This window comes from Episyrphus balteatus, chromosome 2, assembly GCF_945859705.1.
Source record: "Episyrphus balteatus chromosome 2, idEpiBalt1.1, whole genome shotgun sequence".
NCBI lineage: Eukaryota > Metazoa > Arthropoda > Insecta > Diptera > Syrphidae > Episyrphus > Episyrphus balteatus.
The window spans coordinates 54,668,278-54,788,467 of record NC_079135.1 but is presented as its reverse complement, the minus strand read 5'-3'; the positions used below and the strand labels follow the sequence as shown (position 1 = coordinate 54,788,467).

General features: G+C 33.5%; 4 protein-coding genes, 3 long non-coding RNA genes and 1 pseudogene across 8 annotated transcripts; 4 read left to right on the top strand and 4 right to left on the bottom strand.

Moving 5' to 3' along the window:
* Positions 1 to 28,268: 28,268 nt before the first annotated feature.
* On the bottom strand, positions 28,269 to 34,517 carry LOC129912095 (uncharacterized). Its single transcript, XR_008771741.1, has 3 exons — positions 34,381 to 34,517; positions 34,152 to 34,298; positions 28,269 to 28,509 (listed from the first exon to the last, which is right to left on the bottom strand). It is a non-coding gene; the product is annotated as an uncharacterized LOC129912095 (long non-coding RNA).
* Positions 34,518 to 44,639: 10,122 nt separating this feature from the next.
* On the top strand, positions 44,640 to 48,427 carry LOC129912094 (uncharacterized). Its single transcript, XR_008771740.1, has 5 exons — positions 44,640 to 44,677; positions 44,783 to 44,863; positions 44,924 to 45,073; positions 45,155 to 45,301; positions 48,048 to 48,427. It is a non-coding gene; the product is annotated as an uncharacterized LOC129912094 (long non-coding RNA).
* Positions 44,705 to 45,068, bottom strand: LOC129912096 (uncharacterized). Its single transcript, XR_008771742.1, has 2 exons — positions 44,936 to 45,068; positions 44,705 to 44,879 (listed from the first exon to the last, which is right to left on the bottom strand). It is a non-coding gene; the product is annotated as an uncharacterized LOC129912096 (long non-coding RNA).
* Positions 48,428 to 53,283: 4,856 nt separating the features above from the next.
* LOC129912092 (RNA polymerase I-specific transcription initiation factor RRN3-like) lies at positions 53,284 to 55,342 on the bottom strand (annotated as a pseudogene).
* A 4,495-nt stretch (positions 55,343 to 59,837) lies between these two features.
* On the top strand, positions 59,838 to 68,000 carry LOC129912091 (vesicle-trafficking protein SEC22b-B). Of its 2 annotated transcripts, none has more exons than XM_055990199.1 (5): positions 59,838 to 60,106; positions 60,169 to 60,278; positions 60,337 to 60,592; positions 67,630 to 67,675; positions 67,751 to 68,000. In XM_055990199.1, the coding sequence occupies exons 1-5, from the start codon at positions 60,032 to 60,034 to the stop codon at positions 67,897 to 67,899; spliced, it is 636 nt and encodes a 211-aa protein (XP_055846174.1). In that variant the 5' UTR covers positions 59,838 to 60,031; the 3' UTR covers positions 67,900 to 68,000. The 2 variants fall into 2 exon arrangements, with proteins under 2 accessions (XP_055846174.1, XP_055846175.1); XM_055990200.1 differs by having other exon boundaries at positions 67,729 to 67,811.
* On the bottom strand, positions 67,748 to 75,184 carry LOC129912089 (box C/D snoRNA protein 1). Its single transcript, XM_055990198.1, has 3 exons — positions 74,971 to 75,184; positions 74,097 to 74,848; positions 67,748 to 68,476 (listed from the first exon to the last, which is right to left on the bottom strand). The coding sequence occupies exons 1-3, from the start codon at positions 75,039 to 75,041 to the stop codon at positions 68,190 to 68,192; spliced, it is 1,110 nt and encodes a 369-aa protein (XP_055846173.1). The 5' UTR covers positions 75,042 to 75,184; the 3' UTR covers positions 67,748 to 68,189.
* LOC129912088 (folylpolyglutamate synthase, mitochondrial) lies at positions 74,790 to 88,009 on the top strand. The gene is made up of 8 exons (XM_055990197.1): positions 74,790 to 74,928; positions 81,593 to 81,917; positions 82,000 to 82,179; positions 86,163 to 86,479; positions 86,744 to 86,924; positions 87,079 to 87,353; positions 87,432 to 87,509; positions 87,575 to 88,009. The coding sequence occupies exons 2-8, from the start codon at positions 81,771 to 81,773 to the stop codon at positions 88,005 to 88,007; spliced, it is 1,611 nt and encodes a 536-aa protein (XP_055846172.1). The 5' UTR covers positions 74,790 to 74,928; positions 81,593 to 81,770; the 3' UTR covers positions 88,008 to 88,009.
* Positions 88,010 to 92,872: 4,863 nt separating this feature from the next.
* LOC129912262 (barH-like 2 homeobox protein) lies at positions 92,873 to 103,891 on the top strand. Its single transcript, XM_055990438.1, has 3 exons — positions 92,873 to 93,541; positions 103,051 to 103,432; positions 103,499 to 103,891. Exons 1-3 carry the CDS (start codon positions 93,457 to 93,459, stop codon positions 103,719 to 103,721), a joined length of 690 nt encoding a protein of 229 aa, XP_055846413.1. The 5' UTR covers positions 92,873 to 93,456; the 3' UTR covers positions 103,722 to 103,891.
* The last annotated feature ends 16,299 nt before the right edge of the window (positions 103,892 to 120,190 follow it).

Genomic DNA, 120,190 nt, shown 5'->3' with positions numbered 1-120,190 from the left:
TTGGTTTTCACCGTGAATCTTGTCACATTTAACACAACGCGGAGTAAAGGCACAATATCTACTTGAGTGGCCAAATCTTTGGCATCTATAACATTGAATTGGGCCCTCTCTCTTGATGGTATCCCACCATATCTTATGGTGTAGCACATACTTAATTTTCCTTAATTTAGCAATTTCTTCATGGTTTTCTACGGTACAAATAAAGAGATCTAAATTAATATTTTGTTCTCTAGACCATTTTGTCGAAAAAGGTTTAATTTGAACAATTTTAATTGAATTGTCAATTTGAATAATATCATCTGTGACTTCTTCAGGAGGAAAGCAACCAGTGAGTCCTTTAAGAAGTATTGAAGGTTTTCTTAATGATTTAGGGGTAAAAGAGAAAGCTTCAACCTTATCTGATTGTTTAAAATTATTAATGAACAATGAATGCAATTCAGTGTTTTTAACAAAAAGCTTAATTCTACCATAACCTATGTTTTGAAATTTAATATTATTAATTTCGGAAGCAAATTCTGTTTTAATAAAGTTAATAATAGTACTTGATTTAAGTCCTTTTATAAAAATTGGAGGGCACCATTTTGCTTCCTTTTCCGTTGAAATTGTTGGTACAGTTTCTTGATTTACTTGAGCTGCATCTTGCTCATCGATAGACATCATTTCTTTTTCATCGTCATTAGGGCGAATTTCATAGAATTTGTTGTTCGATAGTTTATTATCATCTTTTTTTGAATTTGGTGGTACAGTCATGGGTTTTTTGTTGGATGAGGAAGAATTGTTAAGCGACGAATTTTGTCTCTTTCTTCTATCCATAACTTTTATGAAGCAGTCCGGGTCGTTTGAAAGAATTTGACAGAGCTTGTTTGAAGAAGATTCCATTTTAGAAACTTCTGGAACATTGGGATTGTTTAATGTCGGATTATGGTTTGAGCAAAATTCTTCAACATTTTTATATATTTTCGAAAAATCATTTTTATTGAGAAGATCAGAAAGAGCTTTTATTGATTTATTGGCTTCATTTGTATTGGAAATGTCTGGATTTTTGGTTAAGGGTGGCTCAGGGGGCCACCCGTCGGGATCATTCATTTTATAAGGAGAAGAAAAAGAATTTTTAGTCTTTTTCCTTTCTTGGATTTAATATTAAAGTTAATATTAGGTGTGTTTTTTATTACCACCGGTCTTAACTGGACAAAAAAAACGCCTCGGGGCTTAAACTGAAATCTTGGCAGCACTGTATATTGAATGTTCCGAAAACAGCAGACACAACAAAAATTTAGAGTTGTCATATTTTTCGCTTTAGTCATTTTCTTGTATTTTTCATGTATGTTTTACAAAGAGATACAAAAATGTATGCTAGCAAAACTATTTTAATACAATTTGTCCTTCCAAACGTGAGTTCTCACGTTTTTTAACAAATTCTAAACAATTTATGAAAAAATTAGTTTGGTAGCACAGATTTTGTTCTTTAAACTTTAGAACCTTGAAAATACAAACACCTTTTTTTTATTATTATTGATTACAATTTTTATTTGATGTTCACTTGAAAGTGGTTGGACAGCGAGTGCCCATTATGCCGATCATTTAAAGGTACTTTGCCAAAAATGACAAGTCAGCATAATGAACACTCAGCGCGTGAGACTAAACATTGAACTTTTATTAAATGATCTTATTTCGTCTGGTCTCACGCAGAAGTAGGAGTTGGGTGGAAATATGATATGGTAGGAAAGGTAAAAATGGGTGATAGAATACAAAAAAATACATAATTATACTTAAAAAGAACACTCAGTGGGAACTGGTAAGAAATCATTTCCCATCGTGTCAGCAACAATGCAATGTGATAATACTATTGGTCATATGGTTACTTAAAATGATACTAAAAATGTTTACTTAACATACTCCCCCCCTTTGAGGGATCTAATCCCTCAAAAAAATTTAAAATTGTGTGTCTATTTCAAAACGAGGAGCGCTTCTTCTAGGAAGTGGTTTGGGTTTTCTTTTTTTAATAAAATAAAAAATAATGAAGCCAATCATTGTAAGGAATAATATGAAGCTCATGCTATAATGATGGTAATCGTGCGTATTTATAGAATTTACCCAGGTATCATTATCTAGGTCTTTATCAACTTCACTAATTTTGCCTTTTAAATCTTCTATCTCTTTAAAATTAGTCTCATTGCTCGGGGATGTTATGATGTTCATATTTTTCATCGGAATTTTACCTTTAATTGACTCAGAAATTTTAATAGAGGGAACAAATGAGTTTTTTAAGGTGGTATTGCTAAAGACTCGACCATTTATCACTATGTGTGGAAGTTTTAAAATACATGGTATCAAAAATTCTATAAAACCACTGTCACTTAGGGTAAGACTTTTTGTTATTCCTTCACACACCAATAAACCAGTTACAGCCTCCTTAAGAGCAAATATCCAAGTATTGGAACTTCTTAGGCTTACCCATCGATCTTGAGAGATGGATCTCGTTAAACAACAGTGACTTAAAGCACTACTCAAATGATTCAGAAGCGAGACTTCACAACTTATACCGCTGTCTCGATGAATCATTGTTGGTAGTTGTTGGTTACAGACAAAATTTTTCGTTGAGAGGAAGTGGCATGATGATAGCTGATTTTCTGTTAATTCAAAATACCTATCTCTTGTTGCAGTGACTGCTAAATAAGGGGATGATAATTCTATTATGAAACTTGAATCATTTTGAAATAGAGGAAACTGAACTAAATTAAAAAGCTGAAATTCTTGGTTATCAACCAAAGGGATCATCATTTCAAATACTATTGAGTCATTAAGACTTCGTCCTTTAATAGATGACAGCTTAAAAATATCTAATACAGATGCTGTCGGAATGTTAAGATGGGATGGAATGTTGTTCCGAATAATTTGGAGCTGTTTAGTAAATTGTGACGGCGAAATAAAATGAGGATTCATTTTGACATTATTAAGACTAAGAAGAACGTCAAGTAATGTGTCTTGCACTCTTTCGAGGTTTGAAATTGACAAAATCAAATATGAAGTTAATGCAGAAAAGCGCTGACTGACATCGATTATTTCTTGATGCTTTTCAATGCTGTTTAAGGATTTTTCGAACATGGTTTTAAAACCTTGATATTGCTGACTGAGTTGCAGATTATTTCGTTTAAGCAGATTTACGGTTGAATCTGCGATTGAGCTCTGCTTTTTAAAGAGATGCACGAGATGCTGTTCATCTTGGTTGACCAAAGAGATTTGGTGCTGTATGTCCTTAGCATCATCTTGATCCAATACCCCAAATAAGCTATGTGCCACGTTTCCTATAAAATCGAAAGGAGATCTAGCAATTCTTATCCTTTTATTGTAAGAAGTATGATAATTATGAATGAGGTCATTGTTTGATTCGATTGCTATAACTCTTTGTTTGAGAGCTGTTACTGTAGGCAAACAGTACGGATTAATTTTCAATTCATCTAAACAAATATTATCCATTCTCTGTAAATAAGTTTTCACTTCTCCTAGCTCTAGCCAATATGATGATAAATTATAAAATATATAAATGTTCCAAAAACTATTAACGGTGCTCGCACTACCTATATCTTCAAAATAAATCCCTGTGGGATGGTCAAATTGGGTTATTCTTATTGGTTCGGTATCTGAAGAGGCAGCTAATGGAAACAATAGCAACATGAAGCATAATAATGATGTTAAAGAGTTAAGGAGGTATCTCCCACTTCTTAATCTCATCAGGGGTTGTTTTTTTATTGGGATTTGTGCAGCATCCTTTTGCTGCTCTTTATGGTCAATCGGTAGGGGACAAAGATTTTGAACAGCTCGTTGATATGTGCCGGTTTCAGTCTTAACATATGCCACTCGTACTAATCCGTCTGTTCCCTTGACAACTTCGATTACACGTCCGAGCTTCCATTTCATTGGAGGCTGGTGTGCATCTTTTAAAACAACCATTGTTCCAGGTTCTAGATTTTTGGATTCCACCTTCCACTTTAATTTCTGTTGAAGAAGATGGAGGTATTCATTTGACCATCTTTGCCAAAAATGCTGTTGAATATGCTGAATCTGACGAAATTTGTCTAATCTTGAGATGTTATGATCAGTTATGTCAGGTTCTGGAAGCGATGTCAACGGAGCACCAATTAAAAAATGACCGGGAGTCAATGCCTGCATGTCATTAGGATCTGAGGAGTTAGGTGTAAGTGGGCGTGAATTCAAGATAGATTCAATTTGAATCACAACTGTGGAAAGCTCTTCATAAGTTAAAGACGCTTCTCCTAAATATTTTAACAACAATGTTTTTGCGGATTTAACAGCGGCCTCCCAAAGGCCTCCGAAATGGGGAGAACGTGGTGGAATGTGTTTCCAGTTAATTCCCATTTTTAAACAATTTGAATTAATCGATGATTGAGTTTCAGACGAATCAAGAAAATCTTGAAAATCTTTTAATTGGTTTCTTGCCCCTACAAAGTTTGTGGCATTGTCACAGAATATAGTATGGCATACACCTCGTCTTCCTATAAATCGTTTCAAGCAGTTAATAAATGATTCAGTAGTAAGGTTGCATACAACTTCAATATGAATAGCTTTTGTTGAAAAGCATACAAATACTGCAAGATACGATTTTGTTGGAGTTTTCCCTCGAATATTATAATGTGTTCGTATTGGCCCACAAAAGTCCACCCCTGAATAATAGAATGGGCGAGAAGGTACGATTCTTTCCTTAGGTAGATTACCCATTAATTGATCTATGGATTTGGGTTTCGCACGGAAACATTGGATGCATTTAGAAAGTACCTTTTGTGTTTCTCTTCCTACACTCAAAATCCAAAATTGTTGCCGAGAGATAGATACAAGTGTTCTATGGGAAACGTGTAGATGTTTTTTATGTAAGTGATCTAAGAGTAATGTGGTAACTATATTATTTTTTGGGAGTAATATTTGATTTTTTGCTTGGGAAGGAATTTCAGCATTTTTAAGTCTTCCACCCACATGTATTAACATTGTTGTTTTATCAAAATATGGGCTTAACGAAATTATGCTAGAGGTATTGCGGAGAGGTTTCCCTGCCTGAAGTGCCTTATACTCTTCGGGAAAAACACTTAATTGAACAATCCTCCATAACAAATGCGTTCCTTTCTGGATTTCTTCCGCGGTTAAAGAACCAGTTCTTCTGTTTCCTTTGCAGCGAATATTAAAATTCATCATGAATCTATAGCAATGTGCAAAAATTTTCTGCAGTGTAAAAAACGAGTTTTTATGGTTGATTGAATTTATTATATCATTTTGGATTGACATATTTAGCACTGTCTTTGGCCTTCGATGCCCAGAGATTTCTTCTGGAATCGAATACTCCATTTGTATACTTGAAGTTTGTCTTAAAAACTCAGGGCCATTGAACCAAATGGTTGATCTTACAAGATTGGGCATTCCTAACCCACGCGATATAAGATCTGCTGGATTTAATACTCCCTTTACATAATTCCAATGATTCAAATCTGATTTAGATTGGATTTTTGCTACACGATTTGCTATATATGTCTCCCAAGTATAGGAAGGTGCCTTTACCCATGTTAAAACCGTTGTAGAGTCGGTGTAATAACTGACTGATGTGATCGTCCTACTGATTATTGGAAGGATTTTTTGCACTAATTCCACCATTAGGACAGCCGCCTGAAGCTCTAACCGAGCTATAGTTGTCGCCTTTAAGGGAACGACACGAGATTTTGAACATAACAATTGAACAAAAACTTTCCCTTCATTATCAATAGATTTTAAGTAAATGCATGCGCCATATGCGCTTTCACTACTATCGGAAAATGCATGCACTTCTAATTTCGTAGCTGAGTCTATTAAGATAAGGCGTGGGATATTAATTTCACACAAAGAAGAAAATTCTGATAAATAGTTTACCCACTTATAAGCCTGTTCTTGAGGCAGATTCTCATCCCACAATATCTTAGATTTCCAAAGTTCTTGTAAAAATATTTTTCCTAGTAATATGGCTGGGCCTATCAATCCCAAGGGATCGAAGAATTTTCCCAAGTCGGCAAGAACGCGGCGTTTGGTAATCTTTAAATCATTGGGTGCATTGTACTTGTAGCAAAATTTGAATGTGTCTTCAATTGGGTCCCAAACCAAACCAAGGGTTTTAATGACCTCCGACTGATAGATTGTTAACATTCTTTCTCGATCTTGCATTGGAATATTTTCTAGAATGCGTGGATCATTTGAACAAAATTTGGTTAAATTAAAATTTCCTTGACTTAATAATTTTATTGTTTCATTGAGAAGCAACTTGGCTTCCTCAAGAGAATCTGCTCCTGTTAGGCAGTCATCCACATAGATATTTTTTGTAATAATTTTTGATGCATTAGGATATATATGTTGAAAATCATCTGCTAATTTGACCAAACATCTTGTAGATAAATAAGAGGCAGACGCCATTCCATACGTAACTGTGTTGAGCTGGTATGTTCTTAATGTGCTCTTAGGATCTGGCCTCCATAAAATGTGCTGATATGCTCTATCCTTTGGATGAATGAGTATTTGACGATACATTTTGCTAATATCGCCAGTGAATACATATTTATGTAATCTGAAATTGGCTATAACTGAAAATAAATCTGATTGGACTGTTGGACCAACCATGAGGGTGTCATTAAGTGAATACCCAGATGTCGTCTTTGCAGAAGCATCGAAAACCACCCTGAGCTTTGTTGATGAGCTCTCGGGTTTAATTACACAATGGTGTGGAAGAAAATAATTTGACTTTGGTATGTCAAGCTCTTGAATTGCAGTCATATGACCTAGACGCTCATATTCCTCCATGAAGTTTGTGTAACTTTCTTTGAGGTCTGCATTTTTTTCTAGTTTTCTTTCTAATGAATAAAAACGCTTCTTTGCAATTTCTTTTGAACCTCCTAATGTTTGGTTTGGGTCTTTCTTAAAAGGAAGTCGTACTATGTACTGACCCTGGCGTGTTGTTTCCACGTTATCATTAAAATGTTTTTCACATTTAAATTCTTCTTCGCTGTAGACCTTCGATTCAACTTCAAAATTTTCACTTTCCCACAGTGATCGGACCATTTTATCTAGTGTTCTCAGACTAGGTTTTGACACTGAATGACAATGAGAATTTTGGGAAGAATCTACAGCGCTTCCTGCTAAAACCCATCCTAATCTAGTATTCCGCAATAGAGGAAGATTGTTTGAGATTTTAAATTCTCCCGGCAAAAGAAGCTCAAAGAATAACTCTGCTCCAATTAACAAGTCTATGCGGTTGGAACTAATTGTGTTAGGGTCAGCAAGAAGAATATTGGAGGGCAATTGCAAAGTTTGCCTATCCAGAGATGCAGTTGCCATATAATCACTTATTTTTGGCATTATACTGGTCTCAATAGTTCTTTTATATGATGAAGTTCTGGATTCTAAATGAACATTTATTACGAAATTGGCCTGACTTTCCCTGCCTCCAATTCCGCTAATCGGAATGTCCTTTCTTCGCTTTATGCTCCCTAACTGCTGGGCTAGGGATGTTGTAATAAAATGTAATTGAGATCCCGAGTCTAACATAGCACGACAAGGAATACGCGTTCCTTTTGAACTCACGACGTTCACAATCGCCGTGGCGAGATATACCTCGCGACCCTTTAATACGACCCCTAGAGAATTGTTATTATGGGACCCTGAAGGAAACTCACCCACCCGACCAATAATATTATCACACTTACCGGATGCTGGGTTTTTTACGTTGACATCTTTTTTATTTGGATAGTGTAGTAGAGTGTTGTGTTTCCCGTTGCAAACCTTGCATCTACGTTGCTGTTGACACGATGGGAAACGATGTCCTTGCAAACAGTTGGTGCAAAGTTGAAGCTTCCGCACCTGCTGATTGCGATCCTCAACTGAAAGATTAATAAATTTTTTACAATTAAAGATCTTATGATTATTAGTTTTACAATATGGACAATTTGAAACTTCCCTATTTTCAGATGCGGTGGTTACCGCTTTCTTCCTTTCATCTGATTTCACCGTCTCCAGGGCTTGGAACCTGCATTCGACAAATTCCAGTAATTGGGTTAGAGTTGGTGTTATTCTTGGTGCTTGTAGGGATTCCTCGAAAAGCATTCGGGTGTCTTTGTCCATTTTTTCCAGCAATAGATGTACAACTAATGGGTCCCATCCACTGGTGTCATAGCCGAGATTGTTGATGGCTTGAATGACTTCCTTTGTTGTATCATGCAGCCTCTTGAGACTTCTGACAGTGTCTACGATGGTATTTGATTGGAACAATCTGCTTAACTGAGCGGATAACAGCAACCGCTTGTTGTTGAACCTGTCAACTAGAGTGTTCCAAGCCAATTCATAATTGTCATCAGTGGCATGGAAATGTTGAATGAGGTTTTGGGCATCTCCAGTAAGATTTGTCTTTAAAAAGTATAATTTTTGAGCCGGTGCAATTGGTTGGTTGTGCACCATTTGTTTGTATAGATCGAAGAACTGCGGCCAATTAAGATAGCTTCCATCGAATTTGGGTATCTCAATTTTTGGAAGCTTGATTGTTGTTGCTCGTCCTTGATTCATTTGAACTGTTTCAGCTGGCAATGTATTAGTTGGTAGCCAGGTGATCCTCAAATCTAATTCATCCTGGAGCTCAAAGTAAAGCTGTATATCTTCTACAGCTGCATCGCCTCCAAGTCGTCTATATGTTGTTGTTATTTCATCCCAATTGGTCATTAGGGTTTTTGTTTTTTGGTTAAATTCTTGCGGTAAAGTTTCCCGCAATTTCAATGGGCACTTATTAAGACCTCCTTGAAATATTTTGCAGAGTAATCGGAATTTGCTATCCGTAGTCATCCTGTTGACCTTTACACTGGTGTCATCTATTAAAGTGGGCTTTATTGTCAGCCCTGGTGGTATGTTAAATTTGGAAATTGCTGCGGTAACTCCCTCTGAATGCCCTGCTGGGGGCTTAACGGCTGCTGGTCCTAAGAGGGCTTCTTTTAGCTGCTCCGGCTGAGGATGGACTGCTGCGGTCTCCTCTATAGCCCCATCAGATTTTTCTTCTTCCGCTACTGCAAACCGCTTGATGATGTCATCTTTCATTTGATCATGAATTTTTTTTACCCCATCGTAAAAACCTTTAGTGAAGTATTCGTGTTCAGTTACCTGCGGATAATTGTCTCTTATCTCGCTATCAACATTGTCGAATACTTCCCATAATTCATTTAATCTTGTCCACCGCGCATTTAAATAATCCAGGGTTTTCCTTCCTGGACCATCCTTTCCGTAATTGCGAGCAAGTGTACAGATTTCTTTTCCTACAGCTTCTTGCTGATTGGTAAGTTCTTCAATTGTAGCCACCATTTTAATTATTTTTTATATTGAATTGTTAGTAATTGAAAGGAACTTCTTTTCTTTTTTTTTTTTTTCTTTTTTAGTCTTCTTAATAACGACTCACTTCACAACACTGTTTTCTTTTATTTTGTTTTGTTTTATTAATTTACAGGCCACTAAACTCTTTTAGTATGTCCTGTCACGGTCGCCAAATGTTCTTTAAACTTTAGAACCTTGAAAATACAAACACCTTTTTTTTATTATTATTGATTACAATTTTTATTTGATGTTCACTTGAAAGTGGTTGGACAGCGAGTGCCCATTATGCCGATCATTTAAAGGTACTTTGCCAAAAATGACAAGTCAGCATAATGAACACTCAGCGCGTGAGACTAAACATTGAACTTTTATTAAATGATCTTATTTCGTCTGGTCTCACGCAGAAGTAGGAGTTGGGTGGAAATATGATATGGTAGGAAAGGTAAAAATGGGTGATAGAATACAAAAAAATACATAATTATACTTAAAAAGAACACTCAGTGGGAACTGGTAAGAAATCATTTCCCATCGTGTCAGCAACAATGCAATGTGATAATACTATTGGTCATATGGTTACTTAAAATGATACTAAAAATGTTTACTTAACAGATTTAAAACTCTTCAAAAAGTTAAGCCCAGAGAAATCTCCGGGCTAAACAACTAAGCCCAAGGGGCTAAGGTGTTGTTGTATTAAACATGTAAATTGCTTAGCCCAGACTGCGTTTTTTTTGTCCAGTTCAGAGTCGGACTGTGGCAAAGGGGCCCGGGTGGCAAAATGATAAAAGGGACCCGCCACCGCTGCTTCCTCCACTGAACTAAAAAACTAAAAAAAAGTAACCAACAAAAAAAATTAATTTTTGTTTTGGCTCGGAAAAGGAAAGTATGCTTTTATCAAGATTTTTGGTGCTTCTAATACTTTAAAGTCTATAGATTAAAAATTCATGATGTCGCCGTATTGCTTTTTAAAATTAAAATTAAATTTTTTTTTGAACAAACCACTTTTTTGTTGCTTAAATTTCATAAAACAAATGATAGCAAAAAATTCTCTAGCATGTCGCCATGTCGCCTTGTCGCCATGTCGCCTTGTCGCCATTCGCCATGTCGCCTTGTCGTCTTGTTGCCATGTAGCTTTGTTGCCATGTCGCTTTGTCGCCATGTCGCTTTGTCACCATGTCGCTTTGTCGCCATGTCGCCTTGTCGCCATGTCGCCTTATCGCCATGTCGCCTTATCGCCATGTCGCTTTGTCGCCATGTCGCTTTGTCGCCATGTCGCTTTGTCGCCATGTCGCTTTGTCGCCATGTCGCCTTGTCGCCATGTCGCCTTATCGCCATGTCGCTTTGTCGCCATGTCGCCTTGTCGCCATGTCGCTTTGTCGCCATGTCGCTTTGTCGCCATGTCGCCTTGTCGCCATGTCGCCATGTCGCCTTATCGCCATGTCGCCTTGTCGCCATGTCGCTATGTCGCCTTGTCGCCATGTCGCCTTATCGCCATGTCACCTTGTCGCCATGTCGCTATGTCGCCATGTCGCCTTGTTGCCATGTCGCCTTGTCGCCTTGTCGCCATGTCGCTTTGTCGCCATGTCGCCTTGTCGCCATGTCGCCTTATCGCCTTATCGCCATGTCGCCTTGTCGCCATGTCGCTATGTCGCCTTGTCGCCATGTCGCCTTATCGCCATGTCACCTTGTCGCCATGTCGCTTTGTCGCCATGTCGCTTTGTCGCCATGTCGCTTTGTCACCATGTCGCCTTGTCGCCATGTCGCCTTATCGCCATGTCGCTTTGTCGCCATGTCGCCTTGTCGCCATGTCGCCTTATCGCCATGTCGCTTTGTCGCCATGTCGCCTTGTCGCCATGTCGCCTTATCGCCATGTCGCCTTGTCGCCATGTCGCTATGTCGCCTTGTCGCCATGTCGCCTTATCGCCATGTCACCTTGTCGCCATGTCGCTATGTCGCCATGTCGCCTTGTCGCCTTGTCGCCATGTAACCTTGTCGCCATGTCGCCATGTCGCTTTGTCGCCATATCGCCATGTCGCCTTGTCGCCATGTCGCTTTGTTGCCATGTCGCTTTGTCGCCATGTCGCTTTGTCGCCATGTCGCTTTGTCGCCATGTCGCCTTGTCGCCATGTCGCCTTATCGCCATGTCGCTTTGTCGCCATGTCGCCTTGTCGCCATGTCGCCTTGTCGCCATGTCGCCTTATCGCCATGTCGCCTTGTCGCCATGTCGCTATGTCGCCTTGTCGCCTTGTCGCCATGTCGCCTTATCGCCATGTCACCTCGTCGCTATGTCGCCATGTCGCCTTGTCGCCATGTCGCCTTGTCGCCTTGTCGCCATGTCGCCTTGTCGCCATGTCACCATGTCGCCTTGTCGCCATGTCGCCATATCGCCTTGTCTCCTATTCGCTATGTCGCCATGTCGCCTTGCCGCCTTGTCGCCTTTTCGCTATGTCGGCATGTCGCCTTGTCACCATGTCGCCATGTCACCTTGTCGCCATGTCGCCTTGTCGCCATGTCGCCATGTCGCCTTGTCGCCTTTTATCTATGTCGGCTTGTCGCCTTGTCACCTTGCCGCCTTGTCGCCATGTCGCCTTGTCGCCATGTCGCCTTGTCGCTTTGTCGCCATGTCGCTTTGTCGCCATGTCGCCTTGTCGCCATGTCGCCATGTCGCCATGTCGCCATGTCGCCATGTCGCCTTGTCGCCTTGTCGCCATGTCACCTTGTCGCCTTGTCGCCTTATCGCCTTGTCGCCATTCGCCATGTCGCCTTGTCGTCTTGTTGCCATGTCGCCTTGTCACCTTATCGCCTTGTCGCCATTCGCCATGTCGCCTTATAGCCTTGTCGCCATGTCGCCTTGTCACCTTGTCGCCATGTGGCTTTGTCGCCATGTCGCCTTTTCGCTATGTCGCCATGTCACCTTGTCGCCATGTCGCCTTGTCGCCATGTCGCCATGTTTCCTTGTCGCCATGTCGCCTTGTCGCCATGTCGCCTTATCGCTTGTCGCCATGTCGCCTTGTCGCCAAGTCGCTTTGTCGCTTGTGATTCTGTTGTATCATGTCTTTAAGATATATTAGGTGAAAATAAGGAAACGGAGTGTTTATTTCTATCTGTTTCTTCCCTAAATACAATCTAGCGTGGGGCCCTGGTATATGTACGTGGGGGCCCCGGGGGACTGCCCCAGTACAAAGATATGCACAATTGTACACCCCTGTGGCCCAAAACCTTTTTGTATTTTCCCTAAATGCAATCTAGCGTGGGGCCCTGGTATATGTACGTGGGGGACCCAGGGGACTGCCCCAGTACAAGGTTATGCACAATTGTACACCCCTGTGGCCCAAAACCTTTTCACTTCTTATACAATTATAAATATAACTTTCAAATAGTTAGAGTAAGGGCGTGCATTTGTTAAACGGGCCCCTTTTCTTTGTTTGAAATTTGTATTGGTACTTGTTTTTACATGTTCTTTATGTATTTTTTTTTTTTTTCAATTATAGAATAGCTGAGGGCCCGGGTGGCAATCGCCAAGTCAGTTATATGGCCAGTCCGACCCTGGTCCAGTTAAGACCGGTTGTAATAAAAAACACACCTATTATTCTTCCTTTTTTGAGAATAGATAATCACCAGTTTGGAAAAAGTTTAGTTTTTATATTTGTTTTTTTTTTTTTTTTTTTTACAAAAAGATTATTTATTTTTATTTTTTTTTTTTTTTTTCAAGAGGAAAAATTATGCTTTGATCAGCTTCAAGGAATAATATAATAGGTCAATGTTAAAAGTTATTAAGAAATTACGTGACAGGTGACAGATGACAGGTAACAGATGACAGTGACAGATCACATGTGACAGATGACAGGTGACAGATGACAGCTGAGAGATGACAGTTGACAGCTGACAGATGGCAGCTGACAGATGACAGCTGACAGATGAGAGGTGACAGGTGATAGTTGAAAGATGACAGGTAGCAGATGACAGGTGACAGATGATAGGTGACAGATGACAGGTGACAGATGACAGATGACATATGACAGATGACAGGTGACAGATGACAGATGACAGGTGACAGGTGATAGGTGACAGATGACAGGTGACAAATGACAGGTGAAAGTTGAAAGATGACAGGTGACAGGTGACAGATGACAGGTGACAAGTAACAAGTGATAGATGACAGATGACAGGTGATAGATGACAGATGACATATGACAGGTGACAGATGACAGATGACAGGTGACAAGTGACAGATGACAGATGACATATGACAGATGACAGGTGACAAATGACAGGTGACAGTTGAAAGATGACAGGTGACAGATGACAGGTGACAAGTGATAGATGACAGATGACAGGTGACAGGTGACAGATGACAGATGACAGATGACAGATGACAGATGACAGGTGACAGATAACAGATGACAGATGACATATGACAGATCACAGGTGACAGATGACAGGTGACAGATGACAGATGACAGGTGACAGCTGACAGATGACAGATGACAGTTGACAGCGGACAGATGACAGATGACAGCTGACAAATGACAGCTGACAGGTGACAGGTGACAAATGAGAGGTGACAGGTGATAGTTGAAAGATGGATGACAGATGACAGGTAGCAGATGACAGATGACAGGTGACAGCTGACATATGACAGGTGACAGATAACAGATGACAGGTGACAGATGACATATGACAGGTGACAGATGACAGGTGACAAATGACAGATGACAGGTGACAGGTGATAGGTGACAGATGACAGATGACAGGTGACAGGTGATAGATGACAGATGACATATGACAGATGACATATGACAGATGACACATGACAGGTGACAGGTGAAAGGTGACAGATGACAGGTGACAGGTGACAGGTGATCCATATAGATCATTAATTAAAATGTATTACAACAACTACATGAGATCTTGCAAGATCACGATTCATGATCCTGATGAAAAGCAAGATCACGATTCGTGATCCTGATGAAAAGCAAGATCTCATGCAGTTGTTGTAATACATTTTAATTAATGATCTATATGGATCAAGTGATAATAAAAAACGGCTATTATTATAACCATTTATTTTTTATTTTTCCAGGTTTATATTTTTTTAATAATAATTTCTTAGCTTTTTTACAACAAAAGCCATTTGCTGGTGGATGAAAGAGGCATTATTTTTTCAGGTTTAAAGGTTTCTGTTTTGAATGTTATTTGGTTTTTATTTTAGGTAAAAAAATAAATAATTTATTTAAATTTAGGGCGCACACAAGAGACTTTTTATCGGCCGATAGTTAGTAAGTGTGAGAATGTATATTAAAGTTCCCATTAGGGACGATTAAATATCGGCCGATAAAAGTTTGTTTTGATGAATAAAAAGGACAAAAGTGGCCGAGTGTGCGCACACTGGTAGCCAAATCCCATGTAAGGCTAGGCGCACACATGCGATTTTCAGTCGTTGCTACTAAAAAATCACAATCGCAAAATAAAATTACCGTGCATACACTTGCGACTAAAAAATCGCGCGACTATTTTTTATTACAAGAAAAAACATTATGTTTGGTCGAAAAAAAGTTGACCGTTTTTCGATAAAAAAAAAATGCATCCTCTCTCAAGATCAAAAGAGCCAGGAGATACTCACTGTTCAAATCTAATAGTCAAATGACCGCAGAGAAAACAATCACGAAATCCGTTCGCAATGGAAAATTTCATACAAATGGTATCTACGATCGGATTTTATGATGAGGTGAATTCATGAAACGGTGTAAGCTCTATGGTAAAAGTGGTAAAGTGATAAATGTCTCAAAATTTGGTAAGGGTTTAACAGCTTATTTACTAGATAAGAAATAGAAATAGATTATCTGCAATGTGTATGTTTGTATCTTATTTTAGGCCCCACGGGTACCATTATTTCACCAAAGCATTGTATACTCATTCTATAGTACTGGGTAAATTTCTGAGGGTCTTCTCTTAAATTTTTTATGAATTTTATGGAATTTTCCTTTTAAATTTCCTATCGTTTATAAAAAAAGAGCCACTGCGTTCAGATGTGGAATTTTTTTTTATACAAATATCGTTACCGCTACCCGTACCGCTACCGCATACCCTCCGGTGTGGCCAAGCCATCAACGTTCAGATGTGCATTTTTTTTTTCATACAAAATTACCCGTACCGCTACCGCATATACCGTCCGGTGTGGCCAAGTCTTCAGGCCGTGGAAAGGCATGCGGTACCGGTACGCTTTATTTGTATAAACAAAATTCCACAACTCATCGTTGAAAGTTCCAGTTTGAATTTTGTTCATACCGCATACCCTAGCTTTCGTTGTTTTCAAGCCTTAATAAAAGCTAGGTCATACATTCGACATGCATATATACATAAACACATGCATGCACAAGCATATACATATACGCCCCGGCCACATCCTCCAAGGATAAATGTCAAAGGTTTTTCTGTTTTTTTTTTTCACACGTGTGGCTGAAAAGCCCAATAATTCGAATTCAATCCTTCTTATAAACTATTGTATATTGCCCACAAAACAATTGTTTTTTGCATTACCCGTTGCGATTTTACAGATGTGAAAACTGTTGTTTAATGTGAACAATACAAAATTTTCTTATTGATTTTTTTTTTTTCTTTTTTTACTAACAGCAATACTCGCAAAATGTAGCTGAAAGCCAGGCAAAACAGTATGCTGAAAATAAAATTCTAAGAGAAAACTTCATTATTAATCGCCACGTCCAAAAAATGGTGTCAAGTTTCACTGGCGATGAAAATAATGAGAATAACAATGAAATAGAAGCAATTTTTCCCCTGAGTACAATGGCACAAATGAACGACATGGAGCTGCGCCTTAAAGATGCTGAATTTGCTGGAAAATTGGTAATATGCAAATAAAAAAAAATTGAAAATATTAAAAAAGTATTAAAAAATTATTTAGGAATTATATTTGAGAAGGTACAGCACGAAACTAGAAAAAGTTTTCAGATTTTTGGGTGAAGACAGTTTGTACAAGCATTTTAATTTGGAAGGGCGCGCCGGAAAAAAATCTCTGTATGATTTTAATTTATACTGTAACGATGAATTACTGAACTACTTTTAAGATAAAAGTCTGAACACACTACCTACTACTGCAAAGGTAGAAATGTGAACGGACCTGTTAAGTAAACATTTTTAGTATCATTTTAAGTAACCATATGACCAATAGTATTATCACATTGCATTGTTGCTGACACGATGGGAAATGATTTCTTACCAGTTCCCACTGAGTGTTCTTTTTAAGTATAATTATGTATTTTTTTTGTATTCTATCACCCATTTTTACCTTTCCTACCATATCATATTTCCACCCAACTCCTACTTCTGCGTGAGACCAGACGAAATAAGATCATTTAATAAAAGTTCAATGTTTAGTCTCACGCGCTGAGTGTTCATTATGCTGACTTGTCATTTTTGGCAAAGTACCTTTAAATGATCGGCATAATGGGCACTCGCTGTCCAGCCACTTTCAAGTGAACATCAAATAAAAATTGTAATCAATAATAATAAAAAAAAGGTGTTTGTATTTTCAAGGTTCTAAAGTTTAAAGAACATTTGTGTATTTTCAAGGTTCTAAAGTTTAAAGAACATTTGGCGACCGTGACAGGACATACTAAAAGAGTTTAGTGGCCTGTAAATTAATAAAACAAAACAAAATAAAAGAAAACAGTGTTGTGAAGTGAGTCGTTATTAAGAAGACTAAAAAAGAAAAAAAAAAAAAAGAAAAGAAGTTCCTTTCAATTACTAACAATTCAATATAAAAAATAATTAAAATGGTGGCTACAATTGAAGAACTTACCAATCAGCAAGAAGCTGTAGGAAAAGAAATCTGTACACTTGCTCGCAATTACGGAAAGGATGGTCCAGGAAGGAAAACCCTGGATTATTTAAATGCGCGGTGGACAAGATTAAATGAATTATGGGAAGTATTCGACAATGTTGATAGCGAGATAAGAGACAATTATCCGCAGGTAACTGAACACGAATACTTCACTAAAGGTTTTTACGATGGGGTAAAAAAAATTCATGATCAAATGAAAGATGACATCATCAAGCGGTTTGCAGTAGCGGAAGAAGAAAAATCTGATGGGGCTATAGAGGAGACCGCAGCAGTCCATCCTCAGCCGGAGCAGCTAAAAGAAGCCCTCTTAGGACCAGCAGCCGTTAAGCCCCCAGCAGGGCATTCAGAGGGAGTTACCGCAGCAATTTCCAAATTTAACATACCACCAGGGCTGACAATAAAGCCCACTTTAATAGATGACACCAGTGTAAAGGTCAACAGGATGACTACGGATAGCAAATTCCGATTACTCTGCAAAATATTTCAAGGAGGTCTTAATAAGTGCCCATTGAAATTGCGGGAAACTTTACCGCAAGAATTTAACCAAAAAACAAAAACCCTAATGACCAATTGGGATGAAATAACAACAACATATAGACGACTTGGAGGCGATGCAGCTGTAGAAGATATACAGCTTTACTTTGAGCTCCAGGATGAATTAGATTTGAGGATCACCTGGCTACCAACTAATACATTGCCAGCTGAAACAGTTCAAATGAATCAAGGACGAGCAACAACAATCAAGCTTCCAAAAATTGAGATACCCAAATTCGATGGAAGCTATCTTAATTGGCCGCAGTTCTTCGATCTATACAAACAAATGGTGCACAACCAACCAATTGCACCGGCTCAAAAATTATACTTTTTAAAGACAAATCTTACCGGAGATGCCCAAAACCTCATTCAACATTTCCATGCCACTGATGACAATTATGAATTGGCTTGGAACACTCTAGTTGACAGGTTCAACAACAAGCGGTTGCTGCTATCCGCTCAGTTAAGCCGATTGTTCCAATCAAATACCATCGTAGACACTGTCAGAAGTCTCAAGAGGCTGCATGATACAACAAAGGAAGTCATTCAAGCCATCAACAATCTCGGCTATGACACCAGTGGATGGGACCCATTAGTTGTACATCTATTGCTGGAAAAAATGGACAAAGACACCCGAATGCTTTTCGAGGAATCCCTACAAGCACCAAGAATAACACCAACTCTAACCCAATTACTGGAATTTGTCGAATGCAGGTTCCAAGCCCTGGAGACGGTGAAATCAGATGAAAGGAAGAAAGCGGTAACCACCGCATCTGAAAATAGGGAAGTTTCAAATTGTCCATATTGTAAAACTAATAATCATAAGATCTTTAATTGTAAAAAATTTATTAATCTTTCAGTTGAGGATCGCAATCAGCAGGTGCGGAAGCTTCAACTTTGCACCAACTGTTTGCAAGGACATCGTTTCCCATCGTGTCAACAGCAACGTAGATGCAAGGTTTGCAACGGGAAACACAACACTCTACTACACTATCCAAATAAAAAAGATGTCAACGTAAAAAACCCAGCATCCGGTAAGTGTGATAATATTATTGGTCGGGTGGGTGAGTTTCCTTCAGGGTCCCATAATAACAATTCTCTAGGGGTCGTATTAAAGGGTCGCGAGGTATATCTCGCCACGGCGATTGTGAACGTCGTGAGTTCAAAAGGAACGCGTATTCCTTGTCGTGCTATGTTAGACTCGGGATCTCAATTACATTTTATTACAACATCCCTAGCCCAGCAGTTAGGGAGCATAAAGCGAAGAAAGGACATTCCGATTAGCGGAATTGGAGGCAGGGAAAGTCAGGCCAATTTCGTAATAAATGTTCATTTAGAATCCAGAACTTCATCATATAAAAGAACTATTGAGACCAGTATAATGCCAAAAATAAGTGATTATATGGCAACTGCATCTCTGGATAGGCAAACTTTGCAATTGCCCTCCAATATTCTTCTTGCTGACCCTAACACAATTAGTTCCAACCGCATAGACTTGTTAATTGGAGCAGAGTTATTCTTTGAGCTTCTTTTGCCGGGAGAATTTAAAATCTCAAACAATCTTCCTCTATTGCGGAATACTAGATTAGGATGGGTTTTAGCAGGAAGCGCTGTAGATTCTTCCCAAAATTCTCATTGTCATTCAGTGTCAAAACCTAGTCTGAGAACACTAGATAAAATGGTCCGATCACTGTGGGAAAGTGAAAATTTTGAAGTTGAATCGAAGGTCTACAGCGAAGAAGAATTTAAATGTGAAAAACATTTTAATGATAACGTGGAAACAACACGCCAGGGTCAGTACATAGTACGACTTCCTTTTAAGAAAGACCCAAACCAAACATTAGGAGGTTCAAAAGAAATTGCAAAGAAGCGTTTTTATTCATTAGAAAGAAAACTAGAAAAAAATGCAGACCTCAAAGAAAGTTACACAAACTTCATGGAGGAATATGAGCGTCTAGGTCATATGACTGCAATTCAAGAGCTTGACATACCAAAGTCAAATTATTTTCTTCCACACCATTGTGTAATTAAACCCGAGAGCTCATCAACAAAGCTCAGGGTGGTTTTCGATGCTTCTGCAAAGACGACATCTGGGTATTCACTTAATGACACCCTCATGGTTGGTCCAACAGTCCAATCAGATTTATTTTCAGTTATAGCCAATTTCAGATTACATAAATATGTATTCACTGGCGATATTAGCAAAATGTATCGTCAAATACTCATTCATCCAAAGGATAGAGCATATCAGCACATTTTATGGAGGCCAGATCCTAAGAGCACATTAAGAACATACCAGCTCAACACAGTTACGTATGGAATGGCGTCTGCCTCTTATTTATCTACAAGATGTTTGGTCAAATTAGCAGATGATTTTCAACATATATATCCTAATGCATCAAAAATTATTACAAAAAATATCTATGTGGATGACTGCCTAACAGGAGCAGATTCTCTTGAGGAAGCCAAGTTGCTTCTCAATGAAACAATAAAATTATTAAGTCAAGGAAATTTTAATTTAACCAAATTTTGTTCAAATGATCCACGCATTCTAGAAAATATTCCAATGCAAGATCGAGAAAGAATGTTAACAATCTATCAGTCGGAGGTCATTAAAACCCTTGGTTTGGTTTGGGACCCAATTGAAGACACATTCAAATTTTGCTACAAGTACAATGCACCCAATGATTTAAAGATTACCAAACGCCGCGTTCTTGCCGACTTGGGAAAATTCTTCGATCCCTTGGGATTGATAGGCCCAGCCATATTACTAGGAAAAATATTTTTACAAGAACTTTGGAAATCTAAGATATTGTGGGATGAGAATCTGCCTCAAGAACAGGCTTATAAGTGGGTAAACTATTTATCAGAATTTTCTTCTTTGTGTGAAATTAATATCCCACGCCTTATCTTAATAGACTCAGCTACGAAATTAGAAGTGCATGCATTTTCCGATAGTAGTGAAAGCGCATATGGCGCATGCATTTACTTAAAATCTATTGATAATGAAGGGAAAGTTTTTGTTCAATTGTTATGTTCAAAATCTCGTGTCGTTCCCTTAAAGGCGACAACTATAGCTCGGTTAGAGCTTCAGGCGGCTGTCCTAATGGTGGAATTAGTGCAAAAAATCCTTCCAATAATCAGTAGGACGATCACATCAGTCAGGTATTACACCGACTCTACAACGGTTTTAACATGGGTAAAGGCACCTTCCTATACTTGGGAGACATATATAGCAAATCGTGTAGCAAAAATCCAATCTAAATCAGATTTGAATCATTGGAATTATGTAAAGGGAGTATTAAATCCAGCAGATCTTATATCGCGTGGGTTAGGAATGCCCAATCTTGTAAGATCAACCATTTGGTTCAATGGCCCTGAGTTTTTAAGACAAACTTCAAGTATACAAATGGAGTATTCGATTCCAGAAGAAATCTCTGGGCATCGAAGGCCAAAGACAGTGCTAAATATGTCAATCCAAAATGATATAATAAATTCAATCAACCATAAAAACTCGTTTTTTACACTGCAGAAAATTTTTGCACATTGCTATAGATTCATGATGAATTTTAATATTCGCTGCAAAGGAAACAGAAGAACTGGTTCTTTAACCGCGGAAGAAATCCAGAAAGGAACGCATTTGTTATGGAGGATTGTTCAATTAAGTGTTTTTCCCGAAGAGTATAAGGCACTTCAGGCAGGGAAACCTCTCCGCAATACCTCTAGCATAATTTCGTTAAGCCCATATTTTGATAAAACAACAATGTTAATACATGTGGGTGGAAGACTTAAAAATGCTGAAATTCCTTCCCAAGCAAAAAATCAAATATTACTCCCAAAAAATAATATAGTTACCACATTACTCTTAGATCACTTACATAAAAAACATCTACACGTTTCCCATAGAACACTTGTATCTATCTCTCGGCAACAATTTTGGATTTTGAGTGTAGGAAGAGAAACACAAAAGGTACTTTCTAAATGCATCCAATGTTTCCGTGCGAAACCCAAATCCATAGATCAATTAATGGGTAATCTACCTAAGGAAAGAATCGTACCTTCTCGCCCATTCTATTATTCAGGGGTGGACTTTTGTGGGCCAATACGAACACATTATAATATTCGAGGGAAAACTCCAACAAAATCGTATCTTGCAGTATTTGTATGCTTTTCAACAAAAGCTATTCATATTGAAGTTGTATGCAACCTTACTACTGAATCATTTATTAACTGCTTGAAACGATTTATAGGAAGACGAGGTGTATGCCATACTATATTCTGTGACAATGCCACAAACTTTGTAGGGGCAAGAAACCAATTAAAAGATTTTCAAGATTTTCTTGATTCGTCTGAAACTCAATCATCGATTAATTCAAATTGTTTAAAAATGGGAATTAACTGGAAACACATTCCACCACGTTCTCCCCATTTCGGAGGCCTTTGGGAGGCCGCTGTTAAATCCGCAAAAACATTGTTGTTAAAATATTTAGGAGAAGCGTCTTTAACTTATGAAGAGCTTTCCACAGTTGTGATTCAAATTGAATCTATCTTGAATTCACGCCCACTTACACCTAACTCCTCAGATCCTAATGACATGCAGGCATTGACTCCCGGTCATTTTTTAATTGGTGCTCCGTTGACATCGCTTCCAGAACCTGACATAACTGATCATAACATCTCAAGATTAGACAAATTTCGTCAGATTCAGCATATTCAACAGCATTTTTGGCAAAGATGGTCAAATGAATACCTCCATCTTCTTCAACAGAAATTAAAGTGGAAGGTGGAATCCAAAAATCTAGAACCTGGAACAATGGTTGTTTTAAAAGATGCACACCAGCCTCCAATGAAATGGAAGCTCGGACGTGTAATCGAAGTTGTCAAGGGAACAGACGGATTAGTACGAGTGGCATATGTTAAGACTGAAACCGGCACATATCAACGAGCTGTTCAAAATCTTTGTCCCCTACCGATTGACCATAAAGAGCAGCAAAAGGATGCTGCACAAATCCCAATAAAAAAACAACCCCTGATGAGATTAAGAAGTGGGAGATACCTCCTTAACTCTTTAACATCATTATTATGCTTCATGTTGCTATTGTTTCCATTAGCTGCCTCTTCAGATACCGAACCAATAAGAATAACCCAATTTGACCATCCCACAGGGATTTATTTTGAAGATATAGGTAGTGCGAGCACCGTTAATAGTTTTTGGAACATTTATATATTTTATAATTTATCATCATATTGGCTAGAGCTAGGAGAAGTGAAAACTTATTTACAGAGAATGGATAATATTTGTTTAGATGAATTGAAAATTAATCCGTACTGTTTGCCTACAGTAACAGCTCTCAAACAAAGAGTTATAGCAATCGAATCAAACAATGACCTCATTCATAATTATCATACTTCTTACAATAAAAGGATAAGAATTGCTAGATCTCCTTTCGATTTTATAGGAAACGTGGCACATAGCTTATTTGGGGTATTGGATCAAGATGATGCTAAGGACATACAGCACCAAATCTCTTTGGTCAACCAAGATGAACAGCATCTCGTGCATCTCTTTAAAAAGCAGAGCTCAATCGCAGATTCAACCGTAAATCTGCTTAAACGAAATAATCTGCAACTCAGTCAGCAATATCAAGGTTTTAAAACCATGTTCGAAAAATCCTTAAACAGCATTGAAAAGCATCAAGAAATAATCGATGTCAGTCAGCGCTTTTCTGCATTAACTTCATATTTGATTTTGTCAATTTCAAACCTCGAAAGAGTGCAAGACACATTACTTGACGTTCTTCTTAGTCTTAATAATGTCAAAATGAATCCTCATTTTATTTCGCCGTCACAATTTACTAAACAGCTCCAAATTATTCGGAACAACATTCCATCCCATCTTAACATTCCGACAGCATCTGTATTAGATATTTTTAAGCTGTCATCTATTAAAGGACGAAGTCTTAATGACTCAATAGTATTTGAAATGATGATCCCTTTGGTTGATAACCAAGAATTTCAGCTTTTTAATTTAGTTCAGTTTCCTCTATTTCAAAATGATTCAAGTTTCATAATAGAATTATCATCCCCTTATTTAGCAGTCACTGCAACAAGAGATAGGTATTTTGAATTAACAGAAAATCAGCTATCATCATGCCACTTCCTCTCAACGAAAAATTTTGTCTGTAACCAACAACTACCAACAATGATTCATCGAGACAGCGGTATAAGTTGTGAAGTCTCGTCCAACCACTTTCAAGTGAACATCAAATAAAAATTGTAATCAATAATAATAAAAAAAGGTGTTTGTATTTTCAAGGTTCTAAAGTTTAAAGAACAGGACCTTTAATAATCAAGAAACTACCTACCCTCTGAACACATCCCAAAATATCCAACTAGACTGGAAGTATGAAGCGCCCCCTCTTGGAAAGGAAGTTTCGAGAAGCAAAGACGAGAACCTTCGAAGACATTCTCGAATCTCGAAATTCCGGTATAAAAGGGCAGCGTAAACACCGACCGGAGACAAAGTCAAATACCTGGGAGTAAACTTCACCAACCGGATGAAGTTTAACAAACACGCTGCAGCCATTTTGAAACGCGCCAGTTTTTCGTTTCACCTGGTACATCCTCTACTAAGGAAGCAGTATGGACACGACAGGGGATAAAAACCTTGAGTTATAATTAATTTTCTTATTTTATTTAACAAGACATTTATTTTTTCAATTTTAATTTTCATGTATTAGATTAAGTCGACAAAAATATGTATTTATATTTTATAAAACCATCCTTTTAGCCAGTAGAAATAAGTTAGGCCCCTTCTGAGCCAACAACCTAGTAATAGTTAATTATAAGCCTAGTTTTAAGACAATTGTATATATAAAACTTAAGCAAAATAAAAACAAACCTTAATCTAAAAAAAAAATCAAAAAATCTAATCGACCGGAGACAGTTTAATCTTGAAAGTGAAAGAGTACAGTACAAAGTGAAATAAAGTGTTGCGAATTGTTAGTAGTAAATAAAGTGATTTAAAAGTGTGTTTGTTTGAGCGAATAATAAAAGTAAATTGAGTTGAAATAAAGTGTGTTCTTATTTGAACGGAAATATAAGTGGAAATTAAATAAGTTTTATTGTGAACCCGGAATAAAACATTACATTGGTGTCAGAAAAGTGGAATAAAACTTATTTATTTGTGCGAATCAGATAATTTCGCGAATAAAATAAAAAGTGCGCGTGTGTTTTAACAATAAACAAAGTGTAAAACATTTTGAAATAAGTAAAAGTGCTCGCGTTTTGAAAAGTTAAAATGGGTAAGAAATTAAATCAGTTAATAATTGGGCTTGATGATCGATATGAAAAAATGCAATCAATTAAAAAACTAATTCATTCTTTTTCCCAACGTTTCTCCGGTTTTTTCCGGCTTCATCAGGGGGTTTGGATTTATTAGTTCTTAAAGAAACAATTAACAATGAAATGTTTGATGAATGAAAAACTAATAATAATTTGTACATTTAAATAATTTAAACAATTTGATTACTATTGCACTTACTTTTGTTGTTAATAAATTACATTGAAGAACAATTTATATAAAATAAAATTAAAAATAAACTTTTAAAACTTTACAGAAAATAAAACACTTCTTATTGGCAAATGCAAACTTAAAGAATATAAATTAAGATTTGGTTATGATATGGCAACACTGTAGACAGTGCTTATGTCATCAATGTCCTCTTTGTGGTTCATCGTTACACTCATTTTTTGTTGGATACGAAGACTTTCTAGGGTGAACCTTGTGTTCATTCTTCTCTCTCTATCTCTAAGAATGAACACAAGGTTCACCCTAGAAAGTCTTCGTATCCAACAAAAAATGAGTGTAACGATGAACCACAAAGAGGACATTGATGACATAAGCGCTGTCTACAGTGTTGCCATATCATAACCAAATCTTAATTTATATTCTTTAAGTTTGCATTTGCCAATAAGAAGTGTTTTATTTTCTGTAAAGTTTTAAAAGTTTATTTTTAATTTTATTTTATATAAATTGTTCTTCAATGTAATTTATTAACAACAAAAGTAAGTGCAATAGTAATCAAATTGTTTAAATTATTTAAATGTACAAATTATTATTAGTTTTTCATTCATCAAACATTTCATTGTTAATTGTTTCTTTAAGAACTAATAAATCCAAACCCCCTGATGAAGCCGGAAAAAACCGGAGAAACGTTGGGAAAAAGAATGAATTAGTTTTTTAATTGATTGCATTTTTTCATATCGATCATCAAGCCCAATTATAAATTATCAAAAGTTAAATATATATGATCAAAAACCAATATACTTAAATCAGTTAAGTTTGACTGAGCTGAAGGCGGAATTAACTAAACGAGGTCTTCCTACTGCTGGATCGAAAAATGACCTCATTAATCGCCTGCAGGATTATTTAACCCAGAAAAACGAAGATTTGGATACATTTCAATTCGAAGTTGAAATGGTAGAAGAACGAGTAAGTACTAGTTCCGATATGTCATCCATGATGGCTGTTCTCCTTGCAAAATTTGAAGAACAGAAAGATCAAATGGAACAGCAACGTAAAGAACAAAAGGATGAACAGAAGAATCTTCTCGAACAAATAGAGAAACAACGTACCGAGCAAAAGAGTGAACAACAGAGTGTTCTCGAAAAAATGGAGAAACAAGGCAATGAGCAAAAGAACCTTCTTGAAGAACAGAAAAATCTCTTAGAGGGAAAACTTGCTGATTTCGAGAAAAAGTTCACTGCTCTTGCCGAACGTGTCGAAGAAAAGCTGTTGGCGATGGACACAAAATTCGAAGATAAATTCCAAGACATGGCTAAAGAGTTGGACAAGGTTCGAAAAAATAAGGCCCGAGAAAGTTCTGGTGAGTATTCAAAAAAGAAGGAAATGCATCCACCAACCTTTGATGGACAAAGTTCATGGTCGATCTACAAGAAACAGTTTGAGGCAGCTGCCACAACAAATGGCTGGGATGACGAAGACAAATGTATAGCGCTGACTCTTGCTCTTAGAGGTCCTGCTGCTGAGTTGTTACAAACTTTACCACCAGAAAAGAATGGTACACTGAACCAAAAAGGTACATGGAATTAATGAATATATTCATTCTATTAATGTATCGTTCATTATTATTTGTCCAATGATCCTGTTCATTAAGATAATGAACGGCCGTTCATTAAAATCAATGAACGTTCATTAATTCTATGAACCATACATAATTTCATTCATAAAATTTCGAACTTGAAATTTCGAACATATTTTAATGAATCGTTCATTAAAACAATGAACAGTGTTCATTGATTTAATGAATACGTTCATAAAAAAAAATAAATGCGTTCATTACATTAATGAACGGATTCATAGAACTAATGAACCGTTCTTAAAAATAAAAATATCCGTTCATAGAATTAATGAACACGTTCATTAAAATAATGAACCGTTCATAAAAATAAAAAAAATCGTGCATAAAATTAATGAATGCGTTCATTAAATTAATGAACGCATTCATTGAATCAATGAACCGTTCATAAAAATAAAAAAAAACCTGCCTAAAATTAATGAACGCGTTCATAGAATTAATGAACGCATTCATAGAATTAATGAGCGCCGTTCATAAAATTAATGAACGCCTTTCATAAAATTAATGAACGCCGTTCATAAAATTAATGAACGCCGTTCATAAAATTAATGAACGCCGTTCATAGAATTAATGAACGCCGTTCATTAAATTAATGAACGCGTTCATAAAAATAAAAAAACCCGTTCATAAAATTAATGAACGCGTTCGTAAAATCAATGAACACGTTCGTATTAATTTTACGAACGTGTTCATTAATTTAACGAACGCGTTCATTAATTTTATGAACACAGGCCTACGTTCCGTAACTCTTGCACCGTCATAAGTGCTCGAAAAACATTGTGAATTCGAATGAAATTTTGTACAAATTTCATTTTGATTCAAATTGTTTTTCTACAACTTATTTCCATGCAAGCGTTATAGAACGTAGGCACTGTTTTCAATAAATTTAAAAAGTTAAATTTCGTATAGTCTTATTTCTTTGTCAAAGAATTTTTAATCTCCTGTCAAGAAATTAAAAAAATCAACTGACAAATAAATTAGTCATGGAAGCTTAGCTTTCTAAATTTATTAGGTCGAGATCTGTGAAAAAGAAAGAAAAATTAATGTGAATCGCCGTTTTCAATTTTTACAAACCTGTACATTCGGTTTTTCATCTCTTATCTTCTCCTTTCTGAAATGCTCAAGGTTAAATTAAAAAAATGTTTACATTTACATTAACTCTTTTATTGTTCAAATAAACCAAGTGAATGGCAGGAAAAATTTTATTACCTAGGTACATTATTTTGTAGATTTATCTTCGGATAAAAAAGTGAAACTAATTATAAATAGTGAAATTAAGGGAAATTTGAATCAAAATAATATAAGAATTGAAATTTTATGATCTCATTTACCGAAACTAGAGCATTTGTACATACATACATTTTTTATTTGGTGGGTGGGTATTCTCACCCATTTTGTTGAGGAAGGCAATATGGTCTTCTTAAGCTTGAATTGTGTTGCCTATCCAAACGAATGAATACTGCGAGTCCTTGATGGTATGTCGTATAACGTGTTTCCTACCATCTGTGTCTTTTTTTATAACTTTTTGGAAAGGTACAAAGTATCCATGCAGAGCCCAAAGTAATGCCGCATCTTTACAGTCTGAAAAAAAGCCAACCACAGAAATACCAAAATCAGTAAGGCTTTTAACAACAATTTGGTACAATAATTATATATTTATACATAGCTATATTAAAATGTATGATAGTGTATTTTTAAGTATAAATTTATTTTTACTAATCACTTGGAATAGTAAAAAATAATAATTACAAGTTCTACTTAAAAATATTTAAACTAAGCACGAACTTTCAGATGAATCTGCTGTTTTAATTTTGATTAGAACCTGTCGTATATTTTTTTTATTGACACGGTTATCAGTACAGAGAAATTTTCAAAAAAAAATTTTTCATTGAAAAAAATTCTAAGTCCCAATAGTATGTTAAGTTTTTTTGGCATCGAAAATTTTCTAAGTCCCTAACTAAATTTTTTCATTGAAAAATATTCCCAAAAAATATTTTCATTGAAAAATGTTCTAAGTCCCAAAACTAAGTTAAGTTTTTTTGGCATCGAAAATTTTCTAAGTCCCCAACATTGAAAAATATTCTAAGTCCCAAAAAAAAATTTTTCATTAAAAAATATTCTAAGTCCCAAAAAAAGATAGGTTTTTTTGGCATCGAAAATTTTCTAAGTCCCCAACTAAATTTTTTCATTGAAAAATATTCTAAGTCCCAAAAAAAATTTTCATTGAAAAATGTTCTAAGTCCCAAAACTAAGTTAAGTTTTTTTGGCATCGAAAATTTTGTAAGTCCCCAACATTGAAAAATATTCTAAGTCCCAAAAAAAATTTTCATTGAAAAATGTTCTAAGTCCCAAAACTAAGTTAAGTTTTTTTGGCATCGAAAATTTTGTAAGTCCCCAACATTGAAAAATATTCTAAGTCCCAAAAAAAAATTTTTCATTAAAAAATATTCTAAGTCCCAAAATAAGATAGGTTTTTTTGGCATCCCCAACAAAATTTTTTGTATTGAAAAGAGTGCCTAAAAGTCCTAAAAGTGCCTAAAAAAGTCATTCTTTTCAAATTTTATTAATACTCTACCGCATACGCCGCTTTCAGAAGAGAAAAATAAACTAAACCGAAGTTCAAATAATTTATTAGGATTTTTTTTTAAATATTTTATGAAAAATCATATTGAAAAAGTTAATTTATTCAAGTTTAAAACTTCTAAGTCAATTTTTGGCCAGTTTGCGGTAGAGTGTTAATGAAAATATGCAAGTTAATTTCGAAATACTAATGAAAATGATTGTAGATGGTAATCCTAGTTTCATTTTTTCTCAATTTAGTATATCAAACTCTATAAATGATCAAAACCAACGCTTAAAAGTGGCTAAAAAGTCATTCTATTCAAATTTTATTGATACTCTACCGCATACGCTGCTTTCAGAAAAGAAAAATAAGCTAAAATCGAAGTTCAAATAATTTTTTAGGATTTTTTTTAAATATTTTATGAAAAATCATATCTATTGAAAAAGTTAATTTATTCAAGTTTAGAATATCTAAATCAATTTTTGGCCTGTTTGCGGCAGAGTGTTAATGATAATATGCAAGTTAATTTCAAAATACTAATGAAAATGATTGTAGATGGTAATCCTAGTTTCATTTTTTCTCAATTTAGTATATCAAACTCTATAAACGATCAAAACCAACGCTTAAAAGTGCATAAAAAGTCATTCTATTCAAATTTTATTAATACTCTACCGCATACGCTGCTTTGAGAAGAGAAAAATAAGCTAAAAACGAAGTTCAAATAATTTATTATGATTTTTTTTAAATATTTTATGAAAAACAAGCTGACCCGGCGGACTTCGTTCCACCTTTTCAAGTATTTATTTCCAATTTTTGACTCTATAGTGTGTGAACCTTTTCCAATAAAAACACAAATCGTTTCTCAACAAATCTAATACCTATGTACATAAAATTCTTGTGCCGAAGTGTTTCTTATGAAACACCTCCGAAACGGCTGAACCGATTTTTTAATTTATTCAAGTTTAGAATATCTAAATCATTTTTTGGCCTGTTTGCGGTAGAGTGTTAGATTTTTTAGATTAGATTTAGATTAGAATTGATTTTATTCATAATAATTAATAAAATTAATATAACATTTTAATATAAAACAAAATCATTTAGACATGGCTATCTGCCGTCTGCCGAATTGACTATTTATATACTTTTACAATATTATTTATTTTTTACATTTAACTTTTAATTTTACAATTAGCTATTTTTAATTTATTTTATTTATCTATTTTTTTTTTTTTATTAACAATTATCACATAATAATAAGAAAAAAAAAGTGATTCATCAAAAAAGTCCTTGTAAGATTCTATTTCGATACCTTAAAGCAATTGTACAGAACTGATACAGTTTTGAAACATTCATTTGATTTAATTCGAATATGACTTCCTCAGTGGCTAGAAAATCTTTTCCAAAAATACATCTTCTCGTTTCTCTTAGAGTAGGACACTTTCCCAAGAAATGCACAACGTCTTCCCTCTCCATCCTGTTGCATATATTGCATATGACTGGAAGATCTGCTCTGTGAGGTATGTAGTTAAGGTTTAGAATTTCAGCTCGTAGTCTGACCATCATTGAAATTTCCCTGACACTAAGCTCATCCCGGAAGTAGTTTGACTGCTGCAAATTGTGGTTAAGCTGGCAGTAGACCGTACGATGTAAGGAGTTTGAAGCTTCATCCATGTACTTGGTTCTAGCTGCTTCATCTACCTTGGAAATAATTTGATACATGTCCTTTTTTAGTTTGGAAAGGTCCTCAACATTGCAAACCAAATTAATTCCACAATTTTCTGCCAAATCAAGCCATTCGCGGTACCATCCACTCCTTGAATTGATAGCCTTAAGAGCTGCTATTTTGGGTAAACGATAGTCTGCCAAATTTAAGTTTCTTATTATATAATCCACTTGCAGTTTTAATGTTTTCACAAAAAGTGGAGAAATTCCCGTTTCAAGCATTATGACATAGTTCGGTGTGTTGGCCGGCAAATAGAATGCTCGTTTAATGTAGAAGCGCAATAGCTTTTCAACAATCTCATAATATTTGCTTCCCCAAGTTTGTGCAGCGTAAAGCATAATGGATTCTGCTACCGTTTCAAAAATTTTGTATTTGCTACTATGAGCCACAGATTTGTTCATGAAACATCTTTTCCATGTGAGGTTTATCGCCATTTTCGCTTTATTGAGCTTTTCACTAAAGTGTTTCTCCATACTTAAGTTCTTCGTGAAGGTAACTCCTAAGTACTTAAACTCTTTGACCACTTCAATCAATTCTCCATTGAATTTCCACTTTTCGTTTGCGCAATTTCGCCCTCCATATTTTTTGAAGATCATCACTTTCGACTTCTCTAAATTGACAATTAATCCCCAACGTTTGGAATATTCGTGAATCCGATTAATCATTAGTTGAAGTGATTCAGGAGTATATGCGAGCAGCACAATGTCGTCTGCAAATAGCAGAGCTTTAATCAGCGTCCCCGCATAAACAATACCTCCGGGCAACCAGTCGATTAGATCCTCTATGAATATTGCAAATAAAAGCGGACTTAGTGTGCAACCTTGCCTAACCCCTGATGCAAATTGGAACCAATCAGACTTATCTTCACCATTCCACACAGCAGCTCGAGTGTCTTCATATAAATTTTCAATTAGCCTGACAAATTTCAGAGACATTCCTTTTTCGAACAGCTTATAGATTAGCGATTTACGATCCACAGTGTCGAACGCAGCTTTGAAGTCAATGAAGAACACGTAGAGTTTTTTGTCTTGGTCTAAGAATGAATCTGCAATACTCCGCAGCACAAATATATGATCAACAGTTGAATACCCTTGTCTAAACCCGGCTTGAAATTCTTTTAATTGTTTGTTTTCGGTTATCCATGTTGACAGTCTTCGTTGCATTATTGCGGTAAATATTTTGTATGATGCATTAAGAAACGAAATTCCACGATAGTTTGCTGGATCCGATGCACATCCTTTCTTGTAAATAGGAAAAATTAGTGCTTCCTTGAACTGAAGAGGTATCACGCCTGTTTCAAAAACATTATTAAACAAGAGAGCTAAACTTTCAAAAAGATCGATATTCGCATACTTATAAAATTCGGCTGGTATTCTATCAGACCCCGGTGCTTTTCTATCTTTAAGGCCCTCAGCTGCCAGTTTCACCTCATCCGGAGTTATTCGTTGATCAAGGATTTGATTTTCGATTCCTGGAGCAGCATAATGGATGACAACCCGGTTCATAACTGGATTAAGAAGCATATTGAAGTGCCGCGATAAAACATCAGAATTAAGGTGTCGACCAATTGTGAATTGTACACCGTTAAGTTTCCATGCCAATTGCCAAAATTCAGCCGAATTTCTGCAGGTCGCCAGTTTTTGGGCTTGCATTTCAAAATATTTTTTCTTTTTGTGTTTACATAGCTCTTTAAACAGCTTGTTTGCTTCCATGTATTGTTTTTTGTTGAAATTACTACTGTTGCGCTGGAAAATTCGCAACCACGAAAATGATTTTTGTCTTGTATTTAGGCACTCGCTATCAAACCATGGTTCGACAAATTGCTTGGTACCTTTTCTCTTCTGGGTCGAAAAAGGAGTGTTAATGATAATATGCAAGTTAATTTCAAAATACTAATGAAAATGATTGTAGATGGTAATCCTAGTTTCTTTTTTTCTCAATTTAGTATATCAAACTCTATAAACGATCAAAACCAACGCTGAAAAGTGCATAAAAAGTCATTCTATTCAAATTTTATTGATACTCTGCCGCATACGCTGCTATCAGAAGAGAAAAATAAACTAAAAACGAAGTTCAAATAATTTATTATGATTTTTTTAAGATATTTTATGAAAATTCATATTAAAAAAGTTAATTTATTCAAGTTTAAAACTTCTAAGTCAATTTTTGGCCTGTTTGCGGTAGAGTGTTAATGATAATATGCAAGTTTATTTCAAAATACTAATGAAAATGATTGTAGATGGCAATCCTAGTTTCATTTTTTCTCAATTTAGGATATCAAACTCTATAAATGATCAAAACCAACGCTTAAAAGTGGCTAAAAAAGTCATTCTATTCAAATTTTATTGATACTCTACCGCATACGCTGCTTTCAGAAAAGAAAAATAAGCTAAAAACGAAGTTCAAATAATTTTTTAGGATTTTTTTTAAATATTTTATGAAAAATCATATTGAAAAAGTTAATTTATTCAAGTTTAGAATATCTAAATCAATTTTTGGCCTGTTTGCGGTAGAGTGTTAATGATTATAATGCAATCAAATTTTAAAATATTAATAAAAATGATTCTAGGCAGTAATTGTAGTTCTATTTCTTTGAAATGAACAGCAAGTTTGTTTTAAGTTTATACAAATTTTGAGAATGTCGTTTAACCCTTTGCTTCCTAGTGGTTTCAGCATGAAACCACGTATTAATTACTTTGTTAGTTTTTTTTTTAATAAAAAATGGACTTCTCCTTTTGTACTCTCAGCTCAAAACATTCCTTATACAATGTTATTACTAGTACAATCATTATTTTTTCATATTAGTGTGTAATTAGAAAATATCAAAACTTTTTTTCAAGATATTTGTATTTTTTTCCGGGAGCAAAGGGTTAAATACATTCTTCTGGGAAGGTATCGATATATATATAATATAAATCATAAAAAGTAGGTACATACCAGGAATTATTTTAGCAAGATTGGTGGCGGCTGGCGGGAGCAACGTGGTGGCTGGATAGAATGTGGTGTGGCAAATGACGACGACAGCGGAGGCAGACAATAATGTGGCGGATGTGGCGGCAGCGTGGTGGTGGCAACGTGATGGCACTACATATAAATATATTAATACATACGTATATATTTATAAGATAAAATGATCAATAAAAATTATAAAAAAGTAGATACATACCAGGAATTATTTTAGCGTGATGATGGTGGTGGCTGGCGGGAACAACGTGGTGGCTGGAAGGAACGTGGTGTGGCAAATGACGACAACGACACCGGAGGCAGACAATATGTGGCGGCAGCGTGGTGGTGGCAACGTGGTGTAAGAAGAGCACTAAATATATATAAATATATTAATACAATTATAACACATTTTAGGGATGAAAACACTTATTTTAAATTTTTGATGCATGAAACGACGTGATGGCAGCAGGCGACGGGCGGGCGGCGGCAAATGGGAAATCGAACAAATCTCCTATATATATGATAAAAAACAAATTATTTAACAAAATAAATGTGTACTTTTAATAAATAAATGCTTTTAAATAATAAATACTACGTAATCTAATGAAATACTTACTTTTTATTTTTGCTTCAGCTCTCCGCTGAATAGCTCCTCTTATCGATCAGACATTCACACTGTAACTGAATGGCTTGGGTTGGCTTGGGGACGCCGGCTACATCATTTAACGAAAGAAATTCTTTCGTTCTACGTATCAACAAGTAGTGTTCCCACTTTATTTTACGCGTTCTTTAAAATTTAAGTGTGAACTATGTGCAAAGAGCACAGTTAATACACAAAAGGTAATATCTTGTAAATATATGTTTTCAAAAATCGAATATCATAGATATTGTAAGAATATTGACAATCACAGTAAAAAAAAATAACTTAAAATTTTCTTTCATGTTGAAAGCACAAACAGATGAAACGACACCAAAAAATAAGTACTAAAGGGGTTTTCACATTCAACAACATTTACATCTCCTTGTGTCGTTAACTACTGTTCACATTGATACGAACGGTTGTTCAACCGAGATAAATGTTTGTGTGAGCAAGAAAACTTTGAAAATGAGAACAAAACACAAAACTACTTAATATGTTCAAACACAAAAAAATACACAAGGTAATAAGCCCCGTCTTATTTGATTCCCCAACTCGGTTAAAAAAAAATGATATTTCGACACCTGTCAAATGTGGTCTCAAAACATTTTATTCTCATACTCATAAAAAGGGTTATTTTGAAACCTGCAAACTGAATAAAATTATTACTTTAGTAAAAAGTTAAATGATATGAAAATCTTGTTCATAATTTGATACACTTTTTAAAAGTGTGATCACTGCAACATGCAAGTTGCCCTTCGTTAAATTTTAATGAACGGTTCATTAAATCAATGAACACGTTCCTAAATCTATGAACACACTCATAAAATTCATGAACACGCTCACTTCCACAATAAATGTATTCTTTAAATGATATGAAAACCTTGTCCATAATTTGATACACTTTTTAAAAGTGTGATTACTGAAACATGCAAGTTGCCCTTCGTTAAGTTTTGATTAACTATACATTGAATTTATGAACGGTTCATTAAATCAATGAACACGTTCATTAAATCTATGAACACGTTCATTAAATCTATGAACACGTTCATTAAATCTATGAACACGTTCATTAAATTCATGAACACGCTCACTTCGACAGTAAATGTATTCGTTAAATATGAATCTTAACGAATAATTGAAATAATGAATGGTTCATTAAAATAATGAATGGTTTATTAAGTTTTGGCGCCTTTTTAAAAAGAAGAAAAAAAGATTTATTTTATTTTCGTCATATCTTTTCTATTTTTGCTTTTTTTGAAAAATTGTCATATATAAAAGATGTAGATTTTTTAATTTCCGACAGAATTTATTAAATAAGTTTTTTTGATTTTCGCTTTCGTTTAGAAGTTGTAGCGACTTTTGTGAAATAAAACATCTCGCAAACAAAAAGACATGAATTTTTTTCTTTTTTCGTCATATCTTTTCTATTTTCTATCTCTCAAACAAAAAGACATGAAATTTTTACTTTTTTCGTCATATCTTTTCTATTTTTGCTTTTTTTGAAAAATTGTCAGATATAAAAGATGTAGATTTTTTAATTTCCGACAGAATTTATTAAATAAGTTTTTTTGATTTTCGCTTTCGTTTAGAAGTTGTAGCGACTTTTGTGAAATAAAACATCTCGCAAACAAAAAGACATGAATTTTTTTCTTTTTTCGTCATATCTTTTCTATTTTCTATCTCTCAAACAAAAAGACATGAAATTTTTACTTTTTTCGTCATATCTTTTCTATTTTTGCTTTTTTTGAAAAATTGTCATATATAAAAGATGTAGATTTTTTAATTTCCGACAGAATTTATTAAATAAGTTTTTTTGATTTTCGCTTTCGTTTAGAAGTTATAGCGACTTTTGTGAAAAAAAACATCTCTCAAACAAAAAGACATGAAATTTTTACTTTTTTCGTCATAACTCTTTTATTTTTGCTTTTTTTGAAAAATTGTCAGATATAAAAGTTGTAGATTTTTTAATTTCCGACAGAATTTATTAAATAAGTTTTTTTGATTTTCGCTTTCGTTTAGAAGTTGTAGCGACTTTTGTGAAACAAAACATCTCGCAAACAAAAAGACATGAATTTTTTTCTTTTTTCGTCATATCTTTTCTATTTTCTATCTCGCAAACAAAAAGACATGAAATTTTTACTTTTTTCGTCATAACTTTTTTATTTTAGCTTTTTTTGAAAAATTGTCAGATATAAAAGTTGTAGATTTTTTAATTTCCGACAGAATATATTAAATAAGTTTTTTTGATTTTCGCTTTCGTTTAGAAGTTATAGCGACTTTTGTGAAAAAAAACATCTCTCAAACAAAAAGACATGAAATTTTTACTTTTTTCGTCATAACTTTTTTATTTTTGCTTTTTTTGAAAAATTGTCATATATAAAAGTTGTAGATTTTTTAATTTCCGACAGAATTTATTAAATAAGTTTTTTTTGATTTTCGCTTTCGTTTAGAAGTTATAGCGACTTTTGTGAAAAAAAAACATCTCTCAAACAAAAAGACATGAAATTTTTACTTTTTTCGTCATAACTTTTTTATTTTTGCTTTTTTTGAAAAATTGTCAGACATAAAAGTTGTAGATTTTTTAATTTCCGACAGAATATATTAAATAAGTTTTTTTGATTTTCGCTTTCGTTTAGAAGTTATAGCGACTTTTGTGAAAAAAAACATCTCTCAAACAAAAAGACATGAAATTTTTACTTTTTTCGTCATAACTTTTTTATTTTTGCTTTTTTTGAAAAATTGTCAGATATAAAAGGTGTAGATTTTTTAATTTCCGACAGAATATATTAAATAAGTTTTTTTGATTTTCGCTTTCGTTTAGAAGTTATAGCGACTTTTGTGAAAAAAAACATCTCTCAAACAAAAAGACATGAAATTTTTACTTTTTTCGTCATATCTTTTCTATTTTTGCTTTTTTTGAAAAATTGTCAGATATAAAAGGTGTAGATTTTTTAATTTCCGACAGAATATATTAAATAAGTTTTTTTGGTTTTCGCTTTCGTTTAGAAGTAATAGCGACTTTTGCAAAATAAAACATCTCACAAACATTGAATTAGTGAATGTGTATTGATTCTAATGAATGGCGTTCATTGTTTTAACGAACAGGTTCATAGAATCTTTTATCAAAAATTTTCTCGGATATTTATGAACGGCTGTTCATTGAATTAATGAATGGTTCATAGATTTTAATGAATGGCGTTCATTGTTTTAACGAACAGGTTCATAGAATCTTTTATCAAAAATTTTCTCGGATATTTATGAACGGCTGTTCATTGAATTAATGAATGGTTCATAGATTTTAATGAATGGCGTTCATTGTTTTAACGAACAGGTTCATAGAATCTTTTATCAAAAAAGTGTATCGGATAACAGGTTCGTGTATCGGATATTTATGAACGGCTGTTCATTGAATTAATGAATGGTTCATTGATTTTAATGAATGGCGTTCATTGTTTTAACGAACAGGTTCGTGTATCGGATATTTATCTTTTATCAAAAAGTGTCTCGGATATTTATGAACGGCTGTTCATTAAATTAATGAATGGTTCATAGATTTTAATGAATGGCGTTCATTGTTTTAACGAACAGGTTCATTGGGATAATGAACAGATTTTTTTATGAACGGCTATTCATTGAATTAATGAACGTTCATAGATTTTAATGAATGGTATTCATTGTCTTAATGTACAGGTTCATTAATTCAATGAATAGCCGTTCATAAAAAAAATTTCAGACAAAAACGGATTTTAATGAACAAGATTAATGAACGTTCATAGGTTCATAATTTTATTTTTAATGAATCGTTCATTGAATTAAGGGATGGTGCATTAATTCCGTGAACCGTACATTAATTTCAAGTTAATGAACGCCGTTCATAAATTTTATGTACAATTTTTTTTTCAGTGTAACTTTAACGCTCTTGTCCAGGTCATTGAAAAACGCTTTGGAGATGACCATATGCAGGAGGTCTTCCGCGTCCAACTCAATACAAGAATCCAGAAAAGAGGAGAAACTCTGCAACAACTCCAAGCTGATATTGAAAGGTTAGCTCATCTGGCATATCCGACAGCAGGAGACGACATTAGCTGTGTTTTGTTGGTATTTCTATCCGTATCCGCAGTTGCCGTATACATGCATTACAAAAACAACACGCAGCTGCCGATAGGATTAGAAACTAAACCAAGCTGCGGGTAGAATTTTGAGGAGGTATGCAAGTTTACGTATTCCTTTCTCTTGGTGCGTGCATATAAATTTTTGTTCAATGTTGATTTTTTGGAAATCCTAATGCGGATAGAAATGCCAAAAAAACACGCCTATTATCAATCAGTTTGCGACAGAAGCCTTTGTTCGTGCTGTTTCTGACATAAATCTTCAGCGAGCGATACGAACAGCTGGAAAACGTTCCCTTCCTGAAGCATTAGCGTTCGCACTTACTATGGAAGCAGCAGAACAGGCTTGTCAAGGCGTTCATCGGGTAAGAGAAGTTACAGTGGAAGAATGCTCTTGTCAAAAACTCGCATTCCAAAGAAACCAGCGGGACGGAGCTGCTCGATGCTGGAACTGTAACAAGACTGGACATCTCCAGAGGCAGTGCAGATTGCCACCAAGAAGAACTGCTTGCCAACACTGTGGAAACAGGAATATTGCCCAACAACAGGTAAGCGATACAATTAACACTCATGCTCATCTTGAATTCCCATTCGGGAAACGAGTAAGAACTACCTTCGAGGGGCAGAAGCTGGTTTCTGGTATCGATGGCCCCAGAACCACAATTCAAGTCTCACAGACTAAACGAGACAACCAAAGTCTGACAGTGGAGGCGACCATAAACAACAAACAACACGTGGCTACAATTGACACCGGTGCCACCGCCTCCATTGTACGAAGAGACTTGGTGAAGATGACATGGCTACATAACACCAACAGCTACCGTCTGAAGACCGCCACAGGAGAAGCAGCAAGGGTGTACGGTGAAGTTCGTCTTACGATCCGTATGGCAGAACTAGAGTTTTCGCATGTGTTTTTGGTGGCAGATATATGTGACGAGTGCATCATTGGAATCGACTTCATGAAGGAGCATGGAATCATTTTGGATATCGGTAATCAAGTTCTGAAATACAGAAATGTAGAGATTCCAATGGTCTATGGCACTGACAACTCGACAACAATTAGAACTGTCATCAAAGAAGACATGTGCCTGCCTCCTTCTTCAGAAGTTTTTGTGTGGACCAAGTTAAAGGGGAACTTTGGAAGCCATCGATACCTCATGGTTGAACCAGAAGTTGAGCAAAGTTCCGAAAGCATCATCATCGAGAAGACTCTTGTGGCACCAAAGAACAACATGGTACCTGTACGGATACTTAACATCAAACCGTACCCAATCAAGCTTAAGAAAGGAGAAGTTGTTGGGCAATGTGAATCTGTGGCCGCAATAACTACACTGAAAAAAAAATTGTACATAAAATTTATGAACGGCGTTCATTAACTTGAAATTAATGTACGGTTCACGGAATTAATGCACCATCCCTTAATTCAATGAACGATTCATTAAAAATAAAATTATGAACCTATGAACGTTCATTAATCTCGTTCATTAAAATCCGTTTTTGTCTGAAATTTTTTTTATGAACGGCTATTCATTGAATTAATGAACCTGTACATTAAGACAATGAATACCATTCATTAAAATCTATGAACGTTCATTAATTCAATGAATAGCCGTTCATAAAAAAATCTGTTCATTATCCCAATGAACCTGTTCGTTAAAACAATGAACGCCATTCATTAAAATCTATGAACCATTCATTAATTTAATGAACAGCCGTTCATAAATATCCGAGACACTTTTTGATAAAAGATAAATATCCGATACACGAACCTGTTCGTTAAAACAATGAACGCCATTCATTAAAATCAATGAACCATTCATTAATTCAATGAACAGCCGTTCATAAATATCCGATACACGAACCTGTTATCCGATACACTTTTTGATAAAAGATTCTATGAACCTGTTCGTTAAAACAATGAACGCCATTCATTAAAATCTATGAACCATTCATTAATTCAATGAACAGCCGTTCATAAATATCCGAGAAAATTTTTGATAAAAGATTCTATGAACCTGTTCGTTAAAACAATGAACGCCATTCATTAGAATCAATACACATTCACTAATTCAATGTTTGTGAGATGTTTTATTTTGCAAAAGTCGCTATTACTTCTAAACGAAAGCGAAAATCAAAAAAACTTATTTAATATATTCTGTCGGAAATTAAAAAATCTACACCTTTTATATCTGACAATTTTTCAAAAAAAGCAAAAATAGAAAAGATATGACGAAAAAAGTAAAAATTTCATGTCTTTTTGTTTGAGAGATGTTTTTTTCACAAAAGTCGCTATAACTTCTAAACGAAAGCGAAAATCAATAAAACTTATTTAATATATTCTGTCGGAAATTAAAAAATCTACAACTTTTATATCTGACAATTTTTCAAAAAAAGCAAAAATAAAAAAGTTATGACGAAAAAAGTAAAAATTTCATGTCTTTTTGTTTGAGAGATGTTTTTTTTTCACAAAAATCGCTATAACTTCTAAACGAAAGCGAAAATCAAAAAAACTTATTTAATAAATTCTGTCGGAAATTAAAAAATCTACAACTTTTATATCTGACAATTTTTCAAAAAAAGCAAAAATAAAAAAGTTATGACGAAAAAAGTAAAAATTTCATGTCTTTTTGTTTGAGAGATGTTTTTTTTTCACAAAAGTCGCTATAACTTCTAAACGAAAGCGAAAATCAAAAAAACTTATTTAATAAATTCTGTCGGAAATTAAAAAATCTACAACTTTTATATCTGACAATTTTTCAAAAAAAGCAAAAATAAAAAAGTTATGACGAAAAAAGTAAAAATTTCATGTCTTTTTGTTTGAGATGTTTTTTTTTCACAAAAGTCGCTATAACTTCTAAACGAAAGCGAAAATCAAAAAAACTTATTTAATAAATTCTGTCGGAAATTAAAAAATCTACAACTTTTATATCTGACAATTTTTCAAAAAAAGCAAAAATAAAAAAGTTATGAAGAAAAAAATAAAAATTTCATATCTTTTTGTTTGAGAGATGTTTTTTTTTTCACAAAAGTCGCTATAACTTCTAAACGAAAGCGAAAATCAAAAAAACTTATTTAATAAATTCTGTCGGAAATTAAAAAATCTACAACTTTTATATATGACAATTTTTCAAAAAAAGCAAAAATAAAAAAGTTATGACGAAAAAAGTAAAAATTTTATGTCTTTTTGTTTGAGAGATGTTTTTTTTTTCACAAAAGTCGCTATAACTTCTAAACGAAAGCGAAAATCAAAAAAACTTATTTAATATATTCTGTCGGAAATTAAAAAATCTACATCTTTTATATCTGACAATTTTTCAAAAAAAGCAAAAATAGAAAAGATATGACGAAAAAAGTAAAAATTTCATGTCTTGTTGTTTGCGAGATAGAAAATAGAAAAGATATGACGAAAAAAAAAAAATTCATGTCTTTTTGTTTGCGAGATGTTTTATTTCACAAAAGTCGCTACAACTTCTAAACGAAAGCGAAAATCAAAAAAACTTATTTAATAAATTCTGTCGGAAATTAAAAAATCTACAACTTTTATATCTGACAATTTTTCAAAAAAAGCAAAAATAAAAAAGTTATGACGAAAAAAGTAAAAATTTCATGTCTTTTTGTTTGAGAGATGTTTTTTTCACAAAAGTCGCTATAACTTCTAAACGAAAGCGAAAATCAAAAAAACTTATTTAATATATTCTGTCGGAAATTAAAAAATCTACATCTTTTATATCTGACAATTTTTCAAAAAAAGCAAAAATAGAAAAGATATGACGAAAAAAGTAAAAATTTCATGTCTTTTTGTTTGCGAGATAGAAAATAGAAAAGATATGACGAAAAAAAAAAAATCATGTCTTTTTGTTTGCGAGATGTTTTATTTCACAAAAGTCGCTACAACTTCTAAACGAAAGCGAAAATCAAAAAAACTTATTTAATAAATTCTGTCGGAAATTAAAAAATCTACAACTTTTATATCTGACAATTTTTCAAAAAAAGCAAAAATAAAAAAGTTATGACGAAAAAAGTAAAAATTTCATGTCTTTTTGTTTGAGAGATGTTTTTTTCACAAAAGTCGCTATAACTTCTAAACGAAAGCGAAAATCAAAAAAACATTTAATAAATTCTGTCGGAAATTAAAAAATCTACAACTTTTATATCTGACAATTTTTCAAAAAACCAAAAATAAAAAAGTTATGACGAAAAAAGTAAAAATTTCATGTCTTTTTGTTTGAGAGATGTTTTTTTTTCACAAAAGTCGCTATAACTTCTAAACGAAAGCGAAAATCAAAAAAACTTATTTAATAAATTCTGTCGGAAATTAAAAAATCTACAACTTTTATATCTGACAATTTTTCAAAAAAAGCAAAAATAAAAAAGTTATGACGAAAAAAGTAAAAATTTCATGTCTTTTTGTTTGAGAGATGTTTTTTTTTTCACAAAAGTCGCTATAACTTCTAAACGAAAGCGAAAATCAAAAAAACTTATTTAATAAATTCTGTCGGAAATTAAAAAATCTACACCTTTTATATCTGACAATTTTTCAAAAAAAGCAAAAATAGAAAAGATATGACGAAAATAAAATAAATCTTTTTTTCTTCTTTTTAAAAAGGCGCCAAAACTTAATAAACCATTCATTATTTTAATGAACCATTCATTATTTCAATTATTCGTTAAGATTCATATTTAACGAATACATTTACTGTCGAAGTGAGCGTGTTCATGAATTTAATGAACGTGTTCATAGATTTAATGAACGTGTTCATAGATTTAATGAACGTGTTCATTGATTTAATGAACCGTTCATAAATTCAATGTATAGTTAATCAAAACTTAACGAAGGGCAACTTGCATGTTTCAGTAATCACACTTTTAAAAAGTGTATCAAATTATGGACAAGGTTTTCATATCATTTAACGAATACATTTATTGTGGAAGTGAGCGTGTTCATGAATTTTATGAGTGTGTTCATAGATTTAGGAACGTGTTCATTGATTTAATGAACCGTTCATTAAAATTTAACGAAGGGCAACTTGCATGTTGCAGTGATCACACTTTTAAAAAGTGTATCAAATTATGAACAAGATTTTCATATCATTTAACTTTTTACTAAAGTAATAATTTTATTCAGTATGAGAATAAAATGTTTTGAGACCACATTTGACAGGTGTCGAAATATCATTTTTTTTAACCGAGTTGAGGAATCAAATAAGACGGGGCTTATTACCTTGTGTATTTTTTTGTGTTTGTACATATTAAGTAGTTTTGTGTTTTGTTCTTATTTTCAAAGTTTTCTTGCTCACACAAACATTTATCTCGGTTGAACAACCGTTCGTATCAATGTGAACAGTAGTTAACGACACAAGGAGATGTAAATGTTGTTGAATGTGAAAACCCCTTTAGTACTTATTTTTTGGTGTCGTTTCATCTGTTTGTGCTTTCAACATGAAAGAAAATTTTAAGTTATTTTTTTTTACTGTGATTGTCAATATTCTTACAATATCTATGATATTCGATTTTTGAAAACATATATTTACAAGATATTACCTTTTGTGTATTAACTGTGCTCTTTGCACATAGTTCACACTTAAATTTTAAAGAACGCGTAAAATAAAGTGGGAACACTACTTGTTGATACGTAGAACGAAAGAATTTCTTTCGTTAAATGATGTAGCCGGCGTCCCCAAGCCAACCCAAGCCATTCAGTTACAGTGTGAATGTCTGATCGATAATAAGAGGAGCTATTCAGCGGAGAGCTGAAGCAAAAATAAAAAGTAAGTATTTCATTAGATTACGTAGTATTTATTATTTAAAAGCATTTATTTATTAAAAGTACACATTTATTTTGTTAAATAATTTGTTTTTTATCATATATATAGGAGATTTGTTCGATTTCCCATTTGCCGCCGTCCGCCCGTCGCCTGCTGCCATCACGTCGTTTCATGCATCAAAAATTTAAGGTAAGTGTTTTCATCCCTAAAATGTGTTATAATTGTATTAATATATTTATATATATGTAGTGCTCTTCTTACACCACGTTGCCACCACCACGCTGCCGCCACATATTGTCTGCCTCCGGTGTCGTTGTCGTCATTTGCCACACCACGTTCCTTCCAGCCACCACGTTGTTCCCGCCAGCCACCACCATCATCACGCTAAAATAATTCCTGGTATGTATCTACTTTTTATAATTTTTATTGATCATTTTATCTTATAAATATATACGTATGTATTAATATATTTATATGTAGTGCCATCACGTTGCCACCACCACGCTGCCGCCACATCCGCCACATTATTGTCTTCCTCCGCTGTCGTCGTCATTTGCCACACCACGTTCTATCCAGCCACCACGTTGCTCCCGCCAGCCGCCACCAATCTTGCTAAAATAATTCCTGGTATGTACCTACTTTTTATGATTTATATTATATATATATCGATACCTTCCCAGAAGAATGTATTTAACCCTTTGCTCCCGGAAAAAAATACTTGAATCTTGAAAAAAAGTTTTGATATTTTCTAATTACACACTAATATGAAAAAATAATGATTGTACTAGTAATAACATTGTATAAGGAATGTTTTGAGCTGAGAGTACAAAAGGAGAAGTCCATTTTTTATTAAAAAAAAACTAACAAAGTAATTAATACGTGGTTTCATGCTGAAACCACTAGGAAGCAAAGGGTTAAACGACATTCTCAAAATTTGTATAAACTTAAAACAAACTTGCTGTTCATTTCAAAGAAATAGAACTACAATTACTGCCTAGAATCATTTTTATTAATATTTTAAAATTTGATTGCATTATAATCATTAACACTCTACCGCAAACAGGCCAAAAATTGATTTAGATATTCTAAACTTGAATAAATTAACTTTTTCAATATGATTTTTCATAAAATATTTAAAAAAAATCCTAAAAAATTATTTGAACTTCGTTTTTAGCTTATTTTTCTTTTCTGAAAGCAGCGTATGCGGTAGAGTATCAATAAAATTTGAATAGAATGACTTTTTTAGCCACTTTTAAGCGTTGGTTTTGATCATTTATAGAGTTTGATATCCTAAATTGAGAAAAAATGAAACTAGGATTGCCATCTACAATCATTTTCATTAGTATTTTGAAATAAACTTGCATATTATCATTAACACTCTACCGCAAACAGGCCAAAAATTGACTTAGAAGTTTTAAACTTGAATAAATTAACTTTTTCAATATGATTTTTCATAAAATATTTAAAAAAAATCATAATAAATTATTTGAACTTCGTTTTTAGCTTATTTTTCTCTTCTCAAAGCAGCGTATGCGGTAGAGTATTAATAAAATTTGAATAGAATGACTTTTTATGCACTTTTAAGCGTTGGTTTTGATCGTTTATTGAGTTTGATATACTAAATTGAGAAAAAATGAAACTAGGATTACCATCTACAATCATATTCATTAGTATTTTGAAATAAACTTGCATATTATCATTAACACTCTACCGCAAACAGGCCAAAAATTGACTTAGAAGTTTTAAACTTGAATAAATTAACTTTTTCAATATGATTTTTCATAAAATATTTTAAAAAAATCATAATAAATTATTTGAACTTCGTTTTTAGTTTATTTTTCTCTTCTCAAAGCAGCGTATGCGGTAGAGTATTAATAAAATTTGAATAGAATGACTTTTTATGCACTTTTAAGCGTTGGTTTTGATCGTTTATTGAGTTTGATATACTAAATTGAGAAAAAATGAAACTAGGATTACCATCTACAATCATTTTCATTAGTATTTTGAAATTAACTTGCATATTTTCATTAACACTCTACCGCAAACAGGCCAAAAATTGACTTAGAAGTTTTAAACTTGAATAAATTAACTTTTTTAATATGAATTTTCATAAAATATCTTAAAAAAATCATAATAAATTATTTGAACATCGTTTTTAGTTTATTTTTCTTTTCTGAAAGCAGCGTATGCGGTAGAGTATCAATAAAATTTGAATAGAATGACTTTTTATGCACTTTTAAGCGTTGGTTTTGATCGTTTATAGAGTTTGATATACTAAATTGAGAAAAAATGAAACTAGGATTACCATCTACAATCATTTTCATTAGTATTTTGAAATAAACTTGCATATTATCATTGACACTCTACCGCAAACAGGCCAAATGTTGATTTAGATGTTTTAAACTTGAATAAATTAACTTTTTCAATATGATTTTTCATAAAATATTTAAAAAAAATCCTAATAAATTATTTGAACTTCGGTTTAGGACTTAGAATATTTTTCAATGTTGGGGACTTAGAAAATTTTCGATGCCAAAAAAACTTAACTTAGTTTTGGGACTTAGAACATTTTTCAATACAAAAAATCTTGTTGGGGACTTTTCGATGCCAAAAAAACCTTAACTTATTTTGGGACTTAGAATATTTTTCAATGAAAATTTTTTTTGGGACTTAGAATATTTTTCAATAAAAAAATTTAGTTTGGGACCTAGAAAATTTTCGATGCCAAAAAAACCTATCTTTTTTTGGGACTTAGAATATTTTTTAATGAAAAATTTTTTTTGGGACTTAGAATATTTTTCAATGTTGGGGACTTAGAAAATTTTCGATGCCAAAAAAACTTAACTTAGTTTTGGGACTTAGAACATTTTTCAATACAAAAAATCTTGTTGGGGACTTTTCGATACCAAAAAAACCTTAACTTATTTTGGGACTTGAATATTTTTCAATGAAAATTTTTTTTGGGACTTAGAATATTTTTCAATGAAAAAATTTAGTTGGGGACTTAGAAAATTTTCGATGCCAAAAAAACTTAACATACTATTGGGACTTAGAATTTTTTTCAATGAAAAATTTTTTTTTTGAAAATTTCTCTGTACTGATAACCGTGTCAATAAAAAAAATATACGACAGGTTCTAATCAAAATTAAAACAGCAGATTCATCTGAAAGTTCGTGCTTAGTTTAAATATTTTTAAGTAGAACTTGTAATTATTATTTTTTACTATTCCAAGTGATTAGTAAAAATAAATTTATACTTAAAAATACACTATCATACATTTTAATATAGCTATGTATAAATATATAATTATTGTACCAAATTGTTGTTAAAAGCCTTACTGATTTTGGTATTTATGTGGTTGGCTTTTTTTCAGACTGTAAAGATGCGGCATTACTTTGGGCTCTGCATGGATACTTTGTACCTTTCCAAAAAGTTATAAAAAAAGACACAGATGGTAGGAAACACGTTATACGACATACCATCAAGGACTCGCAGTATTCATTCGTTTGGATAGGCAACACAATTCAAGCTTAAGAAGACCATATTGCCTTCCTCAACAAAATGGGTGAGAATACCCACCCACCAAATAAAAAATGTATGTATGTACAAATGCTCTAGTTTTGGTAAATGAGATCATAAAATTTCAATTCTTATATTATTTTGATTCAAATTTCCCTTAATTTCACTTTTTATAATTTGTTTCACTTTCTTATCTGAAGATAAATCTACAAAATAATGTAATAAAATTTTTCCTGCCATTCATTTGGTTTATTTGAACAATAAAAGATTTAATGTAAATATAAATATTTCTTTAATTTAACCTTTAAGATTTCAGAAAGGAGAAGATTAGAGATGAAAAACCGAATGTACAGGTTTGTAAAAATTGAAAACGGCGATTCACATTAATTTTTCTTTCTTTTTCACAGATCTCGACCTAATAAATTTAGAAAGCTAAGCTTCCATGACTTATTTATTTGTCAGTTGATTTTTTTAATTTCTTGACAGGAGATTAAAAATTCTTTGACAAAGAAATAAGACTATACGAAATTTAACTTTTTAAATTTATTGAAAACAGTGCCTACGTTCTATAACGCTTGCATGGAAATAAGTTGTAGAAAAACAATTTGAATCAAAATGAAATTTGTACAAAAAAATTGATTTCATTCGAATTCACAATGTTTTTTCGAGCACTTATGACGGTGCAAGAGTTACGGAACGTAGGCCTGTGTTCATAAAATTAATGAACGCGTTCGTTAAATTAATGAACACGTTCGTAAAATTAATACGAACGGGTTTTTTTATTTTTATGAACGCGTTCATTAATTTAATGAACGGCGTTCATTAATTCTATGAACGGCGTTCATTAATTCTATGAACGGCGTTCATTAATTTTATGAACGGCGTTCATTAATTTTATGAAAGGCGTTCATTAATTTTATGAACGGCGTTCATTAATTTTATGAACGGCATTCAATCATTCTATGAATGCGTTCATTAATTCTATGAACGCGTTCATTAATTTTAGGCAGGTTTTTTTTTTTATTTTTATGAACGGTTCATTGATTCAATGAATGCGTTCATTAATTTAATGAACGCATTCATTAATTTTATGCACGATTTTTTTTATTTTTATGAACGGTTCATTATTTTAATGAACGTGTTCATTAATTCTATGAACGGATATTTTTATTTTTAAGAACGGTTCATTAGTTCTATGAATCCGTTCATTAATGTAATGAACGCATTTATTTTTTTTTATGAACGTATTCATTAAATCAATGAACACTGTTCATTGTTTTAATGAACGATTCATTAAAATATGTTCGAAATTTCAAGTTCGAAATTTTATGAATGAAATTATGTATGGTTCATAGAATTAATGAACGTTCATTGATTTTAATGAACGGCCGTTCATTATCTTAATGAACAGGATCATTGGACAAATAATAATGAACGATACATTAATAGAATGAATATATTCATTAATTCCATGTACCTTTTTGGTTCAGTGTAAGATCAACGAGGTGGATACACAGATGACTATGAACTCTGAGAAACTAAAGACTCAAATTCTCAAATCAGACAACTTGAGTCAACATCAGCTTAATGTTGCTGGAAGGCTTCTTCATGAATATGCTGATATCTTCTCTTCACCCAGCGGGCAATACGGCCAAACACAACTGGTGCAGCACCGAATCGATACAGGAGACGCTAGGCCGATTCGTCAACCAGCAAGACGTCTCCCCTTGGCCAAACAAGGTGAAGTTGAAGAAATGATATCGACAATGAAGAAAGACGGGCTGATCGAAAATTCCAAAAGCCCTTGGGCATCACCGGTAGTTCTCGTCAAAAAGAAGGATGGAAGCACTCGATTTTGTGTCGACTACCGCAGACTGAATGATGTGACGAAGAAAGACAGCTACCCACTGCCAAGAATCAGCGATACTCTAGATGCAATGGAAGGAGCACAATGGTTTTCGACTTTGGACTTGAAGAGTGGCTACTGGCAGGTAGAAATCCATCCAGAAGATCGAGAAAAGACGGCTTTCTCCACAGGAAATGGTCTGTGGCAGTTCAATGTCATGCCGTTTGGGCTATGTAATGCCCCAGCTACTTTTGAGCGCTTAATGGAGTGCGTTTTAAATGGATTAACCTGGAAATCTTGCCTAGTCTATTTGGATGATGTCATCGTTTACGGGAAAACATTTGATGACCATTGTGAAAACCTAAAAGCTGTATTCCAGAGGCTACGAGAAGCGCATCTTAAGTTAAATCCAAAGAAATGTGCACTTTTCAAGACCGAGGTCAAATATTTGGGGCATATCATCTCATCCCAAGGAGTAATGACTGATCCAGAAAAAGTTGACACTGTGAAGAACTGGCCAACCCCTCAGGACAAGCATCAACTTCGGAGTTTCCTCGGTCTGGCAACGTACTATCGACGATTCGTAAAGGATTTTGCGAGAATCGCCAAAAGCTTGCACCAGCTAACGGAGAAGGGTAAACCCTTTAAATGGTCAGGTGAGTGTGAGAAAAGCTTTCAGGAACTGAAGCTGCGGTTATGTGAAGCTCCTGTGTTGGCCTATCCGACTCCAGGCAAACAATTCATCATTGACGCAGATGCAAGTAATGTTGGAGTTGGTGCTGTTTTATCGCAAGTTCATGACGGAGAAGAAAAGGTCGTTGCCTATTTCAGCAAGGTACTCTCGAAACAAGAAAGAAACTATTGCGTGACCAGAAGGGAACTTCTAGCTCTGGTATTGGCAACAAAGCACTTCCATAAGTACATCTATGGACAGAAGTTCCTTCTTCGCACAGATCATGGTGCACTAAATTGGCTTTTGAACTTCAAAAATCCAGAGGGTCAAGTAGCAAGATGGATCGAGATACTCCAGACGTATCAATGTCAGATTCAACATCGAAGAGGAAAGCTGCATTCAAATGCAGACGCATTATCTCGGCGCCCGTGCAAGCAAGACTGCAAGCATTGCACACGACTAGAAGAAAAGGAAGTTGTCGCTGTTAGAAGAACGAGAGCTGATCCCATTTGCGGCTGGAGTAATGAAGAACTCAGAATGGCCCAACAGGAAGATTCGGACATCGAACCCATCCTTGCATGGAAGGAACATCAAGAGAAACCAGAATGGGCCGACATCTCCGACCGAAGCCCCACTCTAAAAGCATATTGGGCACAATGGGACTCACTTCATGTGCAAGAAGGGCTACTCAGGCGTAAGTGGGAATCCGCAGATGGTAAATCCTATGTAATGCAGCTAGTCGTACCTCAGTCAAAGGTAAATGATGTTCTCCGAGAGATGCACAGTGGAATTTCTGGAGGCCATTTAGGCATCAACAAGACGCTGGAAAAGCTACGACAGCAATTCTACTGGTTACGTATGAGAGAAGACGTTGAAAAGTGGTGCCGAAAATGTGATACTTGTGCCGCTAGCAAAGGACCAGCTAGAAAAATCCAGAGCAAGATGCAGCAGTACAATGTGGGTGCACCTTTTGAGAGAATTGCAATAGACGTTGCAGGTCCTTTTCCCGAAACCAACAACGGAAATCGATACATCCTTGTAGTGATGGACTACTTCAGCAAATGGCCTGAGGCATTTGCCATTCCAAACCAGGAAACTAAAACAGTTGTGGATAAGATTATCATTCATTGGGTGAGCAGGTTCGGAGTACCCATGGAACTTCATTCCGATCAAGGAAGGAACTTCGAATCTAAGATCTTTCAAGAGGTTTGCTCACTCCTTGGCATCAAGAAGACGCGAACAACACCGCTTCATCCACAATCTGATGGGATGGTTGAGCGATTTAACAGGACACTTAAGGAACACCTGTCAAAAGTAGTCAATGATAATCAACGAGACTGCCCAACTAACAATTTAGTTTTCATTAGGTTCGATTTTTTCAATTCGGCAAGTTATAGCGGTCTTCAGACGGTAGCTGTTGGTGTTATGTAGCCATGTCATCTTTACCAAGTCTCTTCGTACAATAGAGGCGGTGGCACCGGTGTCAATTGTAGCCACGTGTTGTTTGTTGTTTATGGTCGCCTCCACTGTCAGACTTTGGTTGTCTCGTTTAGTCTGTGAGCATTGACCTATTATATATGGACTGCTAGTTGATTCTCGTTTCCATACAAAATTTTTGAAAATGTGGTTCAATGATTACTAGCGCCTGTGGAAGAACGTGGTAAATAGAACTCAGTTAGCGTAGCGACATCTTCCGTCAGATTGCTTGAACTACCATTTTTGTCCATAGAAACTAAGGCCATCTACATTTTTTTGCTATAAAAATCAGTAGCACCTGTCATCTTTGAAGTGTACTTTTTGACGTATTGGAAGAATTCTTTTCAATTTCAAAAAAAGTAGGTAAATAAAAATTTTTGTGAAACGAAAAATGTCGGTATCAAAATTAAATCTTGCTGAAAAAAGGTATTATTTTCAATTTATTAATGCTTGAAAGTTATTAAAAATTATAAATAATTCGTTCATCCTATAAAATAAATCAAAAATGTTCTTTTATCAATAATTTTCTATTTGTTTATTTTTCAGATGCAAATTTTTTATCACATGGAATTTGTCTTGGATGGAAGGCAGATTTAAAACCTGGACAGACGCCCCCATTTATATCCATAAGCCATCAACAACAGCATCAAAAACAGCAACATCAACAACAGCTACAGCATCATCAACTACAACAAATGCTGACTCCTGATATGATGCGCCAGTCCATTTTTTCATAAATCTCGGCTGCAGAAATCAATTCGAGGACAAGCACAAGATGCTAATATATCACACGGAATGAATGAAAAAAATAATGGACACAGAGCCTCCGCCAAAAGTACAAATATTGTCTGGCTCAATTTGAACAATCGCCTATACAGCCAGGACAGCATATGTCCGGAATGGGATTTAACGTAAAATTAAGGTATTGAATAAATACTTTAAATATGAGATTTTCATAGGGATTAATTACAAGTCACATTCAAATATTTCACAAATAAATATTAAAGTTATATAAATGTTTAAATTTGTTTGTAAAAATAAAAAAAAAAAATTATTCTTAAATAAGTTGAGTCTCTTTAATGATGAAGCACCATGGATGTTTATCTCCTTTAATTTTATATTTACTTCATTATTTAAGTATGAAATCCAGGAGACAATCCATAAGTAAACTGAGCCTCATGACTTCTCGTCAATTCACTTAACTTCTGTCGCTTATCAGCAATTAGAAAATCATCAATATCATCAGCCATTTCAAAATCACCTTGTTTGCGTTGTCTCTCAGTGGCGCTAACATTTGTCACAGCAGAACATGAATCATCTTCACATTCATTTGGCTGATATTGCAAATAGTTCGAATCAATTCTTTTCCCAGACCTACAAACAATTATTATTTTAGTTAGAATAAATAGATATGAAATATTTAATGTGTATATTTACATTTTCAATAGATGTGGATCAAAGGGGAACAATGTATCCAAAGCTTCTTCGGATTTTTCATTGGCAAACACTGTTGCCAATTTACGTCGAGCATTTCGTTCTAATATCGCATGACAATAAGCCAATTGATAGGCTTTTGTGACACCAGCAAATGCTGTTGCATTTATGGATTGAAATTACACGTCACCAATGCGGAGAGTTGGAGAGATTGAAGGAAAAGCAAACCTGCAAGAGACAAAAAGTTCAGAAAAAAATGGGTACCTTTTTATCCGCAGTTAAATCTCTGCTGCGAAAAGCTATCACATAAAAAATTGCTTGACAAACTGAAAAGAACACCAATTTTGTTTTAAGAGTGCCATTGGCACTATATTGGTCACAGCGCTGGATGTACTGATGTGCCCATTCACAGAGATCCTTAAGATAGTTTTTTAATACCCTGGAAAAGGAAAGAGTTAGAATTTGTTCGCCTTTTTAAAAAATGTTGTAACTCACTCAAGAGGCAATGTTTTTAATCGAGCTAAGAAGCTAGCAATATATCCTACGCTCGCTTGACGTATTATTGCCAATTCGTTGGGATCTTTCATTTTATTCCAAAAAAATTCAAGAAATTTCTCACCAAGGATATTCTAAGAAAAGAAAAAAAGTTATATTTCTTTCTAACATTTCGGAGTATGGAACTTACCTTAACTTGTACATGATGCGTGTTATGACTGGGCAATATCACATTATTGAAAGCCTCTTCAAGACACTTCAAAAACTCCTGAGCATGAGAAAGTGTTTTGGGGATTTTATCACCTTCATCTCCAATTAGTTCTTTCTTTGGATTGAATTGATCAAAGAATGCATACATGTTTTCCATACACATATCCAAAGTATGAGCCGTTGTCATTGGTAGAATTTCACGAGTTTCTTGTGGCGTCGTTGTTGTGGTTGTTGTTGCATCTTCCATTTTAAACATTTCCTCATCATTATCTTCATCATCATCCATGTCGTCTTCGTTTTCTTCCTCAAATTCAGCTTCTTCAATTTCACTTCGTGGTGCATTCCTCAAATTCAGCTTCTTCAATTTCACTTCGTGATGCATTCACATCAAGAATGAGCAGTTTTTGAACCAACACCTGTATCAGCCGCAACACATTGTGTATATATCCAGCCACAACAAGAGCAGGTTTCATTTTGCCCAAGGTTATTTTTGATGTTCCAATGATGTCCTCCTGGCATTGCCATCAAGAGTAACTTGCTGCAGCCGATGATCCAAGATGGTTACAACGACTATTCCTGCTCTTGGAATACCAGATGAATTGATGTCTCATCGTTTCACGTTTGATGTAAAACTCATCCCGTAATTCGGGTGTGGCTTATTCTGCATATTCGGTCTGGAGTTCTGCTGCCTCCGGAGAGTCCGATTTTCTTTTGAGAGATTTAGAGGGTTCCTATTGAGTTGCTGCTGGTAAAACTGATTTGATAGTCCATTTTTGTTAAATTGTTTTCTGAAATGAAAGAATAGAATAAAAATTTAAATTATAAAACTTGGAATAAAACTGTGAAAAGAATATATTAATATATTTTTAATTTTTTGTTACTTTTTATTCTTGGGAAACAAAATTCCTTTGACAACTTCTGCAAATAATTAAATTCTTGTTTTTTTTTTTTGACAAGCTAAAGTCACAAAACTAGATGTCAAATTACTATTTCCCGCTGCTCTACCAAGGGGCGCCACCATACTTGAACCTGGTCCTGGCAGTCCATATATAATAGGTCAATGTCTGTGAGACTTGAATTGTGGTTCTGGGGCCATCGATACCAGAAACCAGCTTCTGCCCCTCGAAGTTGGTTCTTACTCGTTTCGAATGGGAATCAAGCCGAGCATGAGTGTTAGTTGTATCGCTTACCTGTTGTTGGGCAATATTCCTGTGTCCACAGTGTTCGCAAGCAGTTCTTCTTGGTGGCAATCTGCACTGCCGCTGGAGATGTCCTGTCTTGTTACAGTTCCAGCATCGAGCAGCTCCGTCTCGCTGGTTTCTTTGGAATGCGAGTTTTTGACAAGAGCATTCCTCCACTGTAACTTCTCTTACCCGATGAAAGCCTTGAGAAGCCTGTTCTGCTGCTTCCATAGTGAGTGCAAATGCTAATGCTTCAGGAAGGGAACGTTTTCCAGCTGTTTGAATTGCTCGCTGAAGATTTATATCAGATACAGCACGTACAAAGGCTTCTGTCGCAAACTGATTGATAATGTCGTCTCCTGCTGTCGGATATGCCAGATGAGCTAACCTTTCAATATCTGCTTGGAGTTGTTGCAGAGTTTCTCCTCTTTTCTGGACTCTTGTATTGAGTTGGACGCGGAAGACTTCCTGCATATGGCCAACTCCAAAGCGTTTTTCAATGACCTGAACAAGAGCGTTAAAGTTACCATTCTTTTCTGGTGGTAAAGTTTGTAACAACTCAGCAGCAGGACCTCTAAGGGCCAGTTGTACAAATATTTAATCCGTGGTTCAGCAACTATTATCTTTTGATTTCCGTTTTAAAATTGAATTTTAGCATTGGTTCTAGGTGCATATAGGTTGAAATAACTAAATCCATCCTTGAACCAAAGTTGATCCACTGCTAATCCGCCGAAATCGGCGAGTTAAATTCCTGATCCGAGGCTGAACCACGTTTGTACAACTGGCCCTAAGAGCAAGAGTCAGCGCTATACATTTGTCTTCGTCATCCCAGCCATTTGTTGTGGCAGCTGCCTCAAACTGTTTCTTGTAGATCGACCAAGAACTTTGTCCATCAAATGTTGGTGGATGCATTTCCTTCTTCTTTGGGTACTCACCAGAACTTTCTCGGATCTTAATCTTCCGAACCTTGTCAAGTTCCTCAGTAATACTTTGCATTTTAACTTCCATTTTTTCAAATTTGTCATCCACTTTCTCGAGTTTTGCTTCAACTTTCTCGAACTTTTCTTGAGATTGCTTTTCAACGCATTTGATGGAAGCATCAATAGCAACGAACTTGTTCTCGATCGCGTCAAGCTTACCTTGGATGATGTTTTTCTGTTCATCTAATTTTTCGAGAAGATTCTGTTGTTCACTCTTTTGCTCGGTACGTTGTTTCTCAATTTTTTCGAGAAGATTCTGTTGTTCACTCTTTTGCTCTGTTCGTTGTTGTTCCATTTGTTCTCTTTGTTCATTGCGTTGTGTCTCAATTTGTTCAAGAAGATTTTTCTGTTCATCCTTTTATTCATTACGTTGTTCTTCCAATTTGGCAAGGAGAACAGCCACCATGGACGACATATCGGAAGTATTACATACTTGTTCTTCTGTCATTTCAACTTCGAATTGAAATGTATCCAAATTTTCGTTCTTCTGGGTTAAATAATCCTGCAGACGAATAATGAGGTCATTTTTCGATAAAGCAGTAGGAAGACCTCGCTTAGTTAATTCCGCCTTAAGCTCAGTCAAACTTAACTGATTTAGGTCCAATTTATTCACACTCCATTAAATTTAAAGTCGCCATTAAAAAAGGGAAATTTTAAAATTTGTATGCGATTTGACAGTTTTATAATTTTTAATGGAGCCTTTAAAAATAATGGAGAGTGAATAAATTGGGCCTTAATGTTTTACCCATTTTAACTTTTTAAAATGCGAGCACTTTTAAGGCTTGGCCACACCGGAGGGTATGCGGTAGAGGTACGGGTAGCGGTAACGATATTTGTATGAAAAAAATTCCACATCTGAACGTTGATATGTCAGTTTGGAATTTTTTTCATACAAGTACCGTTACCTCTACCCGTACCGCTACCGCATACCCTCCGGTGTGGCCAAGCCTTTACTTATTTCAAAATGTTTTACACTTTGTTTATTTTTAAAACACACGCGCAATTTTTATTTTATTCGTGAAATTATCTGATTCGCACAAATAAATAAGTTTTATTCCACTTTTCTGACATCAATGGAATGTTTTAATCCGGGTTCACAATAAAACTTATTTAATTTCCACTTTATTTCAACTCAATTTACTTTTATTATTTGCTCAAACAAACACACTTTTAAATCACTCTATTTACCACTAGCAATTCGCAACACTTTATTTCACTTTGTACTGTACTCTTTCACTTTCAAGATTAAACTGTGTCCGGTCGGTGTCTACGCTGCCCTTTTATACCGGAATTTCGAGATTCGAGAATGTCTTCGAAGGTTCTCGTCTTTGCTTCTCGAAACTTCCTTTCCAGGAGGGGGCGCTTCATACTTCCAGTCTAGTGGGATATTTTGGGATGTGTTCAGAGGGCACAGTACACATAAAAATTTAATATATTCCGAACTGACATTGGTCGCCAAATTGTCAAAACATGACAATTTGGCGACCAACGTCAGCTATCGAATTCTTAATAGGGGGGTTCACATTGACTAACTTACCGGACAGACCAGCCGCCGTTTGGTCTGATCTGATGCTGTTTTGATAGTGTGAACACCCATCCGACGACCTGTCCGGTTTGCCGGATGGTTTTCAAAAAATTTTGATTTTTTGGTGGTCGGACGGACATGTTACTCAATTGAACGACATGTCTGTCCGGCAGACAGTGATAATCCATTCTCTTGAATTTGAGAGCAGAATAGGTGAAAGATACATTAAAAATAAGATGAAAAATGGGTTTTGATGAAAATTGTCTGATGAGTGTGAACGAAAAATATAATTCAGCCATCAGGCCAAATGACAATGGGTCTGTCCGGTAAGTTGGTCAATGTGAACCCCCCTAATTGTTTTAAAATACCGACGAAAAACGCACAAAAACCGAAAAATCACGCACAACACTAATTTTTTAACAATTATCGACCATTTTCCGCGAAGAAACACCAAGAAAATTTGTTATTTTTCAATTTATAATTATTTTAAATGACATTTTATAAATTAAAACAAAAACAAATTTCCTGTTTACTGCGATTAAAATATAAAAATCAAAGGCCGATTTGACAGATTGGTGCCCAATGTTTGACAAACAAATTTTGACAACGTTCGGAATATATTACCTTATTATGTGTACTGTGTTCAGAGGGTAGGTAATTTCTTAATTATTAAAGGTGAGTTCACATTTCTACCTTTGCAGTAGTAGGTAGTGTGTTCAGACTTTTATCTTAAAAGTAGTTCAGTAATTCATCGTTACAATACCTTTAATTAAAAATAAAAAGTTATAAACTTTTGATTCTTCGTTAATTTGAATTGGTTTTTATTTATTTTGAGTTTATTTTTTTTTTCTAAATTACATTTAAAACAAATTTATATGTTAAATTGAAATTTATAAATAATTTTTCACTAAAACCTAGTACGCTTCGACCTAAATTCTAACTTTCATTCAAAATTCTCTCCCAAATTTAGCCGAGCTAAGATTTAACCGGGGATCTAGGCTGAAAAGTTAGAGCTGATTACATCTTGGCAAAAATCCTCATCAAGGTTTCAGCACGGTTAAAATTTGGAGTGAATTTTGTATGAAATCTTAAATTTAGCGTGGTTTGCGTATCAGTCTTAATCGCCCAGTTTTGAGAAAACATATGAGATGATTTCGATCAATTTAACATTCTAAATAAGATATTCTGCGAAATGATCTCATTTGGGCTTTAGTCGAAACAGGCTTTAAGAATAGTGATTTAAACTATTTATAAAATTCAATTTATCATATAAATTTGTTTCATGTGTAATTTCAAAAGGTTTGATTTCACAAGGAACAAACTACTTCTTTTACGTACAAATTTCACCACTTAATTACGTACTTCTAGATTCGAGAAGCCATGGGTTGTAGCAGTACGGATATAACCGGTGAAATAAGTACTTTTAAAGAACAATTTTCAGTGGTTTTTCTGTATCTAAAAAAGTACTGGCAAATATACATCACAAGTACTTCCAGATGTGCTTCGCTGATGCACTTTTGAAGTACATTTGTCTGTACTATTAATGGAGGGGAAATTTATTTCATCTTGCATGCAAGAAAGAGATAGCTGCTTCACGTATTCTTATATACAGAAAGTATATAACTGAGTTTCTTCCCGAGCTCCTATCTTTTTTCAGTGGAAAAGAAGTACTTCTTTTACGTACATATTTCACCGGTTTTTTCTGTAGTTCTGCGTTTGCTGGGAATATGCTTCCACCTTAATACAATACTTCTAATCGCAAGTAGCGCCACGCGGTCAACTTTGATTTAATCACATCAACTTGACATTTGTTGTTGTCGTGTTTTAATCCACGATTTTGACGCAGCTGACGTGTTGCTAAAAATTTATTTCTTGCTATCATCGTCCCATAAAAAGTGTTTTCAATATAAAAATTATTTTTTTTTCTTCATCCAAAACTAAGCAAATGTAATTTCTTAGCTCACCTTAAACTCCTATTGTATTCAAAATTTGTGTAAAATTAAAATAAAACCTCAAAAATGGCACTCCTTACAATGATAGCACGAGTAATTGATGGTCTTCCACTGGTCGGCACTATGCAAGATGACGAACAAGTAAAAGATTATTGTTTTGCACTTTTTAACAATAAATAAAATTATATTTTTCTTTAACTCAGTCTGGTCGCAGCATATTAGAATACCAAAACCAAGCAAAAATGCTTTTTAGGAAATTGGGATCACACTCGCCAGCACGATGCAGTATTGAAACAGGACCTTATCTATTCCAGTAAGAATAACAAATAACTGATTATTTAATGATAATTTACTTCTTATTTCTAATAAAGCTATTTAATTGAAAACGATGTATGCTATCTTGTTATGTGCGATAAAATGTATTCAAAGCGATTAGCATTTAACTATCTTGAAGATCTTGCCCAAGAGTTCCATGGGACGTATGGTAGACGAGTTAATTCAGTGACTCGTCCTTATGCATTTATCGAATTCGATGTTTACATCCAAAAAGCCAAAAAACAGCTAACAGATAGAAGAAGAAACATAAATACAATCAATACACAATTGCAAGATGTCCAGAGAATAATGGTAAGAACTTTTTTAAAAATGTTTTATTTATTAATTATAATCAACAAATTAGAAATCAGCACACATTCAAAAAGATCAAAGGTTAACATTTATTTATGCTAATATCTATAGCAATACTTAAAGGTCTGTAGGAATGAAATGAAACCACTTAATGAAGTTTTTTTTTTTTTTTAATTTAATTAATTTTAGAAGAGGGCACATGTTAGTTTTGTCTATTTTTCTGAAGACGACAACAGGAAATTACTTTTAAACATTCATACAAACCTAAATAAAATTGTTTATTTCCTGTTGAGCCTTACCTTCTTACTAGAGTTGGTCACTTTAGTTCATTTGAGTGATCGATCACTTTAGTTCAAATCACGCTACTGAACTAGTTCTGAACTAGTTCATTTTAGTTCAATTTATTTTAATCACTCCGGTTTTGTTAGAATTAAAAAATAAAATTAGTTTGTACAAACTGTATCCAAATTTATGTAAAATTGACGCATTCTACATAATAAAACAAATACAACCTAAAAGTAACAGATATGTACATATTTTATTTTCTATAAAAATTCTTAATTTCGTTCATATACTTGTCGAGCTTTCTGGTTCCTGAAGAAAGTCTATAAGAAGTACGTTTTGCTTTCATTAAATCGAAATTATAGTAATGCAAGGATGCTACTTGTTTTTTGTTCTTGCTCAGAAATAAGAGTAAGTGGTGCTTGAAGAAGAAACGCTGATAGATACTGGCGCAAGCGACCTTTTGTTTTAAAGACATCTAAATCTTGAGGTAGAGCAGAAGAACTGATTTCGCTCAACAAAGAATTGGATGCAATTTAATATGCCTTTAGGTTTCTGCACCCCTTCTTTAAACGTCTGTCGGGTTAAAAGGGGCTGTCGTCGTATAAGACAAGGAGACAAGGACCAAATTTGAAAATTCCCTTTACAGATGGGACTTCCTTTCACCCAAAAAATATATAAAAAAAATGATATGTAAGATGAGCGCAAGCTGTTTTGTAATGTCATATTACGACTGCTTTAGGTTGCTGTTTAGTTTGTTGAAACAAATCTTTTTCGCTATTCGCGAACTAAATTGAACTATGTAAGTAAGAGCCAATTTTTCAATCTTCTAATAAACAGTCAGTTAACTGTTCGACGAATAAAGTTATTAGGCTCATAAACAATCAGATAAAAACATTGAATTTTTCAATCAAGAATAATTTATTCTACAGAATAACAAAAAAAAATTGTCAAATTCAAAAATATTTAATATTAAACGTCATTTTTATTCATGATTGTTTTTGTTTTCTTGTGTTCCACTGTATTTTTTTCAAAATTATTTCAAAACAGCTTTGACATTGGCCCTTAGGGCCAATTTTTCAATAGTCAGTTAAACAGTCAGTTAGTACTTATTACTAAGGATAGAGAAAAAATCAATTTTTCAACAGGCAGATATAGCTTATTCCTAAGAATAAATCTATCTGCTTCTTTCAGAGACGAATAAAATTATTCTAAGGAATAATCTCAATAAAAATATTGTGTCAGTTGTCAAAGCTGTTTTGAAAGAATTTTGAAAAAAATACAGTGGAAAACAAGAAAACAAAAACAATCATGAATAAAAATGACGTTTAATTTTAAATATTTTTGAATTTGACAATTTTTTTTTGTTATTCTGTAGAATAAATTATTCTTGATTGAAAAATTCAATGTTTTTATCTGATTGTTTATGAGCCTAATAACTTTATTCGTCGAACAGTTAACTGACTGTTTATTAGAAGATTGAAAAATTGGCTCTAAGTGAACTAAGTTCACCAAGATGAACTAGTTCACTGAACTAGTTCGTTCGCGAACTACACAAGCCTACTTCTTACAACTCGTTTCAAATCAAAAGTCCTAACTATGAGTTTATTTTCTCCCTTCCAATAAAATTGAGAACAAAAAAAAAAACAAAACCCAATTTTATTGGCTCATTGCTACACATCAACTCAAAAATAACAACAAATCATGGTTGTTTGAATTAGAGCAATTTTTTCAATAGTCAGTTAAACAGTCAGTTAGTACTTATTCCCCAGATAGAGAAAAAAATCAATTTTTAAAATCGTGTGTGAATTGCGTTAAATAGTTAAATTCGTGTTAAATTTTTGACACTAAAAACAAAACCATCTGCAAAAAAAAATTTAACTCAAATTTAACCAGGTCCCAGAGCCCAATAAATTTTTAACAGCTGAAAAATCAAAGCTGTTTTGAAGAAAATATCGATACAAAAAACAGCGGAACACAAAAAACAATTCTGAATAAAAATGACGTTTAATTTTGAATAATTTTTAATTTGGCGTTTTTTTGTTATTCTGTAGAATATATTTTTCTTGATTGAAAAATTCAATGCTGTTATCTGATTGTTTATGAGCCTAATAGCTTTATTTGTCGAACAGTTAACTGACTTTATTAGAAGATTGAAAAATCGGCTCTTAATGAAATGCTAGAGAAAACAATCAACAAACGAAAAATCTGAATTTGTTTATTAATGATTATGGTGATGACTCCAAAATAATAGAAAAATAATGAGAAGATATTTGCTGCTCGATTATACAAATAAAAAGATGTGAAAAGAGTTTTCAATTTTTAATCATCATCGGAACTTGAATTGCTGTCATAAAAACTCCATATTTCTGATGAATCTTCACCCGGTCTCATGACAATATCTTCGGTAAAGTTATTCCAAACGATAAATAATTATTTTCACTGCTAATGGCCTTATCACAAGTTTTTTTTTTTTTTCATTCTTCAGTAGTTATTTTTTGAAACTCCGCTAATATTTAAGTGTCATCCAACTTAAAGCTGGTATTTCTGGCTGCAATTCGCGACAAGACAAATCCCCATATATTTTCAATAGGATTCAAGTCCGGCTGGTATGGTGGCAATCGTAGAACCTATTGGCCCACTGACCTTATATTGTCATCAATAAGATGCTAAGAATTGCATTGATTTTTAAGTACTAAACCATAGAGCTCAATTTTAAGCATCGTTGAACTGTGATCTATGTTTTTTTCGTTTAACCAATTGATAAAAGGTCTATTTTTTCGGTGATGATGTTGGGTCTTTCTTTTCAATTTTATTGTGATAAGGAGCATTATTCATTACAATAACCGAGGGCTCTTCAAGTTGGTTTAACACTCTACTTAACCATTTTGAAAAATTTTCATAATTCACATCATTGTGATAGTCTCCTGAAATAGACCCAGACTTAAAAATAAGTAAAGCATCTTTCACAAACCCTTTTTCTCCACCAGCATGAGTAATTATTAAGCGAGGTCCTTTTCCAAGTCCACGAACTTGGTCTTGTGTGCGAACTGTGGACGTATGTTTCGTCAATATAGATAACTCCATATCCTTTTTCCCTGAACTCTCTTATTCTCGGAATGTAGTTCATTCTTAAAATTTTTATATCCTCTCGTTCACAAAGGATGCTTCAGATATTTTTGGTTTATAAAAACCTAAATTCCTTATTTTTTAATACTCTTCAAAGAGATGTTTTGCTAATTGTGAGTCCAAGCTCATTATAAATTTTGCTTTTTAAACTTGCTAAGGTCACAATTTGCTTATCAAAAATGTGAAGCGTGTAAATTATAATTTAATTTCTTCAAAATTAAAATTCTCTATGTCGGTCACCCAGCGTCGATGATGCCTTTTTTTCATAGGAGACTGCACCGTTCCCGACTCATTAAACTCCTTTACAATCCTATAAATGTTTTTTTCGGACAATCCAGTAAGCTTAGCAGTTCGTCTTCTAGCTTATACTATGGGTGTCAATCCTTCACAAAGGTCTTCATCTTTCTTTTTTTCTTCATCTTTCAATAAAGTTCAGCTTCGTCATAAATTTTTCCTTTCAGTGAGCGAATGAGTAATTTTTATTTTGCTTAATTTTCCATGGGGCTTTTGATTTGAAACGTCCTGTACTTAAGGTGACCATCGCCTTAAGGGGGCGTACAATCCATTCTGGATTTGGGACTCCAGCCGGCCATGTTCTTAACTAGCTGCTTCCAGTTTCGCACACCAAGTTAATTAAGGTCCCCTTCTACTTGGGTGAGCCTTCGTCTATACCATATAGCAAGGCTGGGATGTTGAGAGTCTTGTTTAGGGACACCTTAGATGCTCTAGAGATGGCTTTGCTGGCCGATTGCCTTCTCAAACCAAAGTCGCAGCTGTTGGCAAGGGTAATTCTTCGTTTGATTTCAGCGGAGCCTAGGTAGGCGAAGTCCTTTACTACCTCGAAGCTATGGCTGCCCATGGTGACCTTTTGTTCAATACATCGGTATAGAGTGTCGTTTTTTGACGAAAGCATGTACTTGGTTATGCCCTCATTGACATTTAAACTCATTTCGACTTCGATGCTTACAAAAGCCACAATAACATCACGCTGTGTTCTTTCAATTATATATTATGTCAATAATGTTGGCATATTTAAGCTGCTGGACGGACTTTAGAAAGATTTGACTTATGGTGTTGACGTTAGTGTGCTGTATAATTTTAAAGGAAGATGTTAAAAAAGTCGCATGACAGCGCGTCGCACAGTGGGGCAGTCGATTTGTGATATTAATTACTTCTACTAATAATAAGACATTTTTTGTCACTTTATTTGGTTTTGTAACTTAAGTTAAAAGTCTTCTTGAATTTTATGCACTTTTTTCCATTAAAATTTTTATTTTTCTCCAGGAAATTAAGTAAGGGGACAAAATCCTAATACATTTGAAAAAACCTATAATGTTGAATTATGTTTTTTTGTTTAAAAAGTGAATTTTATTTTAAGAAATAGTTCTTCAGTTTAACCCAAGAACCTCTCGTTCCGGTGGAGGGGCAATTTTCTGCAAATTTAACCTTAAATTAAAATAAAAACATAAAATTAAGAAAAAGACCTAGAATACTATACAATTGCTTTATTGAAAGCTTATTTTGCATTCTTTCAAATGTTTTTCGATTTAAGTAGTTTTCGCAAATACTTTTTGTAAAACAAAATTTCAAATCAAAACTTTGAAAAAAATTGTCAAATTTGAAATTAATAATAAATTAAATTAAAAAATATTGTAATAAAAAAAGTAAAAAAAAAACACTAACTTTATATAGCAAATCACCCTGTTTCACGAAACTTTTTATAATAAAATAAAATTAAAAAAAAAAAACAACTTTAAAAAAAAACATTGTTTATACGTAATCAGTGCATGATTGAATTTTTTAATATATTTTAATAAAAACAAAAAAGCACTTTCTTTAAAATCGTTTTTTGAAGTTCAAATTTTCATTAAAAATATTTTAGGCAAATATTTAGCAAATTTGTTTATATGGGCTTACAGAGTAATTACTTATCATGCTTTCTCTATTTTTATACTTGCTAAATATTTGCCTAAACAGAAGATTTTGAGAAAAAACTTTAAGATGTGTTTCAAAAAATTCATTATTTTCTCATTCAATGTTTAAATATTAAAAACTGAATTTTTTCTTTTAAAACTCTCAACTTCAACCGCATGACTTAACATAAATCAAAGACTTTGAACAAAACAAATTTGCTCATCTTACAATTTTACTGTTAAGTTTAGAACACGTGATCTTTTTTTCCCATAACTTTAGTTTAAAAAATAACCTTTATATCACAACACTATATGGGGCTGACCCACTGTGCGTCGGCTTGCCTAAAACCTGTTCCTGAGTTTTTTTTCTTCAAAGATCTGCCGTAATGTGAATTTTACGTTCAAATATTACGGCGGAGAGGATCTCTGTTATTGGCGCAGTTCAGAGAGCCTCCTTTCATAAAGATCGTGTACACAATGAGATTCTATTCTGCGGGCATGCTTTCTTCCGACCATATTCGGCATATGAGTTGATGCATACTCCCAACCAGGTAATTTCCTGCTGGTTTAAATAATTCGGCAGTAATGCCGTCTATTCCAGCAATTTTATTGGACTTTAGGTTGAATTAGAAAACTTAAACAAAAATGTTTTAGTTTTGTGGACTTCTAGAAATAAATTCAATTTTGTTAGTTTGTTTTGACTTGTAGTCAACTAGACATTATTATTTTGGACTACAGGTCAAAACTTCCTTCATTTTGATCAGGTCGTGGGGCCGTAAATGTTGGCTTTCAACGTCAATGTTGAATGATGCAATCTACCTTTATGCGGAGTTGGTTTCATGATCGCCATTATAGAGATTTCAGTAGCGATTTTTCCATATTCTCAGCATCGCTTGCTCCGATGTTTCCTTTTTGGTTTTTGAAGACTTCAGTTCTAGGTTTATAACCTTGAGATGGTCCTTTTAATAAAACTTCCAAACCTCATTACTGCTATAGCATTCCACTATTTCCTCGGTCGCTCCTTTCTTTTTTGGCCTCTTTTTTCTCTTGAGAAACCGATGTTGCTGCGTTTTTTTTTTCATTTGTAGAGCTCATTAGCAGCTCTGGTCCTTCTCTGCAGCAACGCTTTGTATGCTTTCTTGTTAACTACATGTGCTTTCCGACACTCATTTTTAAACCAGGCGTATCCTTGTGGTGACCTAGTGAAACCCAGTAGTTCAGAGGCGGCATTTCTGATGGCTTCTTGGCAATGTTGTGGCAGACAAACCTAATTCCCAGAAGCAAGATAAAAGCAATTGGTCCAAACTAGAAAATCAATTGTTTCTGGAAAAAAGATTGGGGACATCAGGTCTATATGGTTCGTGATTTTTATCTCCAAACTTATCAGAATCAATCAAATGCCAAATCACTGGCACGAAACTGCTATAATTACCGCATGTCACTATGTATTTGTTTTGGTTAAATCCGCCACAGATTAACCAGTGAATACAAATCTAGGGTGAGATTCTGTATGGCGAAAACGAACAATCGTTTTCGTGTGTGTTTGTTTAAAAGCCAGATTTTAAACAATCTTTCCCGGTATAAGCCTTTTAAAAAGGACCATTTTTGTTTTAAATGGTATTATTTAACAAATTTGTTGATTTTGTTATACCTTTATTGCTTTGAATAATTTGATTAGAATAATTCATTAATGTAAACAATTATTCTTATTAGGTACAAAATATCGATGATGTTTTACAAAGAGGAACAGTTTTATCAGGTAATTGAAAACCTTACCTCAATTCTTATTTATTTACAATAATAAAAAAAAAGTCAATAATACATTTCATTCCAGAACTTGATACGAAAACTCAAAACCTGTCAATGATGTCGCAGAAATATAAAAAAGATGCAACATATTTAAATCGTAAATCTATGTATGTTAAGGCAGCAGCTGCTGGAATTGTTCTTGTAGTGTTTATATTATATTTTTGGGTATTATAAGGAAAATAGAAAAGAAAAACAAAGAAGCTATATAAAAAACGAACACACTGTGCATAAATTATTTTTAAAAAATATATTACATTAAAAATTCAAGAAAAACATTTCTTATAAATTATAATAGCAAAGCTGATAAAATTGAGGTATTTACGTTCAACGGAATACCTTTAAAACCTTATCAATATTAATTTAATTTTTTTTAAATTCATTTTTCAGTATAGTTAAGGTTTTTTCTTTCTTCATGAATGAATGGAAATTAATTTACAATAAAAATTCAAAGATGAAGCATAAAATCATCTTTTTCTGTAAGCAGAACTGCAGCTAGGAATTTCTTCCTCTTCAGTAATGTTTCCGCCGTCGGAATCTGACGATGAAGAAATTTCATCCCAAAGTTTTTCATCGGAGAAAAGATAGTTGCTTGGTTCTTTTTCAAGTTGTTCTCGTTTAATGCGTCTTTCAGCGCGCTTTTTCTCAATCAATTCTTTTTCAAGAATTGCTTTAGTTTTCTCCGGTTTGTCTTTTTCGACAAGTTTATCCATTGTTTTTCGATACGAATTATTTTCCTCTTCAAGGTCATCATCTAAAAGAGAAAAGGATAAAGTTGTTATGTTATTTGATCATGTGTTACAAACGAATGATTCAAAAATCACTGACAGCATCACAACCGAAACCGTTTGTTTAAAATATCATATTGCAGCATTTTTGCAAAATATATTGTGCACTTGTAGACACGCCAGTTTTTTTACAATTTCCGTTTTTTTAACTTTCTCTGTTCTACAACTCAGTAGCTACTCATTTTTTTTATTTTATTCGAAAAATAAAAACAAAACGAATCCTAACTCGTGTTATTTGTATTTTTTTTTTGTAAATAAAATAAAAAAATGAATAGCTAATGAGTATTAGAAAAAACACGGATAATATTATTTTACGTTCAGGTTCAAAAAAAATGTTTTGAAAAATCGTAAAACACATTTCTTTCAAACGCAAAATATTTTTGGAATCATTTTGACGAAGTAAGGCGAAAATTTAACAAAATGAACTATTGAAGTTTACATAATCGTATAGATTATCAAAACCAAAGTAAAATGATGGTATTCAATTGAAAATACTCAAGTACTCAATACTCAAATGTGACGGAAAATGTTTTTCAAATCAAATGAAAAATTACTAGACTAAGCACCACATACAAAAATGGAATAAAGGAGTCTGATGATCGGATTGGCATCCATGAAACCGTACTGTAACTCTAGCCATAAACACTTGGTGGTAGCACCTTCAAGATGTTGTTGTTGTTCAAAGATTATAATGGAATTATATACCACTGCAAGTATGGAAACATACGAAAAAACTGAAACTCAATTGAAAATGATTTTTTAACATGTGTAACGTAAGTAAAAAGAAGAGTAGGCCTAAAAACTCCTGATACAAGCAAATGCAAAAACACCAGCATTCAGTTGGCCTCAGAAATGGAACAATACAAAACCGGGAGGCTTGCCGTCGATTTCTGAGTCCCTCGACATCGAGATCCTAACAGCTCCAAGAAAAGGAAGAAGAAGTAACCCTGCACGGAGGAAAAAAGACATGCTTAACACAAACACAATCGGTATTGCATAAAGAAGGGTTCTGCATGGTTTCTTGACAAAAAGACTTCCGTCTTACTATACAAATATTTGTTCTAGTGCCAGGTTAAAAAATAAATGAACCTTTTGCTCAAAATTTATAAAAAAAAACTATCAGGCGATCTGTTAGTTTTAAGGTGGTACTATTTTTTACTTTGATTTTTAAATAACGGTTTTTGATTATATTTTCGAAAATGTAAAGCCTATGTTGTGCTTGAGAATCATGTTCGAAAACTTACGATGTTCATTGAGTCATAAGCAGGGAAAGGATTTTTATGATCTAAAAAATTAAAAAAAAGGCAAAGGAAAATCAAATAAAAGGCAAAAAAGACATTTATTAAATAAAAAGAAAAAAAAAAAAAGAGCTTGATATTTAATTATGAAAGTATTGAACTACCAAAAGCTTTTTAAAGTTTTCAGGAAACAGTCTCCTGCGACTGTCTATAAGAATCGTTTTAAATCAGCTGAAAGACCTCTGTACTTGAGCAGAAATGAGTAGACCCGATTTAAAACTGTCGAAGTTATTCACTTCAATGTTTTTGGGAAGTCTGGAGTTGATGTCGTCATTAATTCGTCGGCGGAAATCAAAATTGTTCTAAGACCTAAACAAATCCTATGGAGTTAGAACAATTTTCCCGCAGACGATTTATAGAATTTATTTGTTCAACTATTTTTAATTCCTTATTGAAAACAGTAGTGAATTTTCAATAATTCATTTTAGTTGATATTCTTTAAAAAGGGGAACACTTGCTCAATCGGTGTCCTTTAAAAAAAAAAGATTAAAGAATAAAAGTAAATGTACATTTACAGTCTCTCAAAAACTACCTAACTTTCGCAAGCTTTCAAAAATTCAAAGGTCGACCAAAATTAAAAAAAAATATTTTAATGCTTTGAAAAAAAAAAAAACATATTTAAATTAGGTAGTTAGAAAAAGTACCTACTCAATCTTTCTATCTTCAGGCAAATTTATTTTCTTAAGATTATGTTATGATTATATTTTAATATAATAATATAATAAAATAATCTCAACTGAAGTGAACAAAATTTCAAGCTATTATGGTATATAGAAATATAGATTCAAGATTTTTTTTCGATTTAAAAAAGCAAAATACATTAAAAAAAGGCATTAAAAACCAACAGGCAAAAAAAGCACTGATGAAAAAATAGGGCAAAAAAGGTACTAACGGGTAAAGAAGGCATTCAACGCATGCCACCTGAACTTAAGATCTGAATTTTCAGAGGCTCTTATTGGTCAGATGTCATAAAAAGTTAGGTGGCATTTAGTTACGTTTTTGACATGTAGTTACCATTTTCAGGTGGAAATGCATATGTAATTAACATATTTTTGTATTCTTCGTTCGCATGTTTATGTGCAGAAATGGAATAATGAAAATAAATGAGGAAATAAAAAAACTTAATGAAGTTGGGGACCAAAACAAAATTAAACATACATAAGTAAATAGCAGAAAGGGATTTTATGAATCCAACAAAATAAATTTTACAAAAACTGAAGTGATCTCACTGAAAATATTAATAAATAACTGTTTTTTTACTCACTTGAACTATTTTTATTATCCTAGAAAAATAAATGTTCTTTTTTTAAAGTCAATCCAAGTAAAGTAGATTTCTCGTTAATGTCACCTGAAATTCAGATGATTTTTTGCGTTCAAAGTCATCTGAACTTAAGTTCAGCTGGACAAAAGTAAAAAAAAAAATAGTTGTTATCAACATAGAAAATACAGTAAGGCCGAATGTTAATATACTAAAGCAACAAAAAACAACAACAAAAATTGTTCGATTCCGTAATTTTATTCATGAAAAGCATCTCAATGCAATCATTCATGATTTGCTCGCTCTCTTTTGTAACATCCGCGAGTTTACAAAGTGATAGTTTATAATAAAAGTAAGTTGAACAAAAAAAAATTTCAAAAAATGCTATTGATATGTACATATTTTTAAATTCAATTTGTTTTTTGTAAAAAAACAGTCGAATTCTATCACTACTAACTGAATGTTGTAACGCATTTTTTTAATAGTTTTAACATGTTTTTTTTACTTCTTGGACAGTACAAAAAAAGTGCCGTTGAGTGCCACGTGAAACTTTTATAATTTGTAGTTTGGATAATTACCTTTAATTTGACACTAAACTTAAGTGCCGAAAACCGCCGCAAACTATTTTCCGCTCTTTTTAAGGTGACCATTTTTTTCACGGAAGGACATTGTTCAAGATTGTCTAGCTTGTAGAGCATGTACTGTTAAGTGTGATATATGAAATGAAAGGTCAAATTTATAAATGCTCTATGTAAAAAGATATCACACCAAAAACATTACTGTTAAAAAAAGAGCCAAGTTCTCCTATGTTGAAATTATGCTGGCACAAAAAGTACTGAGATGTAAAAGTGTACCAAGTTCTAAAGTTTGGGTTCAAATTCGTATCAATAAAATTTTGATTGTTCTCTTGACAATTTTTCTTTTAATTTCCGATTTTTAAAGTTATTTCAAAAATTGCCAAGTAAACAATCAAAATTTTATTGATACGAATTTGTACCCAAACTTTAGAACTTGGTACACTTTTACATCTCAGTACTTTTTGTGCCAGCATAATTTCAACATAGGAGAACTTGGCTCTTTTTGTAACGGTAATGTTTTTGTTGTGATTTCATTACTTTTTGCAAGGTAAGGCTGTAGAATTGAAAATCTCTATATTTGATGAAAATTCAGTGAAAATGGGCGGTTGCCACGCCCCCTGGCTGAAATTCTCAAATTTTAAATTTTTTCCTTTGTATAAACTACCAACTCTACCATTCTACCAAATTTCAAGATTCTAAGATAATCAGAAGTGCTCTATAGTATTTGATGAAAATTTAGCGGAAATGGGCGGTTGCCACGCCCCCTGGCTATAATTCTCAAACTTTAAATTTATTCCTTTGTATAAACTACCAGCTCTACCATTCTACCAAATTTCAAGATTCTAAGATAATCAGAAGTGCTCTATAATATTTGATGAAAATTTAGCGGAAATGGGCGGTTGCCACGCCCCCTGACTGAAATTTTCAAATTTCAAATTTTTTCCTTTGTATAAACTACCAACTCTACCATTCTACCAAATTTCAAGATTCTAAGATAATCAGAAGTGCTCTATAATATTTGATGAAAATTTGGCGGAAATGGGCGATTGCCACGCCCCCTGACTTATATTCTCAAATTTAAAATTTTTTCCTTTGTATAAACTACCAACTCTACCATTCTACCAAATTTCAAGATTCTAAGATAATCAGAAGTGCTCTATAATATTTGATGAAAATTCAGCGGAAATGGGCGGATGCCACGCCCCCTGAATTGAAAATCTCAAATTTTCGATTTTTTCCTTTGTATACACCACAAGTCCTATAACCGTGTAAAATTTCAAGTTTCTACGATAACGGGAAGTTCTCCATAATTTTGATGATCTGTCAGTGAGTGAATCAGTCAGTCAGTCAGTTACGGTTTTTGAGATTTTCGAAGCCCTATATCTCAGAAACTACTCATCATAGCAAGCTGAAATTTTGTGAGGGGTTTTGTTTTGACCAGCTTAACAAATGAAGCGAGTTTGAAATTTCTAGTATCTTTGGTGTGGAAGTTAGAGGGGGGTCGAAAATGGCCTGAGTTGTTTCCTGTAAATAAGGGTGTAGTGCCAAAGTTGCTAGAGAACTTGGCTGGGCACTACCGTGCCCCTTGATTACGTTAAAAAAAAGACCATCTTTTTATCTCAAAAATGTGACAATGAAAATGATTGAAATTTTGCACAGATATAGTCCTGGCTTTTATCTTTTTATATTTTATTTAATATATCTATCAAAACAAAAAAGAAATAAATAAAAAACGGCCAAAATGGCTCGAAAACGGTAATATTTCAAAAAACGGGAGCTGATTAATTTTTTTTGACTTCGGATTCGAGTTCAGGACACCGAAAACTTTCAGAAAAGTATATTTTTGTTTCGGCAACAAAATCCTTGCAAACCAGTGTAATAGTTTAAGGTGTACATTGATAATAATGAATATATCAGCTAACATCAAAAAAACTTTTAACAGGCACGGGTAGAACCCGAGACCAGGGGTCGAATTACAGCATACGATTACGATCATTCGTTAACGTTTTTACTATTGTGTCTCTATTTATTTAGTAGAAAAAGATAGGGACACATAGCAACCATACGTTAACCAACGTATGCCGTAATTCGACCCCCCTGGGTTCATCGATTTGTATGAAGTTATCACATTAAAAATAATATTGAAAGCCAATAAGACATACAAAAGAATAAAGTCCACCTAGTGACTCAAAATCGACCACTGTGCAATGCAAAAAATGCTAAATTAAAAACATATTTGGAAGCAGGGGGACTGAATCGCGTTTGTATAAAGTCTACACTTTCTTACAATATTGCAGAAAAAAAGGCAAAGTTAGGAAAATCCGTTCTCCATAAGCATAACTATAAAAAAAACTCTTCGATTTGCGTCAATTTGACGCACTGTCTTTGTCTATAGATTCAAGAAGATAACTGGGCTAGAATATAGGTATATAAGAAATTTAAAATAACTTACCACTTTCAATTATATCCAATAAGAGTGTATTCTTATCATAAGCCACGTGAATGCAAGGATACTCAACTAAAACCTTGTCCGCCAAATTATCTCTCAGACTTTTAGAAATATCCAGCCGGAAGAATCGGTTACGAGACCTCTTCACACCTTCTGCTTTCAAAAGTATTATTAAATTCCCAATGCCTTCACTTTGATAGTATTCCAAACACTTCTTCTTCGGTACAATTTCTGGATTCTGTTCATTAACATATTTGTCCAGCAACGTTCCGAGACTATCGTCTTCGCAACATTTCTCATCAACAAATACCATGTTTTCAGCATTTACAAACACCCACTCTACCCGCCAATAAATTATATCGGTTTTCCAATTCAAATACGAAGTGTTCTCTTTGCGACGCGAAAAGTTCTCGAGCAAGAAGCGGATGGTTGTCTTACGTTTGGCTGCAGCATTTCTAAGTCGGAATAGTTCTTTGGGTAAAACTTTGTTATAACGGGTGTAACGTTTGATTCGATCGCGCTTGCGATCTTCTACGAATCTGGTGCATTCCTCTAGAAAATAATAATCACTCATGAAATCCATTTTTGTCATTTTCTTTAATGGAATAAATTTTGTGGGATCTCGAATGCCACTGCATTCTAGTTCCTTTTTGTGGATTTGCAAACAAGGTAAACAACAAGTTTTAACCTCACATTTGGGACAAGTGTACTTGGCATCGTTGGCTCCGCAAACTTCGCATTTTCCCAGGCGTTTACTGTAAAAGATCAAGTTCAAGTGTGGTTTCAGTAATTTTACAGAATTGGTAGCAGTCGAAAAACATGAGGTTCATTCAAGGTACGTGCTTTAAGAGTAGTTAAATGAAAAATAAAAATTTACCTCAAAGTGCCCAAGGAGGATATGGATGTTGTTGAATCTGTGTCACTGTCCATTTCGGAATGGCGCTTCATTTTGTATGTTCTGGTTGTTAAATTTTCGTTTGGTTTTAGAAACGTTATTACTGTTTTTTTAATTTAACAGTAGCAATAGAGGTTATTTTATAATTTAAATATTGGTTATATTGGCTAACTTTATTTTGTTTTTGTTGTTTATAATATTTTTTTTTCAAATGAAAGCCATTCGGAGTAAAAAATCGGAGTGTTGAGAGATGCCACTTATCTCATTTCAAATAATCATTAATAACGGAGTTTAGTACTAAAGCCTAGTACGCTGCTGAAGCGAAATGAAAATTTTTCCAATTCTGCAAATCGACTAAAAGAGGTTACATTTTTTGGACATTAAGCTAAGTATGTTTGCAGCGGGTGGAGTGGGTGGTGCAGTGGATGTAGTGCTTGACTGCTAACCTGGAGGTGTGGGTTCGAGCCTACTAGAGTTGAGCCATAACTAATTCAACGAGTTTTTCCAGTCGCACAAACATCTTACAATCTTCATTTAAGTTTTGAATTCAATTTGAGTACCCCGTCAAAAAGGAAATATCATTCATACATTGTTCCGAAAAGAACATGATCTAAGAAAAAATGTAGAACCTAAGATCTGATGGTTTAATCAATAGCAAAAACACACCAGCATTAATTTTGCCCTAGAAAATGAATATTGCAAGACCCGATGGCTGGCCACCACATTCTGAGCTCCACAAGCAAAATAGTTCCAATAAAGCCTGAACTACATCAAAACACAGTCAGAAAAGTACAAAAAAGTAAACACGATGTTTTTTCTTGTTCCCCCTAGTAACTTATTTCGTCGCCTCAATAAAATATTGTCGTATGTGCAAAATTGAGGTTTTGAGATTTGAATGCAGTTTTGCTAATTGATTTTTTCTCCTTCATTCTGTTTTTCGATATCTGTATCCGTTTCCGAGATAATCGCTATGCATTTTGTCGTATGTGTAGGTTTACAAACATTTTCAGTAGCTTTTTGTCGTAAGTGCACAGAAAACGTGCACATACGACAAAAATTATCACATACTACAATTTTTTCATACAAATCTGTGTTTTTCTTCGTTCGGTAAATAATTGTCGTAGGTGCTGTTTTTGCAACACATACAACAATATTTTACTGGAATTTCAGTAAACGTTTGTCGTTTGTCCCATGAGGAAATACACTGACGAGTGTAATTTCAGTTGCAATCAAGATGTCGAGCAGGTCGGACGAGTTGACCTGCGCCAAGTTTATCCAAGGAGCTTTATGCTCTATTTTATGCATACAAAATGCATGTTTTATGATTTTATTAATTTAGCATACGTAACGAAATATTGGAAGATGAATTCTTTGATGCCGATCCTTTAGGTTCCCCCAATGTTTCGAATCCAGTGACAATGAAAACTTGGCCCTACGAAATTTGTATGAAGCTTTTATGGTGCTATCTTAAAACTTTAATAATTTTAATTCACCTTGAATAGTAATGCCCACTTTTCACGAGTCGATTTTAGCCGCACGATATGTCGGTAGACTAGGTTTTCCTATGGGGATTGTCACTTTAGTCGCCTGCGACTTACGTTCACACGGGTCGAAAAGCTTCGCCGCACCTCAAAAATCGACTCGTGAAAAGTCCCCATAACTTAATTTTAGTAAACTGTGATCTCATTAATTCTAAAATTGCTTTAAAAATAATGTATACCTATTATTTTTTTTTTCTATTAATGTGATTTTATCTTTAAGCCATACAAATTATCGAAAATTTTTAGCCGAGCTAAAATGGATCCCATATAAATTATCGATAACTTGTATGAGAATTTTATCTCGGCTAAAATTTAGCGCGAGCAGCGTACCAGGCTTTAGGAAAGAATTTTGTTGTGAAGTCAATAACCCATAGTAATATACCTACCCGAATTAAGCGAAACCTCGATTTTAACAAAAAATAAAACATACATCTCACTTCCAAATTAAAAAAGTTCTATTATTTTATAGGTGAACTGCTTCTATCTAAACCAATTGTTTAGAAGTTAGATGTGGGTATGTTATTTTACCATTGATGTTTTTGTTAAAATCGAGTTTTGCTAAACTCGGGTTACTACCAAGAGCCAATGTGATTTTGAAAAGTTAATAAATTAACGTTAGTTATTTGTTTTTCGCATTGAATTTGACATCTATTTGTCGTATGTCGTAAACAAGTTTCGAATAAAACTTTGCTTATTTTTGTCGTATGTGTCATCAATTTGTCGTATGTGTTTGGCTAGCAAATAGTTTCTGTGAAAACGTAACATACGACATCGGCATATTGACTATTATTTGTTTCTGGATTGGAATATTGAAATAATTCTAACATAATTCAATAGACAAATATTTTCTGTATATGTCATGATATTTTTAAAAAAATTCACCGTACAGTTTTCGAGAAAAAAAAATCTGAACTTTAATTTCGTTTTCCCAAAAGTAGCCGAATGTAACATACGACATTATTTTATTGAGGCGACGATTTGTATATCTCTCTTTCATTTTTAAAAAGTATTCGAGTCAAAAAGCTTGAACATGACCAAGCTTTCAATTTTTTACAAAGTTTCAAAAACAAATACACTCAAACAATATTTTATATTTTAGCTCTGCGATCACACAGTTCCTGTCATTTTCGAAGAAAAGCTCTTTTGACAGATAAATATTTTTTTTTTCAAATACAGTCGATTCCCTCTAAGTCGAATTTCATCCAGGTCGAATTTCCCTCTAAATCGAACTTTTCCACCATTTTTAATGAAACCGCCTGCAGCAAAAAGATTGAATAGATGCCTCTTACTCGAATTTCCTATAAACTCGAACTAAATTTCGTGTCCTGTGAAAATTCGACTTAGATAGAGTCGACTGTATTTTGTTTACTTTTTCAATTTTTTTTTTATTTGAAATTTAAAACTTCAAAAAACAAAAGAGCTTTTTTAGTTATTTTTTTTTCAATAGATGTCAAGTAAATATACATGTGATTTCTATATCGTCCCATTTCTGCCTGAACCACGTATCTACACAGCAAATTTTGTTCAGTTCTTAAAAAAAATATACACTTTTCTCAAAATTAAAAATATGAATTGAACAAATTAAAATCAAGTTATGTTAAAGACATATTGATTAAGTTGTTTCTACACTCAAACCTTTTTATCTTTTCTTTCTGTAAGTTTTAGAGCAATGTTTAACGGAAAAAAATCTTTAAAAAAAATGTACTTACGAGCAGAGTTGGGTAATCGAATCGTTAATTACATTACATGTAATTACAGGGTAATTGCATTGTAATCGAATTACTTTCCCATTACAATGGAAATGTAATTCGAAATGCAATTACAATTAAATTACCGTGTAATTTTATTGTAATTACATTATGAAATTACAAAAGTAATTGCATTGTAATTAAATATTTTGGAATTTGAAAGTAATTATATTGTAATTGAAACTCTGAAATAAATTTCTAAATTAAATTAAACATTTTATTTTAGTCAAATGAAACAAAATCATTCAATAAATTAATTAATATTAGCTGTGTTTTATTATTCCCGTGATCCAGATCAGATCATTTTATTTGTTAGCTATACAATAACAAAGCAAGATCCTGGTTTTTTTTGTAAGAGAAATGAAAACAATATGATTCGATCTGGATCACGAGAATAATAAGACACAGCTATTATCATATTACGCGAAAAGTTACAGTAAAATTACTGGTAATTTATTATTGCTTTAAGCAAAACAAACTTTTCAAAGTTTGTGTCCTATAACTTATTTCACCGCAGCGCATTTATTATGCCCGCAAATGAAGAAAATTTTCAATGGGAGCGACGACGATTGAAGTATTGTGTTGTACATCAGGAACAATGGCTTTGCAACTTGCTACATGCAACTTCCCACATGCAACTTGGCACATGCAACACATGAAACTTGCCACATGCAACTTGCCACATGCAACTTGCCACATGCAACTTGCCACATGCAACTTGCCACATGCAACTTGCCACATGCAACTTGCTACATGGAACTTGCAACTTGCCACATACGGCTATATCTCGGAATTTTGAAAAAAAAAATGAAAAATTTTTTTTGATGCCCAAAGGTAGCGGGGACTCCAACCTACATTTGGGTACAACTCCTATACCTGTAGGTGCACGCGTTCTCAAACCGGGAGAACTTAAAGGTCCAACAAAAGTTAAGCCCGATTCTGAAAAAATAGGCATGATGCGGTGGTTTAAAATGGAAGATGATTTTTTAAAAATCTGACAATGTGCAAAGCGTAGGCCCATGACACAAGCTATCATTTGGCATTACTCCCAAAAATTGCTCTCAAGCGGTTAAGCTTCGCGGAGCGTTGAAAGGTTCGGCGATTTTTCGAAAAAAAATTTTACCCCAACTTTCAAACGCAATTATCTCGGAATTTTGAACAAAATCCAAAAACCGGATTATACCACTATTGGGTAGCTGAGAATATAACCTTTCATATGGCACCACCCCCATGTCTCTAGGTCAAAGCGTTCAGCTCCCAGAAGCTTTTTCGCGCCCCCAACTTCCAACGGCTATATATCGGAATTTTGAAGAAAAAAAATGAATACAAAATTTTTGATGCCCAAAGGTAGCGGGGACTCTAACCTACATTTGGGTACAACTCCCATCCCTGTAGGTCCACCCTTTACATGTGGCATAGTTTTTCTTTGAAATGTTGAAGGTTTAGATTTTGGTTTTATTTTGTTTTTAAAATATAATTACTTTAAAATTACAATTTTAATTACAATGCAATTACTTTTGTAATTTCATCGTTTTAATTACAATAAAATTACACGGTAATTTAATTGTAATTGCATTTCGAATTACATTTCCATTGTAATGGGAAAGTAATTCGATTACAATGCAATTACTCCACTAGTAATTGCATTGTAATTAATTAGTAATTAATTACAAATGTAATGATTACTCCCCAACTCTGCTTACGAGGTTCAAGCAGAAACGGGACGATATTTTGAGCTTTGTTTACTTTTTTGTACTTTTTCGACTTTGTGTTTTGATGTAGTTCAGACTTAAGAAAGAAAAAGCTCTGTTTCAGCTGTAGTTATATTTAAGTGTTTATATTAAAAGATGGCCCTTGAAATAGAGATAAACCTCAAAGCCGTAGGCACTCATATTAGCTGTGTTCCTTTGGCCTTAAGTATCTACTGCTAAGTACTTCTGGTTGTGTTCAACTCCATTTCTTCTATAGAAAAAATGTCTTTGAATGGATTCAGAAGTACTAAAAAGTACTTTGCTGAGCCCAAAGGAACACAACCATTTCTAATTTAGAAAAAAGTATTTTCGAATCAGAAAAACTTAAATACAGTTTTGATATACACATAAAGTGGCATCACTTAAAAATTCGGAGTTCAAGTAGAATAACAAAATGTCAGAAAGCACGTGCACATGAAAAACAAAACATATGTCTTGTCTTGCTTCATATCTCTATATTTGGCCTTGTTTGACTATTGACACTGAAAGAGAAGATTTTAAACAAGCTATTTTTAAAAGAGAAGAGAATTTTAAAAAATATAATTTTTCTCTTTTACAGTAGAAGCGTATAAAATTAAACTTCAATGCTGTTTGTTGCAGAGAAAAATTTTAGCTTTCCTTCAGCAAAAAAATATATACTGTTTAAACTGCTTTTAAGAAAAACTCGAGTTTATCCTATTTGAATTGCATTGGATAAATTCTAGTTTCAGTTAAATAACTAATGAATGTGGCCCACTGAGTAGGCACCTATTTACATTGAAAAAGCTACCTAAGATTCCTTTTGATCCGTTTTAACTATTACTTACTTCACCTTCCGTATTTTATTTTGTAATATTTAGCACGATTGTAGGGGGCTCACAAATAACTATTTTTAACTATCGGAGAAGTCTATCTCCTCCCGTTTAAGAAAGCGAGTCAATTTAAAAAATTGCTCAAAATATATTCTTTATTCAAATTTTTTAATCAAGTTATTTCCAATCAATTATTGGCGTCAGTCAAACCTAAAATAAATCAGAAGTCATTCTGTTCAGAGTCTTAAATTAAATTTGGATATACTCGAGTCCTCTGAGCGAATGTAATTAATCCAGGTTTTCAAGAGATGATTTTAAGCTCAACTTCTATTAATTTAACTGTCTTAAACTGAGTCTTCATACTTAAGATAATTTATTTGAAAAGTATGGATTATTGCAGAAAATTAGTAAGATAAAATAAAAAAACTGAATAACACCGTGATTAATAGCTCAGACCCTCTTGAATGCAATATGAGCAGAGTTCTACACATACTCATAAATTTCCATAGACAAATAGAAATTTGTTTGTTGTAATTAAAAATGCTAGTTACTTTATGTTTCGATGAGCAGTTTAATAAATTGTAGGAACTCTACTGTTATTCACCGAAGAGCTTTTATTCTATGCTCTTATTTCTCTTGCATCATATTTTCTATGAGTTTCAATTTCAATTTTTCAATCCACATCCAAATAGGGTACACATTAACATAGGGCTCATTTCCATATGTTTAAATTTCATAATGTAACGCAAGTTTAATTATTTATGTCTTTACAGATAATGCAAAATTATTCTTTTTAAAATTAGAAATCATTTGCAGATGGTTGATCTTTTAACTTAGGGTTCAGTTTCGAACTCATTCTTAACTAAAACAGGGCGGTTCACCCCTGGCCCTACTATCCGAGACTTGTCTTATCAACAACTTAATTTGAGAATAGTTGTTTCTCTGGTTATAATGTTCCTGCATTTAATTTTACGCTCAGTCAGTAAATCGCGTCTAACAATCGTTATGCTACGAAAAGACAATTTTTGTAATGGCAAAACTACAACAGAGAAAACATCATTTAATAGTGAAAAAGATACAAATATGGCAGATTACGAGGTCAGTGTCGTAGATTGTAATAAAAGATTAAATTTATTTACCTACGGTTGAAAAAATAAATGTTTTTTCTTTTACTTTAAAGAGCGCGATTCAAAAACTAAACACACTTCAATCGAATGCCGCAAGTATTCGTCAGTCGATTATAAATAAGAAAATGCTTACAAATTTAGATGACACCGTAAAGTATCTAAATCGGAGTGGAATTTCCTTAGAACAGCTGGATAAACTTTCTGTGATACATGTTTCCGGAACCAAAGGCAAGGTAAGAGACTAAACACACGCATTGGCATGGAAGTGATTGTTATTTTTTTAAGAGAGTGTTATTTTAGAAAAGAGATCAACATTAAATTTTCATGTCGTGTCTCATGTATCGTGTTCATGAATTGAGTAGTTGAGTTATTGAGGGTTGAGTTGAGACTTGAGATTGAGAGTAAAGACTCAAAAGCTTACCATTGTACTGATTTCAGTGGAAACTATGGGGCATTTAAAAGAGTAATGAAGTACAAAATCTTGAGAAGAGATAAACATGGCTATTTAAGCCTAGTTTACAGTTTTGTGCTAAAAAAAAAAACAACAATTCGAAGCATATGTTTGTGTCCTTTGTGTTACACATTGAACTGTTTTTAGAAGTTATTATCTTCATTTTAATATAAAAAACACGTAAGTTCTATTTTTAACCTTGTTAAATAGAGCAAGGGATAAACTTACGATAAACAGGGTGATTAAAAATATGAGCCAAAAAGCTAGACCATGTAGCTTGGATCGAAGCAAGAAAAACAAAAATTTGCGGGAGTTTTTTTGAGGTCAAAACATCTCTAAAACCTGAACTACATCAAAACACAAAGTCGAAAAAGTACAAAAAAGTATAAAAGCTCAAAATATAGAAATCACATGTATATTTACCTGACATCTATTGGAAAAAAATAACTAAAAAAGCTCTTTTGTTTTTTGAAGTTCTAAATTTCAAATAAAAAAAAATTTGAAAAAGTAAACAACAGTCGACTCTATCTAAGTCGAATTTTCACAGGACACGAAAATTGGTTCGAGTTTATAGGAAATTCGAGTAATTGCTGCAGGCGGTTTCATTAAAAATGGTGAAAAAGTTCGATTTAGAGGGATATTCGACCTGGATGAAGTTCGACTTATATGGAATCGACTGTATTTAAAAAAAAAAATATTTCATTGACTTAATATAAATGGACTGCTAGAAGCATATTCAGGTTGGTTCCACTTGTTTCTTCGCGATACTAGCGCCCTAAAAAAAAGCGGAGAATAAGTGCAACATTTTTGACGAAGTGCGAAAGGAACAAATATAGAAAAACAGAGAAAGCACTACCTTTTAACGACAGATGTCATTCACTAAAAGTTTCCTCTTTTCGCCGTCTAAGGTTATACCGCTAGTAGAGCTAGAAAGATGTGGAATCATTTTTTTTCAATTTTTGTATGGAAAAGTCAAACGACTAGCAGTCCATATATAGTAGGTCAATGAAATATTTATTTGTCAAAAGAGCTTTTCTTCGAAAATGACAGGAGCTATGTGATCGCAGAGCGACCTTACGGAAAGGATATGAAATACTTTGTATATCAATTCCAATTGATATACAAAGTAAAATATTGTTTGAGTGTATTTGTTTTTGAAACTTTGTGAAAATTGAAAGCTTGGTCATGTTCAAGCTTTTTGAATCGAATACTTTTTTAAAATGAAAGAGAGATATACAAATAAGTTACTAGGGGGAACAAGAAAAAACATCGTGTTTACTTTTTTGTACTTTTCTGACTTTGTGTTTTGATGTAGTTCAGGCTTAAGAGTTGTTTAAGTAATTCTAAAAATTTTATAGCCTGTTTTTACTACAACATAAATGAGATAATTTCACAAATTAGGTAGGTCGGTAAGAATTTCAAATCAAAACATTTCATTCGAAATGAGATAATATGCGAAATTATCTTATTTGGGATGTTGTAAAAACAGGCAAAAAACAGGCTATTACCTATTAGCTGTGTTTTATTTGCCTCGTGATCCAGGTCAGGGGTCAAATTACGACATACGTTCGTTGACGTATGGTCGCTATACGTCCCTTTCTTTTTCTACTGATTAAATACAGACAGCAATAGTCAAAATGATAACGTATGATCTAAATCGTGTGCCGTGATTCGACCCCGATCATTGTTTTTATTAGCTTTTCACCAAAAGCAGGATTTTGTATTGTTATTGTTTCGCAAATAAATACAATGATCTGATCTGGATCAGGAGGTAAATAAAACACAGCTATCGTTTTCACGTTTTAATTTAATTTCTTATAAAATTATATTGTTAAAATATTCTTTTATACATTTTAAAAGGCTTGAGTATTTTAAGCAAGTTTTAACATAAGAGAATGTATGTGCCACTCAGTCGCATGGTATAAAAAGAGAAGGTATGATCATTAGAAAAAACTCAGTATCGAGAACTGTCAAAACTTATGGCTACTTAAGGTTTTGACAGCCCAGCCCATTGAAATTGTTGTTGTAAGCAAATTTGTCTTGGAAATTGTTGTTGCTTTTGACTTTGCCAAATGCCCAACGTCAAAACCTTATTACCCCATTTTGTAAGATGGCGGCTCTTATGATCATACCTTGTCTTTTTATACCATGACTCAGTCGTGCATATTATTTTTTTCACATACAAATAATTTTTTTCCGAGCAAACAACCAATGCTTAGCCTTTTCACCTTTTTGAATAAAATAGCCACTAAGGATATGTAAGCCCTTTGTTTCCAAGTGGTTACACCACGAAACCACCTACACTCGAACAACATAACTACATAACCAATGTTTTCGCCTAATAATACAAATGGTTGCAAGAACGAACATTCGGAAAATCGTATGTGCACTGGGGCGTATACGTATTTTTTTAAATTAAATTTCAAATTGACTGTATCTTTTATATTTAAATGTTTAAATATTATTTCAACGGAAAACTTCAATAATAATGTACAACTTACATCTTTCAGATGGTATTTATCAACTGTTTGTTTAATAGACGGACAAATAGACAAAATTGTAATTTTTCTACATTAAAACTAATTAGGTACCTACCTACATTCAACTATTTTAAATACAACATTTTACAATAATTGGTAGAATATTAAAGCGCTATTGAAAAATAATATTGGTTTTTAGGCTCAAAAAGTCGTATTTGTTAAAATGTAACCTAATACATCTTATGCAAAAAAAAAACAAAAATCAGTGAAACCAATCCAGTGAACTTTAACTCAAAACCGGTACAAGAAAACACCATATGATCATATTTTCCATATAAAAGTTTATTAATACAAATCGAAAAATCAATAAAATCGAGTGACAGTAATATAAGCAAAATGTTCTTTCAAAATATATCTACAATTATAGAAGACAACTGGCATCAGATTAATTTTATATTGACCGATTTTGCTCTTAAACAATGTAGTTTGCATGAGTGTCTCACAAAAATACGCTTCGATTGTTTATAATATATAACGCATTTTAAATTAGATCATATACGTAGATAGCTATTTTTTTATGCGACTTTTCAGTGAATAACTAAATGATAAGAGAGATTAAAAGTTCAGATCGATCTGTTTTTTTATTTTAGAAACTAAACTGTTTTGAATATTTCATCTTGGTCTGGCATTCATTTTTCGAATGGCAATAGTTCTATCTTTGTATGACTATTGGCTTGACCTTGATGACGGTTCTATAAAATAAAAAAAATCATTAATTGAAATGGTTCATATGACAAACAAATTGTGAGTAGTGACTGAGAATGCTTAAACATTGGTTAAAAACAATTACATCACAATAGCTGTAACATACTTTCATTAACGTTACACATATCGAAGTTTTTCGATTATAATTACTATTAGTTAATCTAGCCTCAATATTGTTGAGATACGACACTTGTTATATATTTACTTTGCGAATAAACCTTTATATAATTCTTTTACCTGAATTGTTTTATTTAACCAAGAGAAGTTAACAAATATGTAATATTTATTAGTTGTAATATTTACCATTCGTTTTATATGTTTTGTACTTAAAAAAATAGTACTTACTTCTATATTGGTCACAACATCGAAATAAAAGATGTAAAATGTATTTCGATGCGCTGAATCAGAGGTCCGTTTAAGCCCTATTTTGAATCCAATATTTTCCATAGACAACGTTAAACAAACTTAAAATTGTAAACATTTCAACTAAAGCATTATATCATATTATTTTCTTTTTCAGGGTTCCACTTGTGCTCTTTCAGAATCAATTTTGCGAGAGTACGGAATTCGAACTGGATTTTTTAGTTCACCTCACTTGGTTTCGGTTACGGAACGGATACGTATAAATGGAGAAGCTATATCGAAGGAAAAATTTTCAAAAATATTTTGGAAAGTTTTTAACAGACTCGACAAACACAAAGAGTCCGACACCGATTTGCCAGCGTACTTTAAATTCTTAACAATATTATGTTTTCATGTCTTTTTTGAAGAGAAGGTTGATGTAGCCATATTGGAAGTTGGAATCGGCGGTGAATATGATTCTACAAATGTTGTAAGGTAATTGATTAAATATTAATTGACATAAAAAAACAAAGTTAAAAAAAATGATTGGCCTGTTTTCAAAAAATTTTTTTTTTTTAAGCTTTAAGATTAAGGTCCTTAAAACGTTCATTGAAATCGGTTTATTTCAAAAATACATTGTTAATTGCCACAGTATATCCACAAATCAAAATTGTTAAGGGTCTGAGATCTTTGAAACGCGAAACTATTTTTTTTCTCAATTAATTATAAAAAGACCATACTTTTTAACATCATTCATAGAAACACTACGACGGCAGGTATCACATCTCTTGGCTTAGAACACACAAATATTTTGGGTGACACTATAGAAGAGATAACCATTCAGAAATCTGGAATAATTAAACCGTTTTCAAAGGTTTATACAAATGTTTATCAGGAAGCCTGCTTAGATATTCTCAAAAAGAAAGCTGCCCAAAAAGAAGTAAGCTAATTTAATTTCCTTAGATTAAGGTACGTTTTTTTTTTCTTTAAAAGCAATACCTATCATAAAAAGAAATCACTGTAAAGTTTTCATTTACATATATTAAAAAAAAAAAAATTGTTTCATTAAATTTTTCTTTCATTTTGTTACTCAGGCTAAACTTATACAAGTTCCAAAAATCTCAGAATATTATTGGCCCAAAGGAGTAGAAGTTGACAAGTTGAATAAGATGGCTCAGTTAAATGGATCACTTGCAATTCAGCTGGCTTATAATTGGCTAAGAAAGTCTGGAACCCAAGACCTTAATGGGCTTTCTGAAGAAATTAAATCCGATGATATCACTTTAGCAATATCTGATAGAGTTGTTAAGGCATTTGACAACTGTGTTTGGCCTGGACGTTGCCAAACTATGGATTTCCATAATTTAAGGTTTGTAGAATATATGTACCTATATGTATGTATGTAAATTAAAAATTAAATATTGATATTAAATTCGGATGGCCATAGAATTCATTTAGATGGAGCACACACCCCGGAAAGTATGAAAATATGTGGAGATTGGTTCAAATCTGTTACAACAGAAAGGTTGAAAAATAATAATTGACGATGTATTGAATTTGGAAATTCTAACAGCTGTACTATTTTTACAGTGAAAATATTCCGAAAATTCTAATATTTAACGCCACTGGAGAGCGTGATTCGAAAGCTTTGTTAACTATCTTATCTCAACGAGCTAAATTTGATTTTGCATGTTTCGTTCCCAACGTTCCTTTTACTCTTAAGGCTGTTGGAGATATACAATCTGCATATGGCCATCAGGATCAAATTCAAAGAGCTGAGATGCATGCACGTAATTGGCGATATTTGACATCAAATGGAATCAGTCAACAAGGAGAATCCCGATTATTTGAAACTATTTTAGAGGCATTCTTGTTTTTAAAGGAAACATTTGAAAACAGAAATATTGAAATTCTTGTAACGGGGTCAATACATTTACTTGGAGCAACGATTTTAGCTCTTGAAGAGTTTGAAAAATGTTGCCAAGCACAATCATTTGAAAATAAATTTAAATCAGAAAAATAAAAAAAAAAACAAATAAATAAAAAAATCTTTGTAGTGTTGTGTTTTCAAGAATACCTACTCCTCTGTCATTGACAGAAAAGAGCGTAAATGCATGCTGCTGAAGCTAGGTTCTGATCCATGGCTCTAAACTATAATCTATACTCTGTCAAGCAACTCAGTAGGTACTTAGCTGAACAAAAGTTTTTTGTTTATAAAATAAAAAGCTGAGGTTTTCTGATGTAAACAACTTTTAAGTGTTAGGGTTAGAGTATAACTAAAATGGCCACTTTTTGCAAAAAGTGGGATAATTACAGAAGTAAAAAATTATTAAGCAGAGCTTTTGCAAATTCGAACGTGAAACTTTTATAGGGGGCGCTAGTTTTAATGAGCTCCTGGCTCATTTCATTCTCATTTGATGACTGGTGTTTGTTTGTGTGGCCCGCGACACTCATTGAAAGTGGTTGAACGTTCAGAGCGTTTTTATCGCAAAAAAAAAAATTAAAAAAATGTACTCATCGTACGAAAGTAATGTTTTGATTAAATTATTTTATTTTATATTTTGTAGCTACATGCGTAATTTGCTCGAAGCAATCATGAAGAACAATGAAATTTCACGACATAATTTTCCCACATAGATTTAGAAAAATCATTTCCTGATAAAATATCTAAAATAAATATTTGTAATGGAGGCGAGGCCTAATTAATAATGAAAGTTTACATATTCATAAAATCGGAGAAGAAAATAACAAAGTTCTGGGTTCTGACATTCCCCGGTGTGCACTGAAAACGAAAATCGTTGACAATTGATGTCAACCGATCTGACGGACTAAAGGGCCCAACCCATAGAATCCTTTGCGTCCGTTCCGTCTAAGTTTTCAACTGACAGCTCGATAAAATACACACGTTTTTATGGGAAGCGACCCATAAGCGACGGATCGGACGGAGACGGACGGATTCGACGGAAGAAGTAGCCCAACTTTCTACTTTTTCATTCGTCGTATCCTTTGACATTGGTTGTCAACAATAGACCAGTTCGATTTTCTGTTTGTGACTGCACACATAGGAATTTCAGAATTAAGAACTGTGTTCTTATCTTCTCCGATTTTAAGGCCCCAACCCATAGAATCCGTTGCGTCCGTTCCGTCAATCCATCCGTTGAAGTTGAAGGATGGGACAGAAAGGGGTGACCCATAGAATACGTCGTACCATGGTATAAGAAGAGAAGGTATGATCATTAGAAAAAACTCAGTATCGAGAACTGTCAAATGAAAGAAAAAAAGATGGCTACTTAAGGTTTTGACAGCCCAGCCCATTGAAATTGTTGTTGTAAACAAATTTGTCTTGGAAATTGTTGTTGCTTTTGACTTTGCCAAATGCCAAACGTCAAAACACTATTACCCCATTTTGTAAGATGGCGGCTCTAATGATCATACCTTGTCTTTTTATACCATGACGTCGTACGAGGGATTGCTTTTTGACAGCTCACTTCAAATTCCGAGGTGTGTTCGATATTTTATCGCTGAATCTGCACTAAGGAAGTTCTGATGTAGGAAATTTTTAACTATTATTGTTGTTCTTTTTTTTAATAAAATAAAATTTGCGACTAGATTTCATGTAGGTACTTGCTCTTCAGTTAAAAATAATTTTTAATAACAGATTATCATTTGTAGATATGACTTTGGCATAGTAAAATTGAACTCTACAACAGAATTTTAGTATTTAATTGATATAATTTATTAGATATATCATTAAATGTTACTTTTATTACATTTTCTTCACAAATAAACAATTAAAGTTCACAATTCATAAAATCGGAGAAGAAAAGAACACAGTTCTTAGTTCTGAAATTCCCCGGCGTGCACTCAGAAACAGAAAATCGAACTGGTCTATTGTTGACAACTAATGTCAAAGGATACGACGGATGAAAAAGTAGAAAGTTGGGCTACTTTTTCCGTCGAATCCGTCCGTCTCCGTCCGATCCGTCGCTTATGGGTCGCTTCCCATAAGAACGTGTGTATTTTATCGAGCTGTCAGTTGAAAACTTCGACGGAACGGACGCAACGCATTCTATGGGTTGGGCCCTTTATGAATTGTGAACTTTCATTGTTTATTTGTGAAGAAATTGTAATTAAAGTAACATTTAATGATATATCTAATAATATATACCTATCAATTAAATATCTAAATTCTGTTGTAGAGTTCAATTTTACAATGCCAAAATCATACCTAAAACTGATAATCTGTTATTAAAAATTGTTTTAAACTGAAGAGCAAGTACCTACATGAAATCTAGTCGCACATTTTATTTTATTAAAAATAAGAACAACGATAATAGTTAACAATTTCTTGCATCAGAGCATCCTTAGTGCACATTCAGCGAGAAAATATCAAACACACCTTGGAATTTGGAGTGAGATGTCAAAAAGCAATCCGTCATGCGACGTATTCTATGGGTCACCCCTTTCTGTCCCATCCGTCCACTTCAACGGATCGATTGACGGAACGGACGCAACGGGTTCTATGGGTTGGGGCCTTTTTCCGTCGCATCCGTTGGCCTCCCTCCGATCCGTTGTTTATGGATCGGTTCTCATAAGAACGTGTGTATTTTATCGGGATGTCAGTGAAAATTTCTATGGGTTGGTCCCTTCATACATTTTTGAAGCTTCATCAATAAAGGATTATTAATAATAAATAAAAATTTCTCGTTTGTTATAGTTTAAAGCATTATAGCCTTTTCACACCAAACCCAAAAACGCGGTTTATGGCAATAAGTTTTCAAAAACCTGAAAAGCGTTCACACCACAAATTTACAGGTTTTTGTTTGACGTTTAAAATTTTTTGACATCCAAATGTCAAGTTTTCGATGGGATTTAATTTTTGTTGTTTAAATCAGCTTGAGCTCACAAAATTGATCAAATAAAATGAACTCTTTCAATTTAAATACCTATAATTTTATTTATTTGGTCGTTAAATTATGTCGTTTCATTTTAATGGGCACGTTCAGGAAATATTAGGAACTAGATATTTAGGTAACGTCATTTTCTGAACGGAAATTTGAGCAAATTGACTAAATTAGTTTGGATACGCCATTATTGTCAAATTTCGAAATTTACTTTAGAATTTTAGAGGTCGCGTGGGGTAGACACCAAATTTCACTGCACTTAACTAAATAAATAATATTAATTATAATAACCGATAATACATTTTTTACTCGTTTTTAAAACAAATAAATTTAATTCTGCTACCCTAATTCTGTATTTAAAAACAATCAGCTGTCATGTTGACAAAAAAAAACTTTCCTAATTGTTTAGGGAAAAATTTCTTGCCTAACTTTCCAGTCAGTTTTCCAATAAAATTACCTAAATTGGAAGGATTTTGTTTGACAGTTGACCAATCAGAGGCCGAGAAATTATCTAAATATTTAGTCCCTAACGTTTCTGAACCTGCCCAATTTCTTCAGGAGAATAATATATTGACCGCCCCCCCAAATTGTTTAGACATTTTGATGTAAATATGACCGGTTTTTCGGCTGCCTTTGAGCTTTGGCTCCTTTTCATCCCAAAGTTCCAACAGGAACTCTTCATCTTCAGTCCCCCACATTTTTGTTTATTTTTTCAGCTCTGCCATTTTCTATAATTAATGAAAGAAATAAAAAAAGAAATTTGATTTATATTATCAAAAAAAAATCAACAAACCGCATTTTGTTATCTTTGCCTGTCAGTTCTTTTTTTTTGTCTGCTGTCAGTTCTTTTTTTTTTGGTCCGCTGAATTGTTGCTGAATTCCTTAAAAGGTTATTTTGTTTGGAGTTGAATGCTTTCATTTTCAGGTTTTTGGCGAGTTTAATCAAAAACTTGTGTTTTATGAAAAATGTATGGGAAAACTCGTGTTTTTGATATAGGTACATAGGTTTTTAGGGTTTTTCACAAAAACCGCGTTTTTGGCTTGGTGTGAAAAGGCTATAAAATATTTAGGTGCTCAGTAAAATACTGAGTTACCACAAAACCAAGTGAGATAGACATATCATCGATATCATCAAAAAGCTTAACAGCCATGCCGGATGCCGTATTTTGCATTCAAAATGTTTCAAAATTGGTCGAAAAAGTACTAGCGTTGCAACCTTGTCGGTAAAATTTCTTAATACCCAACAAATTTTTAAAACAAAGAAAAATAGATTTATCCTTTTCACACCACCAAGAAGTAAAAAAAGTGCGTTTTTTAAAGGATGCCCTAATTTACCCTAATCATTTTGGTGTACAGTTGTTCCATAACATTTTTAAATAAACTTCATTAAATAAGCATACCTATCCAAATAGATAATTGTTATCACCAAATCTAAAAGGATGTCACTTAAAACGTAAAATATAAAAAGACCTACTCACATCTACAAACTACCACACATAATTCCTTCCATGTATGCATTGATTACGAACACTCATTCCTTTTAACCCTCGAAACACAGTAGTTGGAGTAGCAGTTAAAAGTCGTCCTTTCGCGATTGTCTTGAAATTAAAAAATAAAAGAGATATACCTACTCATAACTGTGCAGAGAAAAATAAATTACACCATTTTTCTGGGAAAGCTTTGGCTCTGTGCCATAAAAACATAAATATCTCTCTTTACCTCGTTCAAGAAAATAAGGAATACCGTTTATAAAGCATAACCATAAAATTACGGCACCAACAGGGGTTGTTAATCGCTCAACCAATCAGAGCACCGATTACGCCACAAAATACCACTCCCCCACTTTGAGGGGGGAAAATGCAGGCAAACTCACAAATGTGCAAAAGTGAAACAACTATACATAAATTTACGGAAAACTTCCGTTTTACAAAATGGCTAACGCGCAAATTGAGGGTGGTTTGTGGTTAAATGGGGGTGATGATGTTCTTGAGTCGTGACGTCTGACATCATTGCAGTTGATTTAATAAGAATAAACGTGTCGCACATGAGACGTGACTAACTCGGTACGTTTATATCGATAATCGCATCACATCGGTACATCAAGAGTCATATTAAAATCGTCTGGCGCTTCATTCGTATCCGGTCGTTAGTGTTTGTCGTACGTCATAAATTGATAAGGATATTCCACGGTTTTTTCCTTAAACTGTTTTAATGGATTTGATTATAAAATTATATTGAAGATATAATTTTTAATATACCTACCTACGGTTGTGGTTATAGAAAGCTTTTTTTTTATGATGTCAGCCTATGTGTGTGTGGAATTTGTATCTTAATCGTCCTCGTTGCCTGGGAATAAAACGGTTTAGTAAAGAAATTACTATATTGAGATTCTAGTTGAATTTATTCCTTCGGTTCGGTACAACTTAATTTAGACAGTAAGAAACGTTAATTGAATCTGAAACATTTGTCGACAAAAACATAAAATTCAAAGTGATACCTTTAACGACATTCGAAAACTATCGTGAATGAAATAAGCATATTTGTAAGATTTCATTTTATCATACTAAAATGCATCAGCAAAGTGCAAAATCTTTTCTTATTCGAGATCTACTTGGGGATTTAATTAACCGACATCAAAATCACGTCGACGATGGTAGGTTTATCTATTTGCATACATAAAAACAAAATATTAAATCTAATAGTAAAAATATTTAAAAATGAAAAATAATAAAAAATATGTTTACAATTTGAAAATTTCCGTCAATATTTTTCAAAGTTTCAATCGTGCTCAGACGTGATACTAGGAATATCCGACGGTTAAACCTCAAATTAGTTTATCAAGACATTAACTAACTACACTGAGGGAAAAGCCACCATAAATCAACGTAAAATCAATGACAACCACTATGATTTTGCGTTGAAGATGAACATTTTTAAAATCAACGTGAAAAAAATTTAATTTTTTGTGGTTTCGTAACTTAAACCAATATAAATCAAAGTAGTTTATCTTTGAAACAAAGACCTTTCAATTTAAATTATGTTTTCCCTCAGTGTAGTAATTATTTCCAAGTTATCTTTTTTTTTAATTAAAAACTTACTTTCTTCCAAATCATATGTACATTCAAATGTGTCAAGTCACATGTAATTTTGAGGGAAAAAAACCCAACTTGAAATGTGTTATGGTCATGTGTTCACTTTACCACTTAGCAACAAACAAGGATTTCCAATGGTTATCAATTTTGTAAACATATCTAACCTAACGAGGTTTCTTGTTTAAAAAATCTCTGAAATTATTGTCGTTTTATATTTTTATGTGACAGACTTTTGTCTTTATTCCGAAAAAGTAGTTAGGTACATCAATGTAGTTTTCGTTAAATTAAGTTGTTTTTTCCCTATCAGTTTAATTGATACAATAAGGCTACGACCACGTCCTGAGCGGCTAAGCGTCAATCCTGAGCGACGAGGTGGCCACGTCCTGAGCGGCAATTTCAAAACCCTACAAGTGCAAAATATTCGATGAGTATTCGGCTCGCACGCGGGAGTCCCAGGTTCGATTCCCAGAAATGCCTATTTTTTTTTTATTTTATAATTCTTAATAAAATAAAGTTGGTATGCCATATTGTAGTTAATAATGACTTTCGAAAAAATCTTTTTTTGTTAAAAGATAGGCCTTGTCCAAAAACCCACACTTAATTTTTTTTATTTTAATCGTTAAAAGAGTTTTTGAGAAAATTATACTTTTCTAGGATTGGTGCTTCACAGGTGGCGTTAGATAAGGTTCTTAAAAAATTAATTCCATAGAATTATCTGCACAATCTCCAAAAACTGCTACATACCAAGTTTGAAGAGAATTGATCCATCCGTTTAGGCTGTAGCTTCTCAAACAGACAAAGATTCGAGTCCCAGGTTCGATTCCTGTCGGGGCCTATTTGTTTTTTTTTTTTATTTTAACGAATTAAAGGTACCTGTCATAGAACCGTTTTTTTAAACTCTGAATTTCTCTCAAACGACTTATTAAATTTTATTAAAATTTTTTTATACCAAAGCATTTATATTAGGGGTGTCTGACGTCCCGATTTCACCGGGACAGTCCCGACATTAGACCCTGTTCCGATATCTGTCCCGATTTACAAAGTGTCCGGGTTTTGTCCCGACATTCCGACATTTTAATCAGTCTTTGTTCGAGCCTTTAGGAAGAAGAAATGAGACTCCTTAATGATTTACTCTTGTGGGTAAGAGGATTAAGATATTTTTGTATTCAATGTCAATAGTACATATTTATTTTACCTATAGATCTTGGTTCAAACTTCTAAAACAAAATTGCAACAGTTTTGAGTGATCGGGAGCAAATAATGAAATTCAATGAAAAGCAAACTCCCGAAACCTCAATTAAAGATATGTGCCCTTAATTATGAAAGTGGACTAAGTCACCCCCAAAAATGGCATCAAATTTAGTCTAAAAATAATTATTATTTAAGAGGTGAAGTTTATTTGAAATCGAAATTGCAGTAGGTATATAAACTTCTTTATTGCTCCTCTAATACAAACTGGGAAAATAAGAAGAAAGTTAGGCCTAATAACTCTCCTTGCTTACGTACTTAGCTATTAGCTATAACGTTCGTGGATGATTCCTAGGGGAACAAAGGGCTTCAACTTCACCGGCGTGCCATCATGTATACGGTTGCTGGAGATGTACTTTAGCTCCCTAGAGATGCTCTGTTTTTTGACTCTCTAAAGCCTTCTTAAGTGAGCACGGGTGCCAGCACGTAACTTTGAACAATCGAAATAACTTGATACAATCGAGCAGTGGCAACTAGCAGCTCATATTTTGTATCAATAGAGCATATTCCCATTGAAATCCTTCGTTTTTACCAAATTATATGCTACCTATACTCGATTGTATCAAGTTACGTGATGGAGCCCCAGGTTCCACTGTATTGCTTGCCGCTTGGGTTGCAATGCAGAAGTTGCCTTTTCCAAGCGTTTACTTCGAAAAAACACTAAGCGGCTTTAAATTATCACAAATTAAGAGTTTTTTATTTAATATTTTTCAATAATTTGGAATGAGAAACAGATGAAAAATTGATATGATCAATTGATAATAAAATATCAAAAACTATTTAAAAAATTTGACATTTAAATATCATCCTTATAATAAAAATATTATTTTGATATTTTAATTATCAAAAAACACATTTTTCCAGCACTTTTTTCTGAAAAAAAATGTTAATTTTATATTTAAAAAATGTTAAATTGATAGGTATTGTTTTTTTTTTTCGGTGTAGGTTTTTTTCTGGGGAACAATTCCTATACGGCTGAATTTTGATATACACCTTTATTACGGCGTTGTAATGAAGAAAGTTAGCCCAGGATAGCCAAGGTTTTTTTGTTAGTCCACAAATTTTTACACTGATAAAAAAAAAAAAACAAATTTTGATTTTTAAGAGGTTGAGAATTTGAAATTTTTTTTTTGGAAATAAATTTTTAACTAAGGGTGGGCTTTTCGTGTACTGAAAAAGAAATCACCTCACACAATATTTTATATTTGTTGTTTTTTTTTTTTTGGAAAATGTTTGGATAGATTATACTAAGCTTTTCTAGGTGCTCATATGGCAAACCAAACGAATCAATAATTTTTACACCTGAACAAATATTTGTATTTTGTGGTTTTTAAGGTAAAATAAAACAATTCAACTTAAGCTTAATAACAGAAATGTTAGTTGGACTACATTCAATCAATATAACATTTGAGGCGCAATGCCCACACCAGTGGATTTAATTTTTCTAAATTATAAATTAAAAGAGGTCACTGTGGTGTATACGTACTATTTTTTTTTGTCTGTAAGGTGAATGCAAAATAATGCTTCTATAAGTTTATAGATGGGGTTTATATCTTATATATAGGGTAGGATAGCGAAAATAGTAGTTGGGCTATCCTGGGCTAACCTTGGGCAAACAAACCACGGTTTTAAACTTACGATTTTTATACAGGAAAAAATAATCATAATTTTTTTTGGTTTCTTATATGAAAAAAAAAGTTTTTTGTTGTATCTTTTGAAAAAATAGTGGAATAAAGAAAAAACGAAAAAGTCGTTAAAGTCCAAATGGATATAAAACTTCATGAAGCTGCCGTTAAGTAAAGCTAGTGTAGAGTTTATTAAGATTAATCTTACCCTACCTTTACCAGAGAATACTCAATACAGTGAGAATCAAAATTCATTTATTTGTCGATGAAGACCTAATTAAACCTTTTTTGTAAATCATAATGTTCTATAATTTATTCAGGTGCACAATCTGGGTCTTGAGTGTCCTTGAGTTAAGACGCAGTGCATTTTTAAAATATGCAAGGATATGCATTATTAAAAAAAATGCATATTCATAAGAATCATATTGGCTTCAACGAATGAAGGCTGTAATTATTGTTTGTAAATTATTATTTCATTGAAAATTAAAATACCTAATTGCACATAAAATTAATGTTGCAAGTCGTTCTCGTTTGAAAAATTAATCTAATCATAATCAAACAGCCAAACGGCTAAGTTGAGAGGCACTAATTCATATTCAAAGCAATTACGTATATGTACTTTTGGAGGCCTTGGCTCATCGCAAGAGGCAGTAGCCCTGAAAAAATATTTAGATTGTGGAGATTGGAATTAAAAAATTTACCTTCATTATTTTTGAAGGTAGTATATGAAGTGATTTCATACCTTGTTTATGAGAATTAGAAAGTGGTGTACATGTTGGTGAAAACCGGGCAGGACGGCATTATAGGTTACTGTTTTAGGGGCCTTCAAAGGAATTGAAGAACATGCGAAAATTATTCGAAAATTGAGGACAGAAATAAGTAGGAAGATGCTATCAACAATAACAAACTACCATCTTTCCGCCGGTCTAGTACGAAATGTCAGTGTCGATAGGAACAATATAAAGGTAGCCAAGAATAGCCAAGAATAAGGTACCTACACATTTCTTCGAGTAAGTATCAACGCTAAGAATGATATCTTAGTGGATATTCAATGACGTTATTGGAAATGGCTGTAAAACTCTAACTTTGTAAGTTCTGGCTTTATTGCGTCGAGTATTGAAAGTTAAGAGGTAACGGAATATTCGGTCCTGTGTTCTACGAGGACCCCAACCCCAAGTGATAGCAAATCAGGGTAGATACATTTCAATTTTTAAGTTTACAGTTTAGATTCCATCTTAGTCACATTTAATTGCTGGAAAGCGCAATTATCTTTAAAAAAATATTAATTGCATTTTTCCTCCATTCAAGCAAATACTTACCATTCTCTTGCATTTTAACAAAGTTAATATGTACACGAAAATCTTAAAGGCTCGCTCTTTATGATATCTTCCAAGAATGAAGCATAAATAAAAGTACCTACCCAGAAAACACAGAGAATTTCAAAGACGATTTGATGGTTTTGTAGAGGAAAGAGCTCCAGGGGATAATTAGTACCTATATATTTTTATGCTAGGGTTTTAGACAATGCAGTCGATGTGTCATCTTGCAATTTGTCACGTTCGTCCTCTTTGGCATCAGGAGAACGAATGAAATCCTCAAAGAAAACAATTGCACTGAAAGGATTTCAAAACTCCTAATTGTAAATGCAGAATGCACAGGCACAGCAGGCGCACTACAAAACATCTTGGCTTGGGAAATTCAAATTTTTTTAAAAAACGTTTTCAGTTTCCAGGTGAATTGTGAATGCCGTCGCGATTTTCTTGAATGCATGCACTAAACACGAAGAATTAAGCAGATCCTTTCGGAGGTAATTAATGAGATGATGACAATGATGGAGGACAAAAACCGCGTAATGTCTACTTATATGTGTCCTTTATAAGATTTAAAATGTGTTTTACTATAATTGCACAATTGCCTAAGGATGGGAAACAGTTTTTCACATTTAACACTTATTTTATCCGTTTGCAAGTGCAATTATGTATGTATGTTTGTGTGTATGTATGTTATGAATATTATATGACACCATTGTGATTAAGTGTCAATATGGCAGTGTGGATAACACTTTAAATTAAAATATTTTAGTAAATTGTCTTTTAGTTTTTGGAAATAAATTTTTTCAAAATCAGTTTGAAAATGTGAGTTTAATTTTTCAATATTTCGCACGTTGAGAAAGAAAGTGTCACAACTCAAAAAGTCTAAATTTTAAATCAAGTGAATATTTGAGAGCAAAAATGTCCTTATCAAATTCATGTGTTTTATAATGTTAATATACACTTAGGAGCAAAAAAACGGAATCAAATAAATTATTTATATTAAAAACAAAAATTGCAATGGATAAAATAATGTTTCTTCAAGTCTCAAGGTCTCATTTAAAAGCTCGAATTTTTTACTTCGAATTGTTGGTAAAAACATAAAAATACATACGACAGTATCATCGCTATCTGTCAATAAATTGAACTTAATTTTTTATAAATGTTAAATTTTCCAGATACTACCTGTTTCAATTTCAGTCTTTTTTTCCTTATATACTTGATTTATGTTGATTGGATCTATATAAAGTGCACGGGTTTTTAAGTTTCTAGCATTGATTTAAAGCTTTTGTTTCAAGCTTTTCAATGGTACAATTAACATTCATGTACGTCAATTACGTCCTGACCAATTATCGTTTTTACAGAACGAAATGTTTGATTCCATTTTTTTGATCCGAAGTGTAGTTTTTTTTTCTTATGATACTTCTTCTGAAGTTTGTTAGTTGTGACTCATCAAAGTTATGAAAGACCGAAGTTATGAAAAACCGAAGTTATGAAAAACCGAAGTTATGAAAAACCAAAGTTATGAAAAACCGAAGTTATGAAAAACCAAAGTTATGAAAGACTGAAGTTATGAAAAACCAGAGCTATGAACACCGAAGCAATGAAATGTGGTTTTTGTGTTGGCAACCATAGAGAAGAACGATATACGAGAGGAATGTACCAAATGGCTAGAGGGTGTAGGTGGAGTCAAGGCAAGAAAAAAATTGTATGTCATTCCCCTCGGTTTAGCCAGAGGGGCAATTTTCTAAAAAAAATGACTTAATTTAGAAAAAAAAATTATTAAAAATCAACTGTTACACCTATTATAACGAACTGTATTTTTTTGTAAAGCCAATAACTATGTCTTTTAATATAATTTTAAATAAATAATTGACTAGTTTTTGAAAAATTAATCTTCAAAATCAAAATTTTGAAAAAAGTGAAAAAAAATATTGAACTAAATAAAAAAAAATGTTTTCTTCTCTTATCTTTCTTGTCAAATCATATCTTAAATGTTCAAAGCTCTGGTTATTCATAACTTCGGTCTTTCATAACTTCGGTTTTTCATAACTTCGGTTTTTCGTAACTTTGAGGCGCATAACTTTGTCGCGCATAACTTTGGTATTAATAACTTTATTACTATTTCATTTATTTATTTATTTATGCTTAAATTAATTTAATTAATGAAATTTATTTAATATAATATACCTAAATGAATTAAAAAAATCATACTGTCCAAAAAAAAACTGAATTGCAAAACGAAAAAAATTAATATGAACTAGCATTGTGTCTTTGACTTTCTGGAAATGATTGAAATATTGAATAAGGCCCTTGCGGGTTAGTTTTTGGAAAAGATGCGTATTTTTTCATCAATCAGCACAGGATTAGTCAATGAATGTATGAATAAAGCATTAATCTATGAGTTATAATTGTTTCATAAAAAGGTTCATTTGAATATGAATTTGTTCAGCTCCGGTGAAAAATTTAAATGCACCAGAAAAAAAAAAAAAAATATTTAGGGGCGGCAAAAATTGATTCTGCCCCGGGCGGCAAAAAACAACGCTACACCACTGTTTCAGACAAAAGGACCAAAATGACTTCATCGAGCCATTTCAGGAACGCTGCTTGCAACCCCGGAAACTAGATTGTATTCTACTCACACTTACCCTTCCTATACATATACACCAAAACAAAAAAATCTTATCCTACTCAAAATGCAAGGTTCGGTCAAAATTTTTTAACATTTCAAATGACTATATCGTATGTGTAAAGATACCCAAAAACGTTGCTCGAGCAACTTAAAAGAATCAGGGGTGGAATCGGCTAAGGTGATTTGCGATAGTTGACAGTCACAAATCACAAAATCGGTCTGCGTAAGGTGATTGTCACATGTGATTATCACTTTTTTATGACTTTTTCTAGTGACACCTAATTTGCTATCACTTTCATATAAAAATATTATTTTTTTCCAATCTTCAAATCAAAACATAATTAAACAAACAAATTGTATTTCAAATTTTTATTTTATTAAAGCATAAGGTTCATGAATACACAATTATTGCTTTTTTCTGCAGTGAAAATCCGATTTTTTTTTGCTGGTATGAACATTTGAAGACTGCATTTTTTATCCATGAGATCTCGAAGTCCGGTCAACGATTTGAGATTGTTTTTGTTTGTTTAATTAAATTAATCCCTCTAAAAAAAACATTCTCAGATGTTTGAGGAGTTGCACATACATTTTTTTATAAAATAAAGTTTTGCTTTCATCCACATTGGTGGAATATTTTTTACGGACACTTCTTTTTAAACCCAAATTAAACACCCCAGTACGTGTAAAATGTTACATGCGAGGATACAATACTAATAAATTAATTATTTTTTGTTATTTTGTTCAATAAAACACAAATTTGAAGAAAAACAAAACGAAACCACAAACAAAAAATTATTTATGAATGAAAATCTGATAGATGTGTGCCATTTTCACGTATTCCTACGAAGTGATGCCAATTTATTCTAAAAATTTGTGATCACCTTACACAGACGGAAATTTTTATTTGATCACATTTGATTATCACAAATGTGACTATCACCAATCACCTTATACGATTCCACCCCAGTTCTTAGTATCCTACTGTGCTCCATTTAAATGCCAGACTTGTACAAACGCTTAGATATTATTTTTAGCAAATCAGTTATTATTATTATACCATATATATATGTACAATTCTGCAGATATATATTTATGTACATGTATATATTGTACATACTTTACCGGTAACCGCAAAAATAAATCAGAAAAACGTTTGCCCATTATTACGCATAATGTATTTTAAGATAACTCTGCTGAATCCTTAACGAAACATCGAACAATAATTTGAATCTAAATCTAAATGTATTTCCAGTGGGCGTCGTCGTTCTTGTCGTCGTCGTCCTGCACTCCAACTGTTCCACTTATCTTCAATTCTTATACAAAAATAATATTGAATTCACATATAAAAAGGATTCATTCACTTTTCAATTGACGAGCATGTCCGCCGGAGATATATCAACCACTATAGTCAATTTGATTCACGTGCTTCCTTCGATTGCTTCCTGATTGAGTTCTCAAGCAGCAACTCACGTGTGTGCTATCAGCAAAAAAGAATAAGTTGTTATCCTTAAATATTAGGGAAGAAAAGCAAGTGGTTTTTTAGACAATAAATGTAATGTGTGAGTATGTGGATTTGTTTTATTTTTTTTTGTATTTTGTTTTTGAAGTTGAAAGGTTGATTTTTGAAATGAAAATCCTTTTGGCATTTTATGAATAAGCAGAAAGTCACGTCAATTTGTATTTTACTGCTGAAGCATTAAAAAAAACATAAGGTGTTTTATGTTTGTTGGTACTATGTATTTTGGGCATATCCACTTATACTGGGCTGTTGAGCTCAGTATCGGAATTTAATTGGAATGAAATATTGAAGCGCTGTAAGAATTCAAGTTTTTTTGAATTAAAAGTTAGAAGGAAATTAAGCAAGAGCCATCTGATACCTGATTATATTTTCTGTGGGGTTACAGCCATATCTGTTTTTGAGATCATTTCAAGAGAATTTAATGCAAAATATGCAACTTTTTCTACGACATTCATTGAGTTCGAACAAAACCGATTATTTGCAGTAGAATTTGAATATTGAAGAACTATTGTTGATTGAGGTTGATTAGAAACTGCGAAAAGCTCTGTTCGAGGACGTATAAACATTTCGTCAAAAATAATGTCTGCAAGTCTCCAGACCTAAGTCTTGGGGTCTTTGTAGGAACTTGTATAGGTTCAATAAAACTTTGTAAATAAACATACATTCTTATTTCGTTATTTGTATATTTTTGTCTTATACAAGTTTCTCAAACCCCAAATACTCGTTTTTCTTACAGATTCCGATATATCAGATGACAACACGGATATTGATATTGAAGATCGTTCTTCACCTGAATCTGGAATAATGAACTGTCACAACGATTTACAATTTAACAACAATCACCTGCAAAACAGAAATATTCTCGGTAATGAGTCTAGTGTCGATTCGAATAACCTCTCATCGCCGGAAGGTCACAGTTCGAATGATCATAAAACAAATCTAGGAAAATCCGGGCGAAAGCCTCGACGTAGAAGAACCGCTTTTACACATGCGCAATTGGCTTACCTAGAGAGAAAGTTTCGATGCCAAAAGTATCTGTCAGTAGCAGATCGAAGTGACGTAGCAGATACCCTAAACTTGTCTGAGACTCAAGTAAAGACGTGGTATCAAAATAGAAGGTAAAAATCAAATTTTTCATTCAAATTTCAATTTTGTTTATTGAAATTTTTATTTCTTTTTATCAGAACAAAATGGAAGCGACAAAATCAACTGAGATTAGAACAACTGCGTCATCAGGCTTCTTTAGAAAAAGAATTTTCCAGTGATCATGCCAATTCTGCCACATTAGGATGTTGCCCGACGTCCTTGTCATCGTTCTCTTCAGCGAATCCTTGCACTTTTCTAACTTCAGCAGCGGCAGCAGCAATATTTCGGAATGTGAGCTATGTGCACGGATGTCCATTGTAAACTTAAATAAAAATAAAGGTGTCTTTGACAAGAACTCGATATGTATGTAAAAATGATGTAAATAAATAAAGTAAATGTATATGTATGTATATCTAAATTAGATCGTTCTTCCGATTTTTGTGTGTGCAATATATAATTATGTTCGAAAATAAAAAAAGTGAGAAAAATAAATACACAATTAAAAAAATTTAGTTGTATGTTGTTTTTTTTTGGTTTTCGTTTAATTTCCCAAACAGAATGTAAGTTTATTCTTATATAAAAGGATCAAAAGTGGGTAAAATATCGATACACAAAAAAAAATAATGCATTTAGAATCAAGATGATACTCTTCTAAAATACCATCTAGTTGAAATAAACAGATTTCAACTAGATTTCCGTTTAAACTCATTTAAAATCAAAGTGAATTTCATTTCAATATAATATGATAGCCCAGGTAAATTAGTCAAAATATGGTCATGAAATCTCGTTTTATGTGGGACAAATTTTTTTTATGGAATGTGTTCGGGTGTAAGTCCTGATTATAAAAATTAATCAAGCAGACGCCATCTTGGAAAAGAGGTTGATAGCGTTTTTATTTAATAGCTCCTTTTTTACTCATTTCAACAAAAAATGATCAAGGACAGACTTACAAACAAAAAAATTATATAAAAATGATATACCAACGAATTCGCACACTCTCAATTTCGTTCCAAAAATAAAAAAAATCTTAAACGAATATTTTGTACTCTCTATTACTAAAGCGGAATGAAACCTGTACTACTTTCAAAATGAAAATTCCGAAAGTGGAATTTTCGTACCCCGAAACTCGTTTTCGAATGGCAAAAGCATTCGAATATACTTACGAAAGATTTGGTTATACAACAAATGTGATAGCGGAATGAACAAGGAATGTTTCAAAATTTATTTACAGAGATTTACAATCTAAATGAAATTCAGGTGTTTGCATTAGGATTTGATACATAGAAATTTGAGAGTCCATGACGCCAGGAAAATCCATCAATTTATGAAAGAGATTTGTATCAGAAATAAATGCACAAGAACCGCAGGCCGATGTGGAATTCCAATCATGCAAAAATTCAATAATTTATCGCTTATTCCGTAATTTATTATTTTCAGCATCTCAACAAATCTATTTCCCTTCGTTTTATATTAAACTAATTCTATAATTATTATAATAATTTCTTATCCAATTCGTTTTTTATTTGTTCTGATGACTTGATTTTACAGATCACATAAGAAATAATTCGGAATTCCAAAGAAACTAATCAATAAGTGGAAATAATAGGTAATAATAGTATTGTTAATAGTACTATTTTTTCCATTTCGAAAGTTTAACAGACTACCAATTCAAAATCGGTACGGAAAATACTTTCGAATAGAATTGACTTTCGGAACGAAATACGGAGTAGGGCCCCTGGATGGATCTTGAAAATTACGACTTGTATGTTTCTTTTACTAAAATAAGCGCCTTCATTCTTTAGGACACACTTTTTAAACATAATTTTATTTTAGTTTTGAGCTTGTTGTCAATCTGTTACATACTATTAAGCTTTTTGGAGTCTTATAAGGTATTCTGCAACTTTTACCAGACCGATCGTCCAATACTTCAATTTTTTCATTGAGGAATAACGTGAAAGTTTAATTTTATGGTAAGAACCCCATCTGAGTAGCAGAAGAAGTTTATAGAAGTTTCAAGACTCACAACCTATTCCGAACTCGTACAATCAAAACTTTTCCTAGCGCCATTGTATTGGTCCTACCAAAAATGTTTGGTAAAACTCAACAGTTTCATTTATTTTTTTAGCTGCTTCATCTATTTCAGACGAAGAATCCTTGGAAAGAACCGAAACCCCTTATAATACCTTTTCATGATTTTGTACATTATTCTCTAAGATCCATTACATAGAAATCGAGAAAAGGATTGAAAACCAAAACAGTAACACGAAAATATTCTTCTGTACTTCGAACTGAAGGGTTCATGGGCTATTCAGTCGTTTCTTAATTTACGGAGGTATATCGTTATTAGATTGTGAACATTTTTTCTTTGAAGAAGACCACACTAGCGGAGCTATACACATACACAGTACAACAGATTGTTGTGTTCTTTTGACCCTTATAACTTTCTTAGCTGGCAAGATATAAATGTCGATTTTTCGCATCTTTATAACAATGCCGCAATAAAGGTGTGTACCAAAATTCAATTCTCTAGGAATTTTTCCGCAGATTGGGGTTTAAAATGCCTAAATGATTACTGGACTATGAGATTGAATCGAAGTAAGTGGTAGAGCTACACTCCTGCTCAAAATTAACGCATTTCTCTTGACATGTGATGTTAGTTACATATAGACAGACTCCTGTATATTTTTTTAAATGAAGTCGAAAAATGTTCTTTCGAATTTAAATCCAGATTTCTAGGTGGTCAATCCAAAGTTTGTTTTACAACGTATTGAATTTACTCAAGCACTATAAGCTCGTCCATTTTCGTGCATCAAAATCAATAATTTTAACAGAACAATATAATCTTTGGACCAATTTCAAGGTCTGATTGGTACCGCATGCTGTTCGAAGATATCAGTGACGTATCCTTGGGCACTTTACGTATGTCTAAGAAAGCTCACTTACATCTTACGTATTGTAAGGGGTAAGGCTCGCGGGTGGGCAGACAGACCTCAGCAAATCTCTCCCCAAATCTTCTCCACAAACATATCATTCCATCCCTTGAATTTAAGCTCAATCTAATCTCATCTGAGAAAAGAGACCATGATGCTGGGGTAAAAGTACCGATAGTTTTTTTCTTTAGAATAAATAGGGCGTGCGTTAAATTTGAGCACGAGCGTATTTTGAAAAACTAAATCTTTGTTTTTTATAGAAACAAATTAATCGCAACTGATGCTATTTTTCATGACCTTGCAATGTTTGCAGTTATCAAATAATTCATTGAAATAAAAAGGAATAAGTAGCCCAACTGAAATATTAACACCTACATTATTTTTGTACAAGTAAAAATATTTTAATATAAAATTTTAGCCTTGTTTATTAAATAAATAATACATTTTTGTTCATTCGATTATTTAGAAATGTGAAAGTAATCCATCAATTTGAGACGTTTTTGTCGTGGAACACTGAGCCAGCCTCATGTATCAATAACTATTAAAATTGATTAGTAAATTAACAAGACATTTGTAATAGACATACATTGATGATTCCAACTTAAGATAAAGATCTATCTATTCTTTATAAAGAAGTCCTTTAATTTAATTTAGTTTTATTATTCAATTTGTCCAACAACTTAACCACTTTCCTTATCAAGATCAAACAATCTGCATGTATACAATAAAAAGTGATTCACATGAAATTATAAGCGTTCAAATCTATCCAATTACCTTTGTTGACAAAGGCCAATCAATTGACAAAATATATGCAGTAGCAGTTTACCCTGTAATTTCACTACATCCATATAAACCTTATTTTCCTTTTCGGTGACATTCAGTTCAACGATATTTCCTATATCGCTTTTCCCATTCCGAAGCTCTTCACACACTGATTAATTTGTTACAAGATTTTTCTTCAAAAGGGGTTGAATACAATGACTCGAAAACCACTGAAAACAACCAAATTTGAGTTGGAATAACTCCCTGTTCCTCACATTCTCAAGCGATAGGATCAAATAGATTTTATTCAAACCAACTCACCCTACAAACGGATTAGAGTGTGTTTACTGTCTATCAATCCTCAGTCAATGATTGTTAGTGATGATTGTAATGAGCACACTTGTTGTAACAAATCTGTATATTTTACGGTTAATTTACGGCAAATTGATGAATGAAAAATAGGGCTATAATATGTAGTTGACTTCCCGGACAGTTGAAGGGGTGGTTTTTTTAGCAGCCAAGCTATATAATTTTGTATACCTTGAATCAACGCGTGCTGTAGCGACGCGTCGCGTCTGTTAGTTAAAAAAGAGGGTTGCAACATTTTATTTTAAATAAATATTAAAACCACTTGTTATTGTGATGAAAGATACTGAATTACTGATATGACCGATGAAACGTTGAATAAAAAAGATAATTCTAAATTTGAATTCCGAACCTTTGAAATAAATTATAATTATTGTTTTGTAGCATTTTATTGCTGCGACCTGAAATAATTCAAAAAAGTGTTTAAGTTAGCTATTAATATTCTATTTCTGATGGACATATTTTTAACCTTAACATTAATTAATTCTTTTTTTTAATATTTTTTGTTGGTTAGAAGTCTTTTGGGTGTCCATACTTTGATAAAGTGCCTTTGCCTTGAAATAAAGCGAATTCCACATTGAATTAAGCGGATTTCTGCATGTTTCATTGCCAAGATAACTTCCGTCTTAAATTAAGCGAACAAATCTTCTTAAATTCTTGAATGCTTAAATTTAAAAGAAATTTACTTAATTTAAGCGGAAAATCATCTTATTTTTATGCGAAACACTTTAATTAAAAAAAAACTGGCAGTCACTGAGGAGAGGATCGAAACTACAACTTTGGTCAAGAGATACCCAAAGGAGATGGGAAGCTTTCGTACGTTTTACCCCCCAAAACCCATTTGTTTATTTCGTGTTGTTGTAATCTCTTTTTTATTCGTAAATAAATGTGAAAAACACACACACACACACGCATACCTAGCCAAAAGTGTACGATTTTTCACGCATACTTAGCCAAAAGCGTCCGATTTTTCACGCATACTTAGCCAAAAGTGTACGACACAGCTTGTAGGCAAACCAGTATGACGTCAGAAGTATCCCATCTCCTTTGGGTATCTCTGGTTTGGTCACTTGGGCATGTTTCTACACACAAATAAGATGATTTTCCGCTTCAATTAAGTGGATTTCTTTTAAATTTGCGCATTCAAGAAATTAAGAATATTTGTCCACTTAATTTAAGACGGAATTCATCTTGGCAAAAAACCATGCAGAAATCCGCTTTAGGCCCAGTTTACACGTCGCCGAAAACCGGCTCGGTACCGGGGAAACGTCCCCGGTTTTTGGCAATGTGTGAAATGGCCCTTATTTTTTTCATTTTTCTCCCTGCAGGCCCTACTAATTTTTGGTGGTGAGGTCTGACATAAGATCTCTGTTGCAATGAAAACATAGTGTCCCTTGTCGAAACGTCCTTTTAAAACATATTCCAACAATATACATTATACATACAATCTTTATTCAGAAATATTTGTTAAAACATATCGTTTCGTCGTGTGTATTCCTTCTTATTTTGAACAAAATTTCAATTTAAAATAAAAATTTGCATTCATTTTCTTTAGAGCCGATTTTTCAATCTTCTAATAAACAGTCAGTTAACTGTTCAACGAATAAATTTATTAGGCTCATAAACAATCGGATAACAACATTGAATTTTTCAATCAAGAATAATTTATTCTACAGAGTAACAAAAAAAAAATTGTCAAATTCAAAAATATTCAAAACTAAACGTCATTTTTATTTATAATTGTTTTTGTTTTCTTGTGCTTCTCTGTATTTTTTGTCAAAATTATTTCAAAGCAGCTTTGACAATTGACACAGTATTTTTATTGAAATAATTCCTTAGAATAATTTTTATTCGTCTCTGAAAGAAGCAGATAGTTTTATTCATAGGAATAAGCTATATCTGCCTGTTGAAAAAATGATTTTTTCTCTATCAGGGGAATAAGTACTAACTGACTGTTTAACTGACTATTGAAAAATTGGCCCTAAGTGAAAAAAAAAATCAAATATTAATGTTGCCTTTTATATTTCACTCATGACACACTTTAAAATGTATTTATTGACAACAATCTACAAAGGACAAAACAAAATTGTTTTTGAAAAGCCAATTTGCATTTCAATGATGTTTTCTAACTTTTACATTCCTAATGATTTCGAAATGTCGCTCGTTTACCCTCCCATAAAGACTTCCTTTAATAATGCAAAATTGTTTCCAACAAAAACCAACAGATTTTCAGCTCTCAATCTACTAAAAAATATCGTCTGTTTCTCTAAAACGCTTCCAGTTATATTCTCAGCTCAAGCTCAGTCACAAAAGGACTTCAGGATATATCAACCGCAAATCACACGGAGACAATACCATCGTAAAGTATTGTTGTTGCTTTGTTGCATTATTTGCCCGTATATGTCAAGTGGCTGAACGAACATTGGGAACAAGGATATTCTAAGTCGATAAGTGAGGACAAATGTGTGGATCAGAATCAAAACCCATTATATCCACTTTTCAAAAAAAATGACTTAGGTATGAGGTTTTGTTCTTATTATTCAAATGCATACGTGGGCCAAATTTGAATCCCAAATTGTATTTTATGGCTAAGATATCAGACCACAAAATATGTAGAAAATAGCAAAATCCATACATTTTTTGATTTTCTAATTTTGTTTTTCTCGATTTACTCGAAATCTCTGAAAGTGGATAAAATGGGTTTTGATTCTAATCCACACAAATAATATGTATATAACTGAAGTGTAATTGAAACAGTGGGTGTGAGAAGAAGGATAAATGTTCGCTCGTTATTGCGGCAGAGGATGTGGAAAAACAAAACAAGAAGTCCTCTAGAGGGTGCAAAGGATAATGCGAAACCACCCCCTTCGGCTATTAGGATTAATGATGTTTTAACTCACATTAAAAATCACAGAACTGTTCTGAAGAAGTAAAAAAATTATTTCCACTTGACTCTACATACTTTCATATCTATTTTATTATAAGGGTGAGTTTTTCGTGACACTTTTAAAGGAGGAGTTTTTTGGCATTAAAAGAAAAGGATGTGAAAATGATAGCAGCAGATTGCTTTTATTTTGTTTTCATATTCATCAAAGTATCGCGGCTAACCGGTGTCTCAAAAAATTTTTTGGTTGTTGGTGTTAATAATAAATTTGGGGTTCACAGGATTCTCAAAACGTATACTGTCCAACATAAACAAAAGAATGGTCAAATACACAAAATATATTTATTAAAGCCTAGTACGCACCTCAAGCGAAACGAAATTTTCAATAAAAAATCTTTTTTTTTTTATTTGTTTTAGTTTCAAAGCTTATTTTCTGATGTTTTTCTTGAATTTTTTGATTGTACGTTTACTATTATGTCTTTGATATATTAATTGATGGTATTTTTTCGTTAACATGTTCGCTGTTGACTTTGGAGACTTCAAAATTTTTCGTTCTGTGTCAGCTGCTACGTTGAGTGGCTGAAAAAAATTTATGTAGCGCTAAATTGATGTTTCTAATAGTTTTGTTTGAAAGTTTAAAATCTAGTATGAAGAACGAGCTTAATGTTAGCTAACATACAAAATTATATCCAAAATCTAAAATCAAATGGATTTTCGAGAGAATTTTGTACGGGAGCTTAAACTAAGCTCACTACTCTGCATACTAGGCTGCATACTTATAAGTTTTATTAAGACGCTTTTTAGAAAAGAAAATTTTCAAAGTCGTTAGAGCAGCTTTAAGAAATGAAAAAATTACGATTCAAAATAAAGTTGTTATGACATTTTGTAATAACCAAGATTTGAAAAAAAAATCAAATGTTCCGTTTTCGAAAAATTGATATTTAAAAAAAACATATATTTTTTATCCAAAAAATCAATTTTTTCAATATTTAAATTTTGATAAATACAATCCAAGCTTTTGTTTTAAAACTGTGTTGAAATTAATGAGATTGTCATTTTAAACAAAGTCAGATGGTAAGCCTCGTTCTAGACTGAGTTACAATAGAACTAAGATAAAATAAACGGAAACCACTTTGATTTAACTGTTTTTCGGAATGATTTTGCGTTGACGACCATAACTTCAAAATCATGTCAGTTTTTTTTTTTAACATTGAATCAACGTTGACTATTCTACATTAACATTGCGTTTGCAGTCGAGTATTTGTATCAAAATTTATCAGGGACCGATTTGGAGAAAATTACCTATACTTTTAGAAAATTCTTGTATGGAAGGTACCTTAATTTATTTTAACTGTAGGTATTAAAAGCATGAAAATAATTCAGAAATGTTTTTCGTGTTTTGGGTAGAACTTGCCTGATGTGCTTTACTTAAAAAAAAACTTTGAAGTTTCAGTTATATCGATGTTTATAAGAGCGATATTTTAAGCATTGATTCTTTTTTTTTTTTTTGTAACATCGAACCATCGATATTTTTTCTACGACTTTTATCTTACTTTTTATCGTTTTTGCGATAAGTTATTATAGAGCGTTCGTGGATCAGCCAACACTGCCCTGCGATGTGAAGGTCACTACTCGCTACAAATGCACCGTTGCGTTGGAACATTGACTAGGCAAGGATTGGCGAAAAGAGTAAACCATAAGTGAGTCAATTAATAACAAAGTATTAAAAAAATACGCGGCCCTGCAAAAACTACATACATATGTTACAAATAAAATTTACAACTTAGGTTAGGTTAGGTTATATGGGCTGACAGTTGATTTTGTTACCGTCACACTTAGATCAATGTAGATCCCTTGTGATACCCTGAAGTATTGTAACTTCATGAAAAAGTGTTAACCTGTAAATGCTATGGTTGTTCGAGCCATTTGGAGGACTTGACAAAGTTCAGTAGGCTATTGCCTGAGAGTTCCGATAGTTCTTCTAATTCATTAAAGAAGTAGTTTCCTAAGAATTTTTTCCTAGTACGACAGAGTGCTGGGCAAGGACAGAGGAAGTGAAAAGTGTTTTCCTGTTCGTCCTCATTACCGCAGCCTCTGCATAGATCATCCGTACTAAGCCCCATTTTCTTTTTGTGGTATCCTAGTAGGTTATGTCCCGTTAAGACGCCTATTAGGGATCTTAAGGAAGGCTTACTAAGTAGTAAGATCTTATTTGATTTTTTCTCGTCGAAGTTCGGCCATAGTTTCCTGGTGTGACCGCAGGTTTCTATCTTTCATTGGTTTTTTGTGAAATATTGTTGACGATATTTCGCTTTATTTCACATTGTGGGATTCTGATGTTATGGTCTATGAGAGAGAGATCAAGAACTGAGCCCTCCCTTGCAAGCTCATCCGCTTTTTCGTTGCCGAACACATCACTGTGGCCGGGAACCCAGCAGAGTCTTACATTATGCTGCATACCAAGAACTCTAAGCTCTTCGCGACAGCAAGAAACAAGCTTTGACTTGATTAAGGTGGCAGAAATCGCTTTTATTGCCGCTTGGCTATCAATGAAAAAGGTGATGTCAGCAGGTGATATCGCCATCATGGATATTTGTTTAGCAGCATTTTTCACTGCCAATATCTCGGCTTGGAAGACACTGCTGTGATCGGGGAGCCTGAAAGAACTGGCAAGGTTGAGGTTTTCTGAGTAAAAACCTGCACCAACACCAGTGTTCATTTTCGAACCATCAGTAAAGATGGCGATAGTCGACTCATTTGAGAAAGGTACACTGTTTTCCCAATCTTGTCTATTAGGGAAACTGACATTAAAAGACTTGTTGAAGTCTAAGTAAGGGGTCATGTAATCTGTACTTACGTTGTTGCCAACGTAGTTAGAAAGGATCGTAGTATGGCCGTTTTGACTAGTATTCCAAATGCTGGTTTGACTGAGTCGTAGGGCGCTGTTTGCTGCTAATTCTTGTACAAATAGATCTAAGGGAGTGAGATTAGGGATTGCCTCCAGACCTGCGGTTGGAGTGGACCTCATCACCCCCGTAGTGCTAATGCATGCTGCTCTTTGTACTTTGGTTAGGGTCTTCAAGTTCGTGGATTTCTCCAGAGCTTGCCACCAGACTAAGCTGCCATAAGTCAGAATGGGTCTGACAATGGCGGTATACATCCACATGACTATTTTAGGAAATTTACAACTAAATTATTCCTATCATCTTGACCTTTTTTAGAATTCAATTTCAATCCTAAGTGGCCCACTTAGGAAATTTGAAAATCAGAAGACATGAACATTTTTTTCAGTTCCTAAATATTCAAATTTCTTTATTGATTAAGTCGTTTAAAATATTTTCTCTGCTTTTTATGGAGACCAGATTATTACCCTGAAAAGATCAATACAAAATAGACGGAAAGAAAAATATCCACTAAAAAGTTAAAAAAAAGACATTTTGTTTGGGTGAAGGAAAAACTCGAAACGATGTTAATCTTATTTAAAAGAATTTACCTGAAAAATAAAAGAAAATAAATTAATAAAGTAAAAAAAATTTATAAATAGATAAATTAATAAATGATTGAGCCAATAAATAGGCATATCGAACAAACGATTGCTATTATTGACTTATTATCCAGCCTCTTTATTATCCGCTGCAATTTCCAAAATTTCTTCTTCACCCACTGTACGAACAAATTAAATTTCTGAAATATATGACCCCTATATTTGGCTGAAAGAAAAAAAATGAAAATATAAGAAAAAAAGTCAAGATTAAACAAAAAAGATTTAACAGAAACATATGTACACATATCTAGGGGCTTACCAGGACATGTGGCCCGTCTCCAATGGTTGCGGCATGGTAATTTGCCCCTAAATATAATAAATTTCATACACTTTTAACAATATACATACATATTTAATTTAATATTCAGCCTCCCAACCCACATTCTTGGATTGGACCATTGCCTGCCGCGAAACTATGTACATACAAAAATTAATATAATTAAAAATCAATTAAGGGGGGAAATCCCTCTGGACGACGGGTTTTTCAAGAATTTTTTTTGGAAAACTGAAAGCATTAATTAAAGTTTGGAAAAATACATAATATTATTGACATCATGAAGTGTTAACACAATTTTTTTGAAGTAATAAAAAAAACAAAATGGCGGCTCTACAGCCGATTAAAGTTGATGCCTCGCGTTTGCGACGTGCAATGCCCAGGTCCAGTTAATTATTTATAATCAAAAGAGAAATTTTTTCCATTAAAATATATTTATACGCATTGCATGAACCTAAATTTAGCAAAAAAAAAGTGTAAAATAAAAATTATAGACCAAAAAACGAAAAAACACAATGTTTTTGTATAACCAAATTGTTAAAAAAAATATTTATTGTGAAAATTATATTGAACTTTTCAGTTACGTTGCACGGCGCGGAAAAAAAACGTGTTTCGAGAAAAATTCGTTTAAAGTTTTCATTTTTGTAGTGTGGTAGGCTCGGAACGCATGGGTTTCAGGACTATCTGGGGACTTTTGAGGCTTCATTTAAGGCTAAGACCACTAAAATAGTTTCTTCGGTTTAACCAACATTAAAAATAATTAAACTTACATTTCTGAAAAAAACTCTATCCATTAGATTTTCCATTCTTTCATTTCTTTTTTTTTTCAATTTCTTTTTTTCTTTTTTTTAAATTATTTTTATGCTATCGATTTTTTTTGTATTTACGATTTTTGCTTTTTCTCTCGAAGACACTGAAAATATTCACCAAATTCGCTGCTTAGGTACAACTTTTGACAAGAAGTGTCCAAAGTTTTCCAAACATATCGATATACAAAAATTTGGTTTGTATCTTTACTAAACAAAAAAAACGATATATTTTTAGTAATCGATTTCATATGGATGTTTTGATAAAAGAATTTTTGAACTGGCTTAAGATTTAACTGTTCAAGAAATATTGGCAAATTGTTAAGAGACATCAAATGCACTTTTCACATTTAGCGAGACTTTCGTTGAATTAAGAGCAAAAGTGCAATGGCATTGCATTGGAAATGGTAAAAATGCATTTGATGCACTTTCTTTAAAAATGCTCAAAACCGAACTAGTTCTTTACGATGCACTTTTTGTTTTACAGCTAAGAAAAACTTCTAAATTAAAGTTTTAATAATATTGATTTATTGGTAATAAATCAATTGGATTTACGAAATAATAAATATACACGTTTAAGAAAGTCATTTAAACAAAAAGCACTTTTTGCGGGGAAACCAACAAAAGACTAGCAAATATTTTGAAAACGTTTATATGGGGAACCCCGAAAGATACAGCCGGTATAACAAAACATCCCCGTCAATAAATCGTCATCTTTTTATCAGTATAAGCTATTTGACTATAGTATAAGAATGGGAATAAATATCGTTCTACATTCAGTAAGAACTCATCATTAGTTTGAAAACTCTGGTATTGATATAAACAACAAAAATGTTTATTTACAAAATCTTCTTTGTATTTTGCGTTATCGCAGTAGCACTAACACAATTTGCTCTCGGTTCAGATTTTGGAGGAAACAGAAACAGAGGCGGATTAAGACCACAGCGACCACAAACTTTGCCACCGAATCGGCCAAAAATGCCAGACTTCAACCGTCGAAATCGATTTTGAAAGTACAAATTGCATAAATTCTTTAAATCAAAATAAGATATTTGATTATAAATGATGCACCTGTTTATGAAATAAAATATATTAATTTTTAAAATGTTTATTTGTTAGAAAAAGTTTAAATAAAATAAATTATTATTAATCTCTGTCTTAAAGTCTGTAATCAATACAATTGTCATTCAAATATAAGTGCGTACTCTATAACGAAAAGCATAACGAATTTTTTCATTTAGGATTTGGTTGTGCTATTTTTAATTTTGGTATAAGGTCTTTCTTTTGATTTCAGGAACACACTTGGCTAACTTGAGGAAAACGAAATATTTTTAGGCATCTATTATTTGAGCCCTGAATTGAACAATTAAAATAAGTCCATGAGGAAAAATCATTAACCTAATTCTGAAATAAGGACACTTCATTATCTATCTCAAAAAAGTATTGTGACTGAAAAAATGCACGACTAGTTCTCACGAACTTAGAATACAAGTTTCTTAAATTTTTAAACTCGAATTTGATAATGTCTTTAAATTTGAATTCGTTCTTCAAGCTTTGATTTCTACACAGCTGAAGCAAAGCTAACAGTGCCGGATTAACCATGTCATGGGCCTCTAGGAAAAATAATTCTTGGGCCCTTTTCCGATGCTTTTTCAATATCATAAGGTATTTTTAAGGTTAGAAATTTGTGGAGGTAACTTACTAGAGACTAATCGAATATAATCTAGTGTCCTATCATGTCATTTTATAAATGTGAACTAAAAGTTTTGAAATAACTATAATAAATATTGTAGTGATATCTCAACAAAAAAATTTTAGGAATTTGATGGTTCACAGATAATTTTTATTAACGATAAGTTATTAGAAAATATCTTAGATTCAAAAAGTATAAGTAGGTATACCTATGACGACTTTTCACGAGTCGATTTTAACCACATGATATGTCTCACGGCTTAAGTCGACTAGGACTCTAGTATGGGGATTGTCACTTTAGTCGCGTGCGGCTTACGTTCACACTACTCGACTGACGCCAAGAAGCTTCGCCGCACGGCGAAAATCGACTCGTTATAAGTCGGTATTACGGTTTCATTATAAAACTGGAAAGATAAATCATACGAAAAAGTTTCAATTTTGATTTTATTATTATTATAGCCAATGCAAATTACTCAAAACAGAGATCCGCAAAACAGTTCCAAAGCCGGAACGAACATGGAACGGTTCTTTTTTCGGTCGGAACTATTTCCTGGAACTAGTTCCGCGGAACTATCTAGAATTTGAGTTTTTTTTTTCAGGAAAATGCATCAAAAAAAGAAATAGTATGATATTGAATATTTTTTCCTGATGGCCGTTTAAAGCGACCAGAAAAACTAATGTCAGTTGACACAAACTCAATCTACCTTTTAAAGCGGCCAGAAAAACTTATGTCAGTTGACACAAACTTAATCTACCTACTAGTACCTGGAACTAGTTCCGCGGAACTATCTAGAATTTGAGTTTTTTTCAGGAAAATGCATCAAAAAAAGAAATAGTATGAATTTGAATGTTTTTTCCTGATGGAAGACATGGAACTGGAACTATTAATGTAGTTCCATGTCCGTGAGCATGATTCATTTTTTACAATTCAATTTTGTTTTATTGAACATACTATATATAATTGACTTAAGCTTAACTTATTTCTAATAAGATACATTGATTGATATAAAATTTGTTGGCACATATGGGGCCTAATATTATACAATGGATAAAAGATAAAATATATTTAAATATAGTACATGAATAGGCTTAATTTTACAAGTCTGCTGACTAGGTTATCCTCGGGGTGTTCCTTCCCGGTTGTCCAGTTGTGGTATTGATTATGGTGGGTTAAAAGTAAACTACTTCCTCGTTGTCAGTTGGGATTATGTGCTCATCCGGAATATCCACAGCACTAAGGTAACTGGGTTCGGGATATCGTTGTTGGGTTCTCATGCTTCTCATCAGCTGATTGGGGTGGTTGGCGATGCTTCCGACAAGTTTCTTTGCAGATTGCAGCAGATACTTTTCCAACGTCATGATGTTTGCTTCCTCGTAAAGTCGCTCGTTGCTGTAGTATTTTTGTCGCTGTCGATCGAAGTAAAGTCCGGTGCAGATCCTAAGGATTTTCCTCTCAAAAATTTGAAGTTCCTTCATGGCTGTCTTGGAAATGGTATACCATACCGGAAAGCTATAGGCGATGATAGGTCGAAGAAGCTGCTTGTAGATCAGGAGTTTCGTTGGTTGGCTTAATCCGTTTCTTCTCTTCATCAGGGGGTGAAGGCGATGGAAGGCGTAGTTGGCTTTTTTCAGGACAGACCTAGAGTGAAGGTTGAACCTCAGGAGCTCGTTAAAGTTGATCCCTAAATACTTCGCGTTGCGTTTGGCTGCCAATTTAGTACCATCAGGTAGTGTAAGTGTGATGCTCCTACAGTTTGCAGCTGACCGAATGCTTCGTCCTCCTGTTCGTCTAAAGCACAGTAATTCCGATTTTGATGAGTTGATCCGGATACCCCATTTACTGTAGAACTCATACAGTTTTCGAATGTGAGCTTCAACTTTCCTGGCAGCTATCGTTGGCGAGACGGACTTGTAGTATGTGAGCGAATCGTCAGCGTAAAGCAGGTTCTCGCACTCACTTGCAAGCGGCTGGTCCGATGTCAGGATACTATAGAGGAAGGGACCAAGTTTTGATCCTTGGGCAACTCCAGCTCTAATGCACTTCATTGCTGATTTTCTATTCTCCACTTGTACGAAGAAGTTCCTAGAAGAAAGAAAAGAAAAAATGATTTTTATTAGTGCTACAGGGAAGCCTAGTAAATGAAGTTTATGAGGTCCGTCAAGATAGCACCCACACCCCCAAATTTCCAAAATCTGAGTATGCAATAATTTGTTGCTAATTTGTTGCTAATTAGTTGCTCTAATCTCGAATTTGTTGCTCCACTCCTTCCCCCTCAAAATTGATGGAAAGGGTGTGGGTGCTATCTTGACGTCAAGATAGCACCCACACCCATTAAAAACCCAACATTTCAAAAAACTGAGTACGCAGTAATTTGTTGCTAATTTGTTGCTAATTAGTTGCTCCAATCTTGAATTTGTTGCTCCAAGATTTGACCATGAAATGCACTTCAACAGTTTTCTCAAAAAAGCTAAATTCCCCAAAATTTAACGCACAGCAACAAAAATGGTATCAAATTAAAGGGCCTCTCAACACCTTTTCAAAAAGGTCTCATTCAACTTTTAAATCTATCTCCTTCATGTCCAAAATGCATTGTGGAACTTGTGGAACATATCAAAACGTCAAGATAGCACCCACACCAAGAAAAACCTAAAAATTTAAAAAAATAAGTATGCAATAATTTGTTGCTAATTTGTTGCTAATTAGTTGCTCTAATCTTGAATTTGTTGCTCCACCCCTTCCCCCTCAAAATTGATAGAAAGGGTGTGGGTGCTATCTTGACGTCAAGATAGCACCCACACCCCCTTATTTCCAAAATCTGAGTATGCAGGATTTTAGTAATAATTTGTTGCTAATTAGTTGCTCTAATCTAGAATTTGTTGCTCGATGATTTGACCATAAAATCGGCTGCAACAGATGCATTTTTTTGGAGACTTTTTATCTATAATTTTTTTCAAAAAACTAAAAATGCCAAATTAAAAACATGATTTCATGCTCTGCAAAAAGTAACATACAAATTTTCCATCACTTTCCATTACAGTCTTATAATCCAAAAACTAGTCAACTCTCGCCCCTAAAAACTATAAAAAACGGTGTGGGTGCTATCTTGACGTCAAGATAGCACCCACACCCCCCTATTTCCAAAATCTGAGTATGCAGGATTTTAGTGATAATTTGTTGCTAATTAGTTGCTCTAATATTGAATTTGTTGCTCCACGATTTGACCTTCAAATCGACTGCAACAGATGCAGTATTTTGGAGACTTTTTATCCATACGCTTTTTCAAAAAACTAAAAACGCCAAATTGTAGACAGAATTTGTTGCTCTGCAAAAAGCTTTTTTTAAATTTTCTATCACTACCCAATACTCTCTTACAGGAGAAAAAATTTTGCGATGACGTCATCTATCAAGCTGGGTACGCCACAACGAAAATTTGAAAATTTAAGTACGCAGGAATTTGAAGATATTTTGTTGCTAATTTATTACCCAAATCTAGAATTTGTTGCTCCACGGTTTGACCTTTAAATCGGCTGC

Excerpts from the sequence above, each read along its gene's own strand:
- LOC129912091 (XM_055990199.1), top strand. The coding sequence starts at position 60,032 with ATGGCACTCCTTACAATGATAGCACGAGTAATTGATGGTCTTCCACTG. Across the intron at positions 60,279-60,336 it reads ACAGGACCTTATCTATTCCA|CTATTTAATTGAAAACGATG; the intron begins GTAAGAATAACA and ends TTTCTAATAAAG. Across the intron at positions 67,676-67,750 it reads AAGAGGAACAGTTTTATCAG|AACTTGATACGAAAACTCAA; the intron begins GTAATTGAAAAC and ends ATTTCATTCCAG.
- LOC129912089 (XM_055990198.1), bottom strand. The coding sequence starts at position 75,041 with ATGAAGCGCCATTCCGAAATGGACAGTGACACAGATTCAACAACATCC. Across the intron at positions 74,849-74,970 it reads TCCTCCTTGGGCACTTTGAG|TAAACGCCTGGGAAAATGCG; the intron begins GTAAATTTTTAT and ends GATCTTTTACAG. Across the intron at positions 68,477-74,096 it reads ATTGGATATAATTGAAAGTG|ATGATGACCTTGAAGAGGAA; the intron begins GTAAGTTATTTT and ends TTTCTCTTTTAG.
- LOC129912088 (XM_055990197.1), top strand. The coding sequence starts at position 81,771 with ATGTTCCTGCATTTAATTTTACGCTCAGTCAGTAAATCGCGTCTAACA. Across the intron at positions 82,180-86,162 it reads TTTCCGGAACCAAAGGCAAG|GGTTCCACTTGTGCTCTTTC; the intron begins GTAAGAGACTAA and ends TTTCTTTTTCAG. Across the intron at positions 87,510-87,574 it reads AAATCTGTTACAACAGAAAG|TGAAAATATTCCGAAAATTC; the intron begins GTTGAAAAATAA and ends CTATTTTTACAG.
- LOC129912262 (XM_055990438.1), top strand. The coding sequence starts at position 93,457 with ATGCATCAGCAAAGTGCAAAATCTTTTCTTATTCGAGATCTACTTGGG. Across the intron at positions 93,542-103,050 it reads TCAAAATCACGTCGACGATG|ATTCCGATATATCAGATGAC; the intron begins GTAGGTTTATCT and ends TTTTTCTTACAG. Across the intron at positions 103,433-103,498 it reads ACGTGGTATCAAAATAGAAG|AACAAAATGGAAGCGACAAA; the intron begins GTAAAAATCAAA and ends TCTTTTTATCAG.